This window comes from Centroberyx affinis, unplaced genomic scaffold (genome assembly GCF_046629955.1).
Source record: "Centroberyx affinis isolate AG114_WGS23_722 - 3 ecotype Tasmania unplaced genomic scaffold, CSIRO-AGI_Caff_v1 ptg000046l_1, whole genome shotgun sequence".
Classification (NCBI taxonomy): domain Eukaryota; kingdom Metazoa; phylum Chordata; class Actinopteri; order Beryciformes; family Berycidae; genus Centroberyx; species Centroberyx affinis.
Genome location: NW_027278759.1, coordinates 528,193 through 670,770, shown reverse-complemented (window position 1 = coordinate 670,770; position 142,578 = coordinate 528,193). Strand labels below are relative to the sequence as shown.

General features: G+C 41.8%; 9 protein-coding genes across 14 annotated transcripts; 2 read left to right on the top strand and 7 right to left on the bottom strand.

Moving 5' to 3' along the window:
* The first annotated feature begins 2,701 nt into the window (after positions 1 to 2,701).
* Positions 2,702 to 34,527, top strand: mef2d (myocyte enhancer factor 2d). 3 transcript variants are annotated; one of them, XM_071517577.1, is made up of 12 exons: positions 2,702 to 2,866; positions 11,138 to 11,534; positions 16,967 to 17,170; positions 17,709 to 17,846; positions 19,280 to 19,493; positions 20,061 to 20,117; positions 21,490 to 21,671; positions 24,667 to 24,796; positions 25,355 to 25,547; positions 27,409 to 27,477; positions 29,275 to 29,325; positions 29,842 to 34,527. In XM_071517577.1, the coding sequence occupies exons 2-12, from the start codon at positions 11,481 to 11,483 to the stop codon at positions 30,293 to 30,295; spliced, it is 1,746 nt and encodes a 581-aa protein (XP_071373678.1). In that variant the 5' UTR covers positions 2,702 to 2,866; positions 11,138 to 11,480; the 3' UTR covers positions 30,296 to 34,527. The 3 variants fall into 3 exon arrangements, with proteins under 3 accessions (XP_071373678.1, XP_071373668.1, XP_071373687.1); XM_071517567.1 differs by having other exon boundaries at positions 19,277 to 19,493; XM_071517586.1 differs by lacking the exon at positions 29,275 to 29,325 and having other exon boundaries at positions 19,277 to 19,493.
* Positions 34,528 to 34,920: 393 nt separating this feature from the next.
* LOC139642954 (transmembrane protein 79-like) lies at positions 34,921 to 41,914 on the bottom strand. The gene is made up of 5 exons (XM_071518030.1): positions 41,771 to 41,914; positions 39,191 to 40,022; positions 38,145 to 38,339; positions 37,729 to 37,951; positions 34,921 to 36,545 (listed from the first exon to the last, which is right to left on the bottom strand). The coding sequence occupies exons 2-5, from the start codon at positions 39,882 to 39,884 to the stop codon at positions 36,356 to 36,358; spliced, it is 1,302 nt and encodes a 433-aa protein (XP_071374131.1). The 5' UTR covers positions 39,885 to 40,022; positions 41,771 to 41,914; the 3' UTR covers positions 34,921 to 36,355.
* A 1,095-nt stretch (positions 41,915 to 43,009) lies between these two features.
* On the bottom strand, positions 43,010 to 48,851 carry LOC139643008 (chromosomal protein D1). 2 transcript variants are annotated; one of them, XM_071518133.1, is made up of 2 exons: positions 48,773 to 48,851; positions 43,010 to 45,981 (listed from the first exon to the last, which is right to left on the bottom strand). In XM_071518133.1, the coding sequence occupies exon 2, from the start codon at positions 45,925 to 45,927 to the stop codon at positions 44,320 to 44,322; it is 1,608 nt and encodes a 535-aa protein (XP_071374234.1). In that variant the 5' UTR covers positions 45,928 to 45,981; positions 48,773 to 48,851; the 3' UTR covers positions 43,010 to 44,319. The 2 variants fall into 2 exon arrangements, with proteins under 2 accessions (XP_071374234.1, XP_071374225.1); XM_071518124.1 differs by lacking the exon at positions 48,773 to 48,851 and adding an exon at positions 47,355 to 47,472.
* A 30,748-nt stretch (positions 48,852 to 79,599) lies between these two features.
* On the top strand, positions 79,600 to 82,073 carry LOC139643108 (small ribosomal subunit protein eS19-like). Its single transcript, XM_071518273.1, has 6 exons — positions 79,600 to 79,666; positions 79,894 to 79,964; positions 80,803 to 80,903; positions 81,479 to 81,662; positions 81,747 to 81,801; positions 81,924 to 82,073. Exons 2-6 carry the CDS (start codon positions 79,894 to 79,896, stop codon positions 81,948 to 81,950), a joined length of 438 nt encoding a protein of 145 aa, XP_071374374.1. The 5' UTR covers positions 79,600 to 79,666; the 3' UTR covers positions 81,951 to 82,073.
* A 505-nt stretch (positions 82,074 to 82,578) lies between these two features.
* LOC139642754 (trypsin-3-like) lies at positions 82,579 to 86,349 on the bottom strand. Of its 2 annotated transcripts, none has more exons than XM_071517767.1 (5): positions 86,310 to 86,349; positions 85,957 to 86,113; positions 85,131 to 85,388; positions 83,652 to 83,772; positions 82,579 to 82,728 (listed from the first exon to the last, which is right to left on the bottom strand). In XM_071517767.1, exons 1-5 carry the CDS (start codon positions 86,347 to 86,349, stop codon positions 82,579 to 82,581), a joined length of 726 nt encoding a protein of 241 aa, XP_071373868.1. The 2 variants fall into 2 exon arrangements, with proteins under 2 accessions (XP_071373868.1, XP_071373859.1); XM_071517758.1 differs by having other exon boundaries at positions 83,652 to 83,788; positions 85,135 to 85,388.
* Positions 86,350 to 88,679: 2,330 nt separating this feature from the next.
* On the bottom strand, positions 88,680 to 123,160 carry kmt2ba (lysine (K)-specific methyltransferase 2Ba). Its single transcript, XM_071517723.1, has 36 exons — positions 122,858 to 123,160; positions 118,278 to 119,853; positions 117,507 to 117,673; positions 117,084 to 117,167; positions 115,942 to 116,098; positions 112,100 to 112,367; positions 110,697 to 110,758; positions 110,264 to 110,491; positions 109,343 to 109,452; positions 105,688 to 105,792; positions 104,859 to 104,972; positions 104,256 to 104,402; positions 103,967 to 104,059; positions 103,312 to 103,429; positions 102,860 to 102,973; positions 102,147 to 102,337; positions 101,338 to 101,442; positions 100,761 to 100,871; positions 100,407 to 100,483; positions 99,903 to 100,072; positions 99,561 to 99,646; positions 99,276 to 99,410; positions 98,905 to 99,063; positions 98,432 to 98,549; positions 98,202 to 98,280; positions 97,788 to 97,948; positions 97,348 to 97,506; positions 94,258 to 96,610; positions 93,507 to 93,641; positions 92,782 to 92,900; positions 92,439 to 92,564; positions 91,953 to 92,205; positions 91,522 to 91,632; positions 91,308 to 91,391; positions 91,068 to 91,197; positions 88,680 to 90,867 (listed from the first exon to the last, which is right to left on the bottom strand). Exons 1-36 carry the CDS (start codon positions 123,158 to 123,160, stop codon positions 90,592 to 90,594), a joined length of 8,784 nt encoding a protein of 2,927 aa, XP_071373824.1. The 3' UTR covers positions 88,680 to 90,591.
* Positions 123,161 to 123,828: 668 nt separating this feature from the next.
* On the bottom strand, positions 123,829 to 126,979 carry LOC139642743 (zinc finger protein 572-like). 2 transcript variants are annotated; one of them, XM_071517743.1, is made up of 5 exons: positions 126,949 to 126,979; positions 126,284 to 126,433; positions 125,950 to 126,065; positions 125,238 to 125,384; positions 123,829 to 125,136 (listed from the first exon to the last, which is right to left on the bottom strand). In XM_071517743.1, exons 2-5 carry the CDS (start codon positions 126,390 to 126,392, stop codon positions 124,438 to 124,440), a joined length of 1,071 nt encoding a protein of 356 aa, XP_071373844.1. In that variant the 5' UTR covers positions 126,393 to 126,433; positions 126,949 to 126,979; the 3' UTR covers positions 123,829 to 124,437. The 2 variants fall into 2 exon arrangements, with proteins under 2 accessions (XP_071373844.1, XP_071373836.1); XM_071517735.1 differs by having other exon boundaries at positions 126,833 to 126,956.
* A 299-nt stretch (positions 126,980 to 127,278) lies between these two features.
* ndufv1 (NADH:ubiquinone oxidoreductase core subunit V1) lies at positions 127,279 to 133,010 on the bottom strand. Its single transcript, XM_071518044.1, has 11 exons — positions 132,948 to 133,010; positions 132,089 to 132,198; positions 131,913 to 131,995; positions 131,486 to 131,656; positions 131,020 to 131,203; positions 130,477 to 130,666; positions 129,672 to 129,884; positions 128,951 to 129,117; positions 128,772 to 128,853; positions 128,363 to 128,508; positions 127,279 to 127,618 (listed from the first exon to the last, which is right to left on the bottom strand). The coding sequence occupies exons 2-11, from the start codon at positions 132,191 to 132,193 to the stop codon at positions 127,541 to 127,543; spliced, it is 1,419 nt and encodes a 472-aa protein (XP_071374145.1). The 5' UTR covers positions 132,194 to 132,198; positions 132,948 to 133,010; the 3' UTR covers positions 127,279 to 127,540.
* Positions 133,011 to 133,553: 543 nt separating this feature from the next.
* hcn3 (hyperpolarization activated cyclic nucleotide-gated potassium channel 3) lies at positions 133,554 to 141,677 on the bottom strand. The gene is made up of 9 exons (XM_071518411.1): positions 141,514 to 141,677; positions 138,811 to 139,240; positions 138,149 to 138,310; positions 137,609 to 137,827; positions 136,921 to 137,067; positions 136,481 to 136,721; positions 135,729 to 135,901; positions 135,514 to 135,544; positions 133,554 to 133,585 (listed from the first exon to the last, which is right to left on the bottom strand). The coding sequence occupies exons 1-9, from the start codon at positions 141,675 to 141,677 to the stop codon at positions 133,554 to 133,556; spliced, it is 1,599 nt and encodes a 532-aa protein (XP_071374512.1).
* Positions 141,678 to 142,578: the final 901 nt, after the last annotated feature.

Genomic DNA, 142,578 nt, shown 5'->3' with positions numbered 1-142,578 from the left:
CACATCTATACTCAGACATGTCTGTGAGAAATCCTTCCCCTGACTCAGACAGATTTTTTTCCTAATTTTCTCTGTATTCTTTCCTTAATGTTATCAGGTGAATCTTTGAGTGTACTTCTACTATAGTGATAGCTTTTTTTTCTCATTTTATGAAGCCTTCCTTTATTGCTTTCTGAGCTGCCTCCTCAATCTCACCAGTCATTACTGTTGCCCAGATTCAGAGATTGAGTGCAGAAACTGCAAACTCAAAACCTTACCAACTCCATAGTCATGCATAATATCCCCCAATTTAACTATTTTATTCTCAACCTTTCCTCTTAGTGCATTTTTTAAGTGTTAACAGATGCCCGTTCCCTCTTGTTAGCAGCCCTTAGGCCATTTCTCTGTAGGTTTTCACCAGCTGAACTTTTCCTTCCTCTGCTGCTGATCTCCCTGCCCTCCATACCATGTATTTCGGTGTTGATGTCTGCCTATGGACACTGATATATACTGCAGAGTTTGGGTTGCTACTTTCCACTGAACCTCATCCAACTGACTTGATGAACTTCTCAAGACATACTGATCAACATGAGGTTCCTGCAATCCCTCTATCAAGCACTATACTTCTCTCGGTGCATTTTAAGTCCCTTGCAAATCATTATTTTCTGAGACCTGGATCTTCTCATACCACTACTCTACTATTCTCCACATCTATTCTACTATTCTGCTGTGCTCTCCTGGTCCAGTCATGTCCATGCCTGAGTCTGTTGTCATGTAATCTGCCTTGTGACTCATCTTTCACTACTGCTCTAGCACACTTCAACTCATATTCTCCCTCTATATGCCTATTTGTAGCTTTTGAGGGTGTATCCAACATACTAACATACTGCTACCATGGGTTTCGAACCCAAGTTGTCCATTATGAGGTTGATTTCCAAGATGTCACATGGTCTTTCTCTATCAGCCTCTCTTTTCACAGTAGTCGGCAGAAAATCTAGTTGAGCCATTAGCCAACACAATGGGTCGGATAAAACAATACGCTTTTAAACTATGTGTAAACATCTAACTAGACACCTAGCTTGGATGATAAAGGAAAGATGGGTGGGTAAGAGCGGGTATATCATTGAGGTTATAAAGTGGAAAGCAACCAGAAATGCCTGATGCAATGAGTTTTTAAAAGCATTGTTTCTTTAAATCTCTTCCTGGAGTAACCACTTGTATCACTGCTTTCAGGGTCCTGATGCAGCCTCTTGCATCTCATTGGGATTTCAGTTACAAGATGCACTCTGACCTAAAATACTGTATTAATAAACAGATGGCCCTACCACTCAATATCTGGGCCCTGGGCCCAGTGAGGAAAAAATGCCATTATATTCACATGGTTATGATCCTGGTTTATTTTTGAATAGAGATACTACTTTGGAAGAGCCACACTACTGAAGTGCCCCTCAATAACAGGAGGAATGGTGGTAAATAGTTTCCTACTGATATATAGTTCCATTGCTCATGGTACTTTTACCTTAAAATGTGGGTAACAGAGAAGGATAGAGAATAGTGGTGTCCATGATGGGCCTGCAAAGACTATGAAGTCCAAATAGAAAAGACAAAGCAGGCGGATTTCATCTTCTCGGGGCACTAACATCTCCGTTGTTCATGCCAGGGGTTTTCAGGAAATGCATGACGATATATTCTGTGTCAGTATTTCCAAATTTAGTCAATGTTTTGTCATCTTTAAATAAGTTGAGGCAGACAGTAGTAGTACTTATAGGGATATCCTGACATTTGGAATAGTAGTCTTTTATTTCTCTGCACCAGGCACATGTCACATTATGGAAAACCCCTTTAAAGGGCCTGTCAGTATTTCTCACTGACAGGAATGTGTAGTGCCGCTGCTGTGCCCATTTGAATGAAACTGGGAATGATAATAAGCTATTAGGCTACTCAGTTCAATAAAAGGACAACACAGATCATTTTCAGTATTGTGTCACAAGGGGCTTATAGAAGAAACATATTTGTTAGGATAAAAAACAACAACTCAAGGTGGATGTGCTTCCCATACTCCTGTTTCATAACCATCAGAGTTTACATGAATTATTTCAGTGGAAGAAAACTACAAGGATCCATTAATATGTTTTGACATGTTGGGGGCCATCCAGTTACGCTACAAATGCCAATGCACTATTTTCACTGGGGAAATGGTTGAGGAATCAGAGGAAATTTCAGCCGGCTGTGTCAAGCTTTGGTATTCTTGTGAACATTGTAGCATGCCATAACGTCTGATGCCATGAAAATAAATAATGTGGGAGGACACTTAGAGGATATACACTTTACAACAGTTGACATTTCTCTCTTTGGCCACATTAACAGGTCGCGGACTGTTGTGTGTGTGGCTCGCACTGTTGATTACAGATGTGAAAAACAAATGGCCTAACGGGTTTTCCTATGGAAAGCAGGGAGGGCACAGTGTGGCTACAGTGACATTTTCCCCACATGCAAAATCATGCAAAAGGTAAATACTGAGGCGGAGGGATACAAACACTATTGCAGAACATGGCCGTCACCTCCGTCATGTCCTCTCGTGCGGACCCTCCCACTTCAGTAACCCGTCCTCTGATTGGATTAGCCGCTCGAACGTCGGCTTGTTATTGGATTCTTGACATGTCAGTCTCGAGCTAATGTCAATGACGTTGATCGTACACTGGGTACACTGTATCGCCTGGGTGGACAGTATAGTTACTTCTACATTAAATGGAATATAATGCCGCGGATTTATGTAAATAGAGGCGTCGTTAGAGTCTAATTACTGGATGCGTGTTAATTAAAACAGGTTCAGCTGTGAATCGATTGGCGGCAGGCCTATCGCCGGTTTTAACAGCAATATTTCAGGGTAAGTGGAATGATACATTTCCTTCCTGCGTCTTTTTTCCTCGCACAGGAACAGACCTGCTTGCTTTATTATTTAAATATAACAAAGTAAAAGCAGCACTTTTAGATTTATATTACATACGCGCGCAATCTGCGCCGCACTTAACGGTGTCTGTATTATGATTTTTAATTAGTGCGTGCTCCAGCTCGGCAGACGAGTTATGGAGAGTGTAAGGAAGGTAATGGCTGTCGGTCGGACTCGTTAGAAATTGTGAAATGGCCTGTATAGTAGTAGCTTGTCTCCTGCTCTGTGAGTCGTGCCTGGTTGTGGTTATTTAAAAGAGGGCTTTTGGTTTGGTTTCATCAGCACACGCCGTTTGTTAACAGTCTAATGCCTCCAACCTGTCAAATCAGACCCTGTACCTGTCTGCCGTCAGTGGGCCTACTTCGCCTCACAGCAGCGTCTCCACACTCCGTTTGTCTATATTGTTTAGGACACAACTGCTCTGTAATGAGAGTCGAGCTCCCAGTGTGTTAAAACAAGCATTTCAAGCTCAAGTGGACGTCCACATTCCTGCTGTAACATGGTCAGTAGTCTAATGACATTAAGGAGCCAACAGACTAACTACACAGATAAGGGACCTATTGTTCAAAGCTGTTCATCCAATTGCAGTTTTCAGTGGCTGAGGCTTCATTCTGACAACAGCCTCAAGAAATAAATGCTAATATTTCCTTGCATTGGTTTAAGATAATGTTTAGACTCTGTGCCTGGGGGAAGTTTGCTTTGGAATAGCTTTGATTCTGTACAAAAAGCATTGCACTACTAATTTCTGCTAATGTTAGATGCCAAGCTGTGATGCCACTGAGAAGCAAAAGGGCACCTGAATGGCCTAATTATTATAAGTACAGTTAAATAGTATTCTTAACATTCACCTTAACAGCAACCTCAGCCAGGAACATTCAAATTAGGGCACTGATTATGGCTTAGCATGGGACATTATCACTTTAGAGTCATGTGCGCTGGAAATCAGCAGCCATGATTTTCTGTGGCATCCCAAGGGGGATACCAAAGCTGTTGGGCTAGAAGTAGGCCAGTTTGACAGAGTGATGCACCATAGTGAACCCCCTTCGCTGATGGAGTGATCAACCTTGCTATGCAGTACAGACCCACTCATTATGAACACAGAAATCACAGAAGGTAGGTTATATAGGGCATGTGGGTCACTTATTTGACAGGGAGCTTAATGGCAAATATCACAAATCAGACTTCTGCAGCACCAGCCTGTTTACTGTAATACTAATCTGTATTATGTGTTTTATTTAAGCTTCAAATCCTTATTTTAAATAAAACGAAACTTGAAGCTAAGTTCTGTAAGTCCCAAAATGGCACCTTAGTTCCAGCATTAGTTTGCATTGTGGATGCTCTTATATACGCCATGCTTTTTTCCACGCTGTGACCAAGAGAAAGATATTGGCTGTTCATGCACTGGCATAAAAACCTTGCTCTCATCAACAAACATATTTTATTACAATGCTTAAAATAACAATGCTATTGCAACTTGAAATCCTCATGGACCAGGACTTTGAGCTGAAGAAGCTGTGAAAGGTTGCCAAGATGAGCCGAATTAAACCAAGGACTTCTCCCCAGCAACAATCCTTGAGCACAGCATCACCAGATTTGCAAACCCTTTATTATTAGCATCATTTAGGATCTCTAAATTTTCATTTTTGTCTCTCAGTTCAGATAAAGCATGGGAGTCAGACAAAGAATCAAGCTAGGAATGATCTTTATTGCAGTAGTTCAGGTGTATATTAAGGCAAATTGAATACATGTCACAGAGAATGTCCATTTACTTTGCAACCAAGAGAGAGAGACTAGGAATGTGATTAAGTTAAAAATTACAAATACAGTCATACAGGTCTAAACAGAAAAAAAATGAATAAAACACTTTACATGGTAGATTTACAACAAACAGTCAATGGAATGTCAGTATGATATTAAAGTTTGATTCCTCTCTGTTGGTGTAAATCTTTCAGGGATGTCTGGAAACTAATAATTTATTACTTACCTTTTTTAAACTCTGAAATTGATTTCTCCTCAAGTGCCCTCTTAAGAGAGAAGCCTGACTGGTAGCGATTAGACCAGGTACAGCATTCGCCATCCAAAAGTGTTGAAAATATGGCTCATAGGAACACCTCATACAGTGATTTTAAATGGCATTTATTGGGTCACAAGTTCAATCCCGTTAACATCCAAATGTCCTGTCAAATTCTCCTTGAGCAAGACACTGAACCCCTACCTGCTCACTAAAATGTTAAATACAATGATATTTATAGATGAACTTGTATGACTGACTGAATCACAACCTCCTCTCAAATTTGTCAATGATTGGGTGGTTATAGTTCTGTTGGCACAGAACTATAATTTTTCAATGGGGTACTGTTGATTTATTTTATGGTAAAACATGAGGGGGAAAGGATCCAAAAGCAAAAGGGGTTAAATGAGACATGAAATAGCTGTTGTGTTATTATGAAGGAAGGTTAATTGGATAGATATTATGCTTAGAGATAATGTGTTTTGGTAGCATCTCATCTCGTAATTAGTTGGTCTCCTCAGCAATATTTTACATAATCTGTGGTAGTAACTGTGGCATAGTACATCAAACACTGTTATATTAGACCTTTTAAAATTTGACAATTAAATCTGTGTGTGTGAATACCTAACTGATGTTAAAAAATGTGTAGTGTGAGTCTGCCTCGGGTTATCATTTTCTACCGATCTTGTCTGGTCAGGTTAAAGGAAGATTCATCAATGTGACGCATTTTGTGAAAACTGTGGAAACTTTCTCCAAAGTAGATAATGTGACACATGCTGGTAGGCTACACAAAGACATCAGTTTTCATGTTTACATCTTACCTTCTTTGTTGTTGTCAGGGTTACGTTAAGTTTTAATTCTGCATGTAAATTCACAAGACTTGGTATTGAGTGTAAATCAACCCTGTCCATCCTTGGGCAGAGGAGATAGAGCCTTTATGGCCATTCAACACCGCTGTCTGAGAGCTGTGGATGGTCAAACCCCACTGTCTCCCAGGTTTGAGGCTCCTGCTATTTATCTCATGGCTTTGGCACATTTCATTGGCCAGTGCATAATCTGCTAAAGGTCACTGCCACTAATTACACTACTCCAAAACAGGCAGATGCCCACCCTGAGCTTGATTGCACTTCTCCTCGTCAGAAGAATATCCACTGCAAAACCATTGGATGATTCAAGCAACGCATGTGTGGCTCAAGGTGACAGAATGCCTGCCCTCTTAAGATAATGAGGCAAACTTGGTGCAGCCGAGGGTCATTCATTTTCAACTATTACACCTTTCTGTCTTGAGTCTTCCCAAGTTTCTTCAGGTTGACTCGGAAAAAAAAGCGCATCTTCCTGCCTCTTTTGGTCCCCGTATGTCACAGAGCGAGCTGGGTTTGGCCGGGTCCAGGGCTCAGTTTTAGCCAAGCGGCGACCTCATTATCTTGGCGTCCAATCAGTCCTCCGGCCAGCTCCTAATTGAGCCATCAGCGCCTTGAGGGGGAAGAGGAGGGATGAACGTGTCAATTACAGTAATGAGGGGGCAGCCATGCAGAGGGCAGTGGGGAGAGTCAGGCTAGACAGAAGCCTTGCAGCGTAGCCCCATTCTGGTCAATTCACAGCTAATCAAAGATAATATTGCAGCCTGACAGTGGCAAAGTTAGTTAAGTCAGTTGGGGAAGAGCATTTTTTTTTTTTATCATGTTTGCCTCTAGCAGCGGGATATTTCTACATTTTTTGTTGTGGTAATTGTTCGGAATCGGTGCCTTTCAGTTGGAGCTAATGACTGAATGATCTGTGATGTGGCCTACAATGTCCAGGACTACTGTGAGTACAGATGAAATATATATCTGAAAAGCTCCATCCAGGCACAGCACAAACCGCCTCATCTACATCTTTCTTTTGACTATCACGTTATGCTCGGGGGTTATCCAGATTAAATGCTGGTCTGAGCGTATTGTCTGATAATGGAAATCATTACAGGGATTTAAAAGCCTTCGAGTTCACTTGATTATCATTGCCACGGTCGCAGATTGTTAACTGGCTCTGGCCCACATTAGCAAAGTACTGCTGTATAAACATCTTATGGCATTTGCAATCTCAAATAGTTTTTATGTTGATGTTGAGGTATTGATGCTGTCTGGTTATCCAATAAATTGGCCTAAATAAAGTGGGTCTATACCAATTTCAACAACAAAATAAAACCATCTACTACTATTTGAACCCTTGATCAGAAAATGCATGATAGGCTACTACATTTTTTGTTCTTTTTTATTGTTGCTGTTCTTGTAATTCTATGTTTTTGTAAGAATCCAACAGCTTGAAGTGTAGGCCGCCTGCACTAGGTCACCGCATGTCATTGACATTATGTCATCGATACATGACACTGATGAATGACACTGTAGCGACCTGAGATTTCTACTGAGAGTTGCTGAATTCCTTATATGCTGGATTTTATTACAACCGCTGATTAATTCTCAAGTTGCCCGCCGTCTGAAGTGCAGTGAAGCTGGGTTAGCAGAGGCCCCATGTGCACGCCACTGGCCGCTGTGATTGGTTTTCATATTTTCCATCTGGCCTCACAAAGATCCCACAGAAAAGCATGGACTTGGAGGGTCATGACTGGAGGGAGAACCTTTTAACATAATGGCCACCGGGCTGCGTTCATGAGTGGGAGAGAACACAGGGGTTTTTAGGGTAGGTGACATACTTTTAATAGCTGTCCAGGGTGCATGCGATGGGTCTGGTTTAACTAAAAAGTCAGAGATGCAGAAAATATTTCAGCGGTGGGGTGGTGGTGATTGTTGTGATAGACAATTAAAAACTAGGCTGTAATGAAACATTATAAAAACTCATTATTTGTATTGACCAGACCACAATACAATACAATACAATTACATGAAATAAATGTGGAATCCCTATCATGTTAAATACCGTCTTTTTCACTGAAGATTGAACACAAACACCAGAGGATCATGTTATAACTCTTCCTTGTATGAGTAAGAACGTCCATGCTGAGATTTTACGGACCTTGCTGCAGCTAACTCATCAAAAGCACACAACAAGATTTTAGCAGTTCCACTCATTTGCCACAGAAGGCAGGAATACATTTCTGTTGTAAAACGAATTCAACTTTTGACTTGATTAGTCTCTGTGTCTGACATGTTCAAGAGAATGACCAGTTCCATCAGTTTCAAATCTGTCTGCAGCCTGTTCAACACAGAGGTGGCAGATATCTAAAGGCTTTCTTATTCATTTACTTCTAAGCTTTAGGGCCAGTCAGCAGAAATGACTCTTGGACCTCATCTAATAGAAATGCCCAAATGGTAAAGCTGCTTTCCAAGGATGGCCTTATAAAGATATACCAGTGATTAAGCCCATACATGGGAAAAGATAGCCAGCCAGACTGTAGTACAGTCTGCAATAATGAGTGAAGCCCTGACAGTTTGTAAAAAATCTCATTATTATAAGCACTATCCATCCAGTATGTAAAGACACTGATGCCTTCATATATCAGATTTCCATAATAAGCGTTGTAGAGCAAAACTATTTTCTACATTCAAAGGAAAAACCCAGTTTTACTTTAAAATCAAATCCTAAATTTGACCTCAAATTTTTTGCAAGGTTTTCAGTAATGGCTTAAAAAAAAGGTACACATATTTACAATTTCCAACATGCTATGCCTAAATAGACTGAAGAGACTGAATCTCAATTCAAAATGAAATGAAGAAATTATGCTAATACTACAGAAAAGTCAATCTATGCCTATCTATGAATTATGGAAATGGTTGATTTATTGAAGTTTCTGATAGCTGAAATGTTGCTCCATTATTGTATTATGGTCTACCAATGCAACACTTAATATTTAAATAATCAGAAAATGTTTGGTTAATTCAGGTCATTCAGAAAATCACAGAAAACAGAGGCTGTGTTACTCTACTCCAGGTTCAAGATGAAAGATGTGCCGGCGTGTACTGCATGGCTTGATGGGCCCTAGCCTCCAGACAATTCCTTTTTTAAAATGAATGAATCAATTTATGTATTTATTTTGTTAGTTTTTTTGTGACTGGTGACTTAAACTAAACCTTCAGGTTCTCCACATCCTCTGTGGTGTGTGTGGTTTGGTGTACCTACCTAGGCCTATGTGCTGACTGTGTATATAAATGTCCAGAAATTGTCAATGTACTTTGACACTGATGATGATCATGTGAGATCGAAAGACGTCGGGCATTTTTATTAATATGTTCAATGCACTGAGCACTTTTTGTAATGGCACTTAATTGTTGAATTGGATTTTTTTTTTCTTGATGTCGACATTCTTTTGTTCTTTTTTTACCTTCAAATATTGGTGTGGGCGTTTCATCTCTTGCATGGTTAATTTTCCAGGTTCCATGCCCAGAGATGGTTCAGTGGTTATGCCAACTCTGAAGCCATTCGTGTGCTCATGCTGGCCAAGTCTAAAATCTCACCAGAACTTTCTCTCCTGTCTCCCCTAATCTGTCTCCCTCTCTGCTTTCTGTTTGAATGAATAAAAACAAGTCAACAGTAAACACGTCGTCACCCACAAAAGATGCAGTCTCCCCCACAGGCAGCCAGTAACAAATAATGTTTTGACCTGTAATTGTACCGCCCCCTTTGGGCCAGTCAGTGTAAATTTGAAAATGCTGAAATGCAATAGTGAGATGCATAATTCCCCCAAGTTTTGTCAGAATCTGATCAGTGGTGTTTGAGATATCATGCATGACGAACAGATAGATGCATGGATGAACGAACCAACCAATGAATGAACAAAAAGAGACTCATCCATGTTCCTGCCCCTAAAACAGTGAGTGGACTGCCCAGTCACGTTTTAGGAAAAAAAATCCATGTTCCATATTAGCTCTGTGAAAGACCTCGTGCTTAAAGTAAATGCAGTAATATTGTCACTCTGATCCTGTCAATCATCGTTAAGCAGTACACAGTAAACTCCAGTGGCTGGAGCTACATAGTATGGCAGAAAGTTAATAGTAACCTGTGTGTAGGAACAACATGCATGGAAAAGAGAGATTAGAGGTCAGCAGAACAGGCATTGAGCTGCACTTTTGCCATAGAATCAGTTATAATTACTATCAACTGTCCCTCAGCTGCCCATAGCGAGGCCCACACACTGACATCCTTTTCATTCTCAGCTTTTCTGTTCTGATTTTACTTCAAATGAAAATGCCATTGATTGTTCAGTGTTGTCACTGAGTGGCCCAAAGGGCCTGATGCATCATGCACGGGGGAAAAACATGTTGACTGTTCGCTTGTACAACATCTTGATGACTCACACGCAGGTTTAAGTCTTAGTTCCCTGTTTTCTATCTTTTGGAGAATGCTGCTTATGTTCACAAAATTTTGATTGAATTGTCCCTGACCATAGGATCAGCACAAATCAATTCTTTAGGAAGGGCAGTGGGATGACTTGGTGGTTAGTGAGGTTGTCCTCTAACCAGAGGGCTCAGGTTCGATCAAGGATGCTTCAGTGGTTGCACCTGCTGAAGCATCCTTGGGCAAGGTACTCAACCCTTCTGCAGGAGTGCTGTACTAGCTGGCAGACCCTGCATCCCAACCAGAGGCCAAAAGGAAAACCTCCTTCTTGGGTCAAGAATAAAGTACATCAAATCAAAAATTAATTCTTTAATTAAATGTCTTTCCTCTTGACCTGTTTGTTATGGTGAGTGCTAGCATAAACCAAATCTTTGGCCAAAACGTTGGGACCAAAATGAACACCCAGGTCTGCAGCAGAAACATCTGCCCTTGATAACCTGCTCCTGAAGGTGCTTCATGTATGTCACCTACCCTAATGCTGTGAACAGTCTTGAGAACAATGCTGGCCGGTGAAAATCCCTTAGGCTCGATATCTTATTTGTCTATGTCATCCTACCCTGGAGTGTGTGTGTGTGTGTGTGTGTGTGTGTGTGTGTGTGTGTGAAAAATGTGTTTCTTAATCAGACATCGCTGCCTTCATTGTCCTCATTTGATTTACACTGAACAGCATGGGTTACATAGGCCATTTCATTTTCTCCCATATATCCCACAATGTGTGGTGTAACCACAAGAATTTGTTGGATGGAAGATGGATGGATGCTTTTTCCTCAACAACTGATTCTTATTTTAGCCTTCTGTTGATGTTTGTGTGATGGTTTATGTACATAAGGGCTGTTGGAGTAACCCTTCTGTCTGTCTGTCTCATGTAGGAGAGGAGTGACGTCCTCCTCACCACGGCAACAGCGGGGAAGCTGGCCAGTTTTGTCCCCGTTGAGCAAACGATGAACTAAGGACCCCCACTCCACACCCTCACACGTCTCTGCTGCACCCAACCTTCACTCTCGCTGCCTTTTGGCAAGGGAGTCGACCACGTTGCCACGCCACAGCCGGGCTGAGAAATGTGTGTGTGCGTGCATCCTGGGATGCATGACTGTGTCTGAGTATTTTTGGGCACGAGTAAGAGGTAGTAGGCTGCGCTTCCTCTGTCACCCTCTGAGAGGCACTTCTCGACTTGACTGACCGCGACATTTGTCTCCACAACTGCAAAGCATCATGGGGAGGAAAAAGATTCAGATCCAGCGGATCACTGATGAGAGGAACAAGCAGGTGAGTTTTATTTTCTGGGCCAATTCTTTCCTTCTATGCTCTTTGGTGTAGAATACAGCAGCAACAAAAATTATTTTGACAATCGATTATTCTGCTGGTTATTCTAGTGCTTAATTGATTAATCGACTAAGGAAGAAACGTAACCAGTGTCATCATAATCATGCCAGGTGTTAAAATCCGAGTTGTTACTAGGGAACAGATGCTGAATAATTCCACTGACTTGACTTGCTTGAACATTTGCTTGAGCCCTTGTCATCTCTGATCTATTTTAACAGCAACAGTTCATTTTTTTGTATCAATTTGGGATTGCCAATTGTTGTAAATACCTTATTTTTAGTTAAGATCATTCAATAATACTGATAATGTTACTACAATCAACAATAATACACATTAGTATTTTATTTTTGCATATAATATTACTTAATAAAGTTACAACGTACTTTATTTTTGCCAAAAGCAAACTGCAAACTGTTAGCTCAATGCAGCATGATGTATCAATAATACAAATGCAACGTCCCGTAGGAAGGCCTATTTGAAAGTAAAATGACCCGTACTGACAGTTTGCATATCTCTACATATCTCTTTCAATTAAGACAGATGTGCCTGTAATCCTTTTAGCAGGGATGGTGTTAAGGACACAGTTGATGTGCTCTTAATATTGTGTAAACTCTTTTTATTGATTGAACCAAAGAGTAGCAAACTCAGCAGCCATTTTTATGGAAATGGAGTGCTGTGGATGATGAGGTTGCTCTGTCAACATTCCTGTTGAAAAAGTATTATATAATTTAATACTGTTGCATATTGCATGTTATCACTCCATTTTGTCTTGAGTGCTATAAAAAACAAAAATGATGTCCCTCAGGGCAATGAAATGTCCAAATTGATTTTATGTTTGAGTTAATGCCATGAATCGATAGCTATATGAAACTCAAGGCCTTTTAGGTTTTTAATCAGTCTTTCAATAGCAATGTGTTTCCATTTTCAAGAATATAATTCTATGGTCTTTATGGTCATGAAAAGCCTCAATATATGCAATAAAAAGACACTGGTTGTCATCATATTAATGCAATATTATAGGGCAGTATACCACATACACAATAATATGCTGTATCAATATTTCCCCCACCCATAATGCTATGTTCATGTACACAGTACCTTCAGAAAGCATTCAACCCCCTTGACTTTTTCCACATTTTGTGGTGTTGTAGCCCGAATGCAAAATGGATTATACTGAGATTTTTTTTTTTGTCAACAATCAACACAACAATCACCCGATAATGCTTTTGAAAATTAAATACAGAAATATCTCAATTAAATAAGTATTCAACCCCCAGAGTCAATATTTTTGTAGAAGCACCTTTGGCAGCGATTACAGCTTTGTATTCGTCTGAATCAACTTGTCACGTGTGGATTTTGGCATTTTCTCCCATTCTTCCTTGCAGATTTCTATGTAAAATACACCTATCTTATCAGTCTTAATCACAAATTGGAGCTCCAATAGAGAGGAGCCTTGTCTTTATAAAACATATAAACAGAAAATGTTACAGTCCAGCTGGGTTGGTAAACATGAGTATGCTGTGTGCAGTTTACTGACGTCACATTACATAATTTCTTGGTATTGATGTTCAGCTTTTTCAATCAGTTATATCTTGCTGCCATTGGGAGCCACCAACATTCACAGTTTCCTATATGGCAGCTTTAAGCATGGTCAGGTTGAATGGGGAGTGTCTGTAAACAGAGTGTATTAGACGTCATTGTCCATAAATCTTTGGCCCAATTTAAGGTCTTTAGCACTCTGAAGCAGGTTATTTTTGGCTCCATTCATTGCTCTCTCTATCCTTTACAAGTCTTCCAGTCTCTGTCTATGAAAATCACCCCCAAACAGCATGAGGCTGCCACCCCGCTTCACAGTAGGGACGGTGTTAGACGGGTGATGAGCGGCTGTGAATACGGCTGAGAAGTTCAATTTTGTTTTGATCAGACCACAGATTCTTCCACATGCTCTTTTGGAAACTTCAGGCATACTGTCATGTGCCTCTTTTTGCCTTTCATGTGGCTTTCTTCTGACCACTCTGCCCTACAACCCAGATTTGTGAAATGCTGTCCTTCCGGCAAGATCTCCCATCGCAGCCAAGGAGCTCTGTAGTTTTGTCAAAGTGTTTCTTGGGTTCTTGGTCTCCTCCCTGACCGAGCTCCTTCTTGCTGTTTGCTCAGTTTGGTCGGAGGACCATCGATAAAGAATCTCGTTAGCTCTGTATTTTTAGCATTTCTCTTCCATTTCCATTGTTCCTGTGAACTCCAAACACTTCAGTAATTGTTTTATACCTTTTCCCCAAATCGATGCATCCTCACAGTTCTGTCCCTGAATTCTACGCACAGTTTCCTTGGACTTTGTGGTAAAGTTTCTGCTCTGACATGCATTGTTATCTGTGGGACCTTATATAGATGTAGTATGTGTTTCATTCTGAATCATGTCCAATCAACTGAATTGGCCACAAGTGGACTCCAATCAAACTGACATCTCAATCATCATACTATAAAGCAAGGAATGTCTGTCTGTCTGTCGGATTTGGTGCAATTTGGACACGCGACACGTTCAGTATTAATAAACTTTGAATAAACAAGCGAACAGTGGCGCGAACGGGCACTGCACTAGTAACATTCAAAGGAAATTGGATGCACCTTAATTGAATTTGGAGAGTCACTGCAAAAAGGTTGAATACTTACTCACTCAAAACATTTCAGCTTTGTAATTGATTTGTTAAAAAAATGTATATATCTAAAAAAAATCCACTTTGGCATAATTGAGCATTTATTGTGTGTTAAGTGACAAAGAATCCTAATTTAATTGTGTTTGAATTCAGGCTGTGTTGCTACAAAATGTGGGGGGAAAAAATAAGGGGGTTGAATACTTTTTGAAGGCGCTGCACATGACTTTTGGTGTGACAGTGACTTGTTCAAAAGTGGTAACAGCACTACCACCTACTGTCACTTGTTTCATCCTATGAAAGATGAGTGGATAAAGTTTCACCCCATCTTCAGTGCTTTTGACCTCTTCTATGACACTGAAAAGTAAACCTATCCCCATATAGCATTTTAGGATGTTCTTTTTTTGTGCCAGAATGTACATTTGCCATTGGGCCTAAGCGTTAAGCATGCCTATAAAGCCACCTGTCAGGTCCTGTACAGTAGCTTTCCTGTTTGGACTAGATCTGAGGTTGGAGGACTCGAGGAAGACTGGACCCGATTGATAGAGATATCTGTCAACATCACTGTCGGCCAGATTCTGATAAGTTCAGACATGCCTCATCGTAGATGAAGTGGAAATCTGTTCTTCCTTTTTTTGTTTTAACATTCAAATAGAAATTTGCAAACATGAATCACTCTTCCCGAAAGCGGCATCAGAGAATCAAGTCTAACAATCAGTAATGTCAACAATGGCAAAATCTGGAGCAGCTCTGTTGACCAAATCACATTTACTGTAAATGGGCGCACTTCATTGTTAGTGGGGCACACTATTACATCTGTTTACTTTATTTTACTGTAGTGCTAATAGTTTTGAGCCAGAAAAGGTTCCCATATCCTGATAGTCATCCAGGTTACTCTCACTATTAATCCATCACATATTACCAAATTCCTTGTACATGGTATGCTGTTGCCATTCTGATTTTCAAGACGGATAGGTGAAAATAACTTAAATGTAGCTTGATCACATTAATTAAGAGAAGTTCCATAAACAAGTATTCATTTTGGTTGCTGAATGAATCTTCCATTTGGACCGTTAAGCGAGGATGCTTCCTTATTGATGTTGCAGACTGATTCCACTGAGTGTCAGTGGAGGCACAGAGAGCCCAGGAGTCACCAAGCAGACATAAAACGCACTGTGCTTATGCTGTTTGGTGGATGGCTTTATCTAAAGCATCTGACAGTACCATGACTACATACATTTCTCCCTCTTCGCTTCCTCTCATACATAATGGATGAAATCTGTCTTGTCACTGGTGGTTGCTGTCAAAGTTGGATGTTTGTCAACTTGCCATTTTAAATAAAGAGTTTAGACTCAGTGTGTCTAGGGCTGGCTGTGCCATTCTGGTTTGCATACGCAAAATAGTGATCAAGTATACTACTGACAATGGAAGGTTCACATTGAAATATACCCAAACAATACAAGCAATGAAACGCCATAGCTGAAAATCAACATTTGGCTACTTTTCACATTTACCCCCCTCCTTAACTCATTTACTGTCAAAACAAGTCATCTAGGTAACTCCTTTATGAGCTACCCACCATGAACTTAACCACTTACTATGCTTTGGTCGAGGCAAATACAGCATAAAGAAGATTAATGTACTCCAGATATGCTTGAATTTGTCTCAGAAGTAAATATGAATAATTAGTGCCACCCAATAATGCATATACACAATTATACTGTATAGTGCTCTGAGAAATGATAAATTAAGTTATAATTCTTTATCCCTGAGAGGAGAGATGATACAGTAGGGTGTTGGTCCTAGACCCAGTGGTGAGATCCAGATGAGAGCTGCTGCTTCAGGCCTTCCAAGCCGACCAAGACCCGGGACCGTCAGAAAGCTTCTCATCGGTCCCTGGAAGAAAGGAATAAAAACAGCATTATTGTTTTAAGGCATTATGTTTTACAGCTAACCATATGTCTATATTTCTCTTACTTGTTTACAACCTCAATGCTAGTAGCTAGTGTGATCTACTGTTTAAGTTTCAGCACTAAAAAATTATGTGAATACACTTAAAGCATTTTATTAATAATCAATATAATATGACCTATATATTAGTGAAATGAGGTTTTAAGGTAATGACTCCTGCCAAAGCAAGGATGATATAAAACCAACATGTAAAAAACAATGCAACATTGTGTGCCTTTGTATACTGTTACCATGAATTGGCCGATGCAAAATTAGAAGCCATGAGTAGTCTATCAGACATCCAATCTCTCTTATCCCTAATTTTCACTTCACAATTTGATTTGTTAGTCTAGACTTCTAGTGTGTCTGTGTGTGTGAGAGAGAGGTGGGTGTTGGGTGTTGGGCATCCATCTGTTTTTGAGCAACACAATAATCATCTCATTAGCACCTTGTTCAACCTGAGAAGGAAATTGCATGGAAAGAGAGGAAAAGAGAGAAATGGGAATCAGAGAAAGTTCTAGTGAGATGATTCAGGATGTCGCACTTAGGGGTCAGAAAATCAGGTAGACGTGGTTTTCGCCCTGCTCAGAGCTTTCTCAAATTTTTAAGAAAACAAGTGTCTTGCAATGCTCCACAGTCCAAATTGTCAACATGTACGAATTCTTTGAGTCAGTTTGTTGTCTATTTATCCAACCATCATGTTCATGTCTTTTGTTTTACACCCTCTGCCCCATTTCCCCTTCCCCCACTTTCCCCCTGTTCTCCTCGTCCCAGGTGACGTTCACTAAGCGGAAGTTTGGCTTGATGAAGAAGGCCTATGAGCTGAGTGTGCTATGCGACTGCGAGATTGCCCTGATCATCTTCAACCACTCTAACAAGCTGTTCCAGTATGCCAGTACTGACATGGATAAGGTCCTGCTCAAATATACAGAGTACAACGAGCCTCACGAGAGCCGGACCAATGCAGACATCATTGAGGTAAATCGATCACATCAGTAGAGTTTCCATCACATTGAAGAAGTATGACCGAAAATTTCAGCTCTGTCTGATATATGATTTTCTAATCAAATGTCCAGGGAGGAGCTAGTCAGCCTGGTCTCGCTCCCTACCTTGTATTATGGCAAGAATTAATAAAGAAAATCAAAATCAATCAATAAATAGGTCAAGCTTTATCCAAAACCCAAAGCGTAGATCTATCCCAGTCTTCACCTTTTGGCGTACATCCTTTTCTGATGTGTGATTTTTCCTTGTGCACATACGTATAATGCTTCAACATATGACTTTTGAAAGCTTGTATTTAAAAATTAGATTTTGCCAGAGCGGTCAAAGATGGGTTACGATGGCAATTCCTGTTCCCTTTTTATGATGCAGATCCAATAATATGAAACAATACATATGTGAATAGTTGGACACACAAACTCACCAAGGCAAATTTGTGGTACATGTAATTATACCTGGTAACTAAACAGACTCTGATTATATATTACTCCCTCTCATTCCTGTTTTTTTTTCACAGACGTTGAGAAAGAAAGGTTTCAACGGTTGTGACAGTCCAGAGCCTGACGGGGAAGACTCTATTGATCAAAGTCCCCTAAATGATGACAAGTACCGCAAGACCACCGAGGACCTGGACATTCTCTTCAAACGCTATGGAGTAAGTCACCTAACCCTCACTCCACCAGATAATGTTCTCATATTGCATACAGAGTAGGCTTTTCTCTATCTCCTTTTTGATTTCCTGTTTTCCTCATGGGTCTAGACTTAGATTTCTTGGACCAACAGCTGTCAGTCCTTATTCTGTATTGCGTTTGGCTTGAGCGTGCCTGGAGGAAGCAGTTACTGGTCTAAAGTTCCCCCAGGTTATACTTGATTTATTTCACTGGAGCTCTCAAACATCATTGGAATTAAAGTCAGAAGCTTGAACAGTTGCTTGGGTACTGTCATCTGGCCATAATCCTGAGTAAATAGTTAAGGAGACTACTAAATATTTTAAAGCCCTGGTTATTGCCTAGGGATGGCATTCATTCCAACTTTAATTGTGCCCATTTGCTGTCTAAAAGCATTCAAAGTACTCCCAGCTAGTGACTAATTTAAGAGGGTCTTTGAGGACCTTGACACATCAGGACCTTCTGTTTTAGCCTTTAGGACAGCTATTTTGGCTGTTTAGATCTCCACCCCTCTCTCAAAAAGATTGTGCCCTCTGCTGTATTATTTGCTAGCATAGCATATCCTTCCACTGCTATGCTGATGATACTCACCTGTATCTCTCAGTTAAACCAAACCAGTAAGCTGGTGGTATTACATTATCACCCTGCTTATGTCAAGGACTGGTCTGGTTGTCCAAAAACCACCTTCAGCCAAATGTGGACAAAGTTGAGGTCGTTGTCACAAGTCCTGAATATATACACACAAATCCAGCTGTCTCTTGGTCCTTTAACTCTGTACATGAAGAATTTAGGGCTTATTTTTGTCAGGTTGTAAATGTGCATGAACGGACTGTCGTACCCCTATTTTCACTTCTCTGAAAATTGATACTGGTTGCCTGTTAGTTTTACAATTGATAAGATTTTAGTGATTACTTTTCAGGCTCAACTAAAGCTCTATTTGGACTAGATGTGCTCAAACAATAACAATGCATGACTGCAAGAACAAAGAAGTCTCTACTGGAGTTGAGACTTTTGGTTTGATCTTTACTTCTCCATTGTCATTAGTCGAAGAAAATTGAATGAGGAGCTGGGCGCACTGACATGGCAGATTCGGGCAGGATTAAAATTACTTTTTTACAATGTTTTTTTTATTTATTTTATTATTTTTTATTTTTTTATTATTATTACATTTTTTTTTTTATAGACATGCTGTAATATAAATAGTTTTATGTATTTCTTATTGTTGTATTTGTCTGTTTTGTGCTTGCATGATCTCCATCATTGTAAAGAATAAGAGTTGCACTCACTTAGCGAGAGTTCACTGTGATTAACCACTTACATCAGAACAATACATACTTTGCTTCTGAATTTGATGCAGTGAAGCGGAGAGTTGTTCGGTGAAGACTAAAAGTGAAATTCTCTCTTCTCTATCCTCCAGCAGTCTGCAGCCCCGCCCCCTACATTCTCCATGCCAGTCACAGTCCAGGCGTCCAATCAGAACACACTGCAATTCAGTAACCCTGGCAACACCCTGGTAACCACCTCCTATGTGACATCGTCGTCGCTTTCTGATCCCCACCTCCTGTCGCCACAGCAACCGGCTCTTCAGAGAAATACAGTGTCTCCTGGGTTGCCACAGCGACCAGCCAGTGCAGGTGAGAAAGAGAGATTCTTCTGCGTCTGGTAAGACTGAAGTCATCTGGAGACAAATCAGTCCCAACAGAAACAGATGGTGAACCATTGGAAAGCTTCTTCCTGGGCTTTGGTGGGAGTTTTCTCTTCTTTGTTGATAAGCGATGTGCTTTGAGGAACCAAGGAATAAGTTATAAGTCATTTTTCACTTTTTTTTGTCAAAAAAGCATTCTTGAAAATATGTAAACTATCTGCTATTCCTTATTGTGAAGACTAACATGATATGTAAATATCATAAAATAAAGCATTTGGAATTCCTTCTGTTTTAAATACATGACTACCATGGATTTCCATTGACATATTGTGGCAAATCTTCGATGTCCTTTTCTTCCTCCGAACTGTGTTGTATGGAATTACACTTTTCAACAAGCCATCACTTCCTCATTCAAGTGCAAGATAAATCATATGAAGATATATTACTCTTTCATAAAACGAGAAAGCCCACTAGTGCCTTTTTGGGTTCATAAGTGCTGATTTTTCCAGGCTGTACTGTCGCATAATCCTTTCCTTTCATTTCATCTTTTCAACAGGCGCTCTTCTTGGAGGCGACCTGAATAATTCAAACGGAGGATGCCCGAGTCCAGTCTGTGAGTATTATTGTATTTGTTCAAAACTTGGGCCTGCTTTTGAATATTGCTTCTTTTCTCCTGTTATCTGGTCTGTGTTGGAGTCCATCCCAAATCCTGTCGAAGGTTCCTCCTCTCCTCTCTATTACTGTCACCACCATCTGTGTTTGTGCCTTGGAGGGATCAGGGAATGCCACCAGTAACATCAACAGACATGCACGGGTTTCCCAGCACTTCCCTTGGGACATGAAGTCATTTTTATAAGTCCCTATTTAACATTATGGCAACCATCTCATGTGGAAAAAAACATTACATTTTTCTCAATGGGAATCTCTTTTAATACTTTTATTTGACTTATGTATTGACTTTTATAACGTAACACCAATACGTTTTGCTTTATCATTTATTACATCAGACGACTGACATTTTCTAATACTTTTCTAAAATCTGGTGTTCTTCCCATTTAATATAGTTTCACTATATTTCTTGTATATTCTTTCTGGTGTCAAGCACATTCAGTAGACCTAGAGAAGCTAAATACCCCTTAAATTTATCATTTTGATTTATTTTGATATTATTTATATTTTTAGCTCAGTCTGTAAACATAATAGATGAAGTGTAGAATGACTTCTACATACACTATAGAGGTTATTGTGAGAGATGAGAGATTATTACTACACAAATTATTGTGTACAAATTAGTCCTGAAATGCTACTTACTTTTTTTTATTTTAACAGCAACTAAGCAGAAACCCTTTATGCAACATACAATATGCAAACACCAGTTCATTATTAATAAATATATATATAAATATTGTGATTTATGCCACTATATGAAAAGCTAGTATTTGTCTGTGTGTATTCAGTTGTTCAGATATGAATTTTCATTCATGAGAATTTAATTTTCATCCATTATTCAAGTGAATTACATTTGATTGAATATAAAGCAACTCAAGTGCTCTGGCCTCAAAATTACAATTCTTTACGAAACTGACATATTGCAAATGAAAGGAGATATTACATAAGATTGTATAAGAAGTAATACATTTGTCTTGACATTTCACCCAATAATATGTTACCAACACAAAAATATTTCAACATCAATTTAGGTCTCATTAGCTAGGCTTTTTACTCTGCATTAATTTAATTACATTTTCTCTACAACTAAAGATCTTTGTTCTGTTGATGTTGACGTGTCTTTTTACATTAGGGACACTCAGAATAGAATCGTACTCGCAGAAAGAAAGCTTGTGAAGATTATTTTAACACAACTTTGAATGCGCACACAAAGAGGCTTTGCTGAAGGCGCCGTCTGCATATATATCCTGCTGTCTTCGTTCACCTGGTTGAATTTCTCATTGATTTCTGTCCATTCTTACCTTTTTTCCCTGCAGCAAATGGATACACTAGTGCCAGGGCCTCCCCAGGCCTCCTCACCATTTCCAACGGCAACAGTCTGGGGAAAGTAGTTCCGGCCAAGTCTCCGCCCCCACCTCCCAGCCCCCAGATGGTCAACAGCCGCAAGCCAGACCTCCGAGTCATCACCTCACAGGGCGGAAAGAGCCTCATGCAGATGGTGAGCTTAACCAGGCTGAACCTGGTCTAACCAGGGCCTGCGAGCCTAACTGGACCCTCTTAACACTTTGAACCTTAAAAATGAAAGAAGGGAATTCCATATGGCAGACTCGGCCCATTTCTGAGTAAACTCTTCTCACCTCTATTGGCCCACTTTGTTACTTTTAATAATAACAAAGATGTCAGCGCAGCTGTCTGCATACTTGAATCTGAAACCTTGAAGAATTGCTCTGGGACATGAGGAGATAGATATTATTTTCATTCCACAAGGATCCCATCACAGCCAATTTAATGAGATGGAAATCACACAAAAACAAAGTGAATTTATGTCAATGTATCAAATGAAAGGAATGAAGATAGCCAGATGAGGCTATTATTAGAGGCTGTCTGTCATCGTTTTTTGTGTTTTTTACTAATGAATTGGGTGCAAATAAAATGATTTGTGCTGAACACTCAAGGTTCAGTCCAACATTTCAACATTTACAAGTTAGCAAGGTCCTGGATAAATTCGTCAACACCCACTCACATACTGATGAGATTTCTCAACAACTGTTAAAGTGAAAGATTCACCCACGTTTACTTGCAAGCAAAGTTCATTCTAACCAACAGTGGTTGTTGGTCATTGGAACACAATTTCAGCTGCGTCAACATTAGAATTAAAGCAAAACCATTATCTAGAGAAATGTCTTTGATTTTTTTTTTAACCATTCATTCCATACAGGATGCAGTAGTTTATAGTTACATTTCCTCACAAACTAGAGGCAGTAATACCAACAAAGTAGCCTACCTAGCTTACCTAAGTTTTATTTCCGTTTCCTTATGTTTTTTTCATGCCTCTATTTAATTTTAGTTAACTATAATAAACCAGGTTCAGAGTTGTGACCCTCTCTGTTACCACCCTTTGCAGACAGAGGATGAGCTGGAATTGGTAAACGAGGTGAATTTCCCCGTGTCGATCACTCGCATGAGTCGGTGGCTGTCGACTGCCCGCACATTAGCATGGTTACACTGCCCTCATGCGTGTGCCTGAGAAGAGACGTTTTTCATTGTTTTGGTCTTGTTCCACTGGCATTTCTTGGGATGGTCTTCAGTTTGTCAGTTTGTTACCACCTGGCTGCATGGGGTCCAAGGCTCATGGTCGTGTTGTTCCAGCATTATCGTACACAGTCAGAGGATCATACCTGTAGGGTCTTGTTAGTGAAGATCTAGTCGTCCATTTGTAACACAGACCAATGCACAATGCTTTAGCAACATTGGTGAATTGCATTGTGTTTGAATGATCCTGTTAGTTTTGAACTAGGCCCATTCTCTTCATCATATGACCAGTTGGAAGCATGGATGTCTTTTTCACGTGGCAGTGTGGTGAAAACACCGAGGAGCATGTTCCTTGTTCACTTGAAACCCACACAGAGTCTCATTTTCACTCACCACCAGGAATGCAAACAAAAAGAGATCTTTTAAAAAAAATAAAATAACGGGCATTACATTAAAGGCATTTCACTCAACTGTGTTTTCCTCAGAGAGTTTCCTCAGTCACTCCTTTATATTAGCTCATAATAATTTACAAACAAAAACAGAAAAAGATTGTATGCCTCCTTGCCAATCTGTTTTTCTCTTATTTTATTTTGACATCAAATGATACTTGATTGTCATAAAACACCTGATATTTAATAATACAAAGAAACACTCTTCAATCACCAAAAAGTTGCAACACCAAAAAGTAATTTTAAAGATAGACAGATAAAATTCCAAACCCTCATGGTAGCAGTGCCACACAGCACATAGCATTGCTGCTGTTGCACCTATGTACGGGAAACACTGAATATTTTATCACCTTAATGATTGACTCAACATACAGTACAAGTCCTGAGCAAGCAATAACTTCACATCCAGTGCTTATATTTGGCCTTATCTATGAGTCAGTGACTGAAACGGAGTGCTTTAAAGCAACAGAGGGCCTCTGCTGACATCCACTGGAGAAACCTGAGGTGAGCTGTACATGGATTAAAGCCAAAGTTGAAACTAGATCTGGGTCACAGTGGTTGCAAGTAACTGTCAGTGCTTGTTTTAACCTGCCTGCACTCCAGGAATGGGTGTAATTCACTGTATCAAGACAAGGTTGTCGATCACAGAAAAGTACACTAAACTGTCTTCCCAGTACTGCCACTTAGTATTTGCACTGTATTTGACCCAAGTATTATGGTCTAGAATTCCTCTCATGCATTGTAAGAGACAGGTTCAACCTTAAAGCTAATTTATTAGGAAATTATTGATGTAATGAAGTTGGGATACTAAATGTTTTTGAAAGGAGACCACTCTTAGTATTTCTCCTTTTAATTAAGGCAGTAAGAAGCGCGAGGAAGGCAAAAGAATAACTATTGGAGAGGCAGGAGAGAAAGTTCAGGCGGGGGTCTTAACCATTATCTTGAGCATATAATTAAGTGTAATTTTAATTTGAAATAAAAGAAAGTACAGCTTGGCCGATGGTTCGCCTACAGTAGCTTTCCCTTGCCACTGTAGGGTTTACTAGTTTGTTTTTTGTTGATGGTAAACATGGCATTTTCAGAATGTGATACTGTTGTGTTATGGCAAAACATCACAAAATGTTTTTAAGACCTACATTTTAATTGGGATGCAACTTCAAAAGATAAAATCACCCTAATTCTGGACCATGTGACACTGTAACTGAGGGTAAACATAAATTGCCTTTAATGTAATGTGCCTCTTAACGGTTCACTCAAAACAGAGAAACAGTGTTTTTTGATGCATGTCACCAAGAGCCTCCTGACAGTAAATCCACTCGATTTCTGAGATTTACTTGACCCAGTATGTCATTATGAATCCAACCATATGCACATTGTCATTTCCAGCATGTCAAAAGTTACATTCATTGAAATAACTGGATTTTTTTTTTAAATTCTTTTTAGACTCACACCACATTTGAATGTTGTTTCCTTGGTTTGCTGTGATTAACCCTTGGTTCTCCTCTCTGGCAGAATGCCCAGCGGCTGGCAGCAGGAGCCCAGGTGGCACAAACCCTCACCACACCGGTGGTATCTGTAGCCACACCGAGCCTCCTGGCCCAGGGGCTGCCCTTCTCTGCTATGCCCACAGCTTATAACACAGGTGAACTGAAAGCACAGTCAGGACTCTTAGAAAGGGAGCAAAATACGTGGAGAAATACAATAACTCAAACAGGGGGGAATACTTTTTTGTGACACAGTATGTCCGCATTTGAGGCCATTAGCCTGGAGTAATCACATCATAGTATTCTTTGACAAAATCGTTTAATTTTGACTAATAGGACTAGCTCTTTCTTGCTCTTTTTTTATTTTACAAAGCTCCATACGTGCAGAAGGCATTTCCCCTTGTGATTAGTTTTCTCATAGCCTCTCCTGAAATTACTTAAGTTAATAACACACACACCTGTGTGACACTGATTTTGAAGACGAAAAAAGTTGCCTGACAGCATTGCTACTTTAAAACTTATTCTACATTCAGTTCAGTCTTTTTGGAGTTTGACTTGAAGATACTGACACATTCTTTTACCTACATGGTTGTAGTGACGTTAGAACAGAGTAAAATCAAAGTTGCAAAATTGTCAGTGTTGAAAAAATGTCTCAGTGAATTAAGTGGGTAAATTAAGAGCTTTGAATTGTGACTCCTCCCTTTGGCCTCTCTCAGAGTACCAGCTGACGAGTGCTGACATCACTGCTTTACATGCCCTGGCATCACCTGGTGGCTTGTTGCCAACCAATGTGTCCACATGGCAACAGCAGGCTGTTTCCCAGCAACCGCAGCAGCAGCAGCAACAACAACAGCAGCAGCAACAACAACAACAGCAGCAACTTAATCTTGCATCACTCAGCAACTTGGTGTAAGTCTTTTCTTCATTGTCTTTTAGGTGCTGCACCTTTCTCCAAACCTGGGATGGGTTTCCAAAAACCAGCATCCTTGTGTGATAGCTATCAGTCCACTGGATAACTTTTTTTATGTTAAGATACTATGCTGTTGACCTTCCATGTCAGCGTGCATGGTATCCCATACCATGACTCTATATGCTAGCAATTCACATTCCCTAAGTAGTGAATTGGTCTCTCACCAGCATCTCACCATCTCAGTTTCTTCATAACTTCACCTTAAACGGTACTCAGTCATTTTGGACCTGGAACTGAAGCACTTCTGCAGTATGAACCAGTGTGCAGTATTTGGAAGGAGGAGATACAGTTGACATGTACTGTATGTTTATTGTCCCAAAGAGAAAACTGTCTTGGACACATAGTGCTAATATAGTATAAAAATACACCAGAACATACAAATGTAACTATATACATCTTATATACACAATATACATACACACTATTTACATATCATATACAGTGACACATTGTTTTATCTCCTTATTCTTATTTTGATGTGAAATGACAATGATTAGCAGCTTTAATTTGAGGGTATTTTTAACATGGGATGTAGAGTTAAAGATCTACCGCCCTTTCTGTGCGTGGTCACTCTCATTTCAGGATGCTGAAAGCATTTGGTTGATATTGTATTGATGAAAGTGTGTGTTCTTCATATGGAGTCAATTTTCACCTTTTTCTGCAGCCCACAAAGATCACTGTACTCTTGACATCTTATTGTGCCAGGCTCTCTTTCAGCCTTTTGCATTTCACTGTAAGTAATAACTTAAATGATGCCTGTAGGGAAATTCTCTTCGCTTGCCGCCTCTCACAGGGAGGTCAGAGGTCAGGCTCAGCTACAGAGCAGCATCCATGGAGCTGTTAGGGATCCAGTGTCTTGCTCAAGCACACTTAAGCAGGACGGATGCTTGCAGACACGGGGGCGTGAACCGGGTCCTCTGATTAAAGAGCAGAGTCGATACGTGACACTGCTGCCCTCTGAGGATTCAGCTTTGACTCTGTTTTTGCTCAGGCAATACAGACTACGTGATTGGATGAGTGAAGTTAATTAAGGGTCTGAGTTATCAATAGAGCTTCATACTCCAAATGCTTGAAATGTGGGATGAAGTACAAACTGTACAAAGTTCTGGCACTGTTGATACAGTATGGCTCAAGATACTTTAAAATTACAGTCTGTCATTTCACATCCAAAGTAACAAGACTATGGAGCCGTATCATTAAACATTGTGTCACATTATGTCCTCACAGTCCTCACATTGACACACCGACGCGTACACAGACGTAAACATACACACATGGTAGATGTTGTCCCCTGACCTTGTCTCTTGTTCCTTTCACAGTACGCAGCCTTATCTTAATGGCAACTTTGCAATTCTTTGCAAACAATTCAGCTCCCAGAGCCAGCTCACACACTCAAAAACATCCATCTTAACATGCCATTTAGTCTCAAAGTCAGTCTTAAAATCTTATTTTATTTAAAAAAAAGTGAAAAGTTCTGCCAATATTGTGAGATAATTCCATTTGATTCCAATGCATTTTCAGTTGCGGGAATTTTCTGACTGAAATAAGGCAGATCACTCCATTAGTATCAAGGAAATGCTGCTTGATTCAAGAAAATTCCCATTGGCAGATATTTTTCACTTTTGTCCCCCCAAGAGAAGTAAGATTTTAAGACTCAGTACCAGATTAAACGACTTGTTAAGATGGAATTTCTTTTGCAGTGCAGTTACAATGCAACAAAAGAAGTGCGTGACCGTCGGGTTGGGGTGTGGTGGCATGAACACCAGATCCTTGAAGTGTGTTCTCTCCTCTTGTCCACAGCATGTGGGGCGTGGACAAACAGAACAGCGAGCTGTCTAGCCAGGTGTCCAGTCTGGCTGCCAATCTGAGGTGAACAGCCACTAGTGTGTGCGTGTGTGAAATGTCATGACCTTGTCTGTGGGGGAACTGTAGTGCACCTTGCATTCGAAAGGGTTCCTAACTTGGAGGCTGGCGTTTCTTATTGAATATAAGTACTTGTCTCACACACACACACACACAATCTGCATTTATGTTGCCATAAAGGCAGCCACACATTAATTTATCAACTATAACAAAGGACAATCAAATTCAGGCCTCCAGGAGTTAAACATTATCAACCTCTAAGCAAGATGTAAGCAGAAAGCGAACGCATGCGCCGTGACATTTGTTAAATACCACTTGACTCTCTTGGAAATGCAAAGGTCGTTATTAACTTTGTTGACAAAGATCAGGAGAATGTTCAGTGAGATTTCAGCGAGGGCTGTTCAAAAATAGTCAACCTTTTAAATAATTATGAAAATTGGATAAACGAGATGCAATGAAATTCATTTGACTGAAATGAAAAGGGACCAGTTGCAAATCAGACCATGGGCATCAAATTTGCTGTTTTACATGAAATTGCATTGAGTGTGATTTTTGCCTTTAGTCTATTTGAGAGAACGAAGTGCAGATATTAGACTCTTTCTTTTTCGCCTCTCTCCACACAGACACACTGCCGTTGTTTATATGCATGGAGTAACTGATTTCTTGACTTACTTGCCAGAAAAACAGACAAATTGTAAATTAAACTTATAAATGTAGCTATGTACCTGTGCAGCTGCTAGTTTGCCAACAAATAGCATTGTTCATGTTGCTATGGAGATTATGGCCCAGATCTACTAACATGGGTGCAACAAGAGGTGCAGTGCAAAAAACAAGTACAGATGCAATTAGTCCTGTAGCTGCAAAATAGTTGCTAAGTTTGAGTGTGCAAATGAAAATTGGCCCAGATAATTCATGAGAATTGGAAACCCTAAAATATATAAGGCAAGCTAAAGCATAATTGCCACAAGCAAAACCTCTGCACACGCTATTGTGGTTCCTCAATGGATGAACATTAGCCAACCCATCATCACTAATTAATGTAAAGTTTAAGTCTGTTCATTGTTCAAGTTCTTTGGTCTCCCACTGTTGTGCCGATGTCCTCTTTAGCTTTGTGAAGTAATTTTACCTTCTGTAAGGAAACTGTACATCCATTACCATGGAGGAGTGTTAGACTACCCAGGTGCGCTACATACAAGGTTTTATTATTGTTATTATTAATGGCCTTACCTAAGAGCACAAATCACAAAAAGCACAACAGACTAATGCAATAAAGACCTTTTCAATTGTTTTTGTTTTTTCCTACAGTCAAAACATCCCGCAACATAAAACGTAACATTGCAGCCGAGCCTCCCTGTACGCAGAGTTTTAAGATATGCTCTTCCTAGCTGTGCGCAGTCAGCAGATAGCAGCGAGCCTCTGGCGTTGATAAATCGCATGCACTGCCAATTTCCATAATTCCCTCCCTCTGTTGCGCTCTAGCCTTGGAACACCCACAAATGCATATGCAGTAAGGCAGAAGTGCGAAGAACATAGGTTTCCCGATTGACCCATTTATTCAGGTGCAAATGCCTCGTGCGCTCTGTTACTAGATCAGAAAAGAAGATTTTTGCGTCTGCCGTTTGATTTACTCTGGAACAACCTTTAATACATCAGGGCCTGTATGTTTCTTATGCTAACAAAAACATTATTGCTGTTGTTGAAGAAACTTTGCTCGCAATAATGTTTCACACTTTTTCCACACATGCCTTCTAATTCACCTCTTCCCTTTGGTTTGGGCTCCAACATTTTCTTTTCTCCCCACAGTGTTGGCTCTCCGTCCAACCTGCTCTTGGGTAGAGATGAGTGGTTGGGCCGGTACTGTATCACACTTCCTTTTTCCTGTGTGTCTGTGCGCTTTTGGCTGCCTCCCCTTAGCATGTCTTCTTCTGTCTGCAGTCAAACAGGAAAGAGACATAGTTCCGGTTTCCACCATGTTCTCTAACCCGAGACTTTTATCTTTTTATTATTTGTGGTTTCTTCACATCATAGCTGAGTCATTGCGAACCACCCTGTCATACAAACCATTTCATGCTTCCTGGGCTGTTTTGTGGATTTCTTTGGGAGCAGCGGGTTGTTTCTTATGCTTTTGAAAATGCTCGCAATGGATTGGATTATTGGATAATCAGGTGTGGCTTTTCCCTGTTGGTGCTCTGCCTTGTAATGTGGGTTTTTTGTCTGACTCTTGAGTGACCTTCCGGTTTCTCATATGCATTTGTCAAGTGACTAATCATTATGACCTCCTTTTTTTCTTTCCTTTCCTCGTGTTCTGTCCCTCATCTTCCTTTTTCTCCCTGTCTCCTCCTCTCGGTCTGTCTCTGACCCCGTTCTCAGGCCTGTGACCCATATACCTCAAGGCGCCATGCTGACCGTCAACACAAACTCCAGCGTGAGCATCAAGTCGGAGCCCGTGTCGCCCGGCAGAGACCGCAGCACCCCTTGCCCTCCGCCCTCTTCCACCACGCCGTCCTCGACCTCGGGAGGGGCCATCCTGACCGCGCCCCCCCAGTACCCCGGCTCCCTGCTGTGCCTGGAGCCGCCGACCGGCCGCTCCCCTGCAGACAGTGTAAGCAGCAACGCCAGCTCCTTTGAAGGCAGCGATCGCGACGACACCGGGGCGGGGGGCGGCGGCGGCACAGCAGCGGGCGCCACAGGAAGCGCGGGCCCCGCCAGCCGGTCCCTCCCACCCGACTTCAGCCCCTCCACCGAGCTCCTCAGGGCGCAGAATGAACCGGAGCAGGAGGGGGGAAACATCAAACGTATGAGATTGGACGCCTGGGTCACATAGAGGTGACGGCGAGAATTCTCTGCACCCCGCCCCACCCCAAGTGAAGTCTTGGTGACACTTAACCACCCACCCGTCACCCACGACACACACCCACACTCATCCCTGAAAAACCCCACTGCCCCAACCCCACTGCCATGTGACACTACCATCACACATCTGCCTCTGTCCAACAATTATACAACCGTCTACTCAGCTGCTTTACCCAGACTCTAAAGGCTTTGCCAAAAAAAAAAAAAAAGAAAAAATACTCTGGGGAACACGCTCTGAGTGAGGGAAGGATGGCTTAGTGCGCAGCTGGATATTTTGTCCAAGGTAGGCCATTGAATATAGAGACAGTAGATTCTCAAAGCCTTCTTGCTTGAATGGACTCCCATATAGTAATTTCTCTTGGTAGAACTGAGGCTTAAGACGTTTTGCAATCCGAGGAAACCATAAGAAAACATTTATCTTTCACACGGTTTTGACGTTTAAACCAGATGTGAAACCAAATCTACACAGGTAGATCATAGTCCGCATCACCTTCATATATTTACATTGAGCTCCGCTACATTGCTCACAGTGTGATTGGCGGCACTCAAGCTGGTTGTCAACATTATGGAACTTCTGCCATATTGACTGTCCGCTCTTGCTCTTCGAAAATTCAGTGTCATTTGCAGTGTGTGCTGTCCATTCTTCCATAAATCACTTCCAAAATGCACTTTTGGAAACTTTACTTGGACAAGTATGGTTTGTGAAGACATAGTATCTGGCGCTGAGCAGCGACACCCACACAGGGTCTTCTAGGTAAAGATAATTCACCCTGAATGGATCCCTTTCCGCTGCCACAATTACCAACCTCGTACCCGGGCCTCAAGCCCTCAGGTGGCACTCTGCGGTCAACTTGTGCTACCAGCCAAGGCTAAGGAGTCGAGCACCTTGCCAGAGTGCCAATATCAACCTCTCTTCAAAAAATGCCAAATGCCTCTCACACACACGGTGCAGGGACGCTGAAGAATATCACTCGCACTGTCGCAGCAACGACTAACAGCACTATATGAAACTGTTAATGCTTTTCAGGCTTTGAATTTGCCATCACTCTCTCCTCAGTTTGGGTGCTCCTCCCGTCCTCTCACCTCATCACTTTTTGGAACTTGGATGGAAATTGTCGCACCAGAAATCCAGCCAGTCACGCAGCTTAATAACAGGAGTAGATGCCATCCAGTTTAATGCATAGTATGAGTTTTTTGAGCCTCTGGTGGCTTTTGGTAGGGAAGTATTTGGTTCTTTCAGTCCAAGTGTTCTTTATCTGTTGGTATTTTAAATCTGTTTTGAAGGTCCGTTAGTTGTCCAGAAGTAGGAATTCTGACTTTGTATAAAATCACTCCTTATACAAAAAAGCTTTGATGTCCTCTTTAGCTCTCTCTAGCTCTCCTTAGCTCTTTGCGGTGTTTCAAAAAGTGAAAGGAAAAGACATTTTCTATATTTCTACAGCTTCAGTTGGCAACGAAGTAAAATAGCTTTTCAGCTTGAACGATGTGTATGTACATATGAATATATTTGCATAGACTTTGCTAGGTATCCCTAAAACAAGCAATGTGTTGATTCTCAGTGGATCTGTTTGCATATATGAGTGTGAATTTGATATGTTTCGAGCTACGGTGCAGGGGTTACGCCACACTAGGTAGTGCTGGTGAATCGGACTTGTTTCAGTAACCTATTTTATGCTAGTGTTGATGGTGTGTGCACTTTCTGTCTCTCACTCACAGAGGCCTGCTTGGTCGTGGTGTCATCATATTCTCTTGCCACACATTTTAAACCCACGCTCAAAGTAAAATTAGCTTTTGTCCATAACCACCATAACATGAACTATGGATGAAATTCATTAGGACACTGGCATTCAAGTAAAGGATTGTCAAGAGATACAATATACTTAGTTTCCTCGTGATATCATGATTATGAAATCATGTAAAACCTTTTTCACATTAAGCAAACATACAGATTATGCCTTTCACTTTGTACAGCATGCACTTCAGTCAGGAATTTGGCTGTGTTGTATGTTTTATTGTGTGTTTTTATAGTACAAATTTGTTTTGACTGAACCATTTCAAGTTTGTGTGCGTGTACACACACCAGATTGTATACGATAAGGTTAGTATACAAATATTAACAGTTTCTCAGTTTGCGTGATATTGAGTTTGTTTTGAGGCAACGCTCAAAGCGCAGACTTGTCTTTCAACTATTGTTTGTCGACTAAAGTTTGTATTCTCTTGCAACAATCCTGTGCTTTTAAATCTGTGTAGGTGAAACAGTGGAGCAAATAGAACAGGTGCAGAAAGAGAGCAGCTTCATGCATTGATGCCATGTGGTGCGACTTGTCCCGGCCCATCCCACAGTGCGATGTGAAGCCAGGGTTTGCTCTGCTTCTTCCTCACCGTCGAACTGGCAAGAGCAGATGCTGACATTTGCCCGTGTTGCGCTGTGGGACGGCGGTGGGCATGTGGGAAAAACATCATCATGCTGTATGATAATTTCAACTCGGTATGGTCACACCGTACTGAGGCTGTCAGGCTGACACACGTGTAGCGTCACGGTGTTGTTTTCCACCATTAGGTCATTTTTTTCATCACTCATGTCACACAGTCTGGTAGGTAGTTTTTCACTCTACTAATTTCAGGTTAGTATTATTGTCTCTACTCAGTCAAACCTGGTAAACAGTTTAATATCCTGGCCGGTTCAGTTTCCTAAACTATTAGAGAGCCTACTGATGAGTGGCACTACACAGACTTCAGACAGGGCTAATTACATTAAACTTTGGCAGCCATCATCTTCATGCCCAATCGGGAATAACTTCCACCTTAACACTTTTAACACCTTAACATTTCCTTTTTTACAAAACTAATTTCCATCGAACACCTCTGTTCGTGGGCGTTGATGGTTGACTGAAATGTGACACCACACCGATTGGCTTCGACAACCTGCCGCCTGCAGGTTTGTTCATGTACAAAAGGTTCTCTGTCCAATCTAGCAATGTAGTCTCAAGACAATCTATATGAGAAATGAAAACCTGCACCCCTGTTACTTGTTGTGTACAATGTTTTTTAGAATCTCACTATTTTTGGATTGTTAATTTGTGCTGGTGACAGTTCCATTGTCTATTATTATAATGATATTATTATGGAGCTTTTATTTTATTGCTATTTTGTGTAGGATAGCCAACTGTTTTTTTTTTTTTATTATTATTTTATCTTCCTTATCATAAACATATAGTACTGGTTTCCTTTTTTGAAACAACTTGCTGAAAATTGCACGATCAGTTATTGTGGTATTAGCAAATGCAATGAAGGAAATACCAGTTAAATGCTGCAATTTTAATTAAGATATAGAATATATTTATAAAATGGGAAACAACTGAAATTAGTAATTCATGAAATTTGAAAAATGTAAATGCATGGGATACAAGTAACAACACAACTTATGTTACATACAGTAATGATAAAGGACATGCATCACAAATGAGTTTAAAACAACTCAGAATAATGTAGCATATGAAATACTAAAGATGAAATTTATAGCTAATATATTGTGTTGAGCTAGTCTGCTTTGGGTTTTGTTGTAAAGAAATATTTCTTTTTGTTGTTTTTTTGAGAATGATATACAATTTGTGTATATTTTCATATACAAAGTATGCACTGATATGTTATTAAAATTCTATACCGCTTTTACAAAAAAGTGTTTGTTGTACCAAAGTATCCAAGTCCCTTGAAACCTTATCCTTTTTGCGTATGTTTTACCGTATTTTATATATTAAATAGACAAACTGAGTGAAATTAATTTGAATCTGTGGTTTATTTTCCAACCAGGGGGGGTTCTCATCATTTCTGTCTACTGTTGATTATCCAAAGCCTTTAACATAGTTCCTAAAACAAAAGTCGCATGTCAGCACATCTGTAGCGGGACGTTCCAGACAAGGGGGATGAGTGAAATATCCAGACATCTTTCCAAATGGATTGGAAATATTGGGTCTGCATCCAGAGTGCATTAGATGTGCGTTAAATTTGTCTCCCCTCAGTTTTTCTTGCTTGTTTTTTTCCACCCCTCCCTGCTCCTTGTCACAGTCACCACCACGTGCGATGCGGCTTCATTTTGTGCATTCAGTGACAACTCAAAGGCTAAATTTAGCCGTTCCCTCATGACCTGTGAGGTAAGCAGTTTCGTCAGTGTGAGCAGGTAAACAACTAACAATTTGTTTATCCCGTTTTGATGACAGGGTTAGCGTTAGGGATTACTCCAACATTATAGCATTTAAAATGATGTTTTCCATCGAAAGTGGTGAAGTTTAGATCGCTCTCTGTGCCGTTTTAAAAACAATTCTGGCATTTCACATGCTTTCCCCCCTATGGGGCGGCAGGATGGTGTAGAGAGAAGAACGACCTGCCTGAGGAGCTTCGGCTGGCAGAATCAGCATCATCTTTTATCACTTCGTAAACCTTACTGCTACAGACTTGCTTTTATGTGATGTTTTTCATCCTATTTTACACCTTTTTTTTTTTTTCCTTGTGCCATCTTATCTAATTCATTAAAACATTGCAAAACACCTGTCTTAATCATCAGCTGTTGCACACTGAATGTCAAATTTGGCAGTATAGCTTTATTCAACTCATCCAAGGTTCCAAATATTGACGAAATTTACTTTGAATACATACACTTAAGATCCTTCAAAAGAAAAAACAGACTATAAAAATAGTACAGCAATATATGTTGCCGTAGACAAACAGAATGAAAAACCTTTGATCAATATAAAACAATGTAAATGCATTCAACTGCCTACATTGTAAACATCAGGTTTAAAGTTATGAAAATACCAACAACTTAACGCTCATAACAATTTAAACTCAAATAACAAAATTCTTGTGCAATATTAGCTATCCATTATGCTAAAATAGCTTTACTTCAAAGGATGTTCTGTATCCAATATAAAATATTTACTTCAGTGAACATTCAATATCCAACATTCAGTTTCAGTGTATGGGTTACCTTAATTATGCGCATATAGCTGACAGCTTCCTGCTTTTTCGTACCTGTATTTTGGTGTAACACATCCAAACATTGGATGCACTCATATTGGCACACTGGCCTCAAAACTGGACTGTTAACTCAGAAACAGAATAGGGGCACACTGACATGGAGGCGGTACAGAACATTAAGATGTTTGTAATGGAGGCTAAGTGGCAAAAAGTTAAGCTTGCTAGTGAACTAAAAATTTTTACAATATAACATCAGAGTCACAAATGATCATCTTGCAGCAGATGCTGTTCAATCTTCCGATTCTAGTTCTAAGTGCTAGTGCTGACTTTTTGGGAATTACTGACACTGCACTTAAGTGGTTTACATTATATCTCTCTTACAGAAAGTTTTCAGTTGGTTAGGGTAACTTATTGTCAGCACAGCTTAGCTGCGGAGTGCCACAAGGTTCCATCCTAGGTCCTAGTTTGTTTTCCATCTATATGCTCCCACTTGGTCATATAATCCGCAGACAGAATATTTATTTTCTACTATGTTATGCTGATGATACCCAGCTGTTTTTGCCTGTAACATCCAGTGATACTAGCACCTCTGACACTCTGAAAGACTGTCTAGTTGACATCAAATGTTGAAATCTCAAAACTTTCTTCAACTCAATGAAGATAAAGGTGGTTACATTTGGCCCACCAATTACACTCTCTCTATTATCCAGGACACTCTCTGCGCTTTGTCTCTGTTCTATTTGTTACAAAAGCTAAAATTATTATTATTACCATGTGAATATTTTTGGATGTCTACATTTTGTTAGACCGAGAGTTGGATTTGAGTTTCGGACGCACTGAGAGATGCTGCATGGTTCACATGCTGCGTGATGTCATTCATTGCTTTCTGAACATAGGCCAAAGAAATAATCAAATGCTTATAAATAGGGACACAAAATTACCCAGAGGCCAAGAGGCCAACATGTCTTTGAGCGTTACTGTGTCATGATGTGAAGGAACGGTACAGGTGTTCCTCTCAGCTCCTCACCCCTTCGGACATCAGGCGGGACTTTGCTCTTTAACCCCACCATCGCTGCCTGGGAGGAGCCGTCGTGGGTTGAGCCACATCGAAGACCGCCCCTTGTCCGAGCGACGAGCAGACGTAGTACAGGTTGGTGCCCAGCATGACCAGTATGGGGAGGAAAGAAAGGCCAAAGCCCAGCGCCCTCACACTGCTGCCCAGGGAGAGGCACACCCAGTAGATCAGCCTGTGGTGCAGAAATAACATACTGTAACTCACTCTGCACATGTTGGACCGCAGGAAATACATCAGGAAGAGAGTTAATAGGTATTATGGCCAAAACAGTCAAAACATTTGCAACTCTATTTGTGATTTGAAAGTACAAGACTGCCTGTGTCATGTAAACTGAGCGTTGAATATTTGTAATTTTCCCCATTCTGTTTGATTTATATTTATTTTTTAATCAGCATGTTTTGGACGGATGGGTAATTTTGACAGAAAACCTGATCATTACCCGCATCAGCCTGTACGCCCACACTCCCTTTGAGTAGGCAAATTAGAAGGGAGATAAATCTGCTTAGGTCTTTCATGCCTTTCATGAATTTCTGTAGCAGGTGCATGATGACTCAAAACTGGATTAATAACGCAGACGCTGTTTTAACTCGCTCTAATTTACCCCAAACATGTATTCCATACTGCCAAGTGTAGTCATAACTGAAACCTCATAGAGGCATGCTGAAATTCAAAAACGTGTCAAGCATCTGGTGATGTTTAGAAACTCCAGACTTTTAGAAGTTGATGCACATTAAGAATTTTTCACAGCTAGGAGAGGGAACACAATGCAGCCATGGCATTTTTTTTGTCTTGACTGTCTTATTCATTAAGTCATTCAGTTATCTATTTATTTAACTCAGGACAGACAAACTTGGCATGACGTCTACAGAAAGCAACACTGTATTTGTCACTCATCAAAATTACGACAATATGAATATCTAAAATAAAATCTAGCATTGTTTTGTCTGTTTTACAATTAAAAGACAGTTATCTGCTTTCAGCAGTTGGTCTATTTTCAATAGATGATTTCACAAGCTAGACTACTATTTAGACCCACAATACAGTTCCTTCACAAAGTATTCAACCCCCTTGACTTTTAATGCATTTTGTGATGTTGCACAGGCTGAAGGCCTCGCACGATGAGTCAAGGTGCAACCAACAACAAAGTTGAATGGTCCCACGTTTCGCTGTCCACAAAATCTTATTCTGACCAAATGCTGCTGCCGCCTTTATAAGGAGAGCTGTTGTTCTTTAATTGTTCACCAGATATTGCTGAAAATACCCTCTGGTTAAAGCTGACAGTCTGCACTTGACTCTCAGACCGTGTGTTATTTCATATACAAAGTAATATGAGTTTGGAGTGTTTCTTCACACACCTGCCGAAGACAAAGATGATGGTGAGCAGCGGCACCAGCTTGAGCAGGTCCTGATCGATGTACGTTGCCATGACGGCTAGTTGCAGGAAGTAGAAGAGGAAGAGGGCCAGTGATTCGTTGACAAAGTGCCAGTGGACCGCAACCTCCCTGCTCTCTAGTTTACCCTGATAGAGCGGCTTCAGCGCACTGAAACGCAGCCTGGCGACCCCCTGCACCACAACACCTGCAGGCAGATACAGAGAGGGACAGAATTTCAGTATGAAATGTAAAACTGCTTATGATTATTATTATGATATAAACAGAGACAGCACGTGATAAAAGAAAAGCATGTTCGATTTGAGCTGTGCATGAATAAAAAGAACACATTAAACACTCTGGAATTCAGCATAGCACATTAGCGTCCCTATCCTGCTTACCCAGGAGGATGGGGACAATGGCAAAGAAAGAGCAGCGCAGTGTGTACACCAGCCTGAGGGGGGCGCTCTCCAGCAGCGGGGCATCAAAGGGCAGGAGGGCGTAGCCGCCCCACACCAGCAGGGGGAAGAAGAGAGCTGCGGCTGCCGTCGCCAGAACTAGCTTCAGCTTCTCACTGCATACATGGTCACAGAAGTCTAAGAGAGGGGAAAACAAGAGTTACAGTCATGTTTTGTTTTGTTTGTTTGTTTGTTTTTAAACAGAGCGAGCGTGGCAGATCACCATCCCTAATTATCCCTTTCTTATAGGACGGAATGGTGACAGGGAGACAAACAGGATTAGAGGGAGACAGGAGTCCTAGCATGATTCATCACAAGGCTTATAGCAATATGTGGCTAACGAGGAAGTGGTTAATATACTGTATACAATGGCTACTGTCAGGATAATTGATAATTAAGTAACATTTGTATGGCAGATTGCCTGAAAAAGTGCTTCAGAAAATACTTAAGATCACCTGGATTAGAATAAAACACAACCACAATTTACATCTTATTTGTCACCCATTAGTCAAATGAATGGAAGTTCTTGTTGGTCATCATTTAGACCTACCACAAACTATCAAACAAACAAAAACAAAACATAAGGCCTGGCTGCATGGGGGCAAAGGTGAAAACCATAAGATTGGCAGCTGTGGTATTCATCAAACATGGAGACAAGGCGGTCATGTGTCGCCTCTTCTACCCCAAAAAGAAAAACAGGACCCAAATATCTTAATGCAGTCCAGAGATATGTGACTGTTTCCTTTACATTCATTTAGGTGACTCTCCCTCCACACCTGGAAAATTGCTCCCACAGCTAGAAAAGTGTAAACATCATGAAAAATCATCGTCTGGCTGTATTGCTCATCCCATACAAAACAGGTATAACTTTAGTGAATGTCTAATAGAGGGGGGGGAAAGATAGCAGCACAGATCATACAGGTTCAGGCTTTTTGACAGCTATGATTTCTAGATGCAATATTACAGAGATTAATATTACAGAGACTCACATGTGTAGTTGTCGTCCTGCTCGGTCCACTCGGGGTAGAACTGGACTGCTGAAGCCGGTTCTGTCTGCATCTCCTTCTCTGTGTCCTTCTCAATAAAGTGTCTGCTCTCCTGAGGAAGCTCCTTGCTGGACGGATGCAGAATCTTGACTTGCGGAGTGAAAACCAAAGCAGCTTTCTCCGGCATCCAATTCTCCTGTCCCTCTTCCTCATCATCCTCCTCCTCATCTTCGTCGTCTGCGAGTGAACCGTCCCCTTTATCGGCCCGCTGCAGCTCTACCTCGTCCTCCCTCCACCTCTCTCCCTCAGGCATGCTCTCCCTCCACTTGGCTTTTGTCTTTCTGTCGCTTTCTGCTCGGCTTCGCCCCTCTGACAGGTCTTGGCTTCCTCCACTCGCCCCCACGTCCCTCTCTCCCTCCTCTGAAACTGCTTTTTCTGACGATACTACGTCCTCCTCGTCTGCCTCCAGCCTCTTCTCTTTGTCTCCTGGCCATGGCAAAGTGCTTGGCTCCAATACAGCGGAGCCAGTCACTTCTTCTTCCTCTTCCTGATCTCCTTCCTTCTCCTTTGACTCTTCTTCTTTAATCTTTTCCTCTACGCCTTGTTGATCTTTGCCCCCTGATACTTGGGGTTCTGCAGTAGCACCAGACACCACCTCTTCGTCTGATTCTGGGATTAAACCACTTTGCCCAGACATTCTTGTAAAACTTGAAATGTCTTTTGATTCAAGTTTCTCTCTTTTGGGTGAACTGTCTGACTGTCAGTGACGCATCTTCCTGTCGCTGAAACTCATTTTAGGATAATCTCTGTTGGTTTGCCAATCTGAAATCTGATTCTGAAAAGGGAAAAAGTTACAGCAGTGTTCAAGACAACTTCCTCCTCAGCCTTCAGTTTCAGAAAATTCAAAGTCCATTGTTTATCATGGGTGTGTTGCCCTATGGCTTGTTATGCCCTTGGATAGGTCTACATATATAGCAGGTTTCTGCAACTCTATCTCCCTCTTTCTCTCTCTCTCTTGTTTATGTGTTGTGTGTAATACACGCTAAACAGGCAAAATTCAGCCTAAAAATACTATGCAACCTTAATCTAAGTATTGAATTGTGAATATCAATAAGTCTCCCAAACATCAAAACAAATGCTATCAAAGAACAATTCCAGGAGATATTCCATTTCCACTGAGAGTGAATTACAGACTTTGTAGATACAGTGACAATATTTCAGATTATTTGAAGGAGATATGGCCACATTGTTTGGTTCATAACTGTCAGCACCACAATTAATACACAACTCTCTCCCAAAACAATACCCCAATCTGTGATGTCATCAGTGTATAAAATCTGCAGCTGCTCCTTAAAAATGAGGAAAGTTTGTGGAGCACAAAGCAGGTTTCTAGGGACGAGGGAACATTTTAAGGTTCAGAACTGATGATAGTACACAAAACATACTGTAGGTCGACAAAATAATACATTCAACCATGGACCAGCCACACCACAGAAACATTCCAACTGCAAAATATTACCTGAATTAGAAGAAATATTTGTGATTTTGCCATTACAGAGGGACTGTTTTTAAATGTATTTAGGATTCAGTAATTAGAGTGATACTACTTGTGAAATTACCCAATTTTGGGATATCCAGGGGATTATTTTAACTGTCCATCCCTTCAGTCAACTATTAACATAAAATACTGTTACATTTCAGCTGTAACGTGAGTGATAAACAATGTAAACAGTCTGCAGCCCCACTCTTTCAACTTTCTGACTTAGCCTACATGAAACAGCATGAGCTTTGCCTGTCGACTGTTGACCAAACACTATAAAAACAGTTTGACAACAGTTAAAAAGTCTTAAAAATTAAGAAAACATTTTGTTGTAACGTTAAAAGAGGAAACCAAGCTGGATATAGAATGGCTTTCTGTAATGGCAAAGCAGGATTTTTTTCCTATGTTTGACTTTTGAGATAAGCTGAGTGCCATGGATTTTTCTTAAAAAGAAGAAAAAAAAAGACTCATTTTATATCTTGATGCCATAAAAGGTTCAGGTGACGAGGCTTAGCTCTGGAGTCTGGTTTTGGGAGAGTTGTTCATGTTCATAAATATGGTTGTAGCCAACTGTCCTAAACTATAACAGACGTGGGTCAACTCTTCACTTTTGTATTCACGTTTGAGTGAGTTTTGTCGCTTTATGCTTTTGGCAGGATATCAATCTTGAATTCATGCCACACTGTGTGATACTTTATGACTGAAAATGAGCTTAAGGAACACAGTCAGCTTCATGTTACATGGAACCTATAATGTCAGTAAACATAATTTCTTCCATGTTCCATTTAAGCAGCAAAAAAATAGGCCTATCTCATGAACCAACTTTATGGTCCACGGTTTGTTTTGACCAGTGTTGACCTAACCCTATATAAATATATATATGTATTTGTAACAGCATTGTCGCCTACACAGGCCTGGCAGTGACACACAGCCGTGAGGAATGTAGTTTCAGGATGGAGCTGAAACTTGTTTTGCAAGTTAACTGCGACCTAGCCTTGCGATACTGAACTATTTGAATAATTTTGAACAGAAGATTGACTTACCTGCGATCTGCCGCATCAACGAATCAAACAAACAGCAGTCTTTAACTAATTAATCCGACCTGAGTAGACTAGTTGTTTCTCACTTGTGGAAGCTAAACTTGAAACGAGGTTAAGTTATTCGGCAGGTGTGTCCAGGTGCTGGCTCCATTCTTTAACCAGAGAGGAGGAAAAAGGAAAGAGCTATCACTCTGCCTCCGTTTCCAGGTACCGCAAACGTCATCGCGAAGCACGGCCAGAATCTGCTGAAAAGGGTGTAGGGCCTTCTGTAGCAGATATCTTCAATTATAAACATCTAAGGTTTATTTGGACCAAATGGCACACAAGCCAATAATATTAACTAATTACCTTAATTAATACCCTAATTACCCAGCAAACTACTTTCCTGTTGTTTATGCTGGAGCCATGGAGTGGAATACAATGCCTCTTATAATTAGGACAGTGCAGAAGCCATTGGTCTTGAAGACCAAAATCAAGGAGATTGCTAGAATCTATCTCCATATAAAAACCATAATTATGAGAACTACTCTATTCCTTTAGTAAGAGAATTTGTAGTTTTACTTGGCAGATGCACTTTTGAGAATATATTGTACGTGATTATTTGCCATGTTGTCATTATATTTGATTTTATATACTTTTTTGTTCTTGTGACACCTGTCATCTTTCAGCGCCGAAGGAACAGGGACCACAATGGAAAGAAGTCCGGAAACAAGACTTTGTCATGCTACCCCCGACAGTTTCTACATGTTTTGTTTGTGTATCTGGATTGTCACGTAAACTAAACTTCCAGAGTTAAAACATACATCACACTGATTAAGAGGTTTTGATGAAAACGATCGATCACTATGGTAACCACTATATCTTTGCTGTCTCTAAGGTGCAATGTTGGAGAGGCGTGGCATGGGTGAAAATTACTGACCACTTTCAGACCTGAAGATGGGCCAATTTTATATTTTGGAGTGATTCATCTTCCCAAACATAGACGATCTTTGACTGGTGCATAAGTCACGTAACCAAACAGGACTAGTGAGGGTGGAGCTGGTACCCACTCAAAATAGAAAACTATGAAGCATGGCAGTGTAGCCTATGAACTTCCCAATAAAACATGTCATGTATGTGGTCAGCAGGAGGAATGGCTTAAAAAAACAAACAAAAACAAAGGCAACATCCCCAAATACTGAGTGAGAAACATCTGTACCAAATCCAAACATCACACACACCATGAAAAATAAAACAGCAAGATCGACGTTTTATTTCAAGACCATAAACTCACAAATTATTGGCTTTTTCGTTCAAAACACACAAAAACCAAAATATTTCCACTTGACATGGTTTGACTTCACAAAGCCAGATTGGATTGCAACAGCAACTTTAAAAGCACAGCCTCATATCCATCTCCACCTCACATTCTTGTACAAGTAACTGGACACAGAGTAGCACATTTTGGTAGTAATTCCAACCAAAAAGGGGTCATCAATAATAACAATGATATACTGAATGTACGAAAAAATATATCTATAACCAGAAGCATGTCGCACTCAATTTATACACAAGGCATTCAAAAACAAGGCAATCCACGGTTTGTGAAATCAAACCAATCACTTGAATTTAATATCATGACAGTCCAAGTTATAAAAAAGAAAAAGGCTTCACAGCTACACATATCAACATTTAGAGAAAAGAGTGAAGTTGAAATTACTACAGCTAACAAAACGGACGAAAGTAAACAGCACATCTTGAGGAAATCTTCAGGGCATGACTGTGACCATGTTGGTGTTTAAAACAAGAGTCGAACGGCCTAATTTACCTTTCGCTCTGTCGAGGAATACATTTGATGGAGGAGCGAGGCCGATCTATGCGTTAACTCATTGACCTAGGAATGGTAACTGACAGTACATTCAAAGCTTTGGCAATTAAGGCAAAACAAATTATGAAGACATATTCAACTGTGAAATGGCATTGAGACACATTATTAAAACGCAGGACATGATTTAGACATTGTCTTCCCCCCTTCCCCAGCTCCAACCCCAACCCCCGTCACATACACTCAATATTTTCACCATGTTTACTTAGCTTGATCTCTGACGTTTCAGATTCTTTTCCTCTAAAAGTCATTCCCCAGTCACTGAGGGACTTGACTAAACGCTTAAAACTGCATTACGTTAAAACTAAAGTGAAATGGGAAAACTCAGTACTAACCTATACATGCTTGTTCAGTATCTCTAGTAAAAATTTTAACACTTACTCAGATGAGAGAAAGTACAAACGATAAAAATAAAATTTGTCAGTTTCAGTGAAAGCATCAGACATCCAAAGCACATTAAAACAAAAATAAAAGAGTTAGTCAGGAAAGTAAGAGGAGCTGCAGAATATCTAGCCTACCCAACTGACAAAATGTTAAAAACATGTCTGTTCGTTTAACAAGATCGTATTCTATGTTTTTAAAAAGCAACTGGAAGGGTTGTACGTTTTGTTCGTGCTGCGCCCTTTTCGGCAGAGCCGGATGCCGCGCCGCGCCTTACGGGACCGTCCACCGAGCCTCATCGCTCACTTTAATTCATAGATGCTTCAGTGCTTGGCAAGTCAGTATCATCAAGTGGGGCGAAGCTTCCGTCCTGATCGACGACCGTTTCTTCAGTATCTTCTGCGTCTTCTTGCGGCATCATTTCCTCATCCTGCTCCACCTCCTGCTCCACCTGCTCTCCTTCATATTCCTCCTGCTCAGCTGATGAATCTTCCTTTCCTCTCGTGTGGCGCCGGCGTTTCCCCGGCAACGCGCTCTCTGTTTGCCGTTTTTTGACAGAAAGTTTGGGGCGGCCTCTTTTTCGCGGGGTGCCGTCGACACTTTTTACAGTACCTGAGGGACGGCCTCTCTTTCTTGGGGTCCCGTCACTGGCGGCGCGCGGCGAGGATGAAGTAGTCGCCGGCAAGTTCTTTCGTAAGTGAGCGCCTTTTTTAGACTCCGACTTGCGAGGGCGGCCTCGGCTCCTGCGGGGGGTCGGAGCGGCTCCCTCTGGAGGGTCGACACGCGGGTATTTCCTCGGCCTTCCCAGCGGCTTCCACACTTTTGGTTTTTTCAACTCCTCGGGCGATGGTAAAGGGTACTTCCTCGGCCTTCCCCTCTTAGGCAACTCTTTCCTCGGTCGACCGCGCTTCTTTCCCGTCGTGGCGGAGGCGATCGCTTCCACTTTCCGCGGCCGGCCGACCTTCCCACGCACCTTAAAGGACGAGGGCGTCTTGTTCAAGGAGCCTTTTGGTCGCCCTCTTCCCCTCTTAGGCGTCTGGGAACCGTCTGTGACCTGTTCAGTAGCTGTCTTTTGAACTTTTGCTGGCCTTCCCCTCTTCCGCTGAGACGGCTTCGAGATGCCGTTCGAAACATCTCGCACCGACTCCTCCGCGTTAGTCCCATCCGCCTCTGCCACGTGTTTCCTCGGCCTACCTTTCCCCCTTCTCGGCGTGTTTGGGTTTCCGTTGGATAAGTCGGCTCCCGACTCCGCCTCGCTGCTCACTTCTCTCTCCTTCATCAACCTGGGTTTCTTGTTGGGAGAACCTTTTGGCCGACCTCGTTTCCTAGGTGTTCTCGAACTGCCGTCGTCCTCTTCCCCGCTCATGGCACTTTCTGCCTCACGCTTCGTGGATCCTTTTGGCCGACCCCTTCTCTTTTTTGGCGGATTCGGTCCACCGTTTGATAAGTCCGCTCCCGATTCATCTTCACTGGCAATAGCTTTGTTAGGGGTTTTTTTGTTGGAAGAGCCTTTCGGCCTCCCTCTTTTCTTAGGAATATGGTCTGTCCCGGAACCCTCTTCATTACTGGCCTGTTTATTGGACTCTGATCCTTTTGCCGTCTGTTGCTGAGAATCATCAGCATTGTCGTCTCCCGATTCTTGTTCACTTTGCTGCGCTGTGCGTTTCTTGCCGGCGCCTTTTGGACTCCCTCTCCCGCTGAGGCGCTGTGTGGACCCACCATTGGAAAAGTCTGAACCCAGCTCCAACAAGTTAACATCTGTAACCCACACCTGCAGCTTCTTGGTTCCTTTCGGCCGGCCCCTTCCTCTTTTAGTCGGCCCGGGGCTGTTGTTGGACGTGTCTAACCCGGACTCACCCTCACTGCTTCCAGCGTCTCCTCGTCCTTTCTCGGTCATTCTTGTTTCCTCTTCCATACTGCTGCCTTCACGCTAGCCCAGCTCGGCTTTGAAAAAACGTTCGAGCTGCACCTGCAAAATCACACAATGAAAAGTATAATTAAAATGTGTCTTTCAGTTAAGACAAGAATCGATTAAACCTTATTGCATAACTACGGGTAAGTGTAATATAATAGTGATCCCGGTTTTCCATGATACCACAATTGCAGATTTTTTCAGGGAAAACAGATCATATCACGTAACATGGACTGTACTGCAGAAAAATTGTAATGTCATATTATAAAACCATCAAAAACATTGTGCATCACCGTCTCTAGATGCTACTGAAAGACAGCTGAGCCTTCAGTCACTCCTGCCAAGAGTTACCCAGGATGCTTTTCACCACCCATAGACAGCAAGTCATCACTAGGGAAACTTCTACAGCACAGAGCACAATTTTACAGCTAATATAAATATTCTTTCTGTGCTACATGTCCAGTTTTCCTCTTTGCTGTGTTTCTTTTTGGAGTTGCATTAATTCACATTTGACTCAGGAATAAGCAGCTGAGGTATCATGTAATTTGCTATATTTCAACTACTTTAGCTATCTGTGACAATCATTTTGATTGGTTAAAATATTAACTTTTCGATTACTAGCTTATATAAGGCATGGCTTTAGTAATTTTAACCATAATCTAAAGGTTAAATAAATTAATTTCCATATTTGTGACTGTATCCTATGCAGGCTACTCAAGACAATTTAACATTAATTCAATTTTAATGACAGCTTATAGGCCTATTCCCTTTTTTTTCTTCCATATTTAAAAGCTATATTTCTATGGTAGTTTATCACCATTATACATTTATTAGGCAACAAGTTAGGTATTTGTACAGATTTTTTTTTTCTGTTTATGGATTTATTAATACACCAAGAGAAGTTTAAAATGATAGCTGAAAATGTTGTCTCAATTTCATGAAAACGAATATTTGTTTTGTTATTTTGTATGCAATTAGTCATCATTTGCATATTATTCAAAATATTACTTGAGATGAGCCGAACATGGCTCTGGCTATTTGCTGGACGACAACACTGCAACAGCAGGAGGGTCATCATCCTGTCTAGCATTAGCTAGACGGATCGCTAGGTGCTTTGAAAGCAGTAACTAAAACATGTGCACAATTAATATCGTTGCATGCAAATACTATGAATTTCATGCTCTTTAATTGCTTATTTTACATTTAGAAATAAAGGCAACTGGTGAAGTACGGCACAAATCCCATGCAATATCAATCATAACTGAAAAGACAATAAATTTAGCCAGTTTTCGTGGAGCCGTGAACAAATGCTACGAGTATGGTTCGTTGTTTTCCAGGTAATAGTCGGCGACAAAATCGACGGCGATGCAAAGAGTAGCTAGCGACCTGGACGAGAGAAAATATTAGATTTAACAGAGTGCGGATCTCACCTGTAAAATTTATTCTAAGATATCTGCTTAATTTTCCATAATATATTGTTTGATCAGATGAACACATGAACCGAAGTTTCGCATTTATTGTTGCTGTTGCGACCGCTTCCGGCGTCCGTGACGTTTAGGAAGCTCCGAAGGAAACCGGGTGTTGAGGTTTAGTTCCACTTCTGTGACATGTATACAGTGTACAGTGTTATATTATACAGTATCATACAGTATACCACACCTGCAACGCTACTTTTGGATCCTTGCGCCCCCTTCCTATATCCATATGAACAGTTTATATAGTTGTGCAGCTCATGCACAGCTTGGCTTCTGTATTTATATTGTTTAAAAGTGTTTCTTTTGGAGTTGCATTAAATCACATTTGACTCAGGGTGAAGCAGCTGAGGTATCATGTAGGTCCAATTTTCCATACTTGACCTGTTTTAATTATCTATGTGAGAATCATTTTGATTGGTTACAATACTAACTTTTGATTATTAGGTTATAAGACTTGGCTTTAGCAATTTTAACCATAATCTATAGGTTAAAGAAATACTTTTTTTTTCATATTTGCGACTGTATCCTATGCACTTTGTAATGTTTTTATGGAATTGTTTCATTTACTTTAATATGTTTAGCACCTTTGATGTACTCAAATACAGACTATTTAACATGAATTCTCTCTATTCTCTATATAGGTTTATCATTATTATTATTCAATTTATTAGGCAACAAGTTAGTTATATGTAGATAGTTTTTTCAGGAGAAGCTTAAAATGATAGCTGAAAATGGTGCCTCCATTTCATAAAAAACGCATATTTCACTTTTTTGAATATTGCAGAAAAACACTTTTAAACCCGCAGATTTATTGTTTTTTCCCGTGGAAAGCTGGGGGAAATGATATGATCTACATGAACAACCTAGTCTGCACAGTAAGAGGGCGTGTTAGATTACCTATGCATATTATTGTGTAACTGTTATTTTGCATGCAATTTGTCATCATTTGCATGTTAAGCAAAATATTACTTAAGCTGAATATGGCTCTGTTTATTTCATGGACGAGAACACTGCATCGGCAGGAGCGTGTATCATAGCTAGACGGATCGCTAGGTGCTTTGAAAGCAAGACTAAAATATGTGCACAATTAATATCGTTGCATGCAATTGCTGTGAATTTCGAGGTCTTAAATTGATTATTTTACATTTAGAAATATATGCAACTGATGAAACACTGCATACATCCCATGCAATATCAATCGTAACTGAAAAGACAATGAATTTAGGCAGTTTTCGTGGAGCCCTGAACAAACGGTACGAGCACAGTTAGTTGTTTTCCAGGGTATAGTCGGCGACAAAATCGACGGCGACGGAAAGAGTAGCTAGCGACCTGGAGGACAGAAAATGTTAGATTTAACGGAGAGCGGATCTTACCTGTAAATTTTATTCTGTAAGATTTTTGCTTAATTTTTCATGATATATTTTTTTTTATCAGATGTCACATGAACCGAACTTCCGCGTTTGGGTGTCCGTGACGTTTAGGAAGCTCTGAAGGAAACCGGGAGCGTCGAGTTACAGTTCCACTTCTGCATCTAAAGCGATTACCGTGATTTGTGACAATATATACAGTATACAGAGTGTACAGTTCACCACAACTGCATTGCTACTTGTGGATGTACTCAAATGCAGACGATTTAACATGAATTGTTTTTAAATATACGGTAGAAAACTACTTTTTGACCCGCAGATGTATTCTTTTTTCCCGTAGAGCTGGGGGGGGGGAATAATACAGTATATGCAGTATCATATACAGTATACCACACATGCAATGATACTTATGGATCCTTACGGCCTCCTCTTCCTATAGCCATATATAGTTTATAACGTTGTCCAGTTTATGCACAGGTAGGCCCCTGAATTTATATTGCAGGGAAAATGATGGTGGATGGGATTTGACTGTGTAAAATACAAGGATATAACTTTAACCAGGTGACATATCTCGTAACAAGTGAAAAATAGCTTGCTAGTCACATGCTTGTCAGCGATGAGCGTCTTGGCGTTACATTTCGTTAGTTTACAGCAGTGGTGGAAAGTAACTAAGTACATTTACTCAAGTACTGTACTACAATTTTGAGATACTTGTACTTTACTTGAGTATTTCCATTTTATGCTACTTTGTACTTATACTGCACTACATTTTAGAGGGAAATATTGTACTTTTTACTCCATTACATTTATTTCACAGCTATAGTTACTAGTTACTTTTCAGATCAATATTTTATATTTAAAACATTTGATCATCTTTATAAAATAACTATAAAATAGCATTGTTACAGATTAGACTACCCAAAAGTATAGCTAAATTGTTAAGATTAGCTTCACGTTGACAACTTTAAAATGCTGCTTACATGTACATGTATGTCAATAAATCAGTATTAATATTCCAATAATTTATGAAAAATATAACTCTAAATGGGGACAGTTTGCATAATGAGTCCTACGTTTACTTTGATACTCTAAGTACATTTTGCTGCCAATACTTACGTACTTTTACTTAAGTAAGATTTTGAATGCAGGACTTTTACTTGTAATGGAGTATCTTTACATTGTTGTATTGCTACTTTTACTTAAGTAAAATATCTCAGTACTTCTTCCACCACTGGTTTACAGTCTTATAAATGGAACCAGCTATTAATGACCAGTGATGATACCTATATCCATTGAAGGAACAGAAAACAAAGACAACATCGCTACAATATTAAGGCGCTTTCCTCGTCAACCAAATGCGCTTACAGCACCATCTCAACTAAAACTGCTTTTAGGGACGTGGGGATACGAGGAGTTTCTCTATATAGAGTGTAGTATAGTATGTAACACTACAATTTATTTCTGGCAAACATCAAGTACATGGAATAAAGTTAACTCCTCTTTATTTTGAAATCATGCTAATAAAACGGACATTGTACAAGCCATTGTTATAGTTATACCATTTTGACACAAGCACATCATAAACTTCACAGCACTAGGTGGCCCGCTGCAGCCAGGCGTAATAATCAGAGACCAATGAACTTTGCGTTGTGGCTCAGCACTGCCCCCTGTTGACACATTTGCTCAGTGTAGTTCTGGTATTGCGCCTGGTTAAATAAAAGTAATTGGACAGTAATGATATTGTTATACTAGTGCAAAGAAGGAAACAAGTCTGTGTAAAATTCATAACTAGGTATTAAGTCGCCCAGCAATCTGTGACTTTGGCACTAAGTTTGAAATGTATATGAGAAGAATAAAGATGCATCCACAAAAGATAATCTTTAGTAAAAGAGGGAATTATTGATAGATATTATACAACTTGTGAAAAAATGGCAACTCATCAGTCCCTCATCAGATGTGGTTTATCATTATTTAGTTCTTGCTGGACTTAGCATTTTCCCATTCTTACCTCCCTCTTGTCTTTACTGAGCCTCTCCGCAGAGGGGAACCACATTGACTATGGAAGAAAAGACATGAGAAAAGGATAGAGGAGAGAAAAAAAAGGCAAATTAGAAAGAAGCAGATTATGTTGCGCAGGGTGGGTGGATAAGGGGGTGGAGTATGAGGTAAGGGCAGAGTGATGAGGTCAGCCTCAATAAGGCAAGAAGAATGCAAGAGGAGAGAAAGAAATATGCAAATTGTGTTTGTGTGTGAGAGAGAGAGAGATAGAGAAAGAGAGAGAGGGAAGTTGTCAGTTCAAAAGAGGGAGAGAGAGGCTGAGAGAAAATGACAGACGTGGCCGGAGGAGAGGAAAGCAGCGCTTGAGAGAGAGAGACAACCCCGGAGAGACTGCGTGCTGAACCCGCTGCCCCGTCTCAACCCACCGCCCCCCCTCTCCCTCCCTCCCTGTGTGCTTTGCCATGGTTACCAGACAGGGCTCCCAATGCAGCCAGTTAATGTGTTTTTCAGCGGCAGGGGCGAGCTGGGTACTAATGTGTCTTAGTCTGTCTCCCGCACAATCAATGTCAACTGTCCTGGGATGCACAAACACACGGAGGCGGAGAGCCGGGTGGCACCGAGCCGCGCTGGCTCCACGTCAGGCCGGGCACGGCGTTTTCATGGATTTACTTGAAAAGTGCAAGCTCTGGTGATTTGTTAAGCTGTCATAAATGAAGTTTAAAATACGTACAGGATGACAATAAAGACAAAGCGTTTGGATTTGACTACTGTGTTCATTATTTTCAGTGGCAGCCTGATATCACAGGTTGATTATTGCTGCATGAATGTGAAAGGTTTATCTGGGCCTGGTGTGGTGTACAGCTTACACTGCTTAATTGCCACAATTGCAAGGCATATAAAAGGATGTGACTGATTCAGTTTCATAAGTGGTTTATTGCATGCAGCAGTTTGTATGACCTTTTCAATCTTCAGTGTTTTATTGATTTACATGGCATTTAACACAAATCAATTCAAGACGACAAAGTTTTCTAATTTCTTGAAAAGAATAATTTTATTGTCATATTTTCAGTACCTCAGCTCATCTAGAACAAGGTGCAAATTATTAGTCCATAAAAATGATGAAAAATGCACCATTTATTTTCTCACCAGACTTTCATCAGGGTGTAACAATAATGAATATTTTCTGTACCTGCAAGGAGCTTTAATAATTCCATAGACGAATAACGCATCAAGGTCATGAGTCTTGGCTTGGCTGTCTTTTCATTCAACGACCATCACAGCCTTCCCCCGTTCCTCGACCACAAGCCTTTTACAGTGAAATTTTCAGCGCCTGCAAGGAGACTTAAAGATCCCAGGTGGAGTGTACATCGGGGTCACAACCCTTGGCTGCCTTTTTATTGAACCTTGTCAGTGTTCGGGGCACAAAGCCAGCCAAAAGGTACTGCCCCCTTCCAGTGAAAACCATGTTGTCATTGGCTCTTCATCACGTCTGGAGAGCTGTAGGAATTCTCTCCAGATGAATTCATACAGTCAAGGACCTCAAATTCTGAGAGTTGCATTACTTCTATTGATATTTATGATTTCCTCATGTTGTGAAAAGCAGACATTCATAAGTTACTGTCTTTTAATAATCCATTTGGACACAATTTAGTCTAAATCTAGTATAACAGACGCTGCTGTGGTCTCCGGGTGAACACGTATGCAGCCTTGTTCCCAAGGACCTCACCTGTGACCTTTCATATCATCACAGGTTAAGGGTCTCAGGGACAGAGAAGCACACCTACAGGTCCTGCTGGTCTGAGGAGGGAGCCGCTGTGTGTCCGCTCTTGCATCAGCATTTGACACAGTTTATGCACAACATCTCAAATAGTACTGGCAGTGGAAATTCAAGGTGAAATGAAATTTAAACATGAAAACATACACTTCAGTGATGGAGTACATTCTTTTTAAAGCTCATTGCAATGCCATTTTTATATTAAACCTGCTATATATATACATTTTAATCTACCGACTGATACATATCGTCGTACACTATGGGCAAAATATATTATTGTGAAATATACCCCAAAATGAGAGACCGTTTCTATATCGTCTTGTATGGTTACCATAGTTCGTTACCAATGCGGCTGCAGTCCGGCATCTTCTAGAAATGTTCCCTCTTCAAAGCTGCGCACATTCTGGACCGGATCACGTCCTGCGAAAGAAGCAAGATGTTAGAGAATGTCTTTCGACAAATAAATGTCTACGCTCGCAGCATTATTTACCAACATTTCATTTTCAGGGCCATTTCACTGTCTATCCTCATGACTTAGCCAGCGCCTGTTGTTCAGTCTGTGCAGTAAGGCATTCAAACAAAATGCCCCCTGCTGGCAGACAGACAGACAAAGCATTTGAAGACAGGCAGACACAAATCCTCAAATTTTATGTCTAAATCAGGATTTACATATGGGATGAACATACAGTCGTCGGGCCTGACCTGTGAGCGGTAAGATGTGACATGGTGGCCGTATAGCGCACCAACACACAACACTCTTGTCTGTGCACATGCATGAAACATCCATAGACAGCTGTGCCTGGAGCCGCAGACAACACTGTCTTCTTATATTTCCTACAGGCCTTGTGATCTCATAGGATTATGCAATCACACCCCCATGACAAAGATGTTCAGCCTTGAGGGAGTAACATTGATTTACTCTCCCCCAGACAAATAAATGTCACACAAGCCTAACACTACAGATGCCTCACAGAGAAGATGAGCAAGGGTTTAAACAACTGGTATACAGTTGAAGAGCTCAATTTGCATCACATCAAAGTCAATACAGACAACAGCCTTATCATTTGCCAGCAATCCAGAACGAATCCCTTACTTAACACCAATATATGTGTGTGCACAGGTGCATACACATGCAGACAAACATGCGACTCAACAAAGGCAATATAGAACATGGAGCCAGTGCTGCCTGTGTGAGAAATTAGACTCCCTCTCGCTCTCTGTTTCCTCTTTGTCTCTCTGCTTTGAGATATTTTTCTCTGTCCCAGTTTTATGAGCTCCTCTGCTGCTCTCAAAAGCTCGAGAGAGACAAAGAACGCAGCATGAAAACCAGAGGTTAAAGGGAGAATGAACACAAAATATTCTAATGTAAAAAAAAAAAAAAAAAAAATAGCCTATGTCAAAAGGAATGAACATGAAGGTGGACACAAATGAGGGAAGATGGCGGGTCGAGGTGGTCAGTCAGATTGCTTATCTCGATTTGTTTGCTGGCCCGCTTAAGTCATTTTGAACTCACCATTCCGGCTTTGCCTGGTGTAGAATGTGTTCCTTACATGAACACACACGCACACAGACACACACACACACACATTTTTACTCATGACCGTGTGCACATGCATACATACAAGTGCATGCACATAACACGGGAACGCGCACACACACACACACACACCACAACGCACTCTTACGATGAGTTATTGATCCGTTTTCCCCCTGAGAAAAAAACGACAATTAATCCACTGGTAAAATAACGCATGATAAAACCTATCCTGCCCCATCTTCGCAGTCTTCCTTGTTCTCAGAGCTGTAAGCGGCGGCAAAACGGAAAAGCTGCCCGCTCTATTCCCCTTTCGCTACCCCTCCATCTCTCGCTCTCCTCTTTTTGTCTCTCCTCTTCTTCTATCCCTCTCTCAGGCGCTGTCCCTGGCTCTGTTTTGTGCCTGTCTCTCTCTGCCAAGTCACATCACTAATTCTCCAGGCGATTAGAGTCCGAGCAGGCAATGTCTATGAGGCAGGTAGGCTACACACACACACACACACACACACACACACACACACTCACATACATACAAACACACTCAAACACACGCAGACAATTGCATTGATTCCATTATCTGGTGCTGTACCAACACCCCCACTTCCCCCAACCCCCAACAACCACCAGCAGCGCCTCCATCTATGACCCCCTCCTTTCATAAATCTGTGTCACCTACATACATCACACACACACGCGCGCATGTACACACACACACACACACACGCTCATATACACACACACACACAGACACTTATGCAAGCATGCAGTATCTCTCGCTATCGCTCTTTCTTCTTCTCTTGCCTGCACACTCTCTCTATCACTCTGTCCCCGCCTCCCCCTGCTCTGTCTCAGCCCTTCCCCTCATTTTCATCTATCCCTCCTCGTCTCTCTCTCTCTCTCTCTCTCTCTCTCTCTCTCTCTCTCGCTCACTCTCTCTCTCCTACTCTAACCCTTACATTTTTTCCAGGCGTGACGTCCCGTCTCGCCCATCTTGCAGTCTACGTTCACGCGCGCCTGTGTGTCTGTACATGTGTGTCTGTCTGTATTCCTGCACGTATGTGTGTGGGTGTCTATTACTCTGTGTGTGTGTGTGTGTGTGTGTGTGTGTGTGTGTGAATGCGTTCATGCATCTGGAAGAGAGAGGAAATGTGTGCATGTGAGACAGACTGAGGGAGGTGCGCATGTGTGTGTGTGTGTGAGAGTGTGTGTGCGCGCATGTCCTCGTGCACCACTGTGCTCATGCATCTGTGAGAGAGTGAATGTGTGTGTGTGTGTGTGTGAGGGAGGGAGGGAGGGAGGGAGGGAGGGAGTGGGGGAAAGAGGCGGTGGAGGGAGCACACAGACAGAGGCTGTGGATTTCACACAGCATGAGGATCAAAGCCACAGCAAGCCCAAAGGTGATTAACCTCCCAGCCATTCTGACCGCAACACTGCCGCTCCTCCTCCATCTTTCATTAATACAACAGACTGCTATCTCTGCGCACTTTATTACACGTCAATCTGTCCGCCTTTGCAGCACAAATTTCCAAACATCCACCATCCTGTCGCGAGTGATAATGAATCCATCAAGAATGTGAAAAAATGTAGCTGAACTTTGCACCTTTACATGAAGAATCACCATGAATCATGAAGTACATTCGACTTAATTTGTGTCAGATTTAAAATTTTTCTCGACAGACACTTTCTTTTAACTCCAAAAAAGACGTAATCTTCAAACGGCACGCAGCTGTGGAATGTGCAAATGGAATACGACACAATAAAGCTATGATAAATGAACTGAGAAAATCTAAGAGAGCTGTTTCAAGAATATTAAAAAAACAAACCAAAAAGAAAAATATAAAAAATGGCGATGGTCAACATGTCTGAAATAAAGGAATGTCAAGATGAAATGCTGTAACCGGCCTCAATTTTAAAAAATAGCGGGTGGCAGGCCTTTGTATTGTCACGGTTATATTTCTTCTTGAGTTGGAACATGCCGGGGAGTCTTTTCTTTGTGTGCGTACAGAAAAGAGCAGCGCTAGGCAGAGATTGCTGATATATGCTCTTTTTTCCCTCCTCACTGGAGCACTGCAACGCAATGCGGATACTGACTGTCTGAGCCACTAGCCAGACACACTGGGGGACTAGGGGGGGTGGGGTGGGGGGTAGCGGAGGGGGTTGGGGCGCTGGGAGGAGATGGAGGAGGAGGAGGCGGTAAGCAAGTTCATGTACAGCCCATGCTTCAGGACACACTGATACTAATGGCTGGGGATACTGTCATACTCTACCATGTACATACACTGTAGTTAACTTTGAGATTTTTATGTGTACAGCAGGAGCGGGTTTCAACTGAATCAATGCACGAAGAGGATTTTCTTCATAATTCTAAAACTAGAAATCTTTTGCCCTAAAAATGTTCTTATATGTAAGATATAAAAGAAATATCTATTATGAGTCCAAGGCTCAAGGAATTGCAGTTTCAATTTTATATTTTGAAATGAGTGGAGGTGCACAGTAAGAACAAAAGAACTGTTACTATATAGGCAGTATAGACAAAAAATCCCCTCTAATGGTGTCTGTGACCAGCTGATCATAATCAGGGATGTGCTTTTTTTCAGATTTTTTCAGGTTGTTATTTTTCTAATGGAAGATTTCACCCGTTTCCCTGCTTTTGTGCTTCCTGATCGCATTCCAGCATAATGTTGTAAAGGGAGCTGTTCTCTGTGTTTTGTGTACTGCATGCTAAGAAAGTACAGAAACACACAGCTATTGATAGTTGGCTCTATACCCCATTGGACTGCACCAAATACCAAATCAAAGAGCACTGCAGAGCAAGGTGGCTGTATTGATGTCTGGATTAGCTGGACCTCCACAGCAAAATCAGATTAGTATTTCAGACTCATTCGATTTGAAGTCAATGCAAAAATAATTTTCTGCCTTGTTGTCATGTTGGGATTAAAAAATATATCATTACACTAGATATGATATTAGATGTGATCTCTATAGCAGTGACCTTCGATGCAAATTTATTTTTCACTTCCATGTTCATCCTTCAGTAATACAGAACACACAGAATGCGATAAAGTGAAAGAGGAAAAGAGTAAAGATGTACATATCTAATATATTTCAGTCAGTACACAAAAAGAGTATATACTGTACACAAAATATACAACTACAACACCCTCCTAATATTGACTTGCACGTTTTAAGGCTTAAAGACTCTTTTAACATCCTTTCCTTCATCACTTCTTCATGATTAAAATGGATTTAGCAGGTGAAATCATTATGGGATTGTAGTCTATATTATATTGTAGGCTATTGTATCTTATTTATTTATTATCTTATTTAGCAAGATTCATGTTGCCAGTCTATTCCACGGTGTAAGAAGGTGTTCCTAATATTTTGTGTGCCCAGTCCATTTTAGAACTTCCTCTCTAAATGCCGATTTTTTTCCATGTCAGTCTTCATACTTACCACTTCACCGGGGATGGAGGGTGATCGCATTTTGTCTGAAGTTTAGGTGACACCGCAGGGAAAGCTAGAAGGTTGTACAGTTATCTCCAGGCTGTTTATTATGCGAAACCATACAACCAACTACCTCACACTGCAGAGCACTGGAGCAGGGTCATCGCTGGAATCTCTTCCTCTCTTCCCCCACGCCGAGACTCGTGTTTTTTGTACCGTCTGTCTGTCTCTCTCTTTCTGTCTCTCTCTGTCTCTCTCTTTGCCCTTGCCTCCTCTCTCTCTCATTACAGTATTTCACATATTCATTGTACAGCTTCACTACTTTTCAGATGAAAAGAATCACTATGTTTTCATATATCTCTTCTGAAAGCTTGTATACATTTCATATAGATTTGACTGTGGCAGTTCTCCAGTTCTAAGAGAAATCAAATATAAAACATGTCAGAAAAAGATGATAAAAAAATACTTTGTTTTACCTGGTTTGCAGCTACAACATTAAAGTGTGATACAGTGAAACTATTGGAATTATGCTATAATCCCTGCCAGATGCAGTGTGCTAACAGCTGAGATTATAACTAACCATGCACCCCTATGTATTTTTGTGGACTTGTCTCCCTCTTGTGGGTAGACACAGAAAGTAGAGACGCCCCCCCTCTCTCCCCCCACCCCCACCAGGGGCCAAGGCAGACCTTCACTGTCTCTGAACACAAAGGCAAGCACTTAACCTGCAGTTGCTTACTGTAGGCGTCTGCCTGACCTACTTCGGCAATACAAGTGGAGCTTGTGGAATCTTCCATATCCTTGAACACTCAATTCAGCACAACTGAACAGACTTCATTGTTTTTCTGTGGTTTAAGTCTAATAATCCTGTTCTGTTTTCATTTCAGTTACATTCCAGTATAGTCATGGTGTTTGAGGAAGGTCTGTATCAGATATCACATTTTCAGCTTCGTCAAAGGAACATATTTTGTTTGACAGTCATAAGTCATCATCTGCTTGGATTCTGCACTCATCTATGGCAGCGTATCAGCTCAACATATTGGACCACAATCCTTCTTCCAATTATATGATACTGCCAAAGGTATGCAATATCATATACTTATGGGAACATGAACAGTCCTGAGCAAAGAAGTGACTGAACAGAGTTTGCTTCAACTTATTTCAGACATTATGCATCCATTTTGAAGGCTTTTAAGTATCTGATACATAATGTACATCTCAAATTTAAATATGTGAAACTAAGTTCCGATATACTTTTGCTCATGTTTGGTGCTTCTCTCAGTGCTGCATTTACATAAATTTCTCAAATTAAAGTAATAACTGTTTAACAAAGGCATGAATGGTCTTGAGGCTGTGGATTATCATCAAATATTGTCACCTACTGTTACCTAACAAAATGGTGACAATGTTGAGCAACAAGACATTGCCTATTGGTCATTATAATAAAAAAGAAACTCTTATTTTTTATTTTCAGACTGGGAAGACTTAAATTACTATTATTTTGGTTCGATTTTTGTCCAGGAATGGCACAAGATTTCTCAGCACACTAAGAAAGGATCGGCAGAGTTGCACTGTCTATTAAGGTATATTTAGGGTAATGTAGAAATTGGTGCTTCATAGTACAGCTCTCTGTGTAACAAAAACGATCTAATGGGTAGGTAATTGGATGACAATTTGGAGTAACAGCACTATCAAGTCAATGTCCCTCATTATACTCCATAAATAATGGGGCGCACCCAGACATTCGACATCTAACTGAGGTGGAGATCTCTCATTCTCGCAAAAGCAGCAAATTGGCTGTTGTTAGCAGTCAATGGTGGTGTTTTGACACTCCTCCTGCGTGCCTCAAGGACTCATTGATTACTTGATAGCTGCTGCACAGCTGAGTTGCTAGGCCTCCTATTCAGCTTGGTCAATGCACCAAAAATACAACCTTCAAGGCTGAGATGACTGGGGCCTCACTGACAAAACTGGATTCAAACCTGAGAGTGGTTTATGCCTTTATCCTTAACAAATTACTTTCTCTATTGACCACAAGGTCAAGAGAAAGCACCATGGCTAATTGCATATGAATGTCTATTGTATTTACAACAGGTAAATGTGTGTTTGGTGATGAATGGCTGTTGGTCTTGCTGAAGTACTCTATGGGGATAAATGCTCACCAGAATCAGTCTCAACTTGCGATTGTACTTGACATTCAACCACTACTAAATGAAAGATGAGCCAAGTGAGTGCAAGTCTCAATAGGTACAGCACAGCGTGCTTAATAGAGACATAGCTAAATTTTTTTTCTTTTTATACTTGTGTTGGACAGCTTCCAAATGCAAACCAATTCACCTCGCCTGTCTATTCCTCTTTCCGCTGCCCTCTGCCATGCTAAAAGCCCACCCTCCGCCTACCCTTCATTTTCTTTCTTTGGCCGTCCTCCCGCCTCCCTAAGTGCCTCTTATTTGTCCTTCATCACCAAACATTTCAGGCCTCAAAATCTTTTACAACTTTTTTTTTCTTTTTTCCTCAGACAATCTCTCTGTTCATACCAACTAAGTCTCCCCCCTTCATCCCCTTGATTCCACTCCTCCCCTTTTTAAATCTCTCTCACCGTCTCATTCGCAGTCGGATCACGCATGAATGCGGCATGGTTGTGCCAATGCCAGCTCTTTGCCAGTCTGCCTGGGTGTGTTTGTGTGCCAATGTGAGTCTGGTGGGAAGCCCCTGCGCTGGATGCCAGGGCGGCGTATAAGCCCAAACCCCGGTTGGTGTGGGGTCAGGTGAAGCTTTGTGAGGATTACGGTTCACCCTCTTGAGTGAGCGAAAACAAATTAATCATGTTGAAACAAAGAACATACCTGGGTTCAATTAAAATCACAAAGATATTCGTAAACTTTAAAACTGTTGGAAACAGGTAGTTCTGCCGGTGCCTCATGAATATCCAATAGGCAGTTTTATTGTGACGTTATTTCATGATAACCTATACCTGTTGTGAAATTTCTACACCTCGTGACAATGAGCGGCCTAAAGCCAAAAGTTAGTTTACTAACTTAGTATTAGCACTTGCAGTAATCGTTCCATAAGTATTTATTTTTATGGTAAGCAGATATGCATTAGAGAAAAGAATAATAGCAACAATAAAATAATGTCCTTGTTGAACTAGCTGGCTAGTACCAAGGTGACCAACAGGAGTTGGATTAGTATTGCAACAGAAAATTTAAAGCACCTTTGGTGCTAAGAAGGCCTTAAATGTCTATAAATTTAGCCAAAAATTCCTTGTTGCCAGGCTATCACCAGTGTATCACCAGTTCACACAAATAAATAAAGACAATTTGTGAAATTATGCTTGCAAATTATGCTGTGTTTATGTAAATGTCTCAAATTAAAAGTGTTAGTAACGGTTATAAAAAGCAATAGTGACTTTGGGGCCGTGGATACTGTGTTGATCTTGCCTAACAACAAAAGTCACAATACTGAGCAATAACACATTGCCTCTCAGTCATTGTTGCTAAAATAATAAAAGTAAACTCTTACTTTGATTAAAAATCCATTATACAAGTTACAGGTTTTGTCTTAAGAACAATGCATATGTGTGAAGGTGACACAATTGCTATACTGTATATACAGAGATAGTGTGACTGTTTGGCAAAAAAAAGGTTTAAGAGACTCCTTTTCATCTGTGTATTTGACAGTTAAGCAACACAATTTATAATCGTTACATTTAAGTAAGAATATATTCAAATTCTTGGTTGAAAATGAAAAAAAAAATTGCAATTTATGACAGATATGAAAAAACGAAATTAAGGAATATTGCAGCTCATTAGCCTAGAGAGGAATCCAAAGTAGAAAATTGAAATCTCAGATCTCAGCTAACTGGAAAAAGACAGAAAATGTTGCTGCCTTGGCAAATACCTGCAATTTTGGTGCTTGTCTTTATCTTGAGTTTACATGGCCATTTATATATTGCGTGAGTTTGGATCCTTGAGAAATCCATCTCAAGATTTTGAAAATAGGCAGCATTCAAAAAATATGCATTGTGTTCTTTATCCTTGAAAAACGTTTCTCAGATGCATGAATTTGTCCAACAACAATACACAGAGCAGGAAGCCATCAGAGGGCAATGACTTGGAAGAATCCAATGGAGAAAGTGAAAACAAAAGAGTTACTTGATTGACTGAAGAGAACCAGATAATTCATGTGAGAAAAATAACTGAAATCAAACACGTGTCTGTCTCCCAACAAGACATTTTTGTCAATTATAAAACCCCTTTTTCTTTCTTCTTTCTTCTTACAAAAATACACAAAAAATTGCTCAGGATCGGCTGTCAAAGATAAAAGGATGTTCTCAGGTGACAGCTTCACCGTTCACACTCTTAGAGAGCGATGACTACAGTTTTGATGACACACAAAGACAACGGCACCACCCAAAAAGCGAAGGGCACAGAGTAGCAAAATCTGCCCAGCGACAGCAAATAAACGGTTTAACAGAGCCTTGAATCCATTGCCAAGTGCCACCTTCAGCAAAGCAGAAAAACAGACCAGCTCAACTGGAATGCAAGCTTCAGACAGCGGTTCTCAATCTCAGGGCCGGGGACTGGTGCTGGTCCATGGGATTTCACTGAGCGGTACCTGGTCTGTTTAAATGAATGTCAACTGCTCCTGGTTTCAATGTAAGGGGTTGTTGCAGGTGACGAGAAAACTACATAATGTGTCCACAAAAACAAGATAAACAGCAATCCCCATTAGAAATGACTGAGAGTCGTGTGGCCAGAAAACCTGAAATCCAAATGAAAAAGTCACCTCCCAAACAAAGACATATGGTCTCTTAGAACAAAATCACCACATAATGCTGGTCTAGGAGACACATCTTACTACACCAGAGCCGAAGGCAGGTGGAGGCATGAACCAAATGGTTGAGAGTGTGATCATTTTTTTCCTGTTAATATTTATAAAGATTTATGAGACTGTTTGGACTTTGGGAACCAAGACAGAATGCTATGCCACTCATGTCCCCCTCAAAACTGGGTCTGACTCCCTGCAGTGAGATCCGGGCTCCAGACCACTGAGGATGCTAACTTGCCTCTTCAGTCAGATGACAACATGGTTCAGGGCCAGGATAAGTATCTGCTATTCACAGACCATAAATTATTAGCTCTCTCAAGATGGAACGAAATGCCGTAGTGCAATTTCTCCCAAACCCCCCTTTTCACTCTCCTCGTACCTTATTTACAAAGGCAGAAAACGTTACCATGGGAACACACTGCCAGGCAACCTCAATGGCTTGGCATGATGCCCAATGGTTGCTAGGGCACTGTTGTCAATGGCTATTGGGTTGTGTGGGCCAGTTTCATGGTGTGTGTGTGTGTGTGTGTGTGTGTGTGTGAGTAGGAGAGGCAGAGAAAGCATGAAAAAGCAAGAGAAAGTGCGTATATTGGTGTGTGTGTGTGTGTGTGCGCGCGTGCGCACATGTGATTATGCGTACTATGTACCATGCACAGGGAAAGTACAAGGTGAGAAAAATTATGCACACAATTTAATGTTCTGATTCCATAATGAAGGCTTTTATGTGGGTCCAATATGCAATTATCTTAAATAATGTGTAACATTCTCTTTGAATTGGTTTTCTTACAGCTGGTTTGACTGTGATTGACAAGAAATGGGAAACAGCTAGTTTGTTGGCAATAGAACATATTTTATCTTAATAGAGTGTGTGTGTGTGTTTGATAGAGAGAGAGCAAAAGAGAGAGAGAGAGAGAGCGATAGAGAGCGAGTGCAATTCTTTAAGTGTGTGTTCCATATAGCACATGTAAAGTACATGGTAAGAATAACTGCAAACACAATGTAGTGGGCTGATTCCATAACCATGCAAGCACTTATGTGGGGTCCAATATGCAATTACGTTGAATGACATACATGATGGCTCTCTGATTTGGTTTTCTTTCAACAGGTTCGACTGGGTGATTGGTAACAGATGGGAAGCAGTCTGTTTATAGTAGTGGTGATATAACCATTTTGCCTCCATACATTGTCATTCAACAAAATACCTATGTTTTATGATGAGAGTGAGAATGAAAGAGAGAGAGAGAGAGAGAGAGAGAGAGAGAGAGAGAGAGGTTGCTATATTAAGAGAAGCTGAGAGACACATGGCGATGTTAGTCTCTCTCCTAGTTGAAGTTCTACATCACTGGCTCTGATCTTTCTCCGAAACTTCTCTGATGTCTCTTTCTCTCTCTCTAGCTATTTGCTCTCTCTTTCATTCCAGTTAGATTCAAAAGGCCTTTATGTGAATGAATGGGTAGAAACAGATGTTGCCGAAGCCTTTACCTCACAACTGGGGTCTAGTCGGAGAGTTTTCCCATGGTTCCCGCTCACTGGGGAGTTTCCAGGGTCGACCGCAGCATTCCTGAAATCAGCAGAGCATCATGCAGATTATTAGCACACCACAGGATAGGAAGTGGAACATCAATATACACATTCAGCCATAAAGTTGGAATAAGTAAACAAATAAAATCAACCATCCAGACATTACCTTATCTGGGCTTCGACCCAAACCCATAGTCTAATGCCATTTCCAACTGAAACCAAGCGCCTGACATCTACCATTTAATATTGTGGGGGACCCAATTATAACATAATACGACAAGATAAAAATATAATGGACCAATCCCTGATCAGAGAATGAGCACTCAGCAGCAGAAAGGAATGAATAGAAACGCAAACATTTATGACGGAGGAAGCATCAAACAATGTCTGCAGAGTATGAAATGGATTAACAAAGCGGGAGATAAGGGCGAGAGTGAACACAAAGAATGAATGGATGGTGGTACAAAAATACATGCAGAGTAGAGATGGTTAAAGACAATGCTGTTGAATAATACATTAATAATGCTGGAAAATACAATCCGACATCATAAATTAAACAGCAGCGAGCCAAACAAATGCAATAATTATGACACTGCAACACAATGAAAAGACAACAGAGATGGAGACGCGTGAGTGTGTGTGTTGGTCTGCGCTCATTAATTCCCACATGTGAATGTATATGTGGGTCTCTGTGTTCCTGTCTGCATGCACTTAGGGAAAGCGAGTATTGCCTGCAGTGCATCTTATCTAACATTACCGGGAGGAAGCACGGCCAACCCCACTCCCCCCCAACCCCCCTTCCCCCCACCCCGCCTCTGTTTCCCACCCCTTTGAACTGAAGCCGCTGCTGGAGATGCAGTCTGACTGAGCACAGCACGTCCTAAAAGGAGGTCAGAGGGCAGGACAAACAGTCTGGTGTCATGGCAACTTGATGCCACCAACCAAAAATTTGGGGTGGGTGGTGGGGCCGTAGGAAAGGTTGGTCAACCTGTCATCACTCTGCCAGCCAAATTAAACATTGAGCCTTAAATATACTCAGCGCTCATGTATTCATAAGTCATGTTTTATTTCTGCATGAATGTGAATGCTTTGGGTTTGGCTCTGGGCTTTTAATGCATCCCATTTGAACATTCCTCTGTACTCTTTAATGACAGTGGGAACAGTGGGAATCTATGAAGCGCATCAATGAGCACAGCCTAGCCTTTAAATTGATTGAATTTGACAGTTTCACATTGAAGAATATGGACAGTTGTGCTGCAATACATAAAGAGCAGGATAAATCATACCATTCCTCGCCTTTTCTCTGAACGAAGCTGCCAAAAATAATTCCCGTGCGTTTATTGTACTAACGATTATGAGTTGGACTCTTCAGCAAACCTGAGAAATGAACTGCAGCTGTAATTGTGTCGCCTGCCAGTGCCAGCCCCGACTGACTCTGTTTTCATCTCACTCCTGAGGTGTTGGATCAATATGGAATCCAGGCTCCTTTCTATGTCATTAGCTTGCCTGATGCTTGAGGAGGGACCTCTCTAAACCTTTGTGTCTTCAACCTCTGAAATCTCTCTGACTGCAGATGAAGAGTGTGTGTTTGCAGGTGTGTGTGTGTGTGTGTGTGTGCATATTAACTTTCAAAGCAACTGAAACGTATAACAGGTGTGTAAACGGGTGCTTCTCCCTCTGTGTGTGTGTGTGTGTGTGAGAGAGAGAGAGGGTGAGTGTGTGTGTGTGAGGTTTGTGTGCGCATGGTGTGTGTCCTTGTGTTTGTTCAATGCGGCAGAGGGTGGAGTGGCAGATCAATAGGAAACAAATGAATTCAGATCAATATTAAGCCAGGGAGTGAAGGAGAGAGAAGGAGAGATTGAAAGCGAGGGAGTGGGGTGATGCACTACAGAGGAGGAGGGGCGGCGGGCTGGTGGGCTGATGTGTTACCAGTAGCACACCAGCTAACTGTACACTTGGGAAAGACCACTCATTTCTACAGCCAAAACCTCAGTGCTTTGAGGTCATTGACAGTTAAAATGGATGGTTAAGCGAGGTGGAGAGACAACAGAATGAGACGCGAGAGCGGCAGTCTGGCATTCCTGCATCGCCAGTGATATTCTGTTTTAGAGGACAGCGGTAATGAGATAAGACTGGATACACCTCCTTTTCCAGCTATGTCTATATTTACTTTATTTTGTTGTATTGTATTTTTTTTATAGGTTTATAAGTCCTTTGTAGTCCATGCTGGAAAAGCACTACCTGGATATAAGAATTTGTACTGTATGTACATATCACTTTTTATTTTAGAATTTATTTTTTCCATCCACTCTTTCATTTGTTCATTCAAGAAGAAGAAGACAAAGAAGACTAAGAAGAAGAAGAAAAAGAAGATGAAGAGGAAGAAAAAAAAGAAGACGAAGAAGAAGAAGAAGAAGAAGAAGAAGAGGAAGAAGTAGAAGAAGAAGAGGAAGAGGAAAAGAAGAAGAAGAAGAAGAAGAAGAAGAAGAATCATCATCCTCATCATCTTTCTCAACATCACCATCTTATTGTTATTAGAGTATTTTAGTATTACACTGTTACAGCACTGTTTCTCTCTGTATTGTTGCCACAGACTAGTTTGGTGATGATTGAGGTGATCGGGTCATGGCTGTCAGCCACCTATCCTTGATCTCGGATTTTAGAGCAGTGACATCTGTCGCTGTCTGGGAGAAGCGGACACACAGCAGCTGTGGGCAAAGTGAACTTTGACCCCTGAATTACTACTCCATGCCCGCCTAAACAGCACAATTCCCACTCTCCAAACTCATGTAATAGACCAATTTTGATTAGTAGAATGTGATGGAGAAAATCCTGCGAGGATTAAACTTTGACCTTTCAACTTTAGCTCCCAACATCTATGACCAAACCTGAGAAGACCCAACTAGACCCAACTAGTTGAAAAAACCTGATGGGTTCAGGTTGGATTGGACCAGACTTTCTTACTGCCCATTTCTCACTTTAACTCCTGGGCTTGGAATGGAAAAAAGTTTGGTTGAAAATTAATCTTATTTAGACTATTATTAAAAAATCATTAGCAATTTCACGCTTTAGTCAGGTTGGGCTCACAAAAAAGTTATAACCCTCAGGCTTGGCTTGGTTTTGGACAGAAATTTCTCCAGTTCGGGTCAGCTTGGTCTAAAATGTTCAGGCCTGAGTGAAGCTGTGCTCCCTGTCTACCTAAATAGCACATGTAAGGTCCTCTGCTGAAATATGATATACCAATCTATATTCGTCTAGACTGTGATAGAGAAATTTTGAGTCCCCAGAGATTAGATTGAGTATCATATTCCTACAGTTTAGAATATTATTTTGAGCTGAGCAATACATGGGCAATGGATTACAGCAGTAATGATATCATCCTCTCAGTCTTTTATCTTCTTGAGTGTGTTGAAGTATTCATGGTATTTATACCAATAATGTGGGTTTACAAGTTTCGCAATATTTACACTCTATCTATTATCTCAGTGGCAATTATCAGCATTAAGCCTTTTACGGGTGAGATATATCATACCAGAGCAGTGATTTCCATCTCAGCTGAAAAATATTTGAGATTCTTTTGCCTTGGAGTATCGCCTCAAAATTGCAAACAGGATTACTCAGCTTTGTGTATCTGCTCATCTCTCGGCTGTGAGATCAAAGCATCAAGAGCCATTTGGGAGTTGAAACTGAATGGGACTTTGAAATGAAAGTGGTGAAAATAAGCACATGGGTGCTGAGTGCTGGTGAACGGCCTCCACTTCTCCTCTCCACTTCCAACTCAAGGTTCCTCAGCTCTTGAGATGGATATTAATGCCAAATGCCTCAGTTAGATTGGAGTGCTGTATCTATAGTGCCTTAGAGAAGATATGCACTGTGTGATATGGTTTAACTGAAGAGGCTAGCTGAAGCAGTGGAGCTCCCAGAATGAAAACAATTTAGCCTTGTGAGAGAAGGGCGGATGGCTGTTGGGGACACTGAACACCACTCATACATCGTTAATACAGACTGGATATGTGTTTGGACTGTGACAGGTTAAATTCTAAAGCCACTTTCACTTCACCTTGGAAAGCATGATCAGATTAGGTCCCAATATACTGATATATATGCAACGGCATTCATTCTACTATTAACACACCGATAAGATCAGCACAAAAATGAGCTTTAGCACACTGAAGTAAGGCTGTTTTTAAGACTTCATATTTACTGTACACTAATCGGTAAATGTGTTTTACTTTATTCTGGTCTAGAATTTGGTCTGGAAGAGGGTTATATTGATGAACTATGTTAAGTATCAATGATAACACAAAAAATAATTAATATCAGCTAGGGCTGTGCAAATAATCATGTGAAATTTTATATTGCAATTTTAGTATAATAGTCATAGAGTATTGGCATTGAAACAGTGAAACATCTCCCTTCACTTAGAACGGCAGCTTTAGTTGAAAATAGTCAAGATGTTGATATAAGATGCAAAAAGTGCAATAAAATAATTTTGAATCCTCATCATCATCATGATCAGGACTACAGTTGTGATTACAAATTTTTAGTACAATATCTAGCAAAATAATCAGTATTTTAATTTTAGCCATAATTGTATCAGGCATCTTATTGTCTTTTAGTTTCTCTATGTTAGCACTACTGCTTTATGTGAATCATCATAAATCACACATTTTGTAGCACCCAGTGGAGCAAAGAAGGGACTGGGCGAGAGGAGTATGCAGCCAGGGACAGCTGCCTTCTGAGTCAATCTATCACACTTATGTGGAAAATAATGTCCGTAGCAGGGAGTTGAGCAGTCCTTCGAACACATCACGGTCACTCATTTCACCCTTGTTGAGCTCGCACTATCATTTTCACCTTTGGCAATTTCCCTCAGTGAGAGCAGCTGAGAGAGAGAGTGTCCATGGATAGAAACGAGATAGGGAGGGATACAAAGAGATAGATGTTGCAGATTAATTATACTGAGACAAAAAGTGTGTGTTTGGGAGTGTGTGTGTGTGTGTGTGTGTATGTTATATGTGAGAAAGTGAGAGAAAGAGAGAGAGAGATAGATAGAGAGATAGAGAGAGAGAGAGAGAGAGAGAGAGAGAGAGAGAGAGAGAGAGAGAAAGAAAGGGGAGACTGCAGCCCTGAAACATGCTATGGCAAAATAGTTTTCCTTCTATTAATGCAAAATAAAAGCCTTTTTGAATTCAACTGAATTGATAGAGGAAGCAAATGCTAGAGAGTGAAAGAGAAAGAGAAAGAGAAAAAGAAAAACAGAGGGAGAGACAGAGAGAGAGAGAGAGACAAACAGACAGACAGACAGACATACCTGAGGCAGTGATGTAGAACTTCAACTCCGACCAGACAGTCTGTTCAAAAGCATGGAGAGGCTAACATTGCCATGTCTCTCTCAGCTTTTCTTCCTGTCTCCCTTTTTTAATCTGACAACCCCCCCTCCCTCTCTCTCCCTCTGTCTCTCCCTCTGTCTCTCCCTCTCTCTCTCTCTCTCTCTCTCTCTCCATCCCCCTGAGCTGTGTTCTATGTGTCCCGTCCCTGCCTCTCTCGATCTCCCTGCCTCTAATGTGCTTTGGCGTGCGTTACCCACGGGTCCCTGCGCGCCGCTGCCACCACCCTAAAGCCGGGTCAGGGGGCGGTGGAAGCGGCGCGCTGCCGTCTGTGACATCATCAGTCACTGCTATTACTCACGTCTCACCTCCCCTCACTGTCTGAAACTGCCAGGGCTGTGGGGGCTTGGTGGCAGGCCGCACGAAACACACACACACACATACACACACACCGAAGTACGCTGCACACATTCTAGTCAGACGTAGGTGAAAGACTATTTGAAGAGCTTCATTCCAAAATGCTGAGTGCAATTTGGAAATTTCTGCTTCCTGAAGTTGTTGTTGATGTCAATATTGTCTCACGCACATTTGAGACTGTCAGGTGATTCTAACCTCAAAAACATCACTGTTTCATAAGCACAGGTCTTAAGGTGATCCGTAATTTGAACAGGAAGCCATAATGGACTTACTACTTTCACGCAAGCAATCATTTTTGTCATAGTAGGTGTCAGTTTTTGAAATGGTGAATATCTTGTTTTGGAATGAATCTCTTCACTTGCAAATAAGGGTTGGTTTTAACCTAAACGGACTACCAGATGGGTGGGGTATAATGTGCCAGAATAATTCAGATGATGTCAGGTAAATTGCCAATCACAGAAAAGTATGCTAAATTGACTTTTGATTAATAATTAAAAACTTTCTAGCATTCATCGTATTGTACTATGTGGCAAACCACAGCCATCTGGCACCCAAGTAAACTGAAACCACAAATCAAAAACCCAGGTATGGTTCAAGTACTGTTTGGACAAAGAGTTTAAAAGAACAACAAGAGGAATCACCATTGTGAGAAATTGTCTGCAATATATAGAGAATAATTTTGCATCACTCTACAGTATGTTAACACTCAAAATTAACCTAATTTGTACACTGCTATCACAACTTCACACAACATCATATTGCTGGTTGCTCCATTCATTCATACAAACTCTTGACTATGCATTAGCTGGCAGCAGCAAATGTGTCCATCCCTATGAAGTGTCCCTGAGCCAGACACATTGTCTAACATGGCCATAAGTGCTCTAAATTCCTAAAAAATCCCCAAAACATGATTGACAACTCCTCCCTGCATGAGGTATAAGACTGTGCATGCCCTACATGTGTGTGAAAGAGAAAAATATGCTTCCATTCAGTGAGCATGTGTGTGAGGTTCAGACTGTGTCAAATCGCCCCATCTGCCATCAGCAGAAACGGTCCTGTACCTGGGGGTCTGTCTGTCACTCCCGCTGCCAGCCAATGAGGATGCAAGACTCTACGAATTCCTTCACTCAGGAATATGGATAGCTGGTACGGAGTCGCTCGGCCGGGGTGGGAACACACCTTATAAATCATACATAACCGGCACCACCAGCCACAATATGCATGGCACTGCACTGCGTTAATAACAAACGTGCCAGTGCCATATTCACGAGCACACAGATCCAGCGGTGCGCAGTATCTACATCTTTTTTCTCTCAACTCCCACCCCCAGCACCTGCGGCACTGAACTCCATGTGCCACAGAAAAAGAGTGTGATAGAGAAAGAGAGGGGAGACAGACAAAGAGAGAGGGAGCGAGAGAGAGAGAGAGAGAGAGAGAGGGAGAGAGAGAGAGAGATAAGAAAAAGAAGATAAAGAGGCAAAGGGGTGGAGAATGGACAAAGCAGACAAAACAATGACAGAATAATGACGTTTGGAATATAAATACCTAAAGGCATGAATATTTGAAGACGAAAAACAAGCGCAAAAAGTGCACGAGGACAAAGACAGACAGAGCGAATGAGGCAGCGAGAAAAACATGAGGCAAAGTAGGACAGAGAAATAGGCAGCGTGACTGAGAGATAGACAGACAGGGATAGATTAGGCAAAAGAGAGGCGAGAGAGAGCGAGAGAGAGAGAGAGAGAGAGGAGAGGGAAAGAAAGAGAAGAGAGCGACAGAGAAAGGGAAGAGAGAAAGACAGACTTAGACAGAGAGAGAGAGAGAAAAAGGGAGATAGGGAGAGACAGGCAGACAGACATACAGAAAGACAGAGGAAGGCAGTGACAGAGAGAGGCGCAGGGCGGCAGTGCGCGTGCTAAAATAAGAGGCAGACTCTTGTCAGTGCAGTGACCTACTCACGCAGGACTGAGGAATTCTCCCTGTCGACCCGGACACATTCCTCCGGTCCTCAGACGTTAACCCATGCCACACCACCATATTGGACCACAGCGGCTCACACGGCCCTCTCTGTCCCCGGCCGCGCTACGCCCATGCAAACTATTAGTTTAACAATCGGCGATACACACATGCTGCTGGCACTGTGCAGTTTGTGCAGGCGGCATTAGCATTTCCCCCTGCTGAATGGGTGCTGTAAGTGAATCTGGAAATCTAATACCTGACCTGCAGTTTACTCACAATGCGCTTCTCGACGGCGGAAGTGAACTGTTACAAATCTCTGAACAAACACATTAAACAAGAACGAGCATATCAGGTAAACCGGCCCTGAGTCAACGATCTGTGCGGCCCAGAGAGAGAATGTGTGTGTGTATGTGTGTGTGTGCATGCGGTCCTGCAAAAACACATTGTGAAAATATCAGGGCAAGAAGGGCTCTATTGTGTCGCTGTGGCAGAATGTAGCTCTTATTCTCCTGCTGCCGGACCGGGGGCACGGGGGTGACATCAGCACAAAGACAAAAATGTAATGTGAAGCATCTCCAAAGCTAGCTCCAAGGCTAGACCACAGGCCGCTCTTTATACCCGTGCTCTCTCACTTTTCAACAATGTCTGATAATCGGGACGTGACCAGCGGATGACCCTTCTACTTGTTGCTTACTAAGATAAGTCACAGCCAAATGCGTTACACTGAACTGACTCAAATAGGCGTGCTCGCAAAATGAAAAGATTGTCTGCCTGCTTCTTTTACGTAGACCCACAGTGACCGCATATCTGTGAGGTGAATCACGATAGAATGAGTCAGGGAGGAGTAATTCAATTATTCTGATGGTGCATCGGCGTTTCGATCGGTCCGAAGGCTAAAATGGCTGACCAAGTGTTTCTGACTGCTGAGTGCCATTAAACAAAAATCTGGTCAGTAAAGCACTTGATTCTACACAAATCTATACAAATACTGAATCCTTGGGGAGTAATAGTAAATGGAGGATCTGTTTATTGTAGATCCTTTTTGAATAAAAGAAAATGTAAATGCATCCTTACCCCAGAAGATCATGTCTTGAATGAAGAAGCACTGGTTGTTTCAGGGGTTCAATCTGAAAAATAGAAAAACATATCCTATATTTTTTTTGCAATATCATTACTTTGATAACATCATATTATTAGGCATGTAGATACTCTATAAAACATTACTACATTAATACTATTTATGAACTGATTCTGACATATTTGTTTTTTTCCTTTTCCTTGTCTGTTAAGCTAGCCTGCCCCATTCTCCTTTTTAACTTGAATTTCACTCATTCCACTCACATTCAACCATGTGACTATTTAACTTAGCCTAAGTGATTCAAATTATTTGATATAATATACATATTGCTTTATTTGGCCGTACATCTATCAAGGTCTTGTTAATCATCCAGTAAATATGGTGCCTCCGATTCTTTCAGCCATTTAATTGTACAGTTTTAATTTCACACAAAGACTATTGGGCTACAACACCAGCAATATTGAGTTTGTCAGTTTCCAGTGGGGAAAATGGCACACATTGAAACCTGCTATACACAATGGCAGCTTGCATGGGAATTCCTGAGGTCTGTACAATCCATTAATGTATGCTGCGGTTGAATGTCATCAATTATGAATGAGAAACACAAGAGATTCACAGAAGAACGGGGCTGGTAGAGAACCATGGGAATGGTACTTCACTGTAGAACCTTGAGTATTTCTACAGTGTATTGTATGCAGACAAGGCCATGCAGCCAGATACTAAGCTTGTTTTTTTTGCCATCCTCCAAAGCCTTCACATAAATCAATTATTAGATTAGCGCTGGAATTTCTATGAGAGATGAGGAAATGAATGAAAAGTACATTGGGATAAAAGAGATAGTCTTCAGCTTATATTGACAGGATTTGTTGCCAAATTACACAAAGATTTACCAGAAACAACAAAATGAGGCGACACAGCCAAGAGAAAACTGCTCCTGCTATAGGTTGGGTTATTCTGCTTCCTCCATGATATTCAGCCTATAAGTGCCAGGCATTTAAGGCCATATGTGTGCATACTGTAGTATCTTTATGCACCCAGGGCCTCTTCCCCTTTAAGGCCCAGGTATTCAGGAGAGTGTTGACCCTGCCAGTGAGTTCATACCATAAGCAGACCCATATAGCTTCTCCTCCCGAGCCCCCGATCACGAGCTTGCTGAGCTGCCGCCTCAGTTATGTAAGATTACATAACGCCAGGTCTGTCTGAGTAATATTTCATAACCTGGGGGTCCCACTACACCGGCATTACTATCAAATCCCCTCAGGACTGGAATCAAAGGTGCTAGGCAGGTTTGGGAATGTAAAAGTCAAACGGCCAGGGCAAATTTGAAAACAAATAAGGGCAGTGGAGGGCAGCCGTGGGGGGAGGGGGAGGGATTTATCTCCCCTGGCCTTCCTGTGTCTTTAGCTGAAAATCCCAGACGTTTGGCTCCCGCAATTTTTGACATCAAAGACTTTTCCCTTCTTTCCTTGAGAGCTGCAGTGGAGGTCACAGAAAGGTCGAGTCTGGGACGCTACTAAACAAAAGCGTCCTCCCCCCACAGCTTATCGCAGAATACAGTGATGCTGTCTGCCCAATAAATGTCATATCATTGTGTATTAATCAAATCACTGCATGTGAATTCATTCAGCACACATTTAGACACTGAACATTATTAGAGAACTAGGCCAGTAACTGTTATCTAACTGTAACGGCCTCGGCTACACAATTAGGTTCTTTCTTAAACATATGTACGCGATGTATGTAGATTGTGACACACATTTTTTTTTTTTAAATGTCTGGAGGCACAGCTGCAGAATAACCTTCTTTAACAAAAACTTTCAGAAGAACTTCAATGAGCTCACTTCATTCACAGACAGACGACGAAAAGATATAAACTAGAGAAAGATGCCAGAATGTAGCACACACAATCCAAAGGTGTTTCAGGGCTTATCTTTTAAAATAACACACACACACACACACACACACACACCAACCAATAAAAAACGTACACCACAGAGTAACACACACCCGTACAGATGCATGCACCCCCCTCAGAATGATAGCAGTGAACAATCTCGGATACAGATAACAACTGTGGCAAGCACAAACACAGAGTGATACAGAGAAATAACAAGAGCGATAACGGCAGGCTGTATAAATAAAAAACAGAATAGGCAGGTAGATAACACAGAAGCAGAAAAAAGGGAAAGGAAAGAGATGCCAGGAGATATCTGAGGCCGATACCAGAGGAGGAAAAGGTGGACTCCTATACTGGACGCAGCCTACAGCGGCTGGACTGCAAATGGACGATAGAGGATTTGTGTCATATCGTATGCCTCTGTCTACTACTAACTCATCACTGCCCAGCGTTATGCCCACTGTACTTACAGCACAGTAATGCATTCATATATCCTACTGCTGTCGATAGCTTAACATCGGAAAGATACAACATTCGCACAGCAATTTGTACCAAAGCCTCTGTCTTTACCTGCAACTTCACCACATCAAAGGTAATCCTGCCCAAATACGCAGGGAGTAAAAACGAACAAACTTATTCAAACCGACTCCACTTCCTACTACTTAGCCCGAACCTATAATCTGTTCACCCCAATCATTTGTTGATACCGAACCACATCTTGAACTATGGGTTTTGTCTGTGCGGGCGGACCAACAGATAGGTTGGGGTACCCGGATGAACGGATGGAAGATGGGATAGAAAGGGGGAGAAGCATGGGAGGAGCGAATAATGAAATGAGAGAAGGGACAACCCTGCAACACTTATTTTCACCCGTCCATTTCGCCTTATTGTAACACTTAGTCCGCGTCTCATCGGGGAATGTGCCTTTCGTTTCGGTACGGTTTGTAAGGGCACAACATCGCACCATCATACCATCAACGGGAAACATGAAACGTGATCGTGCAAATCCACGCATGCGTAAGCAGAGTGACCGGCCGCCACTGCCGGCTCCCTTAACTCTGTATCACACCCCCACATACACACACAGGCACACACGCGTGCACGCACACACACATGCACACACACAGACAGACACACACATGCACACACCCTGCCTCCTTCTTGTGCTAGCTTCCCATGACTGGGCCCCTAAAACTGGGTGCGCTCAATGGTCCCTTTCCAAAGCCCTCATCTAAATGTGACCAGAGGTAATCCTTCAAGGAGAGGCAAAGAGAACAACATACATGATAACCCACGATAAAGAGGAGCTGAAGGAGGAAAGAGAGAAAGACAGAGTGAGAGAGAGAGAGAGAGAGAGGTGGAGCGAGAGATGGGATAGACGAACAGGATGGGGGGATTAGGGAACCTAGGGAAACACATTTTTCAAACAAAAAAGAAAAGAGTTGAAAAATGAAGTGGGTGAAATGAAGGCGGGCGGTGGGGAGAGAGGGGAATCTTTAGAAAAAGAGAGGCAGAAAGGATGAGTGTGTGAAGAAGGAAAAGGACATGTACATATACTCACAGATGAAAGAGAGGGTGATCGAAGGAGTGATGAAAAATACTGAAAAAATGGGTGAAAAAAATGTAATCAAAGGCGACCAGAAAGTACAAGCCAGAGTTTGGAGAGAAGTCCCATTTCTTCTCATTCTGGAGTTTTGTTTTTTTCTCCCTTTTCCCGCGATTTTGCCAATTCCTATCCAGCCGTCCCTCCTTCCTACTCTCTCCCCTACTGGTCCCCCTTCTCTTCTCCCCCTCCCGTTTTTCTTGCTAGTGCCGGTACTCTTTTCTCCTACCTCTCTCTCTCTCTCGCTTTCTCTCGCTCTCCGCAGAACATGCTCTCCATTTTCCCCTCATTCTCTTTTTCTGCTGTCCCCTTCATCTGTCCATTCAGCAGTCCATTTCTCCTTTTCTTCACCCTCAGCTCCGGGTTCAGAATACCGATAAGATTTGAAAAAAAAATATCTAAACAGAGGTCAAAATTTGAATTGGGGAAAAAAAAAAACTGCAGAGGGAGAGAAAAAATGTTTACAGGAAAGGACAAGCGATTTGTGGCATGCAGTCTAATGCAGGGACAATCCACGGCCTGCGTTTTTCAGGGGCGCTGCGCAAAGTAGGGGTGAAGCGTCTGTGTCTCGTGCCTCTCTGTACATGAGGGTATGACCAAAAGCAAAAGAACAGCAATAAAGAAAAACAACAAAAACCCAGAGCTTGTAGCCCGTTGCGGTCTCTGGTGAAAGTGGATAGTAAGCGCGCGTGAGGGGAAGGAGTCGGTCCGGGTGTGTGCATGTGTGTGAAGAGGTGGGAGGGGAGAGCTAGAGAGAGAGAGAGAGAGAGAGGGAGAGAGAGAGAGAGAGACTGGGGGTTCATGGAGAAATATCCAAGAGGGAGGGATAGAGGAGGAGTGTGTCGGTGGGGAGAGGAAAGGGGAGGGGGCTGGAATACATTTTTTTTTTTACACTCCCGGTATTCGATTTTTGTGCTTTCATTTTTTCACCCCCCTTCATTCCAAGGCTAATACCTTCTCTCTGTGAGAAGGAAATAGAGAGGGAGAAAGAGAGAGAGGGCTGCTGTGCTTTGTCTCCCGCCCCTGCCGTTCCTTTTCCTGGTTTCCTTTCTGCTCCGGCTCTCCCCTATTCAGCCTATTTTCTGCACGTGCACTTGAACTCTAAATCCTGTCTGCTTTCCCCTCCCCTTTCCCTCCCTCTCTCTCTCACTGCGCATCTGTGTGTCTCTGCCTGTCTCTCTCTCCTAGACAGAGGCTTGAAATAGTGCTAGCAGGCAAGAGAGAGCGAGAGGGAGGGAAAAGGAGAGGGCGAGGGGGACAAAAAAGGGGAGAGAGATGTTGAGAGGGGGGGAGGGGAAGAAGCTTAGAAGGGCTACAGATACAGAGAGCAGAGGGTTGCTGCATGTGTGTGTGTATGTGTGTGCGCACACATGTCTGTACGTATGTAAACACACATTCATCTAGTTTTGCTTTAGATGCACTGTTTCACACACTAATCGTAAGCCACATGTGATGTTAGCCTACATACTAAAAAAGAAATATGAAACTATTTTGCGGCAAGGAAAGAATTATCAAAACAGCAGTGATTCTCTGTGTTTTCAGTAGTTTCTAATGTAAAACTACACTAATAACTACACGACTGAAAATTAAATAATGCTTTGGAGACAATATACAACATAACTGTCATATCTGTCATAAGTTTCTGTTAGGCTTGTGTAATTTGCCTGTAATAACTGCAGTGGCTAAACTAGGTACAAAAATGCTATATACAGACATGAACAGCTTGATTTTTTAATTTACAACAACAATTTCACCTTAGCTAAAATCGCTTTCCAGTCTTGTAGGATCAAACCACAATAAGTAATCCAAACCCAACAAAATATAAATACCCTGCACGCATTATTTTAGTAAAACTGCACGGATGCACTATTCTTTCTAGGCTAATTGACACCAGGATGGCTAGGCAACACCAAAATACACATCCATGAAAACATACAAATAATTGTCACTGTTGGGGAAAAAAAGTGCTCTGATCCCCAAAATGTGACAGCAACTAAGCTGCCACCAAATGAAGGACACTGAATCTTTTACATTGGTGTTCACAGACAACATGAAAATACCCCAGACTGATGAATTGAGGTGCAATGAGTAAAGTGTTTAGAAAAATGACACTTTGTTACACCAACAAATGAAGCCCTCTGAAACGCCACATTAACTATGAACTTGGAGTCAGTCATTCTGCAGCGTGTGTACACACATCAGACCCGGGTGAAATCGTATTTGTAAATAATCCTTAGTGTTTGTTTTGACCTGCTTGGAGTCCCAGATGTGTGGTTTTGCATGCGCTCCAACACCAAATACCAACACTGACTTTGAATGGAGTGTCAGTGAACTTGAGAGGTTTTTGAATTCAGTTCACAGGTTGAGCACTGCTTTTTACTACAGTTATAACCATGAAATCAATAGAGAATAAGGCTAAATATGTTTTTAAATAGAGGGCAGTGGGAGTGTGGATATGAGATGATATTAGTCGTATCTTTTTATTTTATTTTACTATTGAGAAGTAGAAAAGAAGATGAGAGGTGAGCGGAGGGAGGAGGGGGAAGGCAGGTCATGGGAGGTTGAGAGAGAAATATGCTGAATACCTGGCTGAATAACTGGTCACCTTGGTTAGGAAACTGTCTGTCTAACCTTCCACTTATACAAAACCACAGTTACACCAGGAATGAGAGCTTCTATTAAACAAAAACTACCCAGCTAATATTCAGAACATATTGCTTTGTTTCCCAAGGACAGCTTGCTTTTCCCTCTAAATACTCTATCCTCATATCAGCTTTATATTAACTATGACATTGATTGGCTACTATGAATCGACACCCTAAAGATTTAATGTCAGTCTAAATGGTGGATAAACTATTTTCTGCACATAGAAAGACAGGTTAACTGACTTTAGGTTTTGCAGAAACTTGCACCTTTAGAATTTGCACCTTTTCTCTTTGTGTCATAGTATTTCTATTTTACTCTCTCTTTCTTTTCCACCACCATGTTGCCTATATGTGCAGACACTTACTGAATGGTAAAGATAAACTGAATGTAAGGGGGCTACCAACCTTCTCCAGAAGCCACTGCACCACACTTCTTGAAGAGACTTGGGTCTGAAATAAACAGAATATACGACAGAGATGCAGAGATTTGAAAGGGAAAAAGCTGCCACAACATCGCCCTCTGCTGGTATACAACGAGAATCGCTCACATCCAATATAACGGCGTATAACGGCTCGTTTTTCAACAATATCTTAGCAGTTTAACGAATACAAACCTATGGCGTGGTTAAAATAAAAATCCAACATATTAGCGTTTGACTTTTGGGGGGTTCAAGCCCTCTGATAACGTAGGAAATCAAAGTGAGCGGCGGGGTAAAGTCAGGTTACAGTACATCCTCTCCAAATGAGGGCAGTCTCCCTCCGTCCTCAGCATCCTCCCGTTTGCTGTTTCACCGCATTATCATCGCCCAAACTGGGACCAAACAAACTGCATCACACACCGCTTGGCTGTCGGGTTTGCTGGCGACGAGCAGGGTATCTGAAATTTGTTGTTATTCAATGATAGAAGGGCTATATCTGTCTAACTGCCAGAGCTGCTAACACGACTTGTTCACTTTGTTTAGCTAGCTAGCAAAAATGTCAAGACTTCCAAAGCTGATAACGCTGCGGTTAGTCTCGGTGCATTTTGGCGCATAAAACCCACTCAGTCGTGGTTTTGAATTGTTTTTTCAGCTCACCCGTGTTTCACATTTGTGTTGTAGATGCCCAGTGTCACGGTGAAAGACGTCAACCAGCAGGAGTTTGTCAGGGCGCTGTCGGCTTTCCTCAAAAAGTAAGTTAAGCTCCTCCACACGGCCAGCTGCCCTGCATGACTTGCACTTATGACTGCTTGACAGCCGCCTGTCAATCACAGGTGCTGAGGACAGTGTGCAGGTAAATACAGGATGTGGGCTCGAACATCATTATTATGTGGTGATCTTTATTCAATAAGAAAATAAGGTTTTAAGTCTGGGTTTTTTTCATTAACTTCTTTTTAATAAGGAGAGTGGGCAGCATTTTTTATTTATTGAGACATTAGGAAAGCTGAGAGGGATGGAGAGTAAGGGAGACAGTCACGAGAAGTTTTCCTGTAACCAATCTTAGAGGGATAGCCGACTCTTTTTGTTTCCCCCCCTTTTTTTCCTCACATTTTTTTGTTTTTGTATTGTTGTGCTGCTTTTTCACTGTTTTGTGATGCTTTCTGTGTGAAATGTGCTATATAAATAAAACTTGACCTAACTATATCATGCGGCTAGTATTGGTAAAAAAATATATATATTACAGTACCACAGAAAATCCTTTAGTATACCACAGGAGATTAAAAAAACCCCAAAAAAAACAGTAGTGCACAGTTAGGTCACTATAAACTCACTATTGAGTGCCACAGACACTTTAAGTCCCTAAAGGATTATTATAGTAATTTTTCATTTGGGTCTGGCAGGATTGGATGCTAGGCCTGCAGAGGCACATGTTGGTCTTCACCGCTGCAACAGTCACTGAGCACTCATTTGAATACATTAACAATATTCAAAATAAAGTAGCGCATGAATTCCTTTTATTGCTCAGTATGTTGTTTAATGAAATTATCCAGGCTGTTGATTCATCACATCTCCTGATCATTGGTTTTCCAGGTCAGGCAAACTGAAAGTCCCAGAATGGGTGGACACTGTGAAGCTCGCCAAGCACAAGGAGCTGGCCCCCTGCGATGACAACTGGTTTTACACCAGAGTAGGTGGGTCAGACTGGAGGCAGCCAGTGTTCCCTATACATAGATTCAGCTGTAGCTGTCAGTAAGGCTGCAAAATTATGGCGGAAATGATAAATGATGTCTATTTTGCTAGATATTGTGATCATGATTATTAGTATAGATGATTTTATGAACCAAATGAATTTACTGCACTTTTGGCATCTTATATCAACATCCTGACTATTTTTGAATACATTGGACAGTCTAAGTGAAGTGGAAAGTTTCATTATTTCCGTTGTGCCAATATTATATGATTATTAATCACGCTATATGATTATACACACATAATTGTGTAATATCAGACAGGCTACCACAAGTTGATTTTCCAAAACTGACACAATATATACAATAAAAGCACATGCACACAGTCCTCTCTGCTACTGTGCATGTTATCTACTCAGGCATGTCAACCCCACAATAGTGTAAGAAGCTGTGGTGAACATATAGATAAGTTGGAATGTTTGAGTATTGGTTACCCATATATGCCTGGTGGGTGAATAATCCAAGACAAAACGAGGATGTATTGCAACACATGTGCTGTATGTATGGCTCCACACCAGCGTCCACGGCCCGCCACCTGTACCTGCGAGGGGGCGTGGGCGTGGGCTCCATGATCAAGATCTACGGAGGGCGTCAGAGGAACGGCGTGTGCCCCGCCCACTTCAGCGTGGGCTCCAGGAACGTGGCGCGCAAGGTCCTCCAGGCTCTGGAGGCCCTCAAGATGGTGGAGAAGGACCCCAACGGGTAAGAGAGGGGGCGTTGGGTTGGACACGGTGTTGTGGTTTATGTGAATATGTGATGGGTTGTTTTGTTAATGTGTATTTACAGCGGACGCAGACTTACGCCTCAGGGCCAAAGGGACCTGGACAGGATTGCTGGTCAGGTGGGTTTTTGGGTCTGAACAAGATCCCAGTAAGCATGCTTTCCTGTTTGATGTGACTGCAAGACTGTATGACTGTCCCTTCTGCTCTCTCTCTCTCTCTCTCTCTCTCTCTGTATGTTCAGGTTGCTTCAGCAAACAAGAAACAGTGAAGTTTACAAGGAGGCACCATGTGAGGAATGCATGCAAACAACCCAGTCAAGTAAATTGCAGTTATACAGTTATGCCTTACTGCTTATATACTCAACTTTGCGAGGCTCTCTTATCACTCCCATTTCCACCAGAACCGATTGTAAAAGGCATTCCATAGAGATTCAAGCTAATACTGAGGACAAATTTGATAAAGCCGCATACTGTGTAGATGTTTTGCAACATTTCTGATTGAAATTCATTATGAATTTCAAGAAAGCAGCAGCCTTGTGACAACAAAGCACAGAAGCTTGACACAGGAAAGATGAGAGGTCAGTGTTACCAAACCAAGAGCATGCTGTTATTGCTTTGCCAACAATTATGCAACTAAATACCAAAAAGAAATAAAAATAAGAGAACAAAAATACATTTTGGGTGATACAACATCAGTCATTTTATTAATTTCATCCAATACCTTCTCTGAAGTCATGGTTACAGATAAATAAACATGTTATTTATGAGATGTGTATGCACAGTAATACATAGGGAGTTCCAAATATACTGTCATATGATGTGTGTCTGAGTGCGCTGCCATAATGCAGCCTTGCACATATATGTATGGGTGACTATGTAAGAGTGTGTTGTGTGTGTTTAGTTGCTGCGCATGACACTGCTGATCCAGCTGTTGTAGCGGCAGACCCGGGCGTAGACGCTGGGGTGTCCCTTCATGGCACAGTCGTAACCCCAGGACACCACTCCCTGCAGCTGACCGTTACACACCAGAGGGCCGCCGGAGTCTCCCTGCGCAGAGTAGCAGAAGAAGAAGAACAGGGGTTGGGATGATACATGATATATGGGATCATATTTGGTCATCATGGTGTCTGTGTAGACACAATTCTTGTGAACAATATATGATAGAAACTTCACGCTTACACCACAGATTCCCACAAAAGAGTAGATGATCGGATTGGATTTTGGAGCACCTTGCAGCATAAATGAGCATATTATATTTATTATATGCTAATGTGTATATTCTGGAAACTACTATAACTCCTTAATGCTTTAAGATATAGAGTTCATATCAATAGCGCCCATGTGTTATGTGAATACAAGTATGTTGACATAAAATATTTGCTAATTAATGCGCAATTAGCTTAATTAATGACCTAATTTGCGTGACTGGCTATGTTTACTATATCATGGTGATTATGGCAGGACATTAGGCAGCTCAAGTGCCTCTAGTGTTTATCTTGATTTACACAGGGAATACCGACCAAGCACTACTCCTCTTTTTGAGCACACACTCAAACAGCACACACTCACACCTGGGAGCTGCCCAGTACGACCAGTGTTTGGCTGTGAGCCACTGGAGTGTGTGTGTGTGTGTGTGTGGGGGGGGGGGGGGGGGGCTAAGTGCCTCTTTGGTGGTTGTTGTTGTTGAGGGACTGCAGGGTTACACATTCAATACCCCCCAGCTATCCTGGGGAGTCAGACCTGTTTCTCTACCCTTTAGGCTAGAATGTGTTGTGGTGTGAAAGCGTAATGAAAATGAGAGTTACACAGTATGAGATGGAAGAGGAGAATATGTTCAGTAGGTTGACAAGACTGCAGCTTCTAGTCCCTGCAGTCGGATAAAAGTCCGAGACTCTTTGCACTGTTGTAGTAGACACACACTAGCGTTCCACCTGACTCCCCGTTTTTCTCTGTGGTTCAGTCCAACTCACTTGGCAGCTGCTGGCACCTCCATGCATGAATCCGGAACAAACCATGTTGTCAGTGAACAGGTGGGGGTAGGCGCTCTGGCAGATCCTGTCGTCAATGATGGGCTGCCTCAGGCACTGCAGCCTGTCGGGGAAGTTGTCTGGGGAGCGGGGAGGAATCAAAAGGTGAGACTCAGGAACCCACCATGTAAATACATGTGCTTCCCATAATATAGCCGTAGCCTAATTTATGAGATCTGGAGCTGTAGGTGTAAACGGTGTTTGCGAAAAGTACGCCTGCACCTCTTTTCACACAGTTTGAGATTTATGAAGTGCAAACTGGGCGTGAGAATGTGTGTATATCATGCATACACATGCATACATAAGTAGGTAAGTAGATAAGTAACACATTTGTTTTAAGAGTGTAAGTAAGTAGATAAGTAAATGGATAGATAGATAGATAGATAGATAGATAGATAGATAGAAATTACATTCAATAAAACAGGACAATGCACCTATTTTTCACTCCACGTGCTCACAATTGGCCCAATTGAGAATTATTATGTTTATTTTCAAGGAATGGGATCACACTTGACTTTGATGCCATTCCTTTGAATAAATGAAATGATTATATTGTTATTTGTGATAATGTTAGGCCTCCTTAGGGTTCAAAATATGCATGGTGCTTCAAAGTGCCATGGGTTGACCTACATCTCACAAGGATTTTACATTCAGACTGGAAATCAACCAACAAGCCTAAGGGATAAAGTTGATTAAACAAAGGATGTATTATATATCTTGCCTGTTGCCTTATTAACACTACACACTAACTACATGTATTTGAAATAGTTGAGATATTTAATACAGTCATTCCTAATATCCTGCCCTGTAGTTTAGATAGAACTCAAACCCTCTTAGAAAAAAATTATGGCTAAGCTACTTTATTGCAATGAAATACCATTTGTGGCTGTAGTGGAATTGCAGTTCTGGTGCATTATGCTGGTGCATAATGACGTGCGATGATTTATTTGTTACTGCTGGAAGACAATGGCAGACTAGGGCAAGAGATCATGCTGATTTTCTGGGCCTTGACTGTGACAATCGCTCTTCTGAACTTGCTAATACAACCGTTGACTCACAGTTTGAGAACTTTTCTCTTCATTGGTCATGCCAATTAATTCCTCCAAATAATAGGCCTGCCTTATTTTTTCAAGTCATCCTCGTCCATGATGATCAGCTTCACAGCTGACCAAGGTTAGGTTGTTCAGGGTTGCTGCCATGTGTCATTTCTATTTTCTTGAAAGAACTGAATAACTTGAATAGAAATTGTCACTTGTTCCTCGCTCATCCATCCATCAAATGACTCAGAAATTCCTTTTACAAAGATGTTTATCTTGTGGGAGGCTACGTGTAGAAACTTGAGGCCACACTGGAAAACTCTTCCCACCTTCTCTCCCTTTATCTCTCAGCTGTAACGCTTTCTGACTCAACCAAGGACTCAACTTACTGCCGTTGGCAGCCATGTTGCCCCACCCAGACACCATGCAGTTCTCGTCAGCCACAGGGCAGCGGGAGGGCAGGGCCACGGTCTGGACGTAGCTGTTGAGGGTGGCGGGGCGGCTCAGCTTGATCAGCATGATGTCATTGTCCAGGTTGTAGCTGTTGTACTGCGGGTGCTTGATGAGCTTGGCGGAGTCGATCCACTGCTCAGTTCCCTCGTTCACAGCGATGTTGTGCTCACCCAGACGCACCTGGATACGACTGGAGGGGGAGAGGGAGACACAGATCAAGCTTAAGATGTCTTTTTATTGTCTTCAGTATCAGTCTGTGGACATTCCCAGTGCTATAATTAACATTTTGATACATACATTAGCATTATGCTTAAGTATACAGTCTTACAAGAATCAGTCCGACATAATGAGCTTATTGTGTATGCAAGTGTACTTGTGCAAACTCTTACTTTGTAATAGTGTGTATATATGTAGTGATAATATATAAATTATAGGAGTCTAAGCAGTGGGGAGATTTTAAACAGCCTCCCCTGTTATTTCTTAATCATGCAAATGTTAAATAGATTTAATATATAATACAGAAGTCTGTATGTAAATGTATTGCATGTGGGTGTATTCCCACTACACCCTAACAAAACCCCTTTTTATTGGGAGTGATGAACTCACTATCACATGATTGATACCACTACTAATATAATAAAATTTAATAGGTGTCTAATTAATATCCATTTACACCAAATTACTCAATAAAGCTCACAGGGAAATCACAGGACATTTAGACTAAAGCGGCCATGTAAAAGGTGATTTTCTGTACTTACGACTTGTAACAGTGGGCAGCAGACACCACCCACTGGCTGGAGATGAGAGATCCACCACAGAAGTGGTAGCCGGCATTCAGAGACACCTGGTAGGGGACAGAGTGTCCGGGACACTCGTACCCTCCGACAATCTTATCATCTGCCTCAGGTACAGCGACTGAAACAGTGCAGTGGGGAGTTTAGTATGACATATGGAAAACCTAATCAGTCTTGACTAAGAATAATTAGCAAGAAAACAAAAGATAATGTTCACAAAAGCATTTTTTAACTGTAGAATTAGTGTAAAATGAGGGTAAATCTGCAAGGTTATGATTTCAAAACAGAAGAGTCAATAATCAGTTCAGTTCCCTTACATGCTGCTCCGAGCAAAGCCAGGAAAACTAGGGCCTTCATGGTGACGTTCGTCTGAGTAACGCTCACATAAAAGCCAACGCTGACTCCTTTATATATATACACACCAGTCCTGCCTTTTACCTTCCTGACCCTGTCAAGGTCTCTCGAACACCAAACCCAGTTATGGGAAAGAGCCATATGGCTGAAGGGAACAGCCGAGACCTTGGCTGATGTGGAAACTGTGGGGATGAAACCTCCAGGCTACTCAGCGGCATTTCTGACTGAACAGGCTTCTTGATTTGGCAATTATGTAATCAGCAATTATGCAATTTGAATTTTAAACCAATGAAGCCTCTATATGCATAAATGCAACCGAGGAAATTAAGTCTTTCCAAATCCAAAATATAGGAAATCAGGCACAAATTCATGAGGTGGTAATGGAAACACAGACACACTCAATATCCCACTCCCACACAAAAAAAGTGTGGGAGTGGGATATTCTGACATTGGTTTGGTCCTTTCCTTGTGGGATTACATTTATTACACAAACTTCAGAGCATGGTAGAGTGCAGGAGATTGCATTTTTGAGCTGCTTTATTAGTCCTAGAAAAAGTGACAGTGATATAGTTGAAAAAATGTCATTGTGTACATGCATAGTGAGCCTTAATTTAGTTCAAATGAGAGACAATGCTGAGTATCACTGTAACACTTTAAGTGCTTCATACTGCAATGTTGTATTAATTCCACATTGCGGTAGTTGCCTTAGACATTTTTAAATGAGGCTAGATAGATATATAGTTTCATTATCATGGAACAGGTGTCTTTCCCAAGTACAATTTCTACAGTGTGAATATTTGTTACTTGAACTCTTTGGATTTGCCTGATAGTGGTTCACAGTCTGCAGGTGTCACCGGTCTCAACTCAGTGGGCTGCGGGGCGTCCAGGAGGTTTATCACCAATCCATAGGCAACCTGATAAGCCTGTTCCAAAACAGCATCAACAACACTGGAAAAAAGGCAGATGATATAGCGATATAGAATTAGTGCTATATATAGATATATTAAGCAACACTGAGTTACATTGACTGAATTGATGGACTGTAACTGTTCAAAATTATATATGTAAATTATGGTATTGCTCCTCTAAAGAAACATTAAATATCTAAGCAGGAATGGGTCTGAAGCGATGTGCAGTGGAATACATTCACCTTTGTAAGGATACACATAATATTCTAATTAGCAAATCAAATGCACATCGCTTCATTGGAATATATCAAACACATACAGCATTTGGTCTTTCCCAATAATGTTAGCCATCTTCCGATTTGCTTTCTCCCAGACCATCCCGAGAAACAGGGTCACATATTCCACTGGGTCTGAGTCTGACTCAGACTCCCTGGATGAAATAGTAACACAGAGGTTTGCCATTTTCATGTCATTTCAATCTTCCCCATCTCTTATATTGACCCAGTTTGAGCATGAGTAACCTCACTCCAAGGTAATCTTTGTCCTTTGGCTTATAATGGAGCGAAGTCGGTGGTAAGGTGCAGTTTCTGAAGCCAGCCTCAGTTTCAGGCTGTGTAGCTTTACAGTCTACATCTGTCTTAACAAGACAGAAGGAGAGGAGCATATGGCCGACAGTTTATTCACGATGCTTTGTCTGAGAGAATCCATTCAGAAAACGTGGGTCCCACATGATGGGTTTTCTTATAGATACAGTTTATATAGATACAGCATTGTGAGGAGGGCTCTTTGGTTGAAGAATGAAATTGCAGGAGTAATCAGGACTGGACTTTGACCAACACCATCCTATTCATAACATTTGCATAGCATGATCAGCTGGGCTTATGTCCTAAACAAATAAACTTTATAAGAACACAAGTAGCACTTTTGACCCAAGTTAACCTTAATACCTCTCACATCCAGCTGAGCTACAAACACACTAAAATATTCAAAATACTTAGACGTTAATGAAGCATTCTGTGCAAAGGAACACTTTAATTCACTATAGAATCACAAGTCATCAGAAAACATCTTCTTTTTTTCTCCATCCTTTCAATTTTTTCTCCAACCATTCCCATGCAAACTTGTGAAAACAAAACATGTTTGAAGTTGCACAACTAGTTTTCAGATGAAATGGAAAAGGGAAACACTCATAATTCATTGATTCGAATATGCTATTTTGTGCTATGTATATTAACAGTTGCCATTTTGTGGTCTTTAAGGATTGAATCTGTTATGTATAAACTGTTAATACTAACAAACTGCACAATGGTAGTAAATACATTGAAATATAATTAGGATTATATTAGGATTTACTGTCTTAACTATAAAACATTGCCAAAAGAAAACAGTAAGTGTATTTTTTGAACATGTCAAATTTTTATTGGGCAAAAACATCATAAATTAAAAAAATGTGTGTAGAAAATGTTTAACAGGTTTAGAAATTCTGTATACAACTATGTACAGGCAAGGATCCATTGTGAGCCAATAAAATAACAAAGCTATGCATGTCAAATTAAATTACTAATGCAATTTAAGAAATAACATCCACTGCATTCAGGACTCAGACAATCATGCCAAACTTCAGTAGATACATTAAAAACGCTCAGCTTCTGTCCTACTTACATCCACCAGCTAGGTGTGGCTGCACACAGGAGCAAACACAGCACAAGGTGAAGGGTTTTGTTTCACAATGAGCATCTCACATTAGGAAAAAAACATTACAAAGCAATTGCAGGCATTATAGTAAGTCACTGTTGAATAGTATGGATGTTATTGGCCGTCTTTACACCTTTGCTTACAGAATAGTAACACTTGAAAGGATATAGTGATTTGCATTTTTTTAAATATTGAGCAGTGAACTTCAGGAAACATTTTTCCTCAACAATAATGTATTGTGTAATGAAATGAAACTTCTCAAATGTCATCTTGCTTCGTTAACGCACTTGAGGTAGTACACCTGTGAGAGAAAAGACAGAAGGGAGAGGGAGCAGCAACGACAAAAAACAAAAAGCAACAACAAAAGATTAACTTGGGAATTCCTCAGCGAATAGCTTCAGTTCCATACTCCTCTTTAAATTAGTTGGTCTTCACTAGCTAATTGAAAGCAAGTTAATAGCTCACAACACATTTATTTTCATAAGCATGTTGAATATTCATTTATTGTTCAAATATACAAAAATACAAAAGGATTTATAAGGGACCGAGTGCCATCACTATTTTTATTTTTTACCCTGCACCAAAGAACTCTCCCTCAATGACCATAAAATACACGAACAGCACATATAAACAATATGGAAACAAACAAACGAATGTAATAGCAGGATAAAAACATTTTGGTCACAGCACCTCTGCCGTTACAAATAAAAACACGAAAGAGAGACTGGGAAGGAGGGATTGGGGGAGGAGGGGGTGGTGGGGATGCATCAAGTGACTACATATAAAAACTACCTTTTTGGGTAAATGTCACCAGCACCTTCATAAAAGTAACAACAGAAAAAATATCCAACTCCCTGCTCACCAGACGTGTGGTATCCAGAGTGTAGACACAGACAGTTAAAATATAGCTGCACTAAAATGTACACAAGAGTGCTTTGAGTCAGATGCGTTTGTTTTGTCTCGTCTGCTACGTGCGCCGATGCTAGCAGAGAAGGTCATGGCAGAGTAAGGTGCTAAATAAAGGTTTCTCTTCCTTCTCCATTGTAAGCTTGTATTTACAGAGACACACGTCCGCTAGCATAATAATGGATCCCTCTCTGAGAATAAACTGCAGTCAGGGGATTTCAGCTTGCACCATTTTGTAGCAGGTTAATTTGCCACCCCGAAAAAAGCGTCTATTGTCTGGCCCCAGTTCCAGCAGAGGCCGTTCACGACAGATTCAAAAACACAGGAATTAAAGAATGTCGTGTGCCAGATGGTAAACGATTATACAAGTCCAAAAATACTGCAGTTTCATTAAATAACCTGCGCTTCCTCATAGACCAACAATCCAGTAGTCTAAGCAATTAAATCACATAAATAGTCTTCATCCCAATATGGCTCTGATTTGGTTTCTGCGACTGAAAACAGCATTTCAGAGGAACCCGAGGACAGAAGTCAGAAAATGCGTGCTGTCCCCGCACCAGTCTATAAATTAAGCTTCCTACAGAGTGAAGACTTCCAATAGATTAGTTCTTCGTGTGTATCAGCGACCTCACTCTGTCACGGCAGTCGCCTCAATTTCATTCAAGTCTATGGTCAATTCAAGTACTTCAAACAAGATGGCTGTCGGTAGCATGTGTCGGTGTGCGTGTTGGTTGTACTAGTTGAGGAAGCGACGGCAGCGCCTCGCCCCGCAGTTGCAGTGCAGCTTGTTGTTCTCGTCCTCGATGGGGAACTTGTAGTCGTAGGTCAGCTCTTCGCCCCTGTAGATCTTCCTCAGGGCGAAGATCACGATGTGCTTGTGGCCGTCCACGTTGATGACGCGGGAGTAGCAGTTGGGCTCGCACGAGTGGTTGATGAAACGGGCTGCGTTGCCGTGCATCGTCGCGTCCACCACGTCGAAGTCGTCGATGCGGAACATGTAGCAGCCGATGCCCTGGTGGACGGTACATAAACAACAGGGTTTAGTGAGAAGTCCAGCTTGTGTAGAATAATGTTTTTTCCAAGTAATTTAATCGCCGTATTACACAATGTAATTTGGATTTAGTTTCTTTGCATATCCCTCTGATACACATTTTCACAAAAAGCCACCCTACCACCATGATGATGACAGTGTTGTATATTATGTTTACTGACCTTGCTGTCATAATATTTCTCCCGCTTATCTGTCAGCACAGACCGAATGACGGTACCAGCGTACTCGATCACCATCTCTCCAGCCTCTATGTTCCTCTTGCAGAACAGGCCACGCCCATCAATTGCAGATCTGTGATGATTAGAGTAGGGAATGGAGTAATTAGTTTGAACACACAATCTTTTTTTTTTTTTTTAACGTTTATAAAAACTCATGTTCCTTTGTCATTTGTTATCCATTACCTGTAAACTCCCACTGCTTCCTTGGAGGTTTTCTCCAGGTGTCTGAATCGCATCGCCATGGGAAGCTCAGTGCTGGTGGCTCGCCTGTGGGAGTGGGACATGGAAAATGTGGTGTCATGGACATGGACAACTGCTGAGATACTTGTCCTTATCCAGTGTGCACTAGGTTCAAAATCCAAGGTTAGGATCAACAAAGCAGCACAACTATTAATACCTGCTAGATTTCAGCGGGAAATCATCATCCTCTTCATCACAGGGGCCCGACATGTCAGGGAGCTCTCTGTGCTGTGATGCCAGGAAGTTGAACATATCAAAGGTTGACTTCCTATATGGTGAAAGATGAGGAGTTTGTCAAAACATCAAATCCAATTCATTTGAAGTGTATATGCCACAGAATTGACGCAAAACACTATAGACAGACTGAGGACAATAAAGAAAGCAAGCACAAATTTTTCTATGATAACAGCAATCGTAAAATCATAAGCATCAATGGCTGACAAAGGTCAGACCAAATTTCAAAATTACATCAAAATCTGTATTAGCAATCCTTCAAAATCCATGAAAATCTTCTTGAAACAAAAGCAAAGATTTACATCCATTAGTCCTAATTTACAGGTGATAAAGGTGAAGAGGTTGTGTCTGTACCGTGTGTAGACCTCAGCCCGGGCGCAGCCGCTGGGGTTGAGGGGCAGCTCCTCCTCGGTGTCGTCACAGCGGTGGAAGCGGAAGCGGTGGTGCTTGCAGCTGGCGGCGCCCTGCAGCTGCTCCAGCAGAAAGATGACCGCATCGTGGATGACGCCCAGCACACGCGGCCCGCTCATCCCGGACAGAGGCAGCTGCTTCAGGTGGAAGCCTGCCCGCGCCTCCAGGACGCCGTCGATCACCGCACGCCACGCAACTGAGGGAGGACATAGACAGGAAGGGTGTGAGAGCCTGGCCCAACTGAACACAAACCCAACACTATTCCCCACTTAGTTGTGGGTGTCAAGTATCAAGTGGACAAGTGTTTGTTTTGACATTAAACCTTCATTGACATTATTTATGCAACAAAAAAGACATACAATTTCTGTCAAATAATATAGATACTAGCAGAATGCAGGCTAGTAAAAAATCAAAACAAGTAGCTCTTACCCTCTATGCTGTCAGCCTTAACGCTAAAGCCATCGTCACTGGTGATTTCAAAGCGCAGGTGGGGTTGGTTCATGTATGTCCTGTTGTTGTGTTTAGGTGCTGGTGTATCCTCTTCTGAGCTAAAACCTGGAGAATTAAATGAGTTTTTAATCTCAAAAAGTTACTTATTCCTATGCCAACATATCCACAAAAGCAGTTTTCAGTTTTATTATTCAACAACTATATAATCAAATAACTCTCAATTGAGAGGGTGCAATTTTTTGGACACAGTTATAATAATGACACTGATTGGACAAATGTTGGGGGAAAAAAGTAGATTTCCATGTAATGTTTGGTCACACACCTGAATAAGGGCCCCATTCAGAGAGGTCTCCATGGCGAGCGCTGACCCACATGTGCGTTTTACCCTGAATGTCGCTGTTACTTTGAGTGCAGGCAGGCGGACCTTCTACCTGGGGAGGCCTAGGCAGACAGGACAGACAAACAACACTGAATGTGATTTTGAAGCACAAATGTCAAGACAATGCAAGAGACCTTCACTTGAAAGGTGCGAAATCAAGGATTTTCACCAGCCTGAATACAACCCAGTGAAATGCCACTAGCTGTGCCGAGTTCTACAGCCCCTGTGAGGTCAATTCAATCAACAGATTTCACTATTTCTAGCGATGTTCTAGTTGGGATAGACGCTTAATCTTGAGATAAAAAATTTTTAGTAACAAGATTGGCTGATACTAACAATTCTAGTTCATCTATATAAATATGATGTCAGAATATATATTTTTAAGATTTTTAAGTTAAAGTGTGTGCAATTGCTCATCTTCAAAAGATGCCTGTTTGGACAAGCAATATTGGTATGCATGCAACTAAAGAAATAAATAATTTGGATCAATATCTACTAATAATGACAGGCATCCAACTGACCAGTGACAGTAACAATTTCTCTCTATGCTATTTTAGAGCACAGTGAATTTGTATATGGAGTCAGTTTTGGTATAGCTACATCATGCATCACAAGCGACATAGACAAGAAATAATTTACCAGTAAATGAACAGAACAAATAGACTAACCTGATAGGTTTTGGAGATGCGGCATATTGATGCAGAGTATTGATCTTTGATCGCTCAGCTTCATCAGGCACCTTCTGCTGGTCAAGATCAAGAATCTCCTTCATTGTTGGAGCCTTCATTCTCACACCACTCGCTCTGTGGAAAGGAAGCAAGATATCTTAGACCAAGACCCAAACGTAAAGAATTTAAAATAATATTTACCATTATCTGGTTGTTAAAAACATATAGGTAAAAGTTTTTTATTGTAGGCTTGTACATGGTGTTCACTTTGTAAATATGGACTTTATGCCCTCAGATATTATGTTTTAAATCAGGCATGTTTTAAGTCGGACTTACATATTAAGGACTGTTATTTAAGTAAGAATCAAAATCAAATCAAAAGGTTCCCAAAGATTCCCACCCGTATTGATCAGTGTTTAAAATCAACCATAATTATCCAGTTCCATTATACCACTAATTATCCCCATTAAATTTAATGAGCCAACCTATTTTAGGTTTATTATTTGATCTCTGAATATTATTTGAGCTTTTTTCCAAAATGTATACATTGATGTAAAAAGAGCCAAGAATGAGGTGAGAGGGAAAAAAAATATCCGTTTTCTCTTTCAAAAGTGATTTGAGAATGTTTTCTTTTGGTCCTCATTTTGGTTCACAAGTTATATTAATTCTAAAAAAAATCTAAAAACATCCTTGATCCTTTCCATACTGCAGTGGAAAGAAACTAAAAACACCATCAGAAACGTTTTCATACCTGGCTTCATTTAGGCCATCCAGCTCGCTTGAGGGATCCTTCAAGAAATCCATCTTGCATCTCTTTCTGCCAGGCCTTTCAGACACAGATGACACTCTCTTGATGCGCACCTGGGAGCGTGATGAGGCAGACATGTTGGCATTGGACTCACTGAGGACGGCACTAGAAGGCTCTGGGAATGCAACGGGTAACTGCTCCTGATGCTGTGTCACTGGGAACTGGGATGGGGTTTTGGCATTTGGCCGTCGAGCGGTGCTCAGGATGATCGGCTGAGTCCTTGCCATCTCTCGGTGGCTAGCCATGGCTCTCTCTATAATAGCTTGGGCCGTGCATCCTTGGATGCTGGACAAGCCTGGCTCAGAGATACTCTTGACCCTCACGGTAGCTGTAGTCCCTCCACTGTTCACAGGCACCGCTCTGACAATGACTCTCCCATCAGATGTGGCTGTGTGGTTGCTGGCAGGGGCGTTTGTGCCAGAGGGGCTGGGGCGATGCTTTATTAACACACGGGGGACAGAGCGCTGCAAGGTATTACCGCTGTGGAGCATCTTGGCAATCTGGCTTATTCTGTTGTAGGCAGGCGAGTTTGAACTAAGTGACTGATAAGTGTTAGATCTTGGGTCTTTGATCAGAATCTGACCTTGACGGTTGACCAGCAGGACCTGAGGGGGCGGGGCAGCGGACGGAGCCGAGGAGGCACCAGCCTGAGCGGGGATCACCAACGGCTGCTGAGTTCCTGGCTTGGAACTGTCGAAACGGATGGCGATGGTTCTGCCCCGTGTTGCTCCAGGTTGTATAGGTAAAGAGTTTAAGCCATTGATCACAATGGGGGAGGTGACTGTCCGTGGTACTGCACGAAAACTGGCAGGGGAAGTGGAAGCGGAGGCAATATTTACAGTCTGTGCAGATCGAGGGGGCAAAGTCAACTTGGGGAGTTTGCTTTGCTGTGGAAGACATGGTTTTGGTGACAAGCGTTTCATGTTTGTTGTCAGAGTACTTTTTTGTATAGGTTTGACAATAATGGTTTTCACCTGTGCTATGGGAGATTTTTTGGCTCTGGGCTCCGGGGAGTAGTCAGGATCATCCGAATCATCTTTATATCCAACAACTGAGTCGGCTGATGAACTACTGTCATCGTTATCAAGGCCTGTATTGTTAGCTAGGTACACTACAGAACCATCATCAGCAGAAATAAAATGGCCTGTAGCTGGATCCAAAATAACCTCTTTTTGAGAGGCTGCTGTCTCAGAGTCCAACAGAACCTCTTCTTGAACTGACAAGTCGTTTGAGACGCAGGCGTCAAGAACAGGTGGTGGTGGTTCTGCCTGAGACTCTGGCTCACACAGCGATGTTGTTTCTTGCTCAGCTGATGATTTTGTGTACGTGGATTCCAGTCTCTTCAGAGCAACTGTCAGTGTTTTAGTGGGTGTAGTTTGGTCGCTGTGAATTTTAGTCTCATCACTTTCTCCTCCTGCATCCTGAGCATCATCATCGACTGCCTCGCTTCCATCACTGTCTGACCCACCGTCAGCCCCATCTAACTGTGAGATGGACTGTGTTGGAGGAGGCTGAGGGAGACCTGAGTGGTCCGAGTCATTGGATGCCTCACAGACCACCACTGTGCGGGAAAACTTCAAATAATGACTAGAATCTTCATCTGCAGAGCCATGCTCCTGATTATCTACCTGCATTTCTTCGTGTTGCGCCTCACCCTCCACCTCCCCTCTCCCTCCTTGTGCTCCGCAGTGAAGTGCCACATTCTCATTGAGCAGGGCCTCATCAAACTCAAGCTTAGCGTTCAACATAGAGGCCACTGCTACCTCGGTGTCAGCATCAAACACAGTGTAGGGCAGCTCCTGGGCCATCAAGTGGGCTACTTCCTCCTCCAGGCTATCAGGGGCGAGGGAGATTCCATTGGTGGTGGCCACTGCTGCGTCTTCTGCCTCGGATGAGGCTAGGAAGTCTTGGGGAACCTCGGCAGACACTGGTGTGGTAATTTTGAAGAACTGTCTGCCTCTAGGGGAGTGGGTGATGGCAACCTGCCGAGGTGACAGCCCTGCAGAAATGCTAGAGGGAGACGTGGGCGGGGAGCCCCAGATCGGGGATGCTGGGCTCCGCCCTTGCCGTGACGGAGGAGGCGAGGTTGATACGAGGTCAGATGATCTCGGAGGGGAGCTGAAGAGGGCAGATCTGGAGTGGACGGTGCCACCGGAGCGGAGAGTCATTGGTACAGAGGGGTCGCTATCTGTGGGGGAGGAGCTACAGCGGCTCCTTGACGACAGCCTGCGTGGCCGACGGGTGTCCTCCAAGTCCCTCAGAGTCAGGATATGATGCACTTTGGGAGGAGCAGACCCTGAGAGCATCAAATAACCAAGAGTGAAACAAAGGCAGCAATGCAAATCTCTGGGGTCTACTTCAAGAATACGCCAAAACATGACACATCTAACACTCAAGGGACAGCAAGAAAATGTCTTCACAAAGACAGACAGACATAAAAACTTCATGACAGAGTTGAATGGAGAGAGTCAGAGTGAAGAAATAGAGAAGAACCTTAATCAGAACCCCTCATTGCTATGATGAAAGATCAAATCAAAAAGGTTTAAATGGCTGCAACTCCATGGCCCTGGAAACAAACGGATCTCTATAAATCTATTAACTGGAACATTAAAGAATGCTACTAAATATTTCCACCATTTCACAATATGTAGAAACAGGTATTTCCTGAAGGCTTTTTGAATTTTTGACCTATACGCATCAAACTTGATACAGAGCACTACAGAGCTCTACTGAACTGACATAAACCAGCCCAATCAGAAAAACAATATGCCCACCATTGACTAATGAACTTGGCAACAGGTGTGACATAATCATCAAACTGGCCATAACTCCAGGACAGTTTGTAAAATCACCATGAAATTTAGTACCATTTACATATGTTACAACATGCTTGCAAAGGCATTTTAAAACAGTCTGTGCCACAACTGCCCGTAAGTCAATGTGGTCAGCTGAATATCATCGAAGTAGGTATGCTACTGTATGTGTTGGTCTAAATCAGTCAACTACACTTCTCTGTAAACTGTTCTTCTTTACCTGGAGATGGGAGCGGTCGAGACGATCCTCCTGCTGGTCTCCTGGCCTGTGAGTAACCAGGGGTTTTGGGTCCAGGTGTATTGTGCTGTTTGGAGTTGGGTGATGGGGTGCTAGATTTTATCTCCATGGGTGAGGTGCTTAAACGTTCTGGAGAGATTTCTGGTGAAGAAGAAAAAGTGTCGAACATACATTGTTCATATATCATGACCTGAAGTATTTAAGAACTATGTTTAAGTTTTAACTAAAATTACCCCTGCCCACATTCATGGAACAGCTTTTAATGGACAGAGTGTTGTGTCTATTCATTTGTATGGACTTGCTACCCATTTAAGGTAGCACACAAGCTCCCATTGTTTGAGCACCCTTGTATTTGTTGTGATGAGTGACTAAGTAACTGACTGACAGACAGATAAAAGAATATTGTGTTTGCTCTTGCTCACCCCTGTGGTGTTTGGGACTGTGGACTATGGTGTGGTTCTCTTCTTTGTCCCACCTCGGATCTTGCTCCTCACCTGGGAGAGGAGTGCTCACCTCCGTCACCTTGCAGGTGTACTTGCAGCGCTTACGGGGGTCCACCGTGCTCCAGTACAATCGAGAACATCTGAACATCAAAATGAAGGGAGAAGGGGTGTGTTTAGATGAAAGAGATAACAAGGAGAGATAGCGAGAGATAGGGAGAGATAGGGTAATAGAGTAGAGGAAGAGAGACTGAGGGGAAAAAAAGCAAACGGTCCAATGTAGCTTTTCATATTTGATTGTTAATGATCAGAGACAGTTATGGTAGCAATAATATCCAGGAGGGCATTATTTACAGTGATTATGGGTACTGTTGTATAATGAGAATGATCACTTACTGATATCCAACAGGATAGAGCATCCTTCCATTTGACGACAGTTCTGACAGCACACCAAGTTTCTGGATCTGCAGAGAGCCTGAAAAGTGAGGCAAGAGTCGTGGTGAGTTTCAGCACCGTAAAGGCGGCCTGATTGATGGCAGCAATATTTCATCCCCTTATGGAGACACGTACACTGTATAGGAGTCTAATGACTCAAATCCACACCAGAGAACACCTGACATACTTACCTATGGTCATGTTTATGGATTCTGGCTCAAGGCCTGTGAGGAACTTCCTTCTCAGCGTGATTCCCTCAAAGTCCACATAGACCCGCCGAGGAACTTCAAACCCATTCCCAGACACCATCTGGCAATGGAGATGAAGGGGGGTGTGAACCATGAATCAATATGCTACACAGAAAATCAGCAGGTGTGAGGTGTGGAGTTAGTTACTGGTGTTAATTAGAAAAGTGTGCCCTCTTTTGAATAATGGCGGGGTAAGTGAATGGTAGGTGGGTAGAGTGAGTAATGCTCTCTCTCCCCTCCCTCAACAACTGCAGAAACATCAAAATGTCCCTCAGCAAGGCACTTAATTATACTTAAATGCTCCACATGAGCTCCCAGGTGTGAATGACTGCAACTATATGAATGTGAAACAAAAAAAGGTTGAAAACAAAACAAAATTGTATAAAAAAAAATTAAAAAAAGTGTCCTAGGCGCACCTTTTCACTGACTAGGTCCCTGTGCTTGTAGCAGTACACCTTCCTGTCCTGTTGGAACACACAGTTCTGGACGCGAGCACACATGAAGTGGAAGTTACTCTGGCAGGTGGCGAGACAACAGCCCACAGTGGCCCCTGACTGGCCACAACGATCACACCGCTGGGGAAGGGAAGCAGGAGCAATGGGGAAAAAGTCAATCAATTTGTGAAAGAAGTCAATCAATGTCACACAGGCTTATCACAAAGAGCTTTGTGAAATGTGCAAATTACAATCCCACAACACTTAGAACAAGACACAAATTAACTTGCACATCATCTTAACATCTCCTTTCAATCGTTTATTGCCTGCTAGTAATTTTAGTTCTTCCTTACCAGATGGCGCCCCCTTGAGACGGCGCAGTGCACTTGCAGCAGAGCACTATTGTCCTCATACACCTCTGCAGACCAAAGGCTGCAGTTAACATGGGCCCACTCATTCTGCCCCAAGTACAACAGACGGCCTTCATCCTATGGGGATGAAAACACATTAACATCAATTGATAAGAAATAAAGTGTAGGAATATATATATAAGCAAATATAATACTTCCTGTTTAAGTATTTTACTTTTTTTTTTTCACTTTTGAATGCAGGAGGGACACAGTAAGACAGAGACTCACGTTGGGAGCCGAGTCTCCATAGTGTTGGCACAATGCACACTGCCTCGCATCTTTAGTCCTGCTGGATTCCAGATCGCTCTTTACACCTGTGGGAGACGAGCAAATGATCAGATTAATTTTAACCTTGAGGTAGGAAACCTAATACAAAATAGCGCATCCTTTACTGCATTTGCAAATGTCAATATTGAGGTCAGATCAAACAGCATATGGACGTGATCAGGAACAAGAGAAAAGAAAAGAGGCAGGAAAACAGTAATTTCCCCTTTGGAAATGAATTGGAGGTGTGTGTCCCAAACATGTAAAATTGAAAACTAATCATATATGATACAGAAGGGCCCATACCATGTGAAAGCACTGCACCAGACTTGTGTGTAGTGACTGAGGGTGGGAGAGATTTGGTGTTCCCCTCCTGTGGGCCTCTGGACTCCTTGGGAAGCTGGTATGTCCTCTCCAGCCACTGCGCATAGCTGTGCTCCTTAGACGGGGGGACGACTGCCTCAGGGAGCATGTAACTGAACGAGCGAGCGACAAGGACATTGAAACAGCGGGGCGGGTATGAGAGGACATCTGAGACTATTGTCCTCTTTCATGACTGGCATTTTTATTCGCTTTGAATCAAAGTTGAATCCGCTGCACTACACTCCCCTCTAAAGCTGCAACTACATGCCACAATGCTCAAATACGCCTAGTGAGGGAATACTGAATGCATATACAGTATGTAGAGTGATATATATAGTATATTACACCAAGGTGTATGCCAGTATTGTACTTGGTGAATATGATTCTCATGCCATGGTAGTTTTAGTTAGTTAATTAGCTACTGAATAGATGAGGGGTGAAATTTACCTTGGGAATTCTTCAGACAGTGGGTCCCATATTTTCAGAAAGTGCCCATGGAACCAACTGAACACCCGCTCCATCAACTGTGAGAAACACAGAATTTGAGTTGGATCAGAGGTAAGTTTCTTAAACAGGTGTGAAAGTATTGGACAGGACAACCTTTCTTTCCGTGGACATTGTTAAATGACATTTTTTCAGAACATTAAATGAGTCAACAGTATTCTTGTGTCTCGTGTCCAGTGACTCAGCGCTACATTCTAAATGGCCCAATGCCTGACACATTAAGAAGTGATCAGGGACACGGAAAAGCAGGAAAAAGGCAGGAAAAGGCATTGCCATTAGAAATCAATGGAAACTTACTTTGAGGTAGTGTTCCCTGGCCTGATTTGTGGGTCTCTTATCCTCAGGGAGAGGCTCCTCCTTCTTCAGCCACGTCCTCATCACAGAGACAACATCCTCATGGAAAGCTTTCTGAGTGGGTGAGAAGAAAACAGGGCAGGGGATTCAACCAATTGGATCTTACAGGATCGAGTTAAAAGAGAATTGTAAAAAATGAGAGTTGTGCTTCCAAAAAAAAAATACAAAAAATATTGGTGAAATATAAGTTCATTGAATTTAATTTCTGTTTTCTTGTTGTTCTCTTGTTCAGAAAGTGATATCACAGTAAGTGTAGGAATATTAAGTTAAAATGCATTTAGGGTATTACAACTACTATCAACAAGGGTGTACTTTGTATACATAAGAATCAAAATAGGAGACGTCAAGATTAGCTCCCTGCCCTGGTTACCACAACAGTTGGCATAGCAACCAATTCAGTGAATTATCAGCATGATTGGAGTCTTCGACCAGTCACACTGCCTTGCTAAAACTACCCATTCTATAATGAAGCATATAGCCGCATGAATCGATAATAAATAGCGTACAAGGGTATACTCACTACTGAGGTGTAATGACTCCCTTCAAATTTCTTGCCCATGGCGTGTAGATCACAGACTGGCCGCTGCTGGTCGATGACAAAATCTGTGTCACTTGTTTCCTCACACTGAAAGACAAAAACACACAATTTTAAATAAGTAAGAGTACCAGTTTAGATAACCAGCAGAGATACCCAAGGCAAAATTAATGATACAAACAATAACAATAATATAGTATTGGAGCAAAAGGTATATAGGATGCCTTTGTACATAACACAGACAACTGGAGCAATGCACACTTTTGTAACATGTTTCAAATTGTAATTAATTATATCAGGTTACTCCATTCTTTGAACCATATACTCAGGAATCAGGGAATATACTAAAAGCAAAGAAGACAGTATTCCCCCATTAGAAATGAATAGGAGCTGTTTGGATAATCATATCCCTGAAAAATGGTGATAGATGAAATACATTATTGATAACACTAAGAAAACAAATAATCCTTACCACTTGTTTCGTGAGTAACAGATAGGTGGGTTTTTACAGGAATAAGAACAATTCTTTCAACTTTCAAATACTGTGATTGTCTACATTTCTGTCTACACTTTCCCTACTTCTATTAGTCCTTAGTGCCCAATCCCACCCATGTAATACTCCATGCAGGACAAAACAAAGGCTAAGACTTATTTGCAAATGAAAAGTTTTGTTTCAAGATGAGATAACATCATTTGAAAAACACGATCCAGGACACAGATATTATAAAAACTATTTAAAAAAAAAAGGAATACAGTGTTTTGGAATAGGATTCGTAGACTTGTTGGTAACTTACCGCTTTACAGATGATGAGGTGCTGAGTGGAGCTGGAGGAGAGGAGCTCAGCCAGCACCTCCTCCATCCCAGACATCAGCCTCCCTTGCAGCTCCTCCTTCCAGCAGCTGGGTTCAGGCTGATACTGGTTGCAGGGTGAACAGGTGAAAACCACTCCATCTGGCTGACTAGATATCAGGCCAAACAGATCCTCTGGAATGACACAAAAATCAGGAATGATATGAAGAGTTTTGTTCCAAAATGAGATGTTTTTAGAATTGGGTCTAGGATGGTTCAAAGATGAGATCTCAATCCTTTGGAAAACTGGACACAGCCTTATAAAAAGGAGTGCTGCAATGAAAGCAATACTTACTACATAATAGAATGAAAGTTAGCAATTAGCCATTTCAATACTAGAGTAACATTTTAGAGGATGTAATCGTGTATATTTTCAAATTACTGAGCAATGTGCATCAGACAAGATTGGCTGTATGATATTTGGAGCATTTTTGAATGAAAGCTTTTACATATAGTCTAACTATTGCCATTTGTTAGTAATGTTAAGCCATTAATCCCTTCTTTAAAAAGTAGGTCCACACTAAACACTTGTTGTATTTCATAACTACATGGTGCTAAATACCAGTTTACAACAACGCCGGTCATATAGTCAATATTTGAGCACTTGTGCCAGTGCCGTATTTATTTCACTAAACCTGGCTCAGTTGAGTTGCTCACCTGAGAGTCCTTCGCATTTGGAATGAACCCAGTGGCTGCACCTGGAACACTGAATCATCTTCGTGTCGTGGTTGTTGTCTTCATAGCACTTGTGGCAGACAGGGCAGAAATTACCTGTGGTAAACAGATCAAATGTCAGTCATATCTTCTACTCATCATGTCAAGTATTTAAACGATACGGCTACGCATGCTGGTCCAGGCCATAATTCTAAATAAGAATAGTGACCTATCTGGTTAAATAAAGGTTAATACAAATCTGGGGGTGCTCAATTAAAAAAAAAAAAGTAAAATAAAATAAAAATGAAAGTAAAAGAAAATAAATCAATGAACCATGTCTTTACTGAGCAGTCACAATGAACAGGTTTGGTTACACACAGCCTTCATCAGAATCCTGCTGCTGCTGCTGAGTCCAGATATTTGATGTGACTGCTGCGACTCTCAGAGGGTCTTACCTTTGTTGTGGAGAGAGGTACAGTCAGGACAGAGGTCCTTCTCATGGTTCCAGGCCATGTCCCAGGTCTTTCCGGGTGTCACACCACAGCTTTTACACCGAATGCATGTCATGCACACCTATATATACACACACACACACACAGCAGTGTCACAAAACACAGCAAGTCAAAATATGAATCCCAGGGAGTTCTGACCTTGCAACATTCCTACATTTTTCCCCAAACAAGACTCCACAACTTTTCCATGACATATAGTGCAATTTCAAATTATTGTCAAAATCTTTAACAAAATGTTAACATCTAACAAATAGCTGATAAGAATGAACCAGGAAATTGATTACTTTGGTTAACTCTCAACAGATCAACGAGCAGCCACGCTTGTTAAGAGTTAACCAAAGTAATCAATTTCCTGGTTCATTCTTAGAAAAGTTCATTTTAAATTCTTAGAAAAATGATGTATATCCAGAAAGTTTTGGAAGTGACATAGAAAATCGTTGCTTAGACAAGTTAGATATATTCATTCTTATTTTCTATATATTAATACATGACCAATTGAAAAAACAAGGTAAGCAACGATTTTCTATGTCACTTCCAAAACTTTCTGGATATACATCATTTTATGCTGGAAGACAACATTGTCATTCCATTCACTTACCCAGGGTATGCTACAGTTCATAGGCTTAGGGTAGGTTGGTCCCAAGCATGAAGGGTGGTAGGAGTTTTGGCATCTCCTGCACTGCAACACAGGCTAGACATGGAGAGACAGGACAGGATACATGGAGATATTAGAAATATGATGCTGGTGGGTCCTGGTGGCTCAGTTGGCTAAGGCACATATTATGTGCATGCAATGTTCTGGGTTCAAATCTGGTCAAGGACCTTTGTCCCATTTAATCAGCAGACATGTTATATAGATGTGATGAGGATCCAGCTGGGTTGCATACCTTTGTGCTCTTGCTTTTGCGGCCACACACGTGACAGAATTTGCAGCGCCTGCAGCACCAGTTCTCCTTGTTCTCCTGCTGAGGGCGTTCCTCTGGCAAGAGGCAGAAACTGTGGAACGGCTCACAGCAGATCTGGCAGTAGATCATCTGATGGGAGCAGGAGAGGGGGAGATCGGTTTACTCAAAAAATAGTTACCATACCAAAATAGGATGTTTACATTTGTACACTGAAAACAAAACAGAGCTACTGCGCACAGTGTGCTGAAGATATATGTAGTTATCAAGGTTTAATATCCTTATCATTTTCTTACACATTTGACATTTCAAGATTCCATATTCCAGACCTTAATTTCTTGACTACATTCACAGAATTAGGTCAGAGTGATGTTTGCTGACAGGGACTGGCAATATGATTGACAACTGAGCCACATGACTCTATGGTTGAAGATTATTTCTCACAACAAACAAGAGTGTAAGTGAACTGACAGAATTTGAGACGAAACAGCACAAACATTTTTCAATGCTTTCCAGACTTTGACTGCAATTCCAAAACTCTTCAATACCCGCCAGACTTTCCAGACCTGTGCAGGAACTCTGCATTACCTCATGCTGTCCTTTACTGGCGCAGAGCAGACAGACCGGCTGTGGCGTGGTAGGGACAGAGGTGAGAACGCTGAGACCGCCCATTAGCCATACATTCTGGACAGCACAGTCCTCCTGGTAGAACCACAAGGCAAAAAAAAAAGAGCAAGGGGAAAGTGAGCAGAGTTGATCCCTCTGGTACTATTAGGTAAGCCTAAAACTACATGAGCTAGTTACCTTAGATCAAACTTCAGGAACTAATCAGTAGAAACTAGGCCAGTCATCAACATGTAATGAGTTTAACATGCATCCTGCTTAAGTCTGTTTGCTTTTTCTGATATATTTACTAATTTATAGGCAGCTAATGTGGCAGAATCTGATTTGTTAATGTTTTCAGGCTTTTTAAAAAGGTTTTATTTTATCACCACAAAAAGGCATTCTGTTTTTCTATTTTGGCTAAGTGGCAAGTGTCACCCCCAAACATACAGGTATATGCCATTTGGTGGACAGTTACATCCTTTTTAGCATGGGTGACACCAGTGGGAATCGAACCCCTAACCCCCAAGCAGTGTTACTGCCATGCTCAACCTGCTGAACTACAGGACCATAATTGCCTTGCACTATCTTGCTCTATTGAAATTAGTTGTACATAAGTGCAGATGTGTCAGGTAAGCCTTTTATCCTGGAGGAATTTTACAGGACACCTGTGCTGATTTCATTTCAGTGTTGAAGTTGCCTTGTGTTTTCTTATAAATTGATTTACAAATGTCTCTTTTCGGTGAGGCGCAATGTAAAGGAGCAAATGCAATGCTGGTGCTGAAATACTCCCCAACACTTGTGCAAAACCCACCTTAAAGTCCACACGGATCTTGTGCTTGTTCTGCAACAGGCCCTTTTGGGGAAATCCGTTAGTTAACCCCGCCAGGGTGTTCACTGATGCACACTCTGCAGAATTCTGGGAACGAAGGAGATACTGTGTGTCAGTTCCTGGATTGATTTCCAGCACACTCTCTTTAACAGAAGTTTCCTCCTCTTCTTTAGATCGATCACCCTGTTCGTTCTCCTGCTCTTCTCGCGTGCCCTTCTGTACCTCTGTGTCTGGATCAACAGTCTGAGGGTGCGCCTGCAGACCTCTGAGCACCTTCAATTCTGTGTCAACTGTCTGCCTCTGAGTCAAAACCTTTGGGTGCTGCACCACAGACCCAGGCAGTTGTTGCAAACACAACTGCGGAGACGGCTGTGCTAGCAGCCAAGGCACCGGCGGAGCCATGTGCATTATGGGCTGGGGAGGTGGAGATGAAGAAGGATCAGACTTGTGCAACTGCAACACTGCCTGCACCATAGACTGGGGCAGACGGTGCAAACGCAACTGCAGAGATGGCCGTGTTACAGGCTGGGGCAACTCTGGAGGTGGCCGTGTTATGGAATGTGATGAATGTGGAGTAGCCGGCTGTGTTACAGGCTGGGGCAATTTTGGAGGTGACCCTGTTATGGGATGTGATGACTGTGGAGCACACTGCTCCACACACTGGGGCAACTGCTGGGGCAGTTGCAGAGCCGACTGCACCATAAAATCAGGCAGACGGTGTAACTGTATTTGTAGCTGCTGCTGCAGCTGCAACTGTGGCAATGGGCTCCTGGATGGGCTGCTTTCTTGGGAAGTTTCTCTTGGCTCCTTCCCTTCTGTCTCCTCCTGTTCCTGTGGAGGAGGGGACTGCCTAAGCCAACCAGCAAGATAGGTTCCAAAGTTACACTAATACTAGTCACATGCAGAGACGGCGACCGGCGACAGCAAAAAGTGAAAAAGAAAGAGGTGGACTATCAACACTAATGCCTTTGAGAATTATCTGTTACTCAGGAATAGGGAGTAAGAATAGGTAAAGGAGGATTTAGAAAACCCACTCGTTAGCAGTATAGATACACACAGAGAGGCGTGGCTAAGTGTAAAAAACACACTAACCAAGTAAACATTCGTCTCTAGTTCACAGACTGCTAGCAAAGCCATACATTTTAGATCATCAGTAAACCAAATATAAACAACTACTTTGTCATGATGTTGGCTATGATGACCAATACAAATTCGACTGTCTCTGTTGTCAACAGACTATAAATGCCAAGAATTCATATCTTTGTAATGATTAGAGTCATTAAGTGAGGCTGATAGCATCTCTGATGAGTAAGCTGTACAATGCAAATACCCAAATACTTTGTGTGTATCTATGATAGCTGAGAACATAGGAGGGGGAAAACATTTCATCATCTACTTAATAGCTAATATGGAAATTTACATAATCATAGATTAATACTTCCCTATCACCAGAGACAAGGAAATATGTAGATTTTTTTTGGAATAGTATCAATAGTGTGTTATTCATGGTTCATGGTAAGATGCATGGTTTCATTTTCTTAGTTTGCTAGTTTGAGAAGAAGGGTTTGTCCACTTCCGTGGTTCACTATACAGTTGTGAATGGAGTTTGTGTGTGTTCCCCTCTATTTTTACATCCTACAAGCTTGCATATTGATCTCTATACTTGCTTGTGTGAAGCTGGCTTCTATATTTGAGCAGGCTTGTGCTGGGTCTGCCCTTCAGTCCTCACTGCAGTTTAGCTTGGGGCTGTTTGTTCAAAAGCAATACCCATGGGCAGTCTTCCTATCAATCTCAAATTAAAAGGTATCAAAGGTTCTGAAAGGTATCAAAAAACATCAAAATGCAGTATTCTTACAATTGTATGACTGGTTTTCCATTAGCCCAGTGCCATTTTTACTAAGAAAGATCAAGTATACAGGTATTGAATTTATTGAAGCGCTGGAACCAGTATTGATATCAAAAAATTCCCAGCCAGTTTAACTACACACACAAAAATAAATTGGCAAAAATGATTATGCAATAATTTCACTTCAATCTTAACATTGTTATATAGTTATACAAAGGTAAGTTGATCAATAAACTCATTTGCCAAAAGTCTTTCGTGACAAGAAGAATGCTCAGTGTAATCTCTGTGAATCCAGCTTTTTTTTTTTTTTCTGTGCAGCATGCCAGCGCTTTAACATACTGTATGGTTAGCGAACAAATGGGCTGGCTTAACATCATCTGAAAAGCGGATGCATACGCACAGTGGCACACAATGTATGATACACTAGGCACACAGAGGTGAAACTGCTATCAATGTTGTCCTACCTCAACAGTAAGTTGATCAAAAGGTTTTAGTTAGAAAGCATGTGTATTCTTCAATTTTGATGAACAACTTTGATTTAATTTCATTTCATTTCAACTTCCATTTATAGTACTTGGAGCTTGGAGAGTCACAGACTAGCCTTGGCTGTGTATGTCTTTTGATTATATGGAGGCAGAAGGCCAATGAAACAAGGAATGAAACAAGGAGTTAATGAAGCCACCTTCGATAAAATAATAATAAAACTTAGATGTGATACTGTACAGCTTGTATTTACTTTTCATTTGAACAGTGTGTGCAGCGGTGAACGCTACTAGAGCAACGCCTTCACTATGGGTGAGGGAAAGAAGCGATGACTGGTGGGAGTGGATCATGCGGGAGTCTTTTAGTGAAGCTGAGTGGATTGCAAACTTCAGAGTGAGTTGTGATGGTTCTACCCTGTGGGCGGTACTTTCTCACCAATGTGAACACACTGTACAGATTGCATTTACACCTGGCTCACTCTGATCACAGTGCGAGGTGTAAATACCGATCACATTCAGATCACAATGTGTGCTGTGTGTTTACACCATGCATTAACATGCATTTTTCTTGTCCAGATACAGATCGCATTTCAATATGTGGTGTAAATGGGGTCTGGATGTTGTGGTCCTCACAACAAACAGAACAAGCACGAGACGCCATGAAAGTGATATATTGACTCAAACAAACAGAAGCTGTGAACAGTTAAAGCGTGTTGCGTTTCTTCCAAAGAACCAGGCTGCATTTTACCATGAACACAGATTAATTCATGCATAAGGGTTAATGTAAAAAGCATGGCAAGGTAAGCTTCTACTGTAAATGCAAGTTATTTTACAAGGAGATGAAACTTAAAGACAGAATTAGAAGATTAGAGGCCCAATTAAGAGGACAAACAATGTAATTAGAATTACTCATTCCTACACACAGAAGAGTAAATTGAAATTGGAAAATGTTAAAGTTAAGGTGAGATGCAGACCTGGACAAATGACTGTTTGTAAATAATTCTTAAGATTTGCTTTAATCTACCTGGAGAACCAGATGGGTGGGTGTTTGTTACATTGTGACTATTCAGATAGCGTCAGGTATGTTGGCAAGCACAGAAAAGTACGATAAACTCTGCATTACACATATGTTGCTCTGATTAAACTTTCTGGTACTGTTTATGCATTATTCTATATGTGACAAACACCACCTATCTGGAAGTAGACTAAAAACAAACAATAACAACCATTTTCCAAAAGTACTACTTGACCCAGGCTTGGTTAGGTGGTATAAAGCAGGCGAGTAGGGGAAACTGCTGGCTGTTATTACCTTAAAAGCTCTAAGTCTACCCCCGCTCCCTCTGGGCCCGGGCCGACGATGTTTCACTGTCTCACTGGGGAGCTCGCCTGGAACTGATCCGCCATCTTGAGGGGCAAGATCTCCAGAAGAAGGAAAACAGATGTAAGAAACAGATTTCTGAAGTCTACTTAAGTATTTCCAAAAAAGAATATCCCTGGTGCTCGGTGTAAAAGCTGTTCCCTCCAATTTAAGGTTGAAAGTTGAATTGACCATTGGGCTTACAATATACTTTAAATAAAAGGGCTTTCCATACACAAATCCTTGATAACAGCACTGTAGAACAAAGAAACACCCACCAGAGGTATGAAATTATGACAATAGTGCTTTTAATTACAACTTTTGAATTTCTTGTTAAAACAAATAGGCTAGAAATATCTACTAGTATACTGGAATCAGTGTCTGAAATTAACTTTTTAGTTTACTTGCCAAGGGTGAATAAACTAAAATAATTTACCTATAATAAGAATCATTTTTAAATCGGCAAAAACAATTAATATACTATACTATTTTTTTATGGCATTTCTGCTTTATAGGACAGACTGCAATAGACAGACAGGAGGGGGGAGGGGTGGATGACATGCATCCAAGCTCCCAGGCCAGATTTGACCCTGACTGGAATCCAGAGCAAATAGAGCTGGAACCATTGACCGTATGTTATATAAAGTTGAGGTGATTTGTTATGTTTGTATTGTGCTTTTATGCTATGTATTTTAATGTATTTACAGAGTTTTTATTGTAAACCCTATATGCAAATCAAAGTTCTGAACTGAACATCTACCAGCTTTAAGTCACTCTTATCCGAGTATAGACACACACACACACACACACACACACACACACACAGGGGCGGGTCAAAGTGGGAAAAACAAAACAAAACAAAGCCTTGGTTACCTTGGTTGCTAGGGGCAGCAGCAGTTGGCTTGACTGTGGCCTCCTCGGTGGTTTCCTCTTCTTCAGATTCAGACTTGAGCAGGCTGCTGTAGGAGCGCGGCTTGATGTTCCGCCGCGACTGTCTCCTGTCTCCAGGCGTCACCGTGGACGATCCCTCCTCGCCCGTTCCTACGCCCCACTCCCCGTCCTCATCGCTTGACATGGCGTCCGACGGTCGCCTCGCCTGGACTGAGAAAGAGGAGTCACAGGATTACTTATAAACAGGAACTAAATATTTAGATATCTTGTGCTGAATTGGTTTTGCTCCTGTTTTAACAGAGAGAGAGAATGTATTAGGATGAATCAGTTTGGTGAAACTGCACAAGTAACTTGCTTTGAGGTATAAAAAAAGAGAAGATAGTATATTAAGCACCAGTTAATCACAGAGACATACGTTTCAATGGTTTGACGACGCGACCAATTTTCCCCTTCTCAATCCGCTCACACTTCTTATATCTGGTGGTAGGAGAAAGAGAAAAATTTAATTTTAAAACACATAACTATGGTAACTTACATGTATACCCATTTATGAATGTGCTGAATTGTAAGAGTTGATATGCCTTCATTAACTGGATTGATTAATATCTTTTACTGGAAATAAATAAAAGGTATTTCCATGTTTCATAATGCACAAAATGCGTAGCCTAGGAAAAACACAGTAGCACAGTATTCAGTCCTGGTGTTGGGCAGCAGAATTTGGGCAGCTGGTTATTCACACTGCACAGATAACTGGCATTACACTTAGTTAGCTTGCTAATTACAAGATTCAGTGCTGACTTTTTCCACTTGCCAGAGTTCTGCTTGCCCCTAGTATTTTTTCACTGGCACAGTGCAAAAAAATATTTTTTTTCATAAATTTAAACAATTTATAAAAGTAAAATATGATATTCACAGTTCATATACAGCAGCAAACTGTCAAAAAAAAAGATAAAAAGGTAAATAACTGATTGTTGCACTTATTGTGTTCATGGATAATCCACCATTATCAACTGTTAGAAGCCTTTCTATAAATGTAACCAGCGGTAAGGTGGAAAAAACCAAACAAAAACCAAACTTATCAGACTGGCAAATCTCTCCATTCATCCATCTTGCCTATATGGTAATGGGACCTGATGGGGCTGTAAGCCACCTGCTCTGCCAACATATAGGTGCTGCTAGCCCCTGGCGTGGGCACTGAATGTGTGTTTGCAGTAATTGTCTGTGCCTTTCAAAACAAGGAGCAGTAAACATGCCATCCCCCACAAATGATGCAGTCTCCCTCTGGGACAATCATTCATTAACAAATATGTTATCTTTTCTTTACCTTTAATGGTGGGGCCCTCCTTGGGCCAATCATGGCAATTTTGAAAATGCTGAATTTCCCTAGGTTTTGTCAAAATCTGATCAGTGGTGTCTGAGATATTGTGTGTGACACATGGATGAACAAAAAAACAATGTAGTGCCCCCTTGGTGTAATCAAATGGCAGCATGTATTTGTCAAATGCAACCCCTCGCTCTCCCAGCAGTTTCTCAGTAGAAGCAAAGCCTTAGTGCTGCAAAGAAACTTAGCCCTAGTTGTTTGGCTTGAGGCTCCTGAGCTGAACTTCCAGGGCTTATGGCCTACAGTGGAAAGAGTGCTAATGAGTGTATAGAATACCATCTATAGAATAACAACAAAGACTGTGTTGATGGCTAAAGCCTATGGCACAAAGGAAACTTATACAAGTTGACAAGAAAGTTAATTCATAATTCAGCAGTCTGTCCTAACAACTACAAGAATCTGGATTTGGACAACTTGGACAACTATGGACAACTTACATGCAACACTGTCGCTTGGTGTTGGGCCCTCCGAACTTGGGCTTATCACGGCAGTTGATACACTTGCCACAGTCGTGCTCTATGACGCAGCCCTTGCAGGATCCACAGCGCCGAGACCGGACACCCCCGGGTGCATACTGAGTCAGTAACTTCCTTTTTTTGAACTTGTGGCCCCTCCTCCTCCTTCTCCTCCTCCGGATGTGTTCCTGAGGGACCACCCACTGAGCCCTGCCGTGATCAGAGCCGTCATCGTCATCATCTGCAACATCTGCAAGCAAGAGAGAGAGAGAGAGGTTGTGAGAAAGAGCCACAGCAGATGTTCCAAATGTCATCAACATAAAATTGCTCTTCATCTACCGATTCAGTAATTTACACTGCGGTACTATTATATACGATTCCAATTAGTGCCAAGTGCGAATATAGGGGGTGGAAGGTGAAGGTGAACTTACTGTTCAGTCTGCAGCAAATATCACAGGTCTAATTCATTGAAACAATAGTGATCAGAGGTGCTCACTTGATAATAATAATAATAATAATAACAATAATAATAATAATAATAATAACAACTAATGATAAATCAGCACTCACCGTTTCATCCAACATCCAAGCCTGGTTTCTGCAGCTATGGCTTTCACACTTGCACTCCTTACTATTTAGTTGCTTGAAATGTTGGCAATCTAGGAATCTAAACTTAATCTACTTTTGCACTCATTGTGAGTCGTTACAGAAGAGGGTTGGGCGATTGGACAAATACACCGGGGCTCGGCAATAGACTGACGCCGGTGGAAATTCCCTTGCCAATTTTCTGCTGATTTAAATTACTTTGATATTTGGTAGTTTAAAATGTAGCCTGTTCCCCTCTCTCCCCCTGTCAACTATTGGAAAAAAAATCCACTCTAATATTTCACAATTTGTCTGGAACAGAAAGCGCCCACGTTTGAAACTGTCCACTATACAGAGAGGGAGGGGAGACGGTGGTCTTGCGGTGCCTAACTTTAAGTTCTATTTTTGGTCATTTGTGCTTCGACCGCTACTTGTATGGCGTGACCCTCATGCCTCGGTTTCCTGGCGTAATCTAGAAGAAAATAGTGTACGACCAACATATCCAATAAGCAATGTCAACTATGCTTCGGCCCAACTGTTTCTCATCTTATTCAGACCTGGCCCACAGTTGAATCTCAATGTAAGATCTCCTGTAAGTGGCACACGCTCTCTCCGATATTTAACAACAAGGATCTATTAATTGGAGGGAGACCTATCTCAGCCTCTCATTGGAATAACAGTAACATTCACTACTTGAAGGACATTTATAACGATATGGGTTTGCGCTCCTTTCAAGATATCAGTGATGCTTTCAATCTGCCGGTTTCCACATTTTTCTTTTATTTGCAGCTCAGGTCAGCTCTCCGGGCATATGGTGTCCCATGGCAACAACCTTTGCCCATTCACCCACTTTATAAATTATTTGTTACACAGGGGAAAGCCAGGGGTATGGTGTTCACACTGTATCAAGTTTTTCTGGAGGCTTCCTATGATAGCCTTCCACTAGACAGACTATGGAGGCATGATTGCCCAGGTCTGGACCCAGATTTCGACTGGGAGCTTGTTTGGGCAAACATTAGGGAGGCCTCCCGCAATCCTGACCACCAGCAGATTCATTTTAACTATGTACATAGAACATATCTAACCCCGCGTAAACTCCACTGCATGAGAATGATTAATGATCCCTTGTGTAGTTTATGCACTTTGAAGGCCCTTGGTACTTTCCTTCACATGATGTGGGACTGTCCACCAGTTTCACGGTTCTGGACTAAAGTGGCAGCCAAGCTGTCTGACTTAATATCAGTGACCGTCCCAGTGACTATACCCGCCTTGTTGTTAAATAATTTGTCGGAGCTTAATATCACCAAGCTTAAAAGGCACATTGTACTAGCTGGCCTGACAGCTGCTGAAGAGATGATTGCGTTGCGATGGAAACCTCCTCACTCCCTCTCCACCAGACACTGGGTCTTTACATTTTTGGATGTTATTTATCTAGAGATGTCAACTGCCAGAATTAATGGGGCTAGTGAAACTAGTTTAGGCAATTGGTGCGCTGCAGCTGACTTACTAAAAGATCTTTTAGGGTGAATCCTTCCCTTACCTGGTGCCTTTCAAAGTAATTTTATAGAACCTCTACGTTTCCCTGTGTGTGTGTGTGTGTGTGTGTGTGTGTGTGTGTGTGTGTGTGTGTGTGTGTGTGTGTGTGTGTGTGTGGGTGTGTGTGTGTGGGTGTGTGTGTGTGTGGGGGGGGTGAATATGTGTTAGGGATATATCATTTTTCTGATCGCACTGATTGAGTGCTGGTAACCAACAGTGAACATCCCTAGCGTGAGTGTGTGTGGGTGTGAATGTGCCTGGGGCGTGGGTGGGGGGGTGGTGCTCTCTTATCTTGTCTTGTGTTGTATTATTACTTATTGTTTACCTTTTGCATTTGGTTCCTTCTGGATTTTATGTATGTAGATTATAATATCATAGCATTTGTTACAAATTGATTATTTTATTTTATTTTTTCTTCTAATTATTTATTATTATTATTTTTCAAGTATGTACCTCTGTTATCGTTAAACTCAAATAAGTCGTGCTTTTGGTTGTAAATTGTGTGTTTTCATTTAAATAAACATTTGGTCGCAAAAAAAATAAAAAAAAGTAGCCTGGTGCAAGACATCCAGGGTTATCTGCAGCGTTTGCACAAGCATTGATAGCTGCCTTTACAAAACAATACACTGAGTTTTTAGGCCCTTGCATATTACACAGAAATGGTAGATAGATAACTCCTTGTGTATTTAAAAGCTATGTCTCAAATGAAATCATCATGCACACACTGTGTGTGTGTGTGTGTGTGTGTGTGTGTGCGCACCCGCCCACCCCCTGACATGATGACTAATACTCTGGGAATTGGCAATATACTGTATGTGATGACGATCGGTTGATGGGAGGACATACAGTGCTGCCCACCCCTGCTCTGGATAAGAGTGTCAGCTTAACACCTAAACTGTAATGAAATGTAAATGTGCGTAGCCAGTCACCCTGTCTAATAGCACAAAGGGCAGTTACACCATGTGTATTGGTTAAACAAGCCTATCCTTCATGATAAGCTGCTACCAGCTTGGCACTTTAAGAAGGCGTGGCAGTCATGTCACAGTTTTTTGTTTCAGTCTGTGGCTTCAATCATGAAACTGAAAGTTTCAAATCAAACTGAAGGCACAATATAAAGGTTGCTTTAGGCTATATATCCATTTATAGGCACAGATCTGATAAAACAGATGAGGCTACAGAGCAATCGAACCCGGAGAAAAAAAAAGCTGGGCTAAAATACAGCCTAAAAACACAGAGCGAAATTACTACACAGACTTAGCGTGTCTGTGGTACTACACAGTGAGTTTATATTGAGTGGGTATCATTATAAAATTGGTGACTTATGGGTGTATAGATACAACCACAAGTCAAATAGTGAAATAATTTCCACACTTCACAGATGCAAGTAGCTCCCGCACTGCACCCAGCAACAATGGATAACATGGCTGCGTGTCGGCTCCAACACACACACACACACACACACACGTCTAAATGTCCTGTCTGGTGGACACTGGCCTTGAACACAGGATCTCTGGTGTGGCAAACCTATGCTTTGCCAACCGGCCAACCGGTCCAACTCATGCGGCTGGTAGGGCTCACAAAGTCTTTATAGCTGTGTACCGCAATGTCACATTGCAGTAAGGTTTTTTTAAATTTTTGGGACAGACAGGGTGACTTACGCTAGCTGCTGGTTTCAGCTAAAAATGCATGCAGATGGACTGTACCTTCTACTGCAGGAGAGGGGGTGATGCCCTCTCTCTCATGAAGCGGCAGGGCGCTGAGCCTGGGAATGTCGTCTGGCACCATGGCGCGGGGCTGCCCCAAAGCCACTGCTGCCGCTCGACATACATGCTTGATCCTTGGACCACCCAGTGGCTGCTCCTACACATACACACAAGAAATACACTGTGAGGCACAGAAACATTTGGACACTGAGTGAATATATTACTATAAAAAGTAGCTTGATTATGACTGGGTATTGAAACACAATACCTAGTGGTACATATTTTTAGTATCCACATCGATTCAATAGGTCGTGAAACGCTTTAAACGGTTGTATACATCCAGTGAGAACTTAAGTTTCCTCTAGTTTAAGGGAATTTTATTGAGGAAATCAATTGTGCATGGCCTGATATTTTTAAAACAGGTGGCATGTATAACATTTAAAAGTAATTTACGCTACTGCATAATGAAATGTTCTTTCATTCAACAATAGAAAAATGTGTTTTAGAGCTGCTACTGAATATATTAGCAAAGAAAGCATTAAAAACCATAGCACCAAGAGTTGTTATAACAAATCATAGAGTTAAAACAAATGCGCTTTTTAGTTGCTTCGGGGTTTGCATGATTGGAGTGAATGAAACTACGCTGACTTTAAAAACTCTACCTGTTAACACCAAAATGCTGTGATAGCACAATGTTGTAACCAAGAATCACTGAACAAAATATTTAATTAATGTGTTTGCTTAGACACCACAGTTCCTTCCTGGTGTGTGAATGTACAGCGCATCAATGTAGCGCTCACTCATGTTTGTGCGACTTCCACAATACTGCCCGGTGTACAAGTTCACACTGTATTCCCTTATGCAGGGCTCTTAGGGCTCTGCACCTCCTACTGTACCTTCTCCATAGGCAGTGCACACGGCAAAAAACAAACAAACAAACGCACTGACAAACCAACGAACAAACACACAGAGCTCGGCTCTTATAGATAGATGCGCTCCTAGTGAGCACCTAATAAATGACTGACAAAAATGTCAAAGCACAGGAGATTACAAAGAATGCAGGGAACAGATACTACATACATTTATACAAACTCAGAATTAACAAAGAAAGAAAGTCACACATTTTGAAGCAAAGGTGCTACCTGAGGACTGGTATCTTGGAGAGAGACCCCGACTCTCCTCCTCCTCCTTCCACTTGCTGCCACTCCTAATTCTCTGGAGCCCAACTGTTGGTCCAGACAGGGAATAAAGGCAACAACATCATTATGTTACTAGGCCTATATCTTACAAGATAATTAGCAAAATTACTTGCAATCCGGCAAGGGAAACTCAGACTAGATGAGAGAGACAACCCAAATGTTGTAATATAGGCTACAATGCTTTTCAGGGTTGTGTAGTTTCATATTCATCAGGACTGGGGAACATTTTTTAATACTTTTCCAGACCTTATCCCCAATTCATAAATTTTTCAAGACCTGGCAATTATCAAAATCTTTTTTCCATACTTCTGTCCAGACCTGTGCAGGAACCCTGGCTTTGTATTCATGCCGATCATGGATTCTCACTTGTGACAACTTGAGCTGTTTCTGCTGGTCAATCTTTATGAGCTGGACTTTAGCTTTCTTCAGCAGGTGGAGCATCCTCTTATTGGCTCCGCTGAGGCCGATTCGTTGGCTGGGGCCGCTGACCTCCAACATCTCTCTACTGCCCCCGGCTATGGGTTCGCCTCCATCTGCTCCAAAGGACATGAATCAAGCAACTCTTGTTAGCTGATTAACAACACTGAAGAGCCTTCAGACCTGTGAAACGCAAGTCTAATCCCTCAAATGTAAAACCACCAGTGGCAAAGTCAACTAAGAACTACACAACTGAAGCAATTATTTTTTCCATACTTTTAAAGACATTTCTGTGCAATTTCCACATGATTCAAAGGTTTGTGGGGCATCCTGGTGGCTCAGTTGGCTAAGGCTCATATATTCAAAACAACATTTCCTGTCTTTCTAGTTTGACCTGTCTAATAAAGGCTAAAATGCCTAAAAAGCTGCACCATGATCATTTTATAATGAAATCATAGCTCCATGAATTTAAACTGAAACAAATGGTGAGATCCCTACTGACTCCCAACTAATGTTTCTCTGTTTAACCTATATTTAACTGGGTATTCCCATTAAGATTAAAAATATTTTTTTTTCCCCCAAGAGAGACCTGGCAAAAGAAGCAGCATCATGACAAAAGATAACAGACAAAAAATACTCAACAATTTGCATTAGCAGAAATACCATTAAAATAATAATAAAGCAGTCAAGGTTCATTGTATGAAAAGTTGAGGTCCTTACTATTTTTTTCCATATTGCCTGCTCCTTCCTTTGTCATGCTTGATGGCATATGGGAGGACGCTACCACATCGGTGTTCACCAACACGGCTAGTTTCCTCACCACACCGGGAGAGTCCAACTCCTCCATCATTAGTTTGGACCTCCGCCTCTTCCTGACTGGAGAGGTCAAGCTGGGGCCGCGACCTGTATAATCACCCTGAGCGTTGGACTGGCCTTTCTTCTTCTCTGCCAGTTTGGAGGTAAGCCTTTTGAGGTTCTTGTAGACCTCTAGGTGACCGGAGCCTGGACTGAGCTTCGACGACATCTTCCTCACAGCAGATGGGCTGCCGACCACAGATACAGACTCGTCCGACTGCAATGAGCTGCCATCATAATTTGACTCATGACATGATAAACTCTGTTTGCCCTCCTCTTTTACATGACTCTTCAGCCAATTTGATGGAGAGCCCTTTGGAAAGGCTATGATTTCCTCGTCCAGGAACCTCTTGGGGGCCTTGATGACCCGGGAGGATCTTGCGCTCACTACAGGTGTAGAGGTGTTGTTGGAGCTCTTTTGGACCTGTTCAGAAGATGAGCTAGGCTCACTCTCTGATGGAGTGATGCTCTGACCCTGCAACTGCTCCTCTCTCTCCTGCTTCGGTGCAGCTGGAATGAGCTCTGGTACATAGGCGTAAAAGACGCGCCTGATACGAATACGGCTCGTTTTTACGGCCCCAAAGTTTTTAGGTGGCTTCCTCCTATGCCCATATAAAGATTTGCGTTGTTTTTTGGGTGATGCTTTTTTGTTAGGGGAATCTCCGGCCTTGCACTCTAGGGGCATCGCTGCATCCTGTCCACTCTGGGCCCCGGCCTCAGCTCCAGCCTCAGGAGAGGCACCCATATCCTTGACCATTCTCCTCCTCTGCTGCTTGTTAAAGGATTTGGGGGACAGAGCAACTGCTTGAGATGTGCCACCGGCGGCTTTGGTGCCCCCACGTTGAGACCCCTTCATGCTTTTCACAGACCTCTGCGGCTGGGCTTGGTCTGCTTCTGAGTCCTCTGACACCTCACCTGGCTCTTTGACCCTGGAGGCTTTTTCTCTGCCCTTGACCACCGTCAGGGTGCACACTAGCTTATCTTGCTTGGTGCCACTAGCTGAGGCAGTGGCTGTTTGGTTTTGCGTGCTGCCTGCGCGAGTTGCTAAAGTTGAGTCCACCGTTTCTCCTGTCTTCCTGACAGAGCCCTCTGATTTTGTACTGCTCTGTGTACCTGATGCCTGCTGACCTGTGTGTCTGGCCCTTGGACTGGGAGCTACCTGCTTGCCAGGCAGTTTAATGACTAACTTGGGTACTGGTTTGTCCATTCCTGGACTCTCTTTGACACCCTGGTCCTCTTTAGAGACCCTCTGTACAATTTTCCCAATCAACGCCGGTTTAGGGGTCTTCGGTACAATTTTTCCAATCAAAGGCTTTCCTCCCGGAGAAACGTCTGGAGCTGGGGGAGGCTTTGCTTGTCTGAGTAATGACGACTGAGGGAGTCGGCCAGGAATTTGCTGTGGACGAACTGTTGTGGTCCCAAATCCGGCGAAATCTTCCTCCTACAGAAAAACAGAGACAAAGTATAGCTTTTCAGCGATCATCATGCAAGATTTAAAAGTACCGCGATTAAAAAACAAGTCTGCTCTATAAATGAAAGAGTCACTGTCAAAATGACAATCTTAACAGTGTGTGTTATTACATACCATGAATATATGCATAACTGGTAGCATATTATTGCTTAAAGCTTCACTGAAGATTACTAAAAGTGTAATTTGTAAAATAAGACATGAATGGACGCAATAATAATCAGCCAGCACATCTAGAATAGTCAGCATTCCATAATTGAGAGAGTGGTGTTGGTGTGGTAGAGGGATGCTAGCAGATGATGAAACCATTAACTGCTATGCCTGCCCAGTCAATATCTGGTTACAAACAATGATAATGAATGGGTTAAACAGATGCTCAGGTTTCTATGGGTGTGGGAGGGATAAACATTGCCACAAAGCTTTCACCCTCTTGCTATCATAATTACATGTTGAAGCACAACTGAAGTTTGTGCAGTTAATCTTAAATTTCAAACTCACACAAGCCTATGCAAGCATTCTGCAACACAACCCCCCCACCCCCCACCCCCATCAAAAGCAAAGACAAAACCCAGAAACAATATCTTCTTATGGTTTTTAGCTTTTCAGTAAAATGTCTAAATAACATCTCATCCACTTCTGTCTGAGTTCATTATTAGATTATTAGGAATTGGCCCAATGCTTGCTCTCTGAACTATGGTGCTCTCCTCTCTTACTGGAGTGTTGCATCAGTACAGTACTGAGGTCTTGAACCAAATGAAGCTGAGATTTTGTTTTCAGTCTATGATTCAACTATAAATAATAACTCAGGAGATGTTACTTGTTCACTGTCTCTCTGCAAGTGTCAGTTTTTAGTAGAATACAACACAGTACTTTCTCTGTGTTCAGTCAGAAGTAGTGTAGCACCTATATGTGAAATTAAAAAACAGTACAGTTTAGCCCAATTTTCCTCTAAAACAAAAAAGTGTAATATTTTTATTTTAAAGTAACAGAAACCCAAGCTCAACCGCTACATGAAGTTACTGAAGAAACACTGCATCACAATCAATGTCTCCAATGCTCCCTAATTCAGGCACCAGTCTACACCAAATGCAAAAGACATTGCACACTACAACAGTTCAAAAGCACACTTCAGCAGGTTTTCTTATTACTCACATCCATCTTCGACTGACTACATTTAAGAACGATGAAACTCCCCACACGAAAGCCATGTCACAGCATCCCAGTGGAGGTGAGTGTGTGGCACTAATTGATGTGTCCAGTGCCCACAGGCTTAGCATGAGCCTTGTGACTCCGTTACAGTCCACTCTAAAGGATTGCATCAGTGCAGTCGGATTCATGACTGGCACTGAAGCCCCTGCTGTGTAGATTGAACTGCATTAAACAATTTGATGTCATCCTATTTGGGTCATCGTGATTATCATCATCCCAGTGGGGGTAAACAGGGGCCTCAAATTGTGAATGATCTCCAATGTACTGGCTGCTATGAAGAAACATTACAAATATGAATATAATAGGACAGATCTTCTTGTTGTGGCAGAATATTCTTGTATTATGTAGAATAATTCCTGCTCTAATCAGCAACTGCACAGGGCATCTACAATTTATCTAGTAGCTGACCGCTCATAATGGGAAGTGGAAAGTAGATAATAATAAAGTTCCTACACATTTTCCATTCCACAGTTCGACTCATTTTCTAGACCTTATTTTTTTTTAATCATTTGAAGACTTTGGCAGTGTTCAATGAGAAAGTGGCAAAATTTAAAGTGGCAGAACATTATGACCATCAACTAGGCAATATCATTCTACAGATTATACTCTTACGATTATTCTTCAGAGACACAAATAACATGTCAAATGATAGAGGGTCTACAACTACATAAATTATGTTGTCGTGTGTTTCAGTACTGAACAATATTTGTCCATACTTCCAGACTCACTCATGCATGCCAATCAACAAAAGCCATGATAGCTTTACTGCAGATTCAGTAATATCTACCTATGGCAACTGCTGATGCAATGATATGTCCAGGCCTATTCAAACAATATGATTTCATTTGCAGAACTACTGTTGTGACTGCATTAACAAAGTATATGAGCATTAAAAAAAAAGCTTTTCGATGGGAGCATATTCCATATAAAAAAGGACTATTCCTAGCAACATGCACTGAGTTTTAACTAATACAAACACCTGTTCTTTCCATGAAAGACTGACCAGGTAAAAGCCCAGATTCCTTGTTGATTTCACCTTTAAATCCACTTCAGACACGAAAGGGAGATGTAGATGAAGGGGAGGACAAAGGTTTAAAAACAGGGATCGTTCTCAATGTAAGGAAGATACTGAACAAAACTGTTGAGTGTACCGTGCAAATTAATCTTTCCGAGTATAACGTCTGGATAACGTTTCTGTTTCCCGTCCCATTAAATCCCACGTTAGGCTGACGTTCAAAACACTGGCTAGTCAGCTGACAGGTGCAACGTGGATAGTAACGTTACCCAAGTGGCGGCGACGTTTTAACTACAATAAGATAAGCACCCCTTTGAGGCCAGCACTAGGACCCTTCAAAACACTATGATGTAAACTAATCTACCCGTTCATCTAAACTTCTTTCCACATAACAAAGCTGCATCCATGATAGTTGAACTACCACCAAAGTTTCCGCCTATTTTCATGCAAACAAACTGCTGGACAGTCACTTAACTCTGTGCATGGCTGTTGCAACTGGTATTAATAAGTAAGTTAGGTATAGACTGGACGGTTATCCATCGACTAAGCTATGTGGAGCAAACCCAGCTGGCAGAGAGCTAACTGCAATGCCTATTTTTGGGTGAATGGTTGCAAGCTAACGTTATAGCTCAACTGCCTTGAGCAAGAATGTAAATCATTTTTAACGCCTTTCTTTTACACAAGCTGGGTTGTTGTGTCCCAGTTGGTGTATTGTTTACTGGTTGGCTGACAGGGTAAAGTTAGATTATTCACCTCCTCACTCCCGCTTGAGTCAAATCCAGCATCTTTCTGGCGCCTGTGCTTCTCAGTCACCCCGAGTAGGCGCAGCAGAGACGGATCCTCGCTCAACGCCAGGCCGATGTTGACGGGCCTCGGCCCTCCAGTAACCACCTCTCCGCCGTCTAAGCACAACCTTCCGCGTTGAGGACGTTTCTCCGATCGCAACCGGTTACGAGCTGCCCATGGCCGGCCCGGGAAACGAGCCCGGGCTGGTGCCGAGTTGCAGGAGCCCGCGACATTAGCGGGAGATGATAATCCGCCTCCCGATGCCGCCATTATTCACTACAACAACAACGACTGTGCGTTGGCTGAGCCCGACTGTAGCGCTATGAGGCAAGATGGAATGCTCTGACGGAAAGGCGCGAGATAGGAAGGAAACCCCATTGCATCATGGGAGAACGAACTAGTGGCCAAGAGTACCCGTTCGCCTGCATCCAGTTTTTCTAGGCATATTTCATCAAACAGCTGTCAGTCTTTTAAGATTTTAAACTGTCCAGAAACACAATTGATAATGATAACATGTAGGGATGTTATATTTGGCTTTCTTGCACAGTGCTCAGATTTACTGTTCACACAGTTGGTCAAGTATGATTTCTCACAAATTCCAATACAGCATTTAGCTGTTGGTCTTATATTCAGTGACATACAATGAGCAGGTAGGGTTTCTGCCACAGGACACATGGCAGTAGACCAGTGGTTATCGATCCTGGTTTTCATTCTAGCCATCTAATCAGGGACTGATTTGCACCTGAGATGCAACTGGTGAACGGAATTAACTACCTGGTAGAACAGAAAACCAGCAGTACTCTCAGTCCTGAGGACCAGGATTGAGAATCACTACATGGACAACAACATTGGCTGTTACATGAACTTAACCTGGGACCTTTGGGTTACAGGCCACACTGTTCCCCAAATTGACTGCAAAGACACAGTAAAATGACGACAAGTTAAGTTTAATGCAACGGTTGTTTACTTTTGGAGAGAGAGAGAAGTAAGATCCCCAGATTACAGCATTGTAGTAATATAGTACAGAATCCTATGCATTGGCCCAGTTATTTTGGATTTAATGATGGATTCCCATCACCTTAATCAATCCATGATCAAAGACAGTCAAATGTATTTGACCATTTTCCTAATTCCTGAAAATGACATAGTACAGGTAAAATATTCCCACACTTGAGGGAAAATTAGCTAGTAACTCTACGATGAATATAAAAACAATTGTTTAAGGTATAATAGAGGTAATATGGAAAGCAGAGTACCATGTCATGTGGAGTTCTTAGGGGACATTACAAATCATAATTATGTACAGATCAGTATAGAGTTTTATTTACAAGTGTACGATGTCTTTCTAAAAGCAATTTAAAAACAGCCTTCCAGAAACAAACTCCATTATCCAATTAGCTGCGTTGCATAACCTTATTTCAAAAACTCTTGCCCCAAAATACCCACATAAAAAATCCCACCTACATTGAGCGGAATACAGTAATCAATACTCTGACAATTATTTAACTGAGTGATCTATGATGAAACAGCAGTCCTTTCCCCACATATTATCTTTTGTCTTTGTCTGCTGCCTCTTCTCCCTCGGTGTGGGTCTTCTGGTGGGCCTTTAGGTTGCTCTCCCGACCGAAGCTCTTTCCACAGGTGGGACAGTTGTGTCGGCTGGAGCTGTGAGCCCTGGCCACGTGGGCTTTCAGCTGCTCAGGCCGCGCATAGCTCTCCTCGCACTCTGTGCACGGGTGAGCCTTGCGAGGAGGCAGGGGAGGCCCGTGGTGGTCCTTCTTGTGGGCGCGGAGGGCGGCAACAGAAGGGAATACGAGGTCACAATTTGCTTCGGGACAAGGGATCTTGAGCTCCGTTTGCGGCTCCTTCGGGGGGCGTCCCCGTTGCTTTGTTCCGTTTGTCGGCGATTCCTTGTCTCCCCCTTCCTCCCCTGCTCCCCCTTTGTTGCTGGTCATCTCTCTCTCAGCTGCTTTCTTGGGTGGGCGGCCACGTTTTTTGGGCGGGGGCCTAACGTCACAGTTCTGGTCGCCGGCAAAGCTCTCCTGGTGCTGCACGAGCTCTTCCTCTGTCTGGAACCTGCGGCTGCACTTGTCGCAACGGTAGGTCTTGGCGTCTTCAGACTCCTCCGGGCGTGGGTGGATCGTGATGCGATGGGTGCGGAGTCGTGCGGGACTGCGGAACACAATGCCGCAATCTTTGCAGACGTACTGTCGCTCCGAGCACTCCTGCCGCCGATGGGCTGTCAGCTGCCAAGACAAACAATAAACAAACATGAGAAAGAAAGGAAATATACAGTACATTTACTGCATAAAATGACAGGCGGTGTTGTGGCCTGCTGTGCTCTCACCTCGGAGAAGGTGCGGAAGTTTCCCTGGCAGTAGGTGCAGCGGAAGGGCTTGTCCTCTGTGCTGTGGGACGACTGGTGCTGGGTCAGCTCCTCAGAGGACGAGAAGCTCCGGTCGCACACGTAGCAAGTGAATACTGTATCAGTTTGCTGAATAGGGGGAAAAAAGAAAAGTCAGAGTTTCAGCAGAGCATTGGTTTCAGACCTGGGTGCACAATTAACTAAACATAATGATACAATCCTAATATTGATCATAGGACTTTCTTAACTGCATTTTTTTAACCATTGTGAAAGGTATTTTAAATGGCCAACTGGAGAATCTTCTTGGCTATATTCAAACCAAACAACTCCTAACCACATGCATCTTAATTTTTCACCCCAAAAATTTTATTTTTTCATGTGCTAAAAAAATATGCAGAAAAGGTTTTGTCCATATTGTCACAATGCATATTGCAGTTGCAATACACACACAATATTATTTCTTGTCATTATCGTGCAGCTATAAATTACATATCTGTTGCTGTGTGTTTTTTGTGGAAGAGGATTAGGGCAACATGAAAAAATTTGAGTCCTGGGATTAATCTCAAAACTTCTGAGAATAAAGTCAGAATTCTGAGATTAAAGTTCTCTGAATTCTGACTTCAGATTAAAAGATTAAACTTCTCAGAATTCTGACCTTAAAACCTTTTTTTATTTTCAGTCTGGTTGTCCATACCTGCTGCAGCTGCTGCTTGTACTCCTCCCGATGGCTCTTCCTCATGTGCCTCTCCTTGGCCTTGGAGTTGCAGAAGGTGATGAAGCACTGGAAACACTGCAGGCTGTCATGCTGATCTACATCACAAAGATAAAAAAGACACTAGATTAAACAGCTGATGATTGGTTTTACAAGGTGATGTACTTCATTTGGGTTAAAATAAGAAAGATAATTTCACTGCACCTAGGTCAGTCTCCCTAGAATGTTGTGCAGTGAATCTTTGACAGCTACAATGAAAAAGTTGTATCCCTGACAGACACAAAAGTTCATGACATCATGTTAGGCGAGTGCTTACAGGGCTGCAGAGTAGAGGTAGTCACAGTCACAGGTTCAGACTTGGTCTCTGCTGGGGTGGACATCATTTCACTCCCAACAATGACTTGCTCTATCTTCAGCAGTTCCATATTGTTGTGTATTGTACCAGAAACCACTCAACCAAGCAGGGCTGTAACGTTGGAAAATAATACAGGTGATGAGTATAGGTTTACAACGTTGTACATGTATTATACATATAGTGGGCAAAGCTGAAGCGACTTGGGTTACAGAGAAAGAAACTGCAGTGACTGACGTAACTATATTAACCCGCGTACGGGGGCATCGTTATATTTCGCAGGGAGGAAATCGTCTGGTAATTATATAGGCTTGTATTCATTGAAGGCAACGATACATGCAGAAAATAAATAAACGCCTAAGGGTGGGAGAAAGTTTTTACGTTAACTAGTAGGAAATACAGACAAAACAGTTCACAAGGATGGAGGCAACGGAGATGGAGTGACATGCATTATAAGTGAAAACGTGATTTCATTGTGCTCTAACATCAACAAAATAAGAGAAATTATGTTACCTGGTGATTGTTTTCGTGTTGCAGCTATGTAAATTACCGCATAATTTGTGCAGGAAAAGAACTGCAATTGTAACTGAATTCTTTATAAACAATTCAAAAACACAGCCGTTTCTTACCCTTTGACTGAGGCATCCACTAAAATGAAGCTGTAGTGAGTGTTTTGCCCACATCACGTGACGTGGGAACGCTTGGCTGAATGTGCCACGGTGCCGCCATTAGAGGCGGCCACGATCTACTGACAAGTCCAACTAACGCGAGATTATGGAACAATACAACTGTCTGCTCATCAGCAGTTGTTGGCTTTACACCATGATCAGCTATGTAAAATGTGAAGGTAGCCACTCCATAAATAATAAAAACATAATAAAAAAGATAATTAAAAGAACAATTGTATGTGTGACTTTCCAATATTCTTCCCAGCAGGGAACAAACATAAAACCACAAAACAAGAGTAATTTTTTTAATACTCTTCCAATGTGTAATAATACAACAAGGATATCATATATACAACAGCAGAAATCTAAACCTAATTTAAGGTTCATAGAACTTTATTGACAACTTCAGACAAGGCAGACACAGGAAGGCAAAATTTCATGATGAGGTGATGAACAGCACATTATTGTTTTAAATAACAATTTGTGAATGAGGGGAAAACGGGGGTAAGGGCATAGGAGGCAAAAGAATAAGGCCAAGGAGCCGAAGGAACATTTAAGCCCTGGCCTGCTTCTGCTGCTGGAACTCAGCAATTCGGCCTTCCATCACAGGCCTGAAGTGCCTGATCAATCCCTGAAAAGACAATGCAGAGAAAAACAGCAGGTTATCCAACTGCAGAAGGCTTACTATAAATTCTATAAATTAAATCACAAGAACAGTTAATATTACCCAAACAGGTTCACCCACAGGTGAAATGATAACGTGTAAGATAACAGGAAAATACGACTGAGCAAAGTTAAATCTGTTTGCATGTCTACTTAACATTATAGTATAGTATAGTATAGTAACATTATAGTAACACAGTATAGAACAGAAGAGACTGGTTTGGCTTTGGCTTTACTGTGCTACAATTATAATCAGACAAGATATAATAAACATATGTCTTTCTTTCTTTTTAGTGTCAATTTACTAGACAAATTACTGTTTTAATTTCTGTCTTGTTTTTGCTTGTATTTTTGATTTTGTGTCAATATTTTACCATTGCTTGTAATTGTTTTAATACAGTTATTTTATGTGAAGCACTTTGAGTTGAATTCTATGTATGAATGGTGCTATAAAAATAAAGTTATATGGCATGTGGGACAAAAGACTTCTTGAACACTTTCTTTGTGTTTGTGGGCATAATAGTGCCTCCCAGAGGTCAGTTTATCAAATTAATTAAAAAGAGGATATGAACAATCACTCTAAATTTGCTGATCTGAACTAAATATCTCAGACAGCTGTTTCTGTGGTTTTACAATCATTTTACTGTCCATATTCAAATCTTTCTATGACCCTTTTAGTATCCACGGGCATTATGACTGTTCATGTGTTTACCTGCACTGGCCAAGCAGCACCGTCGCCCAGGGCGCAGATAGTGTGTCCCTCAATCTGCTTACTGATCTCCCAGATCATGTCGATCTCCGCTGTCCGTGCATCACCACGCACGAAACGCCACATCATGTTGTTCATCCAGTCCACTCCTACAGAAACGGAAGAAGGGTAGAAACAAGGAATATGGAGGTTTGTAAATCAACACTGCCAGTAAAAATGGATAATTATACAAAGAGAATTGTTTAATTACCCTCAATGGCATAAAGAAATGTAGAATTTAGAATTAATATTTTTACTATTATAAACTAGAACCATTTCAAGCACTGCAAACTGCACCGCAACCATAACTGGGACCACAATGTACAGAATGTGCTACTAAAGCTAAAGATGGCACCAGTGAAGCAGTCCTTACCCTCTCTGCAGGGCGTGCACTGGCCGCAGCTCTCATGTTTGTAGAACTCAATCAGGCGGGCAATGGCTCTGATAATGTCGGTCTGCAATAACAATGTATCCATTCAATGTGTATCACATGTTGTGTGTTTTCTTTTCAGGGTCGTTTCATGAGTGATTTCATACAGCTGATAAACTTACAGATTTGTCCATGACGATGAGAGCAGCTGTGCCCAGGCCAGTCTGAGCTTGGATGAGGCCGTCGAAGTCCATCAGCACCTCTTCACACACTTTCTTGGGAATGAGGGGCGTTGAGGAGCCACCGGGGATTACGGCCAGCAGGTTGTCCCAACCACCGCGCACGCCACCTGAAATACAGATGGTAATTTCAATCAATACAAAATAATCTGCAGCGCACCATTCACTTGGGCTGTGGCTGCGTGAAGCTGACATTCTCAGCCTTTTCAGTGTGTCCCCCCTGGTGCAGGAGCAAACTTGCAGAATGGTGAACTTTGACACCGAATGATGATTTTTCACTTTCCCCTTTAAGGCTATTTCACTTGATTAATTATTAAGACCTAACAGCTCCATGAATTACGAAGAAAAGGGCATTTTCTTTCAAACACACGCTAATACATTTGCATATTAGAAATACATTTTGTCGCAGCAACCCCAAAATCATCTCACAGCCCCCTGAAGGGTTCATCTCAAACCCCCAGTTTGAGACCCACTGGTAAAGTATAATTAATAACCAGATATGTTCTCACTGACTGATTTTAAAAGGGCCGTATGAGACTGACACTTGTGCAGTCAATGCTATGATTTAAGTAATAACAACATTACACATATTTTGTGACACATTTTTCATTGAGACCAGCGTTAGTTGCATTAGACGCAACACAGATTTCATTGCCTTGCGTACCTGCGTGCCTCTCGATGAGGTCTTTCAGGGGGATGGACATCTCCTCCTCCACTGTGCAGGGGGTGTTAACATGGCCGGAGATGTTGAACAGCTTAGTGCCCGAGTTCCTCTCTCTGCCAAAGCCCAGGAACCACGAGCCTCCGCGACGACAGATGGTGGGTGCCACGGATACAGTTTCCACGTTGGCAACAGTTGTTGGGCAACCAAAGACACCTTTGAGTAGAAATATCAGCATCAGAATTACTTTTATTTGCCAAGTACAACAGGTGCACAAGGAATATGACCTGGCTAACTGGTGCCGACACGTAACACGGCAGTTACACAATACAGAATTGACACACTAGGGCCATGACAAAACTTACAGGACCCCACATACAGTGTAGACAAGATTCTCAATGTAGTATCTAAGCTAGTAGCACTGCAACATTAGCTGACTATTATAATTCCATCTGATTATCGAGGCTAGGTTTCAAACTGTCTCTCCGGTTAGTTTGTGTGGGCACAGGCACACTGCGACTTGAAGGAGCACAGATGCACTGAATCAAATGTGCCATGAATTATGGTCATTGTAGTCCAGTGTACTGGGGTCACAATCATCAGTAGGTTGAACAGAATATGGCCAGTGTGAGAATGCAGTGAGGGATATGAGCATGACTACTAAGAAAGATGGCAGTGCAGCTTTTCAAGATAAAATGTTCTCCCATATCTGTGTCTCATATTTTCAAATGTTTTATTGACATCTTCAAGTGACCACATACCACATATTTGTGACCCCACCCACCCAGTTCTGTACACTGTAACTCACCCACATCAGCGGGAAATGGGGGCTTGAGGCGGGGCTTCCCCTGCTTGCCCTCCAAGGACTCAATAAGAGCAGTCTCCTCTCCACAGATGTAGGCTCCAGCTCCACGCATCACAAACACATCAAAGTCAAAACCACTCCCGCATGCGTTCCTTCCAATGAGCCCAGCGGCATAGGCCTCATTGATTGCCACCTAAGAACAGAGGAAGCATAGCGGTTGAAAATATGACGCTGTATTAGGCTAATTTGTTGCTTTGAACAGTCATACCTTTAAATAGCATTGTACATAAATTTAATATCATATTCATTAGAGTACTGATTGACAGGAATACTTACTATATACTTACTCTACAGCTTATCCTTCCAGCAACCCCATACTTTCATTTACTTATTTTAGTGTAAATGATGCAATACTGATGACATTTGTTTTGTTTTTTTAACTAATGTGCTATTTTCAGCATCCTTGTTCTGTAATTGCAACATCCTTGTGAAATACAATAAAATGTAATGAAGTTTAAATCCTGGTTTTCATTCTGTCGATCTCACCTGCAGGTTGGATGACTCGTTGTAGAACTCTCCTCTGATGTAGATGTAGGCAGCACGGGCTCCCATGGCCCTCCCAGCCACCAGGCAGCCCTCTACCAGCTTGTGTGGGTCATTCCGCATGATCTCCCTGTCCTTACAGGTGCCGGGCTCTCCCTCATCAGCATTCACAACCAGATACTTAGGCCTGAGGAAAGAATGAGGAAAGGGTTAGATAGGGGAGGGAAAAATAAGTTTTATCTACAGCTGCCACAGTGGCAGGTGAATCCAAGCATTTCACCTTTTGCTTTTATTTGCCAAAATGTGTGTTTGACTACAACAGAGATTCAAACACACATACCCAGTGGCTGGCTGGTGTTTTTACAAAATCAAAAATAGAGCAGCTTTAATTTCTCACACTGGATGAATGACATTAAGGCATCAAAGAAAATAAGAGGAAACATGTGCGCCTGTGTGTCTCATCACTGACCTGCCATCACTGGGCTTGTTCATGAAGCTCCACTTCATGCCGGTAGGGAACCCGGCTCCTCCTCTTCCACGCAGGCCGGAGACCTTGATCTCATTGAGGATCCAGTCGACTCCTTTCAGCAGGATCTCCTTTGTCTTGTACCAGTCTCCACGCTTCAATGCCCCCTTCAGCCTGAAACATAATGATAAGTAGGTGAGGGTTGTGTTCTGTGTTTAAAAATCAATTCCTCAATCACAACCAGTGTAAGTGGGTGCTTACTTACACTTTCCATTTGAACTGAATGAAATGGATGCAGCCTTTACTCTTCCCTAGTTTGACATTTAAAACCCAGCACCTCATCTCAAATTGTGTAAAAAGATCAGTCAAATCAATATGGATGTTGTGCTTATACTGTATATTGCATGTGAAAATTGATCAGTGGTATTACTTCCAGTCATGACGGCCATAGAGGTTTGTGAAAATTCGGTCCTGGTCAGCCAGAGGTCCATATGTTGTTTTCTTAGGTGTGTCCTACAAAGATTATGGAGAAACGTACAATCATAACTTAAACTGCTGTCATTCATATAGTGTGGTTTTAGGTAAAACTGTAGATAGGCTATATACCTGTGCTGTGCTGTTGAACCGGGTGATGGCAGTCAGTCCACCTTGACTGACTGCAGCTGGGACGCGCACCACCCCGCTCACTACCGCCCGAGACAGGGACAGCATCCTTACTGCATGGAAGAGAAAATGCCATAACAACTGTTGACAAAATATGGCTTGTTGGTGCAGGAGCCCAATTGTATTTCAAAACAAGTCCGTTTTTTTTGTTTTTTTTTACATAACAGCCTAATAACCTCATTCACTTGATATTCCTCGTTACCCCATACTAGCGCATCAGCAAAACAAAGGGCAGTTAAATGAGTGCAGCCTGAGATATTCGCATTTTATTTTAACATAAGCCTACATGATACAGAAAAATAGTTGACAATTTTGTTGAAGGCTGTCAATGACTATTTCAATTAAATACGACTTGACACTGGATTAGGGTAGACAGATGCCTTGTGTAAGTGCCTTGTGTGATGTTATGTATCAACTGTTATGTCAGATCGTTAGGTGAAGTGGGGCTACATAGTAAAGCTAATGCTGGCAAACCTGTCCGTTCGACCTTTGATACTGTAAGTCAATACGCTTAAAAGTAAATTAAATGACGAGCAAATCTGGACTTTTCACTGACAGTGTCCTGGCAAAAGTTCACACTGTTCCCATTAACGTTATAATATGACCTCCATGCTCACTTCAAGCTAACCTAGCTTAGCTAGCTAGCTAGCGGTTAACCTAAGGTTGCTGTTAAAATACAAACAACGGCTTCAAACGTAGCATCCACATTCCAAACTGACAACATCTGGATTAACTGATTGATACTGTTGCATGAAAACCACCAAATGCCGAGTAGTTTGATTTGCCAAATGTTGCCCCTTACCTTCTCTTCGTCCCAAGTTTACGAAACAGAACGGAAGTGAATGGCAGCCCGTCCCGGATATAATCAACAAAAACACCGGAGTGCAGCGCTGTTTGGGCTTATTTAAAAGTTTTGTTTGCATAAGATGACATGAACCGCCCTCTTCTTGTCTTCATTTCATAAGAAGGGTCTGCCCTTACTATAGACCTGTGCGAGGAAAAAACGATGTATTTATATAAACATAAGTAGGTGTGCGTTTAACATCATATAAGCAGTTATCAATAACCATGTATCAATAACCTCTTGGAAATAAAGATGAAACCAGTTAAGCATAGACAAATATTTTTTTTATATATTTCAATTCAAAAGGGTAGAAAGAATTATATTTACATTACATATTCTATACATTATCACTATGAGGAACATTACAAAAAGTGAAGTAGGCTAGGTGAAAGTAATGAAACACAAGGATATGAGCATTTGATGTGTACTTAGGTTAGAATTGAACATCCTTGACAAACTGATGTGATAATTGCATTATTGTGTTATTGCTGTTCATACAGATAAGCATTCAGTCTCTTCCAAGATGAATGTCATTTCATAGTCATTTCATATAGGCGCGCATGATCAAGGGATTTCTTTGTCTGCATCAAATTTACCTGAAAAAAAATGTACACTCTTAATCTAAATTAAATCAAATACTCTACCAACTGTGGAAAGAGACTATAATAGTAACACACAAAAGTATAAGAAAAAGGTGACTAGAGATGTTCTGCTTGTTTTTCTGCTGATCAATATATTTGCTATTATTATGCAGATGATTATCAACCTATGATAAGCCTATTTGGATAATCAAATCTTTTTTATGAAGCACTAGAAATACCAGTGACCAAACACTGTGCTGTGGCCACCCATCTGCTACAAGCAAATAACCTCACATGCACCGCCATCTGTCAGTGCACTGTCTTATTTAGCCAACAATCAATTCAAACTAATGCTGGATTTTTGCAGAAAAAATAACATAGTACATTCTAACCAAGCAGCTGATCTGTATCTGCTAATTTACCTACTGAAGATTTCTTTTCAAAAATGAAATTTTACAAAAGGTCAAACCTACTCTTATAAAAATGACTGACAGGACAAAATTAAAACAGATTAAGGTACTTTTTAAGGGATAGTGAATAATTTAAGTCAAAATGTGGGAAAAAAAAAATCATACTTGATAACTTAATAATGGTGATCTTTAACTATTAAGCAAATCCAGATCGGAGTATCCCTAAATCTAAATGTGACCATTTAAATAGTGGCGTGGAACTGTGTAACACCTGCCTTTGTACAGTTAGATTAACTTGGCTTTGGAGCCATTACATCACTGCAGCTTATCGTCTGTGAACACTGGTAGGCCTATTTCACCCTTCTCACCCTTTATGCAAACTAGAGACCTAAACTAGCATTTCAATCTGTGCTATACAACGCCTGTGTGATACGTTGTGGTCCAGCTGGTGCTCTTGTGACCCTCCGCTGTCTTGTAAGAATTATGTGATGGATGATGATATTGCAGCCACAGAAAGCATATAGGCCACTGTAATAAGATCTTTAAAACTAGCAGCATGTGTATCTGGGCAACCTAGTGCTGCTGTTGGACAAAAAACATGTATCTCCAAAATGTAAGTTGTTAAAGAAAAAATAAAACAATGCTTATTTCCTTATTGACGCTCATCTAGCTTTGAAATGATACAATGACTCTTTCACTGTTTTCATTAGCTAAAGGGTCATGAAACTTTCCGAACAAACAAAACAACCATACCAATTTTTAGTTTCAGGTAATAAAATGAACTAGAAATAACCGCCTCGCGGTTGTATGCCTCTGCCAATAAACTTTGTTTTATCATTGCAAAGACAGTCTTTATTTATTGAACATATATAATTAATGTGATTATTAGGTCAACCTAATAATCATTATTAGGTGATTATTAGGTCAACGGATTTTGATGTCTGCAAAAGTAAGTGACAGTACTTCCACCGTTTTTGTAGAATGACCCAAGATCGTTTTCTCAGCTACAGTAGTAAGCAAAACATTATGATGTCACAGTGAAGTTGACCTTTGAACTTTTGGATATAAAATGTCATCACTTCATCATTTTATCCTATTAGACATTTGTGTGAAATTCTGTCATAATTAGCGTATGAATTCTTGAGTAATGGCCAAAAACCTCTTTTGTGAGGTCACAGTGACCTTGACCTTTGACCACCAAATTCTAATCAGTTCATCCTTGAGTCCAAGTGGACGTTTGTGCCAGATATAATGAAATTCCCTCCAGGCGTTCCTGAGATATCGCGTTCATGAGAATGGGACGGACGTGAGGTCATAGTGACCTTTGACCTTTGACCACCAAACTCTAATCACTTCAACCTTGAGTCCAAGTGGACGTTTGTGCCAAATTTGAAGAAATTCCCTCACTGCGTTCCTGAGATATCGCGTTCACGAGAATGGGACAGACGGACGGACGGACAACCCGAAAACATAATGCCTCCGGCCATGGCTGTTGCCGGCACGGAGGCATAAAAACAAAGCAGCTGAAGATACAGTTTTCAACCAAGTGCAGCAATAATGTATTGATAATTAATGTTGAGGGTCTTCACCAAGTTGTCCATCTTTGAACAATCAATTCAGCAGCAATCTGTGAAACTCCCATCGATGGCTTCTTTGTTATATAGTCAAGTTCAGTGAAAGTGTGACAAATGAGGCGTCCTCCACTGCTGTGGCAAGAGTTAAAACCGGGAGTGGGAATCATAACTGGGTCTGCGTGAAATCCGGTCCAAGCGGTCCACAGCCACACTCTCGAAGGCCCTCCTCATCAGCGGATGCTCCTCCAGGACTTCATTGAAACTGTTCACGCTTAGGGAGTAGAGACGACAATAGGTGTCGGCCCTGACTGTGGCTGTGCGTCGCCCTTGGGTCAGCAGGCAAATCTCTGAATCGGGGGGAGAGAGACAGTCAGTTTACTGAACAAGCTCTATGTGTGTGTGTTGACGGTGAGCTTTACAAATGTTTTGAATGTAAAACGAACAATAAGGAATGGTAACAACTGCAGTGAAGTGAAAAGGGGTACAATGGGGGCTTTAACGTCAGGAGGGCAGCATCAAAGGGAAAGCGAATCATAAGGCCTCATAAAAAAGTAGAGAGAAGACACAGTTTACTTGTAGATTTGATGTTTGAAGGCTGCAGTGTTAAAGGGTAACTTTGGTATTTCTCAGCCTGGACCCTATTTTCCCAACTTTTTGTGTCCTTTCCATAATGTTGTCAGAACTTATAACAACAATCTGAGCCTGTCAGTGGCAAAAACAAGCACTTTTAGTGGACGTACATTGACGGTTCGCATTTGCCCCTTCTGATTACATTGCAGCCCGTTTCGCGGCTGCTGGCTGAAGCAATCTCGCTCAATACTGGACCAATTTAAAAAATTGTTGTCCCCTTTAATTACTTAGACACAAAAAGTTGGGAAAATAGGGTCCAGGTTGAAAAATACCGAAGTTACCCTTTAATGACTTACCCCCAAAATACGACCCATCGCTGAGTTTAACCTCTTTACCGCCTCGCGGAACCACAGTGACACAGCCGTGTTGGATGAAGTACATTTTCCGACCCAGCGTTCCTTCCCGTATAATTAAATCCATAGGTTGGAAGACTTCGAAATGCAGCTTGGTCAAGATCACTGTCACAAAATGAGGGTCAGTATTGGCGAACAGTGGCATGTTGGCCACTAGCCCACGACAGTTAAAGCTGACGATCTCCTGGTGGTGAGAAAGACAAGAGATGAGTAATTTAGAGAGCAATATATCTGTATGTTTGCTTTTGCAATTGCAGTATATACAGTATGTGCACCATACGATATGGACTGGCAAGGATTGGCAAGGAAGGTGTATGTGTCAGTGAAAGATAAATTGAGAGAAAGCGAGACAGACGTAATGGTAGGTTTGAAGAAAAACACACCTCCTTAAGTGGATCACTGAGCTCTCCAAGGATGCTGTCCTCATCAAACATCTTGCCTTGGAAGCGCTGCTCATAATAATCATGAATCCTCTGCCTCATATCCGCCGGCAGTTTATGGAATGACATGTACTGCTCCACTTGCTTATACTGCAAAAACACATGGCAATTTGACCTTTTTGAGATCCCAATTTAAAATGACATATATGAGTGATGTCAGATGACAAATTCCGTCACGTTTTGTCCCATGTGTCCGGTGAAATAATTAGTCCTAAACACAGTAATTGCACATTCATTCTATTTGTTTCACAAGCATTTTTCCCTTTAAGTGGATTACAGAATTCATTTGTAATGGGCATTAGCAAACAGTGATCCAAAACAAAGGTGCGGCCATTTGTCTATCCATCCCGCTTTATCTTGTGAAAATCCTCTGAAAAGGGTCAAAGGAAGGGCACAAAAATCCATTAGATAATACATACATTCTCTAGGTGTTTGCTCCGTTTTCTGTTTCTATGAAGTAGAAACAAGTAAGCAAGCCAGTGATATAAAAACATGTCTATGATATAAAACTATAAAACCGGAATCACAATATTATACACGTGAGACACCTGGGGCATACTGTTCCTAAAACAATAGCAACTGTAGGTTAGAATATTTTACTATGTAATCAAGTTAAAGCAATAATGCTGACCTTTTCCTGATACTGGCGACGTGATGCATCCAGCGACTGGACCAGGTTGGTTGCGTGACCCAGGAACATGGCGTAGCAGGTGGCTCCCACTATCATACTCACTATGGTGAGCCAAACGTCACTCATGCCTTGCGGAGGGTGGGCACCGTATCCTATACACAGCATGTGACTCATGGCCATGAACAGGGCATAGGAGTACTGTATGTGCCATGTGGCATTCTGAAAAACACAGTGTAAAGAGGAGGTGGGAGATGAGACAAGACACAGCAATCCTGTCATCTAAAAAAAAAAAGGTACAACATGACTGAGATGAAAAATGAAATTGACTTAAAAATGGCAAATGAATACAGCATCAGCGAGATGAAATTATGTTGATGTACAAGGGTATTACAGTGCAAACAGCAAGAGTGAGATTGAAGTCTTTTCACAACCTCTCATCCTCATTTCTGCAACAGCATGCAGGTTTCCTACCTCTTACTACACCTGAAAACAATAAAATAGAGAGAGTGTGTGAATATATGTTAAAGGACTTGTACTCACCACCATGTTATTCTTGGCTACCCAGCAATCTGGGGGGAAGTCTTGCAGCATCGGCACCATGAAGGACATGCAGCCGTCCCAGTGGCACAACAGCAGCATCATGCCAATCAAGTTGACAATGCGCACCACAGCGCTGGCCAGGTCATAGGTCATGTGGAAAATCTGACAGAGACGTGGAGGGAGAAATACACCATGGCCCATGACTGAAATGAAGTGATGAATTATTTTGTCCGTTTGCATATTTTCTAAATGAAGTGAAGCCTGCAAGTTAGTTCAGGCAGTCAACTTGAGTCTACATCAACATCTGGTGATGTGTTTCCTGCCCATGACAGCTCCTCCCTAATAGGCCGGATGATATATACTGAGCTTACCTGCTCATTCTGCTGTTGCTGCTTTCCTGCTGCTTTCACTGCTGCTTTTTTATGCATTTTTCTTTAAATATGCTTTACAAGGAGTCATAAGAAACAGAGCCTTGATGGCAAAAGTTAACTGCATTTATATTTATTCTCTTTTTTTAAATATTTTAATACGTTGGTTGTCTGACTTATATAAAGCTCTGTCTGTCTCTCTTTCCTCTCTCTTTGTATTTCTGTCTCTGTGCCTGTGTGTGTGTGTATGTGTGTATATGTGCATGCGTGCCCTCTTCACCCTCCTTCCTTTACCTCCTCCCACTGGTGGATGTAGCGGATGAGGCGAGAGAGTCGGAGCAGGCGCAGCAAACTGAGGATCTTAGTGAAGCGCACGATGCGGAGGGCGCGCGCCGTGCGGTACACGTCAGATGATGCCAAGATGGACTCCAGGTCGACGATGAGAAAGATGTAGTCAACGGGGATGGAGGAGATGAAGTCCACCAGGAACCAGGTGCGCAGGTAGTGCATGCGGATCTCCGTGGGGTCCAGGATGATGTGGCTGTCCTCTCCCAGGATGCCTGTGCGGAAGTTGAAGACCAGGTCCATCAGGAAGAGAGTGTCGGAAATGACGTTAAAGGTGATCCAGGGTGTGGTGTTCTGGTCCTCGAAGAAGGTGATTCCCCACGGCAGGATCACCAGATTGCTCATCATCAAGAGGAGCATCACTATGTCCCAGTAAAACCTAGAGAGAACAGGGTTGGAGAGGTGCAGGGGGTTCAGGGTGGGGGTGGGGGGAGAGGTTGAGTAAGGCTGTGAATGTTTAAAGCTGCTTGCAATTAATTGCTTCCTTGCACAACTCAACTCCCTAAACCTTTTGCTTTAATGCTACACAGCGACATGACTGCATAGCTGGGCATCCAGTGTGCATAATCTTATCTTGGGTAGGACATGACACCAGCACTGCCAGGATTAGAGGTTTCATTCCTACAGGGAGCATGAAAGCCCAGTGTAAATGTGCCGCCCATACATAAAAAATATTCACGCTTTGAATTGTAAGGGGCTTTGGATAAAAGTGACTACCAAATGGCATTTGTTTTGTTATGTCTACTCCAATGTGTATAAATTGTCTATATAATATTTAGATAGTGAAACACTGTCCACTCTAACAGTAAGCAGAGTAAATGGCACACCTCCACTAAACATTGCAGAATTTGAACCAGCTCCCAAAGTTCAAGTGAACCCATCCAATCAGGACAGTGTGCAGTCCAGGGAATGACCCATTTCGGAGTGACCCTTACTCTCATAACAAGCCCTGTCATAGGAGGAACCCCTCTCATTAAAAATGTATGGCTTTTGCCTCTTCAGGCCCAGTTTACTGTCAGGAAGAGACTGCAAAAAGGAACGCATCACTGTCACTGGAAATATCTGGCCTGCAATGCCCTGTCTGCTGCCTCAGACTTCAGAACATCGAGTCCCAGACTTCTGTACTGTACTGTACATAGCTGCAACAATCATTGTCCGCCCCATGTCATACAAGTCCCATTTTCCTATGGGTCTCCAGTGTCTGGGTATACACCCTAACATGGTTAGAGTTTCCTTACACGGTCAGTCTTTCCAGTTAAGTGTCAATCACATAGGGGCTCTCTCTCTCTCTCTCACTCCCTCTCTCTCTCTCTCTCTCTCATTCTCAGTCTGTCACAGGGACAGAATATGAACCAGCTTTTGTTTTAATTACCTCCACCATTCAGTGGCCGCAATTCGAGCCCTGTGAGAAAACAACCTTCTCCTTTAGCCAATCAGAGCACAGATGCAGGAAGCGATAGATAAGTTCCTCTTTCTCTTTCATGATTATCCTCTCCTCAGTCTCTTGCACCCCTGTCCTCTGTGTCTACATTCTGCTTTACATGGCTACTTATCATCTCCACTCTTGTTGCAACAGATTAGCGGTTCCTTGCTGCAAATAACTCTAGACTCTAGACCGCATTATCATTGTTACTATGAAGTGTGTGTGTATGTATGGGTATGTGTGTGTGAGAGAGACAAAGATAAATTGTTGAGCTCTTTCAAAGCCATTCTTACAAGCCATTAACAACAGTTTTGGGTGTTCCATACCCAAAACTGTTGTTAAACAGTAGTACCCCATTTAATGGCGAGCACCTAAAATGTGTTGTATTCTCTCATCCATTTTAAAGGGAAGTTGGAACATAAGGTTTAAGGAAAGCAGGCCTTCAGTAATCCCCCCCTCAGCTGTCTCTGTATTATTGCATAATAGAGCAAGATTGGAATTATGGGGATTCTTATGGGCAATAATCCCTCTGCATGGATTTATCTCCTCTGTCTGGCATAGGCCTGACGTTTAAAAAATGTTTAAATTTGATGTCAGCTATTATTATAGACTTGGTCAACAGATTGCTTCGCATTACTGCGCAGATATCTTCCATAACAAGTCGCTCGGCCCAAAAGCTTAATTACCTGACAAATCCTCCAAAAGTGAAACAAACTAGAGAAATTATTGGATATTTTTAAAATGTAACACAATGGGTCCCTTGAATGATCAGGATCAAGTATTCTTCCCTCCTTACAAGCAGGGTGAAAGACAGGCACCAAGGGTACTGTTAATCCAGATGATCTAGTCCTATATACTGTATCACTAATCAAATCCCTTCATCGCCTTATCATGTGCTAGGAACCATGGCACCAGCTGCCGTACTACAGTCTGTCCTTGGAAAAATCGGAGCAGGGTGGGGTCACTGGCTGTTTGACTGGGCTGAAAACTGCGTGCATTCAAGGAAGGTTCATGGAAAAGCCTTAACTCAGTAGGGGAATCCGGGTTTGGCCCTGGCACCAGGACACTGACTAGTCTTTTTAATCCCCTCTGCATTTTTGACAATCCTTATCCACCTTCCACTCCTCTGTATTATAATAATACTGCCAAAAAAAGTTCCTGCACTCAACACTGAAATGAACAGGAAGCTGAAGATAGGAAATAATGAAGGTAATCCCTCCTCATGTTACCTGAAGTCGCTGTAGGGGTGGATGATCCACACTCCAAAGGATTTAACCCTAGCCTGCTCGGCAGCGACACCCTTATGACTGCCAAAGATGCGTAAGGAGAACTTGTTGACCCCTGGCTGCAGCATGGAGCCAAAATGCCTCTGGAAGTAAGTGGACTGGTCCATTTCTTGGCTCTCATCCACCGGGATGCTGTCTGAGTCCAGGAGGCCATCAGGGTCTGCTGTGTAGTCGTCGTTGTGGGTCTGGACCAGGGAGAAGAGTGTGTTGCTCACGTCAGCGCCTCGCTCTGTCTTCGGGGAGGTGTGGGAACCAGGGGCGCCTGCCTTCGGGGAGCCAGTTCTCCATCCTGCGAAGCGGAGGCCACTCCAGCTGCGGTATCTGGCTGTGTCTGGTTTGGGAGCAGGACTCTCCCTGATGACTTTGTGGTCTTCTGTACTCCTAGAGGGACTGGTCATCTTTACACCCTGCGCTTTAAACGGAGCAGAGCGATGGGGGCTCTAGTGTCCTTATGATTTGGCTTGACTGGGCTTGCTTACTTACTAGGTTTACTTACAAATAAAGCTTACTTCACATGTCATCTTCCATTTGATGCCTATTTCTAATGTTAACTTCCCTTATGGAAAAATAACTATGGGAATCCTATGACAGATTTTAGAAGGATACTTTACAAAAGCAGAGCAGAACTTTAAACTATCATGCAGCTGCTATAGGTTAAAAATATATCACAGAATATCCTCTACTAACACCATACAAGCTAAAAAAAAATACCACAAAGTACAATGATGTCACTATAAATTTACTACTGAGTGCCACAGACACATTATAAGTCCCTATAACAATGTTATATAATAGGAATATTACAGTGGATTTCCATTCCTTTAAAGTTCGCACAGAGTAAATCCATTAAAAAGTTCCAGCGTCCATTAAAAAAACAGCAACATATCCCTTCCAGCGATGAACATAGTCTATTCCCAGGGAAAAACAGAAAAATTGCGCGATGAACTGTGTCTCCCGTTGGATCATGCCACGAGGGAACGGAAATAAATTGACGGAGAGGGCTCAGTA

Bases quoted from the DNA above. Each gene is read 5' to 3' on its own strand.
- LOC139643108 (XM_071518273.1), top strand. From the start codon at position 79,894: ATGCCCAGTGTCACGGTGAAAGACGTCAACCAGCAGGAGTTTGTCAGG. The intron at 79,965-80,802 runs GTAAGTTAAGCT...TTGGTTTTCCAG, and splicing joins CTGTCGGCTTTCCTCAAAAA to GTCAGGCAAACTGAAAGTCC. The intron at 81,663-81,746 runs GTAAGAGAGGGG...GTGTATTTACAG, and splicing joins GTGGAGAAGGACCCCAACGG to CGGACGCAGACTTACGCCTC.
- LOC139642754 (XM_071517758.1), bottom strand. From the start codon at position 86,349: ATGAAGGCCCTAGTTTTCCTGGCTTTGCTCGGAGCAGCAT. The intron at 86,114-86,309 runs GTAAGGGAACTG...GCACTGTTTCAG, and splicing joins GGCTTTGCTCGGAGCAGCAT to TCGCTGTACCTGAGGCAGAT. The intron at 85,389-85,956 runs GTAAGTACAGAA...CTCCCCCTCCAG, and splicing joins GCTGCCCACTGTTACAAGTC to TCGTATCCAGGTGCGTCTGG.
- hcn3 (XM_071518411.1), bottom strand. From the start codon at position 141,677: ATGGACCAGTCCACTTACTTCCAGAGGCATTTTGGCTCCATGCTGCAG. The intron at 139,241-141,513 runs GTAACATGAGGA...TGTTCTCTCTAG, and splicing joins CACCCCTACAGCGACTTCAG to GTTTTACTGGGACATAGTGA. The intron at 135,545-135,728 runs CCCAGTTATGAT...ACATTAATTATC, and splicing joins TGGACCGGATTTCACGCAGA to AATACATTATTGCTGCACTT.
- LOC139642743 (XM_071517743.1), bottom strand. From the start codon at position 126,392: ATGGAACTGCTGAAGATAGAGCAAGTCATTGTTGGGAGTGAAATGATG. The intron at 125,385-125,949 runs GTATGGACAACC...CCCCCTATTCAG, and splicing joins ACAAGCAGCAGCTGCAGCAG to CAAACTGATACAGTATTCAC. The intron at 125,137-125,237 runs GTGAGAGCACAG...TTGTCTTGGCAG, and splicing joins ACTTCCGCACCTTCTCCGAG to CTGACAGCCCATCGGCGGCA.
- ndufv1 (XM_071518044.1), bottom strand. From the start codon at position 132,193: ATGCTGTCCCTGTCTCGGGCGGTAGTGAGCGGGGTGGTGCGCGTCCCA. The intron at 131,996-132,088 runs GTATATAGCCTA...TAATCTTTGTAG, and splicing joins GGTTCAACAGCACAGCACAG to GACACACCTAAGAAAACAAC. The intron at 127,619-128,362 runs GTAAACACATGA...TTGTCTTTTCAG, and splicing joins GTGCTGCTTGGCCAGTGCAG to GGATTGATCAGGCACTTCAG.
- kmt2ba (XM_071517723.1), bottom strand. From the start codon at position 123,160: ATGGCGGCATCGGGAGGCGGATTATCATCTCCCGCTAATGTCGCGGGC. The intron at 117,168-117,506 runs GTGAGAATCCAT...CTGGACCAACAG, and splicing joins AACAGCTCAAGTTGTCACAA to TTGGGCTCCAGAGAATTAGG. The intron at 92,901-93,506 runs GTTAGTCTATTT...CTGTCTGCCTAG, and splicing joins GCATCTCCAAAACCTATCAG to GCCTCCCCAGGTAGAAGGTC.
- LOC139642954 (XM_071518030.1), bottom strand. From the start codon at position 39,884: ATGTCTGGGCAAAGTGGTTTAATCCCAGAATCAGACGAAGAGGTGGTG. The intron at 38,340-39,190 runs GTGAGTCTCTGT...CCCCTCTCTTAG, and splicing joins GCAGGACGACAACTACACAT to ACTTCTGTGACCATGTATGC. The intron at 36,546-37,728 runs GTGTGTGAAGAA...TCTGCACCACAG, and splicing joins ATCATCTTTGTCTTCGGCAG to GCTGATCTACTGGGTGTGCC.
- mef2d (XM_071517567.1), top strand. From the start codon at position 11,481: ATGGGGAGGAAAAAGATTCAGATCCAGCGGATCACTGATGAGAGGAAC. The intron at 19,494-20,060 runs GTGAGAAAGAGA...TCTTTTCAACAG, and splicing joins ACAGCGACCAGCCAGTGCAG to GCGCTCTTCTTGGAGGCGAC. The intron at 25,548-27,408 runs GTAAGTCTTTTC...TCTTGTCCACAG, and splicing joins GCATCACTCAGCAACTTGGT to CATGTGGGGCGTGGACAAAC.
- LOC139643008 (XM_071518133.1), bottom strand. From the start codon at position 45,927: ATGGAAGAGGAAACAAGAATGACCGAGAAAGGACGAGGAGACGCTGGA.